Source organism: Electrophorus electricus, chromosome 20 (assembly GCF_041902795.1).
Source record: "Electrophorus electricus isolate QZ-2024a chromosome 20, ASM4190279v1, whole genome shotgun sequence".
NCBI lineage: Eukaryota > Metazoa > Chordata > Actinopteri > Gymnotiformes > Gymnotidae > Electrophorus > Electrophorus electricus.
The window spans coordinates 14,735,001-14,852,500 of record NC_137516.1 but is presented as its reverse complement, the minus strand read 5'-3'; the positions used below and the strand labels follow the sequence as shown (position 1 = coordinate 14,852,500).

The following is a 117,500-nucleotide window of genomic DNA, read 5'->3' as shown; positions in this document are numbered from 1 at the left end:
CTGAGAAATACCAGCGGCTGAAAAAAAAGAGCTAGAAAAGATGTGGAAAGTAAAGGAAACAGTGGTTCTCATGATAATCGGAGCACGAGGGGATGTGACTCACAAACTAGGAGAGTGGCTCCAGAAGATCCCAGGAACAACATCTGAGATCTCCATCCAGAAGATTGCAGTCCTGGGAACAGCTAAGATTCTATGAAGGACCCTCAAGCAACCAGGCCTCTGGTAGAAGACCAAAGCTTGAACGAAAAAGACCAGGGAATTACACACACACACACACACACACACACACACACACACACACACACACACACAGTAGCCTAGTAACCTATTAGATACAGCAAAAGAGTAGGTGTATCTAGGGAGTGGCTAAGAATATGCGATGGCATGTGTAACGCATCATAAGCACTAACCCACCAGAAACACCGAGTAGGTACCACCACATGCCACTGCAAATGCCACCACAGATGCCACCACATCCTGTAGATATCCTCTGAGCACCTCACTGCTGCCCATGGGTTTCCATTCACAGTTTGTGTTATCCATTCACCACTCCCTAACTGGGTCGTGGTCTATGGTGTGTTTCCTGACCACCTCACTGCTGTAGCCTGAATGTTTTGGGGGTATTATCCTGGCAATGATATGAATGTGCTAAAAAATGCCATTGAGTTACTGTACAGACCATGAATGATGTTGCCAAAAGACTTCAAAATAAAACAACAGCTGTTACAACATCTATTGTATTTGGTTGCCATTTCCAACATGACTGAATCTCTTGTCAGTGTGACTGAAACTTCATAAACTCAAACTCCTTGCGTTCACATTGCAAGGAAAGTAAATGAATTTTCTCAGTGGGGGAAGACAGCTGCCATTAGATTGTTTATTCTGTTCTTTATTGTGTTTTGCCCAAGTCTCACCTAACTGCACCTTTTTTTATTTGTTCTAGTGAAGCTCTGTTTCTCAATTTGATCTTTTTTAATAATGTCCGGCACAGATAATTACTGTCAGAATTACAGCAACCTCAACAAATCAAATAAATTCTCACACATCCGGAGGGAAATAGTCTTTTGATTGATGGGCTTCTCGGGAAATTGAGTCTAAATAAATCATGCGGGGTGAAATTATTTCAGGCGGAAAGGTAAACAGCTGCATCTCCCTTGGCTTGCTTGAGAAAAGAAAAAAAAAAAAAAGACTGCATCGGTGTTACCATCAAAGCTTCTCTTTACAAAGCCCAGCCTGTTCGGTGCAGTTCTTTTAGGGTTGACACCGGTCGCAGAAAGTGGCACATTTGATTTTGGTGGCATTCCAAGCTGAATATCGTATAAACAGCCATATAAGCACAATATGTTTGATCTGGGATAAAATATGCAATATGTGGGTTCTGACCAGATGCTTTGTTTAAAACATGTACGTGGAAACATTCAGCGACTCAGACTTTTATTGGCAAATGCAGTTTGGTTGAGTTGATAGTCATGGTACAAGGAGCCATTAGGCACTGGTTGAAGGCAGAAAAGTACTCTGTGGAATTTAAACATTCCCTCTCCCCGACATCAAAGAGCAGAGAGATGCGCACAGAAGCTGGGGAGATGATGTAAGGGGACAGACAGGTGTTTGGGTGAGAAATCTAAAGTGGGGGCACGGGGGGGTGGGAACTGTATTCGTTGGGGCGAAGTATCAAGTGGGCCCATTCTCCCACACCTTTGCAATTATATAAGACCATTTCGACACTGGAGTGTTTCAGAAACACAGAACAGAAACACAGAAAAGTAGCATCTGCCAGTACTAAATAATAAACATATAGAGTTTTAGTGACTAGGCTTGAACATTACATTAGGAAGAGTCCATACATGTGCATATATCGTCACTGTTCTAAGAAAATGGTATTTTATTAGAGAAGACAAACATTGTTAACTTAACATTAGCTAGTGAACCTGTGATATCTTATTCAAAGTAATTTTATAATGTCTTGAAATGTTCCCCTAGGGTTATTGGCAGCTGATGTTTTTAAATGGTGTCAAAAAGTAAAAGCGGATAAAAAAGGGTTTTCTTATGTAATTCTATATATTTATAGTTATATATTTTATTTATTTACAGTTACATTTTTAGGCTTTGTGAAGTTCCCCTATGAACTTTAAGGGCAACTAGGCAAGGCAAGGAAAGTCTATTTGTATAGTACTTTTCATACACAGTAACATTTCTAGGAATAAATTTAACCTAACTAATGAGGTAAATTAAGAAACAACGTCATATTTTATTACTTCCTACTTATCATCTTTACAATACCATCGTCAAGCCAATTTGTAAGTACTTAATGACTTTAAATGATTTGGCGTTTCCCAGTCATGTTGCAACCACTCTACTGAGCCAGGCTGATGCCTGTTTACCAGTAAAATACAGTTTTATAAAGTTGCTTTATTCCTTCCTTACATCCAGTGAATGCAAATGACATTAACAGAATTTAACAGCACATTTTCTCTGAGACAAGGAAAATTACAAATTGACCCCAATAAGAGACTAATTTAGGCTAAATAAATTCAACCATTAGTTTAATGAGAAGTGAATGTGTAATGAGTTGCAGTCACGCCATCAACTGTTAACCACATAAGCGCACACTGGAAAGACCTCAGGTCAATCTACTGTACAGGCCATCTACAAGTCAATAACCGCATTAGCACATGACCCCTATACTAAACACCACTTCAAAACTCTCATCATATTGTCATTAGTGTAACATGTCATTAATATGTAACAAGGGACTAAATGTTACACAGAAATTCCTCAAATGAAAAGTTCCAAGCTAGTTTAATGTTGGGAAGGTTAATCCTGGAGTTTGTCATCTCAGCTTGTCTTATTATCTACACTGGCTTAGTGTATCCTTGATGAATTCTTCATGACACCGGCTTGAGAACGAGGAGTGAATGCAAAAGCTTTAATAATATAAGAAGAGGAACGCTTGCTTAAGCTTCCTCATCCATTTGACGTGCACGTCCCCAGAGCATACATCTTCTACCCTGGCACAATTCTAGCAATACCAAGCTGATGAATGATACGGTCGTAGATGTAACATTATGCTTAAGTTCACATGACATTAGGCCTGACCCGAGGTTTGTGGGAGCAGAGCTGTGATTAATCGGATGGTGCACACATTACAATTCTGGATGAAGCCAAAAGCAGATGCCTCAAAGGAGAACTGCTGTCAAGGAGAGGTCAGGAGAAGCTGAGCTAAATCGGCTGGGAGAGGGGCCAGGGTCAGGCGGCAGCGGATCAAGGTTTCCGCCGCGACGGACGTATTAAATAACTTTCGTCGGAGCAAAGCGTTCCTTGGAGGACAAGCGAGAGCGGCCGGGGCGTGCCGTCGCCTCTCGGAGACGGAGCGCTAAATCAAACGCGCCCGGGCAGTTTGTCTTCTCACCTCGGCCTCCCACGTCTCCCGGAGCGCCGCAAGGTCACCCGTAACAGCGCAGCAGAAGGAGGGAAGGGAGGGGCCGGAGTCCAGGGGCAGGAGCCCGGGTCGTTCCCGCGGCCTTCCATGCCGCGCCGCGCAGCCCTGGGGGTGAGGCTTCCTCCGCCAGCCGTGGCGTGGTGTCCATCCTGCTGTCCATCTTGCAGCTGCCGCTGGGGCAGACACCTCTGCTCCACGCACCCCAGCTCACTCTACTTCCCCTACAGTGCATTACAGCTGTAATCCTCCCAAGCCTGTACTCCAGAAGTGCTTTGGGGGGGGGTGGTTTGAGCCTACCCAGCCGCCCGACTCTGGGGGAGAGAAATAATACCTGGAGAGGAAGTGGAACAAAGTTGCTTCGCTGCAATGGTGCCATTGGGCCAGAGGGAAATTCCCTGTAGCCGGACTAGTGCCTTAAGAAGGAAATAAAAAGACCCTGAGAATACAAAGCTGAAGTCTTATCTGAGTAGCCACGATTGACTCATATTTGGAATTGTGACAAGTAGCCAGTAACCTTGGCTATGACTGAAGAAGCCATGGGCCCTTCAGTAAAAACATAGGAATTCCGATCCAGCGGTTATTAACTGGACAGTGAAGGTTTCCTATGCTTCACTATTATCTCATGACGCTGAACTTTAATTCAGTTCTGAGATTGTATCATAGAAGGCAATATCTAAACCAACCACAAATGCCTGACCTGCCGAAAGCAATAAAAGTGATCTGTTTTGTTTGTTTAAAGCTGTGGAGAACTTGGGTTTGATCTGAGTAGCAGTAAGCATCTATACATAAGACTTCATGACATCGTGATTGGACAGCGTGTAGATATCGTATTTCATCTGTGGACTATTTTGAGTTCTTGTAACTCTCCCATTCACTGACCATCATGCATAATTCATAAACACCAAAACACATAAAGGCATAAAACATCAACATATAATTTGATGAAATAGCTCCTACAGTCTGCTTGTTTGTGTGTGTGTGTGTGTGTGTGTGTGTGTGTGTGTGCGTGCGTGTCTGCCTTAAGAACTCCAAACTGTGAAACAACAGCGCTATGGGAGTTCTCGCATGGCATATACCATCTGCACTACTCTACAGAAGCAAAGGAAGTCCAAATCTCAAGAGATTCCCAGCCTTTTCTGCACATATATGATGTGTCCTGCACGCTATATAACAGTTTGATTTCTTCTGTCGCAGTGCTTCAGCAACAGCCCTCCCGCACACTTAATCATCCTGGAACTAACCCTCCTTCAGCTGGGCTCCCGTCGCCTCCACCGGGTCCGTCCCTGGGCCCCGGGTGGAACGCGGTGCCGCCCGTTCTACCGCACCCCTCCGCGTCTCTCCCCTGCCATGGAACAATGTATCCTTCAATTGTGTAGATCAATTGTGTTCAGCTGCAATCCTGTTCAACAAGACAGTAAGCTAGTGTTAGGGGTCAAGCAAAGTTAGACCTTTTAAAATTACATGATTCATGTGTCAAACTGTTACAGGTCTTCATAGTTTAAGCTCCATAATAGCTTTAACTGGCTATATATATATATATATATATTTATATATACAACTTCTGGTAATCCAGTCGCATTTTAAATGTCAAACAGGTTTACTCGAAGATGACAGCTGTGATGTGTGAATGCTGCTCTGGGCTCTGTGTATGCCATGTGCCAGTGGAAATAAATGTACACACCTGGAGGTTAGTAAGCAAAAATGCTGCAGCTCTTAGTCTTTTCCAGTTGGAGTGGGCTGTTACTCGCTGATCGGTAAAGGAGTCCCGGACATAAATCATTTGAAAACTCCAGGTCTACAACTCCAAATGGCTCCAGTCCAAATAAATTCATCTTTTAGCAAATTTCACTTCTCTCTCTCTCTCTCTCTCTCTCTCTCTCTCTCTCTCCCCCCCCCCCCCCCCTATATCTTCCACCTGTCTGATTTTTTGCCTTATTCGCTTTTTTTTTAAACTTTCACTTTGTTCCGTTTTCTTTGTAAGTTGCAGTGGTATGCAGGGAATGTTTGACAGGAAAAAAAAAAAAACAGTCCTGGAATTTGTGTGTGAAATGCAAAAAAAAAAGAAAAGAGTTTTACTGGAGTGTACTGGGCCCCAGAGTCATTCCAGTGACCATTTATTAGAACGAACCCCCAGCTGAATGTAGCAGAAAATTATATTCTTGCAGGTACAGCACAAATTGCCAAAATCCAAAATGTGCCCCACGTTTAGATCGAATTATTCAGCATTTGCATTTTATGTCCATTCGAGTTCAAGTAACTGTAGGCTCCCATATCAAGACTGATTAGGTCTGACTAAATCATCTCTCCCCAGAACTGTAGCAGTACCGTCTCTGTTGCTTAACCTTTCCGTCACCTCGACCTACATACACTTAACACTTCCACCTCAATCTCCCCACCACCTCCCACTCGTATGCTCTCTCCCCGGGCGCACTCTCTTGCTTCGGGGACAGGTGTGATTGTCACCTAGCCCACGTCTCCGGAGCAGATCGGGGGTAACAGACTGCTTACAGCTCTCTGAGCGCTTGGGCACCGTATGCATGACGCTACCACGCACCGCAGCGCAGGCTGATCGCTAATGCAATACGGGCGCTGTCGGTGGCGTTTCTGATAGAAGATGCATGTAATTCCCTACGGCTGATTTTGTTGTGTTCGGATTTTATGTCAAGCAGGTTCAAGCATTTATCCGCTAGCTGTTAATTAGCCCCTTGTGTAATTCCAGTGGCCTCGTCATACCCTCGCTCTCCTTCGCCTGTGTCTCCCGTGCGCAATATACTGCAGTCGATAATGGGGCTCATCAGACGTCCTGAAGACTGACTGGTCAAGTGAAGATTTCTCTCGTGGCTCTGGTGTGGACATTGCCTTAGATAAGGTACACAGCAGGTTATTACCCGGGGATAAACTAAATTATTCCTCCAGTTTCTTTAAGATGTGCTTGTGTGTGTGTGTGTGTGTGTGTGTGTGTGTGTGTGTGTGTGTGTGTGTGCGTGCGTGCGTGCGTGCGTGTGTGTGTGCGTGTGTGTGTGTGTGTGTGCGCGCGTGTGTGCGTGTGCGCGCGTGTGTGTGTGTGTGTGTGCGTGTGTGTGTGCGTGCGTGCGTGCGTGTGTGTGCGTGTGTGTGTGCGCGTGTGTGTGTGTATGAGTGTGTGTGTGTGTGTGTGTGTATGTGTGTGTGTGTGTGTGTATGAGTGTGTGTGTGTGTGTGTGTGTGTGTGTGTGTGTGTGTGTGTGTGTAGGACAGCCAGCATTGTGCTGCAATGCCTAATGGTCCAGCTATCGGTGGAATCAGCAGTATAGTGTGTAAAAGCCATTACTCTGATGAGGGAGTTTTTAGTATGTGTTTTTTCCTCTCTTTTGCCCTCACTATTGTAATTTTCAGTTCAGGAGCAAAAGCGTTTAGTTTCAATTTGGATTTGTTTGGGACTGGACTGAGAAGGAAGTTAAACCTTCAGGACTTTCACCAGGGAAGAGGCCCAAAGCTTCAACTGCTATGTACTTTTTCAGCAAGTGACTTCATGCCTTCGTGATCTCCACATATTCCTTAGGACAGGACCTATAGTCAAAAGCATAGAAATTACACTGAGAATCTGAAATGTGAAATGACAGAAATATTTTAAGAAGGAAAAAAAAAATCTACTAATCTACTGCAAGTGAAAACACATAAAGGCAAATGCCCCACACAGACTTCTCTTCTCTCACAACAAAGTTATTCAGTAGCCAAACTATGCCAAACTATGAGCTGATTACATTTGAAACACGGGGAGACTTTTTGTTAATGCCACTATATTCTTAGCTGTCCATTTTTGTTCACACATCCTATTTTTTCTGTCAAAATGATTCTGAGGTTAAATGGTCTTAATTGTTTACTGTTGTGATAATAATTTGGATATGCAATTAAGTTAGACCTCTACATGTGATTGAAAGAAACTATTCCTTAAATCACTAAAATAATTTGAGAATGGCCTTAGAGTAAATATTCAACTTCTTCCTCAAGATGCTGCATGACTTTTTTGAATTGATTACATTTCTTTATTTTCTCAGTACCTTAATTGTCAGTGTTAACTCTAAAGTGATGTATTATACTTGTTACTTGTTAAACTACATTAAAAATACACTAGAAATAAATGACACCTACAAACTAAAACACAAATTATAATTCCGCTATCTTCTGTTAATGTGTCAGCATGCTAATTAACTAGCTTGTAAGTATACACAACAAAACCCAGTGTTGAATTTTCAAAAACACTTAGCTGATCTGTTAAATGGACATTTAAGTGCTGTAGGTATTAATTCACTGTAGATGTTAGTTCAGAACTGCAAGTGTTAAATCAGCACTGTAGGTGTTAGTTCACGGGGATTTTGCCGGGTAGACATTGTTCTCGGTCGTGTTGCTTAGTGACCAGGGCTTCAGCCTACATGTCACGTGAAGGACTGTCCTCCTCACTATGTTTAGTGATTTTATGGTGTGCTGCTCAAGACTGTTCTTTCCCAGCATTAACCACAAAGAGTCGGTCTGTTGGATAGCGTCCGCTGCATCCAGTGCAGATGGAGAACAATCACGTGAGAAAAGCCTCTCATGTGAGGTAGCCTGGGTTTGAGGCTTCCATCTTGGTCACCTATTCAAATTGCATTAATAGCATCTCTTCTACCTTTTTTTGGCGGAAAAAGCAGATGGCCTTAGCACTGCCTAATTTCAGATTGAATTTATTAACAGTGCATCGGGATATATGAAGACATTCAGCAGCTGTGTAAAACAAAAGACAACAAATCAGACAAATGCGTTATCATGAGAAAAAATGAAATGCTAAAATTAATTTCAGTGCATCGCTGCGCTGGTCGGAAACACTGGGCACGGATACGCATGGATGACTAAGCCAATTTATAGCAGTGTTCTGCTCACGTATTATCTCAGGTGAGCTGTTGGCTCACTGATCCTGTGGTACACATACCACCACAGGCTCCCCCAACATTTAGCCACGGAGGTAATGCACCAACAAACTCCTTTCCATCAGCCAACGACATAATTGTTTGGATTCTTTACTCATGTTGCCAGCAGCCAGTGCTATTTTTTGCCAGCAATATCCACACCATTGGTGTTTGATCAGCATGTCCCTGATAGCTGATCAGGTAGCTGAAAAATGCAACCATAAAGAATCAAGCCCTCAACTCGCATGAAGTTCTGCTTTAGACATGGCTACTCTAGACACGGTTGTTAAAACGGCTTAAAAAATAGACTAACCTCTTTGGAGCAGCCTTGCACTAGATTCACATTTGTGTACCGATTTTGTCAGTGCCTCCAAAATACCAAGAAAAAACAGATTCCGTCTGAATGGCGACTTCTTAAAAAGGAATGGCAGGAGAAATATGGGTTTTCCTCATTAGCTCAGGTGAAAAGAATAACATTAAGAGACACTGAGCAAACAACAGACTCTGGCTCTCCAGACGAGATCTGAAGTGAGGAGCGGGGGTGTTACTCTTGACATGGGTTTCACCTTTACATCACAGCTTTGCGATATCGCTAACACTGCTGTCTCAGAGGCGTCATCCTGGCCCTCACCTTTGGACGCCTGGTGCATGCTGTCTTCTTCTTCTTCTTCTTCTTCTTCTTCTTCACATTTTCCAGGACTGTTAAAAACTCACATACTGCAGCTTGGTTTTTTTTGTCAGAATGCAGCAGACTGGCCATAAAGAAGGAGGAAAAAGGAGCTGTATCTGTTCGAGCATTTCTACGCCGGCTTCTATTTTCATGCTTTTACTACGTTTTACATTTATATTTACATTTACGGCATTTAGCATTTAGCATTTCAATGTTTTGCTGCATTGAAATTGCATTTATATGAAACCATGTGTTAAATATAGTAAAGAATGCATTAAAAATGTATTTTATAGTGCTTGGAACCATTTTGTTTTTGTTAGAGTTTTCCTTATTATTATTCTTTTTCTCCCTTAAAATGAATCCTGCTGAACATAAAACTGAACATCAACAGCTCCAACTCATTAACACTTCAATGCAATGACATCAAAGTTTACAGACATGTGCCCCAAGTGGGTCAAGCATCTGCCTTACTAGAGGGCGCTATAACAGGTGAAACTTGATACACCACATCAATATGCATGTATGGAAAAGGACCTGCAACACGGATACTATATCATCAAAATGACGGATGCCATCAGCCAATCACCATTCAGTACACATTCCACAGACTTAGCATTGATGTACATGAAACTTAAATCGTATGGTCCTGTTGAATTCTCTAAGACATAGTCAAGTTTCAATGGAATTAGCCACTGCGGGGGCGCTATACTAGAAAGTCCAATATATCTCCTATATAGTTTCACTTGGCAACACAAACCTGGGCTCAAATGAATCTTTGCGAGGTTCCAAACAACTTTGCAACTGCAAGTGCTTTTTAAAACTGTTTAGTTTTGTCACATTTGTTAATAGTATAAAATTTGCACTTTTCAAACTAGTCCTAGGATTTTCCTTCAGTCACATCAAATCAGGTCTATAAATAATCTTTAGAGTCTGAAACTAAATATTTTGCTTTTTTTTTTTTTTTACTTTTTGACTGTATGTGGCTGCAATACATTGATCAAAGGGGGACCAGTATCACTTTTCTGAGTCATATCACTGAAGCTCCAACATAGTTTGTCTGATTTTGACCAGAATGGAAATTTATATTCACACCATTCTTAGGAAAAAAAAGTTTGAGGCAAATCCATTGCCGGGAGGCTCTACAGTGCAGAATTACCCATTTTGCTTATAGTCATAAGCCTTGTGCTTTCATAACTAAATAAGCAGAAGTCAAGAACAGCGTGTCACATCAACACAGAAATTTACAGACACACATGTAATGAAAGTCTGATGTTGCCTGCAAAGTTTGAGCCACTTATGTCATTGGGAGGCTTTACAGTGCACAATTACCTACTTTGCATATAATTGTGCACATTCTATTTAAATCCCTAAATGAACAAATGTCAGGCAATGTAGTTCACATCAACACAGGAATTTACAGACATAACTGTTCTCTTCTTATTCTTTTTCTCCATTAAAATGAATCGTCCAGACCAAACTGTAAGTCCTACAGACATTAAACTTGCTCAATAGGTTGTAGACTCTCCTGCTACTCAGACGCAAAACACCAGTCCATAACTCCTACACAGTACGTCATACAAAATTATATTTTCCAGTCATTACTAGCTTTCCCATCTATAAAAAAGACTCAAGAACCCATGTTCCAACCACTTAAATTTTGAGATGATTTGCATAATATGTAAAATTACATATTTTTGAGTGCAAACTAGTCCAAAGATTTTCACCAAACCTACACAAATCTGGTATCCAGACATTCACAAGAGTCTGAACTTTAATAATTATCAAAACAATCTGGAGATTTCTAAACTGTGTAGTTTCCACATGCCAATCAATTCAAGGGGCAGAGATTCCACTGCAAAACTGAACATAAACAGCACCAACTCACAAACACTTCAATGCAATGAAAAACTTTACAGACGTGTACCCCAAGCGGATATGGGGTAAGTCAACCGGGTATGGGGCTATAACAGGCAAGAAACTGTCACGCATATCCAGATTATCCAATTAATGTGAAACTTTACCACATCGATATGCATGTATGGAACAGGACCCACAACACAGATACTATATTTCCAAAATGTCGGATGCCATCAGCCAATCAGCTTTCAGTAGGCATTACACAGGCTTAGCATTGGTTAATCCACATGAAACTTGAATCATATGGTCCTGTATGAATTCTCTAAGACATAGTCAAGGGAATTTCAAGGGAATTGGCCACTGGGGGGCAATATACTAGAAAATCCAATATATCTCCTACATAGTTTCACTTGGCAACACAAACTTGCACTCAAGTGAATCTTTGCAGGAGTCCTACCAACTTTGCAATTGCAAGTGCTTTTCAAAAAGGCAGAAGTCAAGAACAGCATGTCACATCAACAAAGAAATTTACAGACACACATGTAATGAAAGTCTGATGCGGCCTGCAAAGTTTGAGCCACTTATGTCATTGGGAGGCTCTACAGCGCACAATTACCTACTTTGCAATTATTCACAGGTTTTGTGTTTAAAAACCTATATGGGCTGAAGTCAGGAAAAGTAGTTCACATCAACACAGAAATTTACAGACACACATGTAATGACAGTCTGATGTTGCCTGCAAAAGCTAAGCCACTTATGACTTCAGGAGGCTCTATAGTGCACAATTACCTTCTTTGCACTTCTTCACAGGCCTTCTGTTTAAAAACCTAAATGGACAGAAGTCAGGAAAAGTAGTTCACATCAACACAGACATTTACATACACACACACACACACACACACCTCTAGATTTCACATAAACACTGCCCCCCTCACAGGCACTTCTGTGGCTTTCCTAAACACTCTCTCTCTCTCTCTCTCTCTCTCTCTCTCTCTCTCTCTCAAACAAACAAACACACACACACAATCAAACTAACATTTGGCTTCTTACATATTTATCATCTTTCCAGTGTGTCTTTACATATACATATGCTTTCACTCACTTAATACACTCACAACTGAACTTCACACAATACTTCACAACTTCACTTAGAAGTGTGCTTGATATGTGTCAATATTATTCACAATTCAACAATTTCTAGAATGCAATATTGTAACATTAACTGCAAAGAACAAAGCTGTTTTGTGGCAAATTAACAGGCTGATGGATATTTAAACATCTAGCCAACTGTATGCAAGTTGACCCCTCAGTACAATAGCTAGGTCACATTTATGTCACTCTTGTTAACTCTTCAGAGTGCTGCTAAATGATAAATTGAATTGTGTACAAATGAGATTTTTGACAAAAGGAGTACAAATTTAACTGCATGGCTCAACCTACAACAGACTTCAGATACGTGTTCACAAAAACATCCTGAAGTCCTCTAGTAAGTCTGGTTTGTTGGAATATATATTATACATTGTAACATTTAATGAAGTTTAATAAAATACTATATAGAACAGCACAATAAACAGGGCTACCTGAGTGTACATGCAGTTATATTATCATACAATCAATTCACACTATTACAGCAGCACAATATAGTTCTTTATAAATTCACCAAAAACTAAACTCAGAAATTCACCACCATTTCACATTAGAGCCAACATGCCAGTTTGTGCATTGTAAACACCTTGACTTGTCCTGGTTGCAAAAAGACAGGTGCAAAGAGACTGTGTTTTCACAAAAACATTCACAGATGTGATGTAACCAGACATGTAGCCTTTCAGTCAGTCCCATCACAACTAACCAGCTGTGACAGGTAATTCCATACATCAACACTAGTTCTAAGGCACCCAGTACTTGCAGGGCTGTGCAACATACAATAGAGCAGTTCAAACTGTTACTGTCTAAATTTTAAAGCCTGTAATGACTGGATGGAGGTCATGGGATTTCCAAATCTATGCATGTATATGTCTGTATCTGTACATTTTTATTAACATAGCAAGCGCCTCAATCAAATTTCCAGTTCATTACCCAGTTCTCTTTATTTCATTGTCTCCTAACCTCAACCAACTTTTTTACAGCATTTTCATGAAATGGTGGACAGAGTCAGAATGTCATGTGTTCATGGCGGGTGGCTTCCGCATCCACGTTGCTTCATGTCAGACCGGAAAGACTGTGCTTGGACCTAGAATTGCTGCTTAATAATAATAATAATAATAATAACAATAATAATAATAATAATAATAAATTGTCACCACCTTCTAGCCACATCCTAATACCATATAAATGGACAAGGGCCCTTTGAACAGAAGGCCCTAGAGTTCGCCTTGCTTGACATTAAAATTTCATGCCTGAGACATGATGGACTTCTTAGGGTCCATCCCTCAGGAGTGACATGTAATAATGCCGCTGTGCAACATTTATCACATCATGGCTGTTCATTAAATCTGCCAGGCCATATCTCTCTCTCTCTCTCTCTCTCTCTCTCTCTCTCTCTCTCTCTCTCTCTCTCTCTCTCTCTCTCTCTCTCTCTCTCTCTCTCTCTCTCTCTCTCTCTCTCTCTCTCTCTCTCTCTCTCTCTCCTAAGTGGGGAAGGGATTATTGAAGTAGCTAAAAACAGCCTGGACCCAGCAGTGCACAGGGTGCCCTGGATCTGAGCAGGCTCTTTGAGGGTAGTACTGAGAGCTCCAGTATCAAAACCAGAACGAGGCGTGAATTATGTAGGTCACTCACTGTTGGGGTTTGTGGGGGTTTTTTTTTATGTCATTTGTAACCGTGAATCTGGGCACCACTGAGTCCCTGGACAGGTTCTCAACTGAGACCCATAAGGGCCCATTGCAGCAGAATTTATGAGCATATCAACAGAGACAGTTCCAACATGGGCCCGAAACATGACAGAAAGCAGCCAATCTGGCTCTGACAGAGAGCAGCTGGAAGAGTTGAAGGGCTTTTAGGAAAAAGATTTCTGATGTCCCTGTAATTAGCCTAGTGTGCTACAGCATTCTGGAAGCACTATAAACAACACGTGAGCATTTGATAGCCAGGTTTCCCTAGTCCAAACCAAAGAATCACAGAATCCAGAGCCAACATTCTCAGTCTGCTCCACTTGGGCTGCGGCGGTCTGGGTGTTCAATACACACAGCGGCGTTTACTTATAATGAACTGAGGTAGTTTATTTGGTGTTTCTGCAAAGAATTGTAACAATTGTAAAGAACAGAGCTCATCTCCACATTTCAGCAATTTTTGTGCTAGGTACATGTGACAGTGTTTTAAACAGTGATTGCTCTAATTAGGCCGGCTCATTTTATTTCTGTAGAAAAAAAAATGCTAAGATGCAATAGTCACAACAATAACATAATTATCTACATTCTCTGTTTATAAGTGAAACGTTATAAGTTCTTTTACATACGTTATTTATCAGTGACACAAATTAGCAGATGTAATCGAGGTAATTGACTTTTACAATAACAAAACTTCCAGGGGGCAATGACTTCCCACCAATTATTTATTATCTCATTATCTCGGACTCGTAGCGTTTAGATTCTGATGTCCAAACAGGACCCCAATCACTAATTTATCTCCCATGCTGAGAGACAAACTTCACATCCAGTTCTTCTACTTCAATTAACCCCCACTGCGAAGCCCTCCCTGACCCAACCTGAAACTCTTCGTGTTGCCTGATGTATGGCGCGGCGAGACAGCGCGTGCTGGCTCCGCAGTCCCGACCGGTGAGATGGTTTCGTTTTAACGACGTCCTCCGTGCCGCGCGACCTCCTCCGTCCCGGTTCTGGCCCGCGTGGCAGGCGATAAATGGTAATGCGCGTGCTGCGAGACGGGGCCGGCCAGCCAGCCAGAGGTCCGCCAGACATGAGCGTGCATAGGCCGCCGAAACTGCCGGTGTAACCGCTGGAGGGAACAACAACGTGCTGTCATTCCTCACGTGCTCCTGGCATCTTTCATTTTAATTTGAGACTGCGACTAAACATGACAACGGCACCAAATATAAACACCATTGCTAAAGTTATTAGAAACACCAGCACGTGAATTTCTAATAACGTTACCTGACGTGATGCTGCCTCCCATTTGCGGAGGTTATCAGTTATTTCCGCTGCAATGGCTTCACTGCGGACTGAAAATGAACGCCCCCCTTTTCTGGTGCATGTGCCTGTGAGGGTCTTCACCGACGGCCTACTTCTTTTATCTGCAACGGGAGCCGGTAGGTTGCGCCAGGCTGTTATAATCAAAGGCTCGAGACCGATCGTTGGGTGTGCGGGCGAGCAGCAGGACGCCTCGCGGACCTCAGCAGCTCCGCACAATTGCCCAGTTTAAAGATGGGTTCATCTTAACCCGGCCTGTACAAATATCATTACGAGCCAGTTATGACTTCAGACATAGATGATTCAAAACTTTAAATCGTGTGGAAAGTTGCTTTTGAAAAATTACAAAATGATATTCGAATAATGATACAGCTAAAAAAAAATCACTATGCTAAAGCTGAAATGAGCATTTGCAAATGAACCGTATCAGTTACATCAGTTGGGCATGTGGACATTGGTCACGCTACTGTAACTCATATTTGTGACTGCCGCTTTTTAAATCAAGCCTAACGCATTTATTGACTAATTCCATGACAGGGCAAGAAGCCACTTGTACGTGCAGACACAACGCTTGTCACCTCCATTTTTAATTATTTAAGCATAAGAGGCTCTTTCAAATCTTGCATTTACATTTGACATATACAGAGCATAAAGGCAAACTACATTTATACAAGGGCGCGCAAAAAAAAAAAAAAAAAAAAAAAAGTAACCAGCTCCACGGTTTGCGGGGGCGGCGTGATGTATTGCCGAGCTCACCGGTGAGGAATTAGGGGCGAGTTGCGGAAACGTCGCGGAACAGTAACCTTGAGCGGGGCGCTGAGTTTAGGAACAGCGCCCGAGGGCATCCCTCCTCACCGGGGCGACCGCCACACCAAATGATGGACCGGTAGTCGCTTCATTAGCTCCGTCTCGGTCCCCTCACAAACTGAGACCCACACACAGCTACATATTTTTCAAACTGTTGCAGACACACACACACACACACACAAACACTGGGTGTAAGGAAAGTGCGCATATGAATAAAATAACATCGATGGTCAGAGTTTGTAGCCGTAATTGGCTGTAATCTAACTAGTATCCGCCTGAAATGTAAAATAACCTAATTGGTCGACCACGATCCTGTCTCCAGTTAGCGGGAATAACAATCAATGGGCCTATTAATCTCGGTTTAACTTTCAACTCGATTCTTTCTTTTTGGGAATAATAGCAATGCTTCACTTTTGGAGACGCCATACCAAGCAAAGGGAAGCCACAGAGTGAAATGAGCCCTGTACTATATTTGTTTGCTTGAGGTGGGTCGTTGTTTTGGGTTCTTGTTTTTGTTGTTGTTCCTGTGTCGTTTATTTGCTCCTATGTTTTTAGCTTGTTTATGTTTTGCAAAGGAGCATTTGAGCCACACTGGACAGCACGCCTGGCGCCTAAGGTACAGGCCGCAAGTGTGAGTTAGTGATACAGTGTGATTTCAGGAGAAGGCTACCGGAGCATCACTCCGGCCTGTTATTATGATCGAGGTTTACGCCTGTGGGAGAGACCGCATCAAAGCAAGCGCAGCCCCTAAGCTTGCCCTACGGAGCGCACACTCCCATCGCTTATTAAAGCACAAACACACACCAACAAATGGCTGAGGGGATGTTTACGATTCTCCTAACAAAGTTGTTCGAGAGATTTATATGTTCTCTCTCTCTCTGTCTCTCTCTCTCTCTCTCTCTCTCTCTGTGTGTGTGTGTGTGTGTGTGTGTGTGTGTGTACCTGCCCTCATACTCCCTCTATGATAATGATCAGGCAGGTGGTAATGTGGAGGGAATGACGTATACCCGCGTTTCGCTTTCGCCCCCCTCTTCTCGACGGCGGAACGAGAAAAGTCAGCGATGGCCGGTGGATTGAGCTGCAGGTGATTAAATAGTCCAGTTAGTCCACAAAGTCGTTAAAAACATTAAGTGTTGGGTAATTAATCAGAGGCGCTGGGCAAATGAGTAATTGATTTGCCATTAAAAAAAAAGAGAGGGTAAAAATCGAGTTCTTGCAGTCGGTTTGCGGGGCTAGTCGTGTTTGGCAAACTCAGCCCGCATACTGGTGCACACTAATTCCACATCAGTTAAGGCATCTGTTATCAGTTAAAATATTCTGCTTATTCACTCCGAAGCTGCGAGTTCTTCAAGTTCTTCAATAACACTGGTATGGAAACCAAGAGGTCATAAAAAAATACAGAGCTGGGTGGAAATTGAAATGGAACTGCGTATGAATAGAGCATACGCAAGTGTACGTCTGATGAGCGAGCTGAATGGTAATGACGCTTAACGCACATCCAGGTGGCCTTGCTAATGACTGCGAGAACTTGTAAAAAAGGACTGTGGCAGTTTAGGCCTGGACAGGAAAGAAGGAAGATCAATTAGACCACGGCAAATGCCTTTAATTCAAACCATACCTCATGGGATTTTCAATTTCTCATTTACTTGGCGTCCGCGATTAGTCTGACGCGTGATAATCATGTTGAAATAGGAAGGTTCATCCCCGATTGAGCCTGTCATTTTGGCAAGTGTGTCCTTTATTGATTATGCATATAAACACACGTGCCGCATTTAATCTTGTAGGATTAGTTGTTTGTCTGAACAAATGTATATTCCTGTAATTTATAGCCATATAATGGAAAACCTCTCGCGGAGCGGAAGACCGCCAGCCACCCCGAACATGATTAGATGGATCAAAATAAAACGGTCTGCCCTTCATATCCTGTGTGTGCGTGTGTGTGTGTGTGTGTGTGTGTGAGAGAGAGAGAGAGAGAGAGAGAGAGAGAGAGAGAGTGTGTGTGTGTGGAGGGGGGGGTAACAGCGGGACTATTTTAGATGTGCACGTTCTGTGATGATGGTTCTATATATTTCAGAGAGAGCAAAAGGCTAGCAATACACTTGCATTATGCACGTAGCCGTCATACTGACTAATTCATGAAACACGATGTGCAAGCGGGAAAAACTACACGGGAGCTATATGGAACCAAATGTTCATGCCTGTATGCAGTCTACTAACACACACCCACAAAGTGTATGGCTAATTCAGCTGTCTGGGCGGCAGGAGGTGGTGTTCCCCAACACACAATCTCACCTCTCAGTGCAGGCCCCAGTTCGCCTACGTATGAATATTAATAATCCAAATCTTTGATCTCTCCTGCCCACCAATAAGCATGTGGGGTTTTGTTTTTGTTGTTGTTGTTTGGTTTGGGTTTTTTGTTTGTTTGTTTGATGTTCAGTTGTTGTTGTTGTTGTTGTGCTGCTTCTGTATAATTGCCAATGGGCAGGCAATATCAGAAACACGCACGGTCTCGCTGACATTTATCTTATTTCCCTTGGGGGTGTAGCTGGCGACCGTACCTGACACTGGCGAGCGGCGGGAAGTCAGAGGCACAGCCTGAGATTTGATCAGTCGGATGTGGTCATTCGTCCGCGTCTAAAGACTGGGTTGAGACAGACTGTCAGGTTGCTGTCCAGAGGCAGAGTATGGCAAGCTAGCGCCATCTAGTGCTTGATTTAAAAAAATAAAATAAAAAAAACGCTGCTGTCTCTTGTTTTAGAAAACGTGCGAGTGATATATAGTTAATGGATCGTGCATTTTTGCGGTTTTGATATTGTTTCTCTCTTAGTGGTTTTTGGTCTACAGTATTTTATGTGTTGTATTATTGAGACAAACATTAGCGTGACTATTTAGAGACGTTCACGGACCAGTAATTAAACAGACCTGAATCTACATTCAGACAATGAGGTTCTCTTTACCAGATCGTATTTAAACGCTCTACATCATTTAAAATATTTTTATCCAAATTCTGGATGTTGTTTTTACCTTATAATTGTTCCTCTTATATGTTTTTTTGTATCTCTTAAGAAGTGTGACTATTCCTGTAGAAGGGGTTTGTGCGCATGCGTGCACTTTGGAACGCGCACCAGTGCGATACTTATCCCAGTTATCCCACCTAACTGCATTTATTATTTGGACATAGCAGGAAGGTTTGATGGATGGTGTCGCCGCACTACAATGTCATCTGCCAATTGGTGTCCCTGGGAGTGGCTAATGGGACTGAAAGGAGTTCTGCGCCATGGCTTAGCTTTGAGGGAATTTAAATCAATGATTCAGGATGGCATTCCTTTTTTTTTTTTGCCATCCCATCGGTGTGAAGTTTGCTCCCCTGGTTTCTATCAGAGTGTGTCATCGTTCGCTCCTTCGTCACTCTCGATGGTATGTCACAGCGGACTGAACCGGAGTCAGTTCCGAGAATGTGATGTCACATGCGCCAGTTGCGCAACGGAGCTCATTGCTTCGTTACGTTCATGGCTTTCCCCTCCCACTCTGCATCGCGGCGCCAAACCCACCCCCCACCCCACCACACACACACTTTTTCATTCTTTCCCCTGTTTTGACCAGGCTGTGTGTGGCCCTTAAAGCCGATATGCAGGTGAGGTGTGTGTGCGGTGTGTTCTCAGGGTCAGGTCCGGTCATGTGTACAGGCTCTTTGTGCTGTAACCGAGCCCCCTCACAGCCAACAACGGCTCTTTGATAAGGAACCAGATGAAACAGACTCAGCACCGGTTGACTTCCTGACAGGTATATCCTGCTACTGAGCCCTATACTTCAGCTGCAAGTGTGTGAGAAAGTTGCCCGTCGCCCTTCATCTGAGGGTGAGGTGCTATGGAGACTCCGGCATGCACCCACAGCCAGGCCGAGGTAACCTAAAGCCTCTTAAGAGCTACCAGGCCTGTAGAACTGAGGGTGACACAGGCAGCTCCCAGAGTTCCACTGAGCAAAGTGCTTCAGGGAGCAGGGTGCCAAACACCGATATCAACCCCTCCCCACTCGGCACAGAGATGGCTTTGTGTTAGGATAATCGGACCAGGACTGTGGGACCTCAGATCGACCAGCTTGCGCTAACCAGTATGGATGCCACCATGAGTTCAGTCAAGACGCCAATGTCCCCCAAGACAGGAATTACTTTTAAAATGAGCCTTCTGACAACTTTTAATCATGCCAAGTTTTGCTGGATTCATTTTTAGCCTTTTTTTCTGAGCGTCTCAAAAAACAGTGAAAGCATAACTTGCTCTCTTAAAGCATGTCACTGCGCGGCTATACTAGATATCATTAATGGCCTCGGTATATGTGAAGTACTCTACTAAGACCTAGCAAGGTATAAGAGAGAAGCTGTTGTACAATACCCTTACTGTACAATAAGAACAGAGCCGTAGGCGGTACATGGCACAACTGAGGTTCAGACCTGAATCCTGACTATAGGATATCACTCTTAACTCTGAAAGATGCCTGCACCTTTCTGGGTGGGGAGGGAGGCTCCGTTACATGAGTTCACTATATCCCCCCGGGGGGTAGGTCTCCGTGCTATCAGAGAGCTATTGAAAAAGGAGACCACGGAGCCCAGATGGATCGCTTGCCACTCTGCCGTGCCTACGTCCTTCGTCACTGTCACCGCGCTACTTCACTGGTGCGGTTACGTACGTCTTCATCTGCAGTTGCCCGCGTGGCCCAGTTTCCACAGGGTTCGGTTCTCTGCGGATTATTCCCGGATTTATCAGACAAATGTTGCTTATCCCCCTCTCAGGTTTTTGTGTTTGACTGCGTCTGGGTTTTTGAGATCGAATGGGTTTTGCCATCTGGTGTGCTGATATCAAACGGATGCCAGGATGTTTGACATAGAAAATCATACTATAAAAAAAAAAAAAAAACACTGCCAAAGCAATAGGATCAGCAGGCACATGCAAATCATTCTGGGTTGTAGTTCTGATATACTTCCCCAGGACAGGTGTAAATGCCTGCAAATTAAGGGTGAAAGTCTGAACTTTAACCTTAACCAGTGTTGCACAAAACAGCACAATAAGTGTATGATTGTCCTGAGGCACTGCGCTGTGTATTTACTAGATGTCCGTATTATTCTGTATTTAATCAAGGATTACATATTTTGTACGAACAAATTGCAGATTGTTTTTGCTTTTGTTTTTGTTTGCTTGTTTGTTTGTTTTTTGCCTGGTACGCCAAGGGTTTGATTACAAAAAGGCCGTTTACTGTGAACTATGTGCTAGCATCACAAGGCGAGGTGCAATCACCAAGGAGATGCGTTCCCTGCGCAGCCCAGAGATTATTCATGCAGACGGGAAAAGTGCAGGCTCAGCACCTTTGCCTCAGCCTTGGATAAATAGCCACACGTCTTGTTTCAGCTCTTTTGTTAGGTATTACCGTCCACGTCCTGCATAAGTAGCTTTTACACTGAGGGCAAAACTGTTATCAATAGGGCTATAACATGAGCGTTAGCTTTATGTCCTTGTTTTGTTTTTTCACTTGCACTTAAACCTTTTGGACATAGGTATACGAACAGAACGTCTCGCAGTAAACACACTCAGGTTTTTACATCCGACTTAGAAGCCTCCAGCAGGTTGGATCTCCCATCGACCGGCATCGTTTGTCAACACGACTCAGCACAAAGTCAATAAAGGGTTGCTGAATTTGCGATGGAATGCAGTTGCTTTTGCGAAGTGTCACCCACATGCTTTGGCCAGCTCACAGATGCGCTATAATTGTGAAGCGGTTGATATTCGGTTGAAATCCCATCGATGAAATTTCAGTATGCAGGTTAAGGAACATATAACAGCAAGCAAGCTGGATAATTATAGACATATTCATTAATCAGTGTGACAGTGTCTCCAGGGCGATACACTTCCTAGAAGATGGCCCCACTGTCTCCAAATGTTATTTACCTCAGTGGTAGATTGACCTATAGGTGATTGTGTACTGGAAAAAACCTTTTAGAAACCTTTAAAAAATAATTGAAAATTTTTAACAATTCTCTAAAGTTAATTAAATTCAGTCCTGGCTAAATGATATCACTAATGCTCGTGCAAAGAACATGATGCAAGGTGTGTTTTTCCGATGCCTATAGCTGCGTTTGGATTTCCGTAGCGCTCTAAAACCACGGATCCATCAAGGATTACGAGAGGTTCTGAATTGCAACCCTTGTAATTGTTTGTACTTTCAAAGTCAACGTCACCTGTCAGCTCGCTGCCCCTGAAACGTGAGGGTTCATATTTCTGGTGTGCAATTTACTGCAGGTTTCTCGGCACCCGGCCAGCTTGGACAACACCGGATACCATCATTACGATAAGTCATATCTTGATCTCCCTCTCTCACTTTCCTGTCAAACCACGTGTTCAACGGAAGTCGGAAAAGGTGGCGTCATTTCCACTGACAATCGCGGTCACGCTTGCGAAGGCTCCTGGCAACTCATACTGTTGGATTGTTCATTAGCATCCACTCCTAGTGCTAAAATAATGGAACCTCATACTGAAACAGGCCATAAGATGAATAATAATCTAAATATAGTGTAATATAATATATAATAATATAAATAATGGATCTCATTATGAAATGGGCCACCCATAATGTATGTTGGTTAACGCTCTGTCAGCGATTTCAGATCCAAATCTTGTGCTGCATAGACAGATATGCAGTACCTACACACACACACACATACACACACACACACACACACACACACACACATGCTCGACTGCCCATGCCCTCTCTGTGTACTCTGTGCATTGGGCCAGCCCGGCCACCGTGACCCGCGGCCATAGGAGTAACCCCGTGCCAACCCCGATAAGCCCACGAAACGTGATCGTGCACACCAAGAGGGGACTCGGGCCTGGATCCAGAGCTTCTGTGCGGTCCAAAGGTCTCTATGGAAGCGGGATTAACTTGAGGAATAGCCTGTCCTTCCTGTGCCTCAATCCCTTATCCGAATAGCTGCCAAACTGGACCGTCAGACCGCAGCAGGTCTTTAACAGGGGATGTGTGTGTGTGTGTGTGTGTGTGTGTGTGTGTGTGTGTGTGTGTGATGATTTCTATGGGCTATTTTACCTCTGCCAAGCCTAAAGGTGGGCTTATAATGGCTCCCTGGACTTAGTAACATGCACAAGCAATCAGACGCAACTGTTGACTTGTGTAGGTTGTTAATAACTAGTTGATGCCTTCTTTGTAATTATGATTTCTAACCGCTTGGCCGTGGTGAGCTGCACTATGGAATCAGTAACCGTGGAAACATGGTGCTTTAATGACTCATCAGCAGTGGAATCAACGTGCAACAGCCCTCTGTCATGGCTAGAGTTTGCCTCTTCATATGTTTGTCGCTGGGGAGTGCGTTATATAAAACTCAGATTAATGAAGCCTGGTGCCTCTCCCGCACGCACGCACACGCACGCAGACACACACACGCAAGCAGACACACGCACGCACGCAGACACACACAGATCCTAATGTGAGGCACACACAGTGTGTGACCAGGAAGCCCATCTGCTACGAACACCGCCTGCAAGCTTCCAGTAAACTTATTTTATTATTATTTATCCTCTTTTAAACAACTAGTTTGCTGCCCTCCCAAGCCCCTGTGGTGCAGCTGTAGTCCGTTACCAGGGCCTTTGTTTAAAACACCAGTGCACGAAGATCACGTCACATCTCGGAGAGCAAAAGATAACCGTAGCGTTGCTGCAACGCTGTGCTATCCAGAGCGAAATCATAATTAATGCTGGGCTCTTAAACTGTGAAGAATAGGCACTATATGAAAACACATGGTCAAATGATAATTAGATATGTGGATTTCTGAGAGAGTGTGCGATTGTGTGTGTGTGTGTGTGTGTGTGTGTGTGTGTGTGTGTGTGTGTGTGTGTGTGTGTGTGTATCAGCACTCTCAAGGTCGTCGCAACATGTGCCCATAAATGCTTAATTAACCCATAATCAAAATCACTAATGTTAATTAGCTGTGTCAGCATGCTGTAACCAATCCATTAGGAGCCCATATTAGATGCCATTATCATTTATAATGCATTAGTGTATGTGCAGAACAGCACATATGCTTCAGTAAATCTGTCATTAACCCGTACTCCGAGCTGCACAGCGTTCTCCGCACGTGGCGCTATGCAAGCTCGTGCCAAAGTAAAAAGCACCACCTGGAAACTCTTTTGTCAGCATTTTATTGATAAGTGCAGATTCATGTAAGTAGCCCCGCAGAACAAACGGCGGCGGCGCATGCCTGTTTACATGAAACGCTGTTCAAGTCGTTATGGTGTTATCCTGAAGACAGCCGGAAAACAGCCGCATGGGAGCACCTGTGTTGAAATCTATCTGCACAGAAGCCGAACAGTACGACCGTGCTTGCCATGGAGAACATAATCCACAGAGAAGGTGAGTTGTTATAACAGTTTCAAGAAGAGATCAGGGTAGCGTGCTACGCAAAGTTTAGTTCAGAATTCCCTTAAACACTACGCCTTAAAGTATAAGCCTTAAATCGTAAGCTCAGTCAACTCTTCCTGGCAGCTGTTCACTTCAGAGGCTCAAGCGTGTAATATTGATTTTAAACAGTGAGAATGACATCTTAAAATCTACGGTCAACATGTTAAAGTCATTAGATACCAGTTTAAAGACTCGGATTTTAAACTAGTCCACTGTTACACCGACACTTCCCTCCTAGCATTGCTTTTGGTTAAACCTCACTACTTCTACTGATCTAGCACTGCTCTTCCCAGTCCTAGAGACACACTGCCAGCACAGTTTAGTGTCTTCTACACTAACCCACCTAATTCAAGGCATGAGCTAATTATTAAGTCCTCTTTGAGCTGAATCAGACTCATTAGACTGCCATCCCGTGGACAGCAGTGGTACTGCTGGTCTAGCAGGCCGTCTGTGGCCTGAGACAGCTGCCGGATGGCATGGATTTAGAGGGAATATAACACGGAATTGGCTCAAAAGAATAGATCCCTTCTTGGTTGGTGGGAGCTCCCTCTCCTGCCGTCCGTCCGTCCGTCACCACGTAGCCGCGGCTCCGGCGGCAGAGGTCAGGTCCGGCGTCGGCGTGCGCGCGACGCGGTTTGGCGTTGATGGAGGAGAGAGGAGAAGAGAGGAGGGACTCCGTGAAGCACGGAGGGTGGAGGGGGCAGAGATGACACCTATGGTGTGCGCGCGGCAGAGAGAAGAGAGGGAGAGCGAGAGAGAAATATGGGAGCTGTAGGAAAGTGAGCGAAAGCGCGCGAGAGAGAGAGGGAGAGAGAGGGAGGGAGAGAGAGAGAGAGAGAGAGCGAGAAAGAGAGAGAGGGAGCGCATGGGTTCTCCACTGCCTCAGCACAGACCTGCGAATGAGGAGAAGGTCAGTGCAGTGTGGTGTGTAATGAAGTGTCTCATGGTAAGTTAGTGCCATGTGTGAATAAATAAAGCTCCACTTGAGCAGTAATAATACATTGCACTCCATTTCTCAAAGGTTCAGGAGAGCTGCTGTTTTGCCTGTAATTATCCTAGAATTCTAAAATTACATTCGCATCTCAGATACATTGTCAGTGTAATGAGGAATTTCGAACTTGTAGCGTGGATGGAGTAGGATGAACAGATAATATTTGGTTCCGCTCATCCCAAAATTACATTTACCTTCCAGTAAAACTGTAAATAGAATTAATTTATAATACGTGTGAATAGGATGATCGGATACTATTTGGTTATTCCAGATATTATGTGCATTTCTATCGCTGTCTTGTATAAATCCCCGTTACTCATGACGACGGCCCATTCTTAGCAGCCAGTTCATCATTTTGGTTTGCATCCATCAGGTTCACTTGAAATCAATCATTCATTTTTCATGCTGCGACCTCAGCATGAAGTTCTCGACGACGTTCAGACAGAGCAACTAATTGCAAATTTCACACGACCGTGTTATACATAAGACAAATCAGTTTAGGAACGAGCTAAGAGCAAAGAAAAGAGTTTTCCCCTGGAAATACGCCTGGGCGGTGTTACCACCGCATTCAAATGCCTGATGTTTTACTTTCATACTCAAACACCTGAAGCATGGAACCAGAGGTGAGAATTCACAGCTGTACCCATGCGCAAACAGTCTATGAAAATAACACATGCGCTTTAATACTTAGGCTTTCATAAGCTTACATATGTTGTTTATATATATAAAAAAGTTCTTAGTACTTTTTATTACATGATTATGGCTTCTATCATATACAGTAATATATTTTTGATATTTATGGAGGTTAAGGATACTTTTGGTATAAAATATGTTAAGTATTTTACATGACATTGTTCTTATTTAAAGGTTTTTAAAGACAGTTTGCATAAGTGCACCTCACATTCAAATGCCTGACGCATGGTTTGTGTAACTCTACTTTCACACTCAAATACCCAGTCAGGACCGTAGCATTATCATCGCACTCAAACGCCCGGAGCACGGTAGCCTGGCATTACCATTGCACTCAAACGTCTGAGGCAGTAGAGTGGCATTACCTTCGCACTCAAACGCCTGGAGCACTGTGGTGTAGCTTGGCCCCAGCCAGGACGTGTAGGTCCCCATCACCCTCAGCAGCCTCTGGGTCGAGTCGCTGAACATGACGTCGGGCTGGCTGTACCCCGCTGAGCTGAAGAGGGAGAAACCCTGCGTGGTGTTGGCGAATGCGTTCTGGAAGAAGGGCCGCAAAAAACAAAAGGCCTGTGACCAAACGGCGTGGCGGACTGAAGACATCGCACTGAAGATGGTAACAAAGAAATGGCAGCGAGGAAATTAAATACGTCTTTAAATTATAGGTTGGTATAGGCGCAGAGGATGAATCACAGCACAACGAGACATTGATTTAGGAGAGAGAACAGAAACGCCAAACACGGAGCTCAGGAAGGCTGGTAAAGCTGATCATTGACTGGAATCTCAGGGTTTTATGGATCTCACCCATTTGTGCCTCTCTGCCCGCTACGACTGGTGTCTAGCACACACTCACACACCACGCACATAGCCAGCATTAAACATCTTCCACTTTTATAGTTCTGACTGCACGCAGTGTTGTTATTTCAGCTCTCTTGATGACAAACTGACTCTAATATGCAATTGAGATATGAAGCAGCTCTGCAGTCTGTCGCCACAGCTAGCGCGGTTTCCATGGTGAGCCCAGTGTCAACGGGGATGCTGTCAACCTCATGTTCCAAAACATTTTATTACAATTAGACAATATAAACAGTGTGCATGTGTGGGCTGTTTGGGTGCATGTGGGTGACAAAGAGCTGTGTGTGTGTGTTTGTGTGTGTGTGTGTGTGGCATGACGTGTCCAACATCAAATTGACCCAGCTGACCTGCACACGCTCCAGGAACTTGTAAACGCGGCACTTGTCCTCCAGGCGCACCACTACCGCGTTACCGGGCACCACAGCTAGGTGGCAGTGCTCGTGCTGGGAGGGTGGGGAGGTGCCTCCATCTGGGCACAGCATCATCAGGTCCTCCAGCTCCAAGTCCAGGGCCCATGACTCCTGGTTCTTACCTTCCACACAGTAAGAGACAACACATAACCTTAGGCACTCAGTGGGAGCCTTACACACACTGGTCCACACAATGGTTTTGGCCTGGAACCACTCACAGCTGTTTTATATTATAGTGAATGTTTGGAGTGAATACAGGCATATGGGGCTCTAGTGATAGGCTACATCCGAAATTGCATTTCTTTACTGAATAGTGTGCCAAAATAGTTCTTCCCAGATGGTTCGTGTGTCCATAAACCTTAGTATTCACCTTTGACGATTGAAAAATGCTTGTATTACATTCTATGCCCGGTGAAAATTCAAGGGGCATGAACATTGAACACTATTAAATCCCATGATTCCGCAGTCTTGGAAGGCATGGTTTCTAAAGCAAAACCAAACAGTCCCAATGGCAACAAAGCCATTTTAAGTGTGAGAATAAGCAATTAATGTGCCAATTAGACTTAATTTATGCTGTAAAACGAGGACAACGTGATTTTGCTTATGTGATTGGCATGACCTAACATTAAGATCTCACATGTACCTTAGCTGTTCTCAACAATTTGAATGTTTTCACCATGAAATGCGCATCCTGCACTAATGGTAAAGTATGCAGAAAGGTTTCACACTCTTTTGAAAGCAGCACTAAGTATGAGCCACCATTGCAAATAAGAGCAAGCACGCAGCCGTGCATGTTCATAGCACACCACTGCACAACACTCAGAGCAGATCTTTGCACAAAGGCACATTCCCACACACGCATGCACTAATAAGAAACCCGTATACGAAGCGTATCACTGTACACATGCACAAACATTTAAAAATGTCCGTAAATCTAATATATCCTTATACTGGGGGGCACCTTTTGGATTTGTCGACCTGAGTAGGGGGCATCTCAAACGCACATTATTCACGATGGGTGAAGCAGGCATACCTGGTTTACTGGAACTCATTAGTGAGATCGTTGGACCAGTAAGATAGAGATCTGATGTTGTGAAACACTGCCCCCTGGTGTCTGTCATAGGGTGGAACGCGCAAGAGCTTTGAGATGCTGGTGAGGTTTTTGTTTGTTTGTTTAGGCCTGACAGTCGGTGTTCAGGCTGGCTGAAGCATATGTCCTTGCTGTGGCTCTCAGATATTTGGCTGAGGGCCCCTCCCCTGCTTCTGAGGTGCTGGGCCCCTGAGAACTGCTTCGTGGACACAAGAAGGGCCAGACATGGACGTACCGTTCATATTTTCGAAGATGGTGGTATGCTTCACGAAGGCCACGTCCCCAAGGTTCTCAGCCACACACCTGTGGAGCACAGCGCAGGATAATGGGATTACAGGCCTAAACCACACAGTGTTACACGGCAGACGTATCTTTCCCCATTTTGTTCCACTCCCGTGAGATGTATATTCACACAGGCACACATATTCTTGTATTATTATTTTGAGGTTTTTTCACTGGCTTGTGTTCATTTTTGGAACGTTTTGGTTTTTCAGGTACTAAAACAAAGCAATTAATGAGTAAATAAGCAAATAAATGAGTACAAGAAATGTTTTAATGACTTTCTTCCTATCATCTTGAGGCATTTTGGCCCCTTCAAAATAACAACAAAAAAGGAATACACACACCCACCTCCACTCACCCTGACACCTACACTGTACCTGAGAGCTCCTGCCTCGCCGTAGTGACGCTCGCGAGGGTTGTTGACACAGATGTGCCGGTCATTCTCGTCACCTATGCAGGCCTCGCACAGGTTCCTGGGGTTGTTGCCTTTGGGGTCGTGCTCCGGGTCCTTGGCGCCTGGTACGCAGCTGTAGCCGAAGAAATCCCCTACGGCTGCCGACGAGGAAGAGGGAGGACATCAGTGCAGCCTAAACGTTTGAAATGCACAGTGGCATCGTCTGTCTGCGTTTCAGCTTACACACACACACACACACACACACACACACACACACACACTTTCACCTACGTGCACTTGTATGCGTCTGTGTAGGGAGTGCAAGATGACTGCAGTCATCATCATCATCATCATCATCATCATCATCATCATTTGTCACCAGTTTCGCATGCACGTGGTCCTATATACAAGCTTTCAGCCGCATCAGCCGCATATCCGCTCTGTACGTCGGCCCCCCCCCGGGGGGGGCGGTGTCTCTCACCGTGGGGGAAGTTGCATTGCTGATCCACGCTGATCTGCGACGTGTTGACCAAGAAGCCGATGGGGACGGTCCAGCCCACCGTGGTCCGAATCCCTGGGTGGCAAGAACTCCTCTCGTGCATCTCCAGCAGTGACAGGTCTCCGGACGACTTCCTCGCCAAGGCCACCACGTAGTAATTAATGCCATCTGATGGGCGTCGTGGAATGTTGGGAGTCAGGGGTCATGTGGAGCAAAGCACACAGAAAGACTCATCACATGCACAGCGTTGTCTGAGAGGAGAGGAAGCCCCGACGTTCTCCTCTCTCTACCTCTTCGGGCAGTGGTAGCACAGTGGTTAAGGTGCTCGACTTGCAATTGGAAGGTTGCCGATTCAAGCCCTGCCGCTGTTGGGGCCCCTGAGCGAGGCCCTTAACCCTCAACTGCTGAAGTTGTATTCAGTCATAATTGTAAGTCGCTTTGGATAAAAGCTCAGCTAAATGCTATAAATAAATGTCCCACAGTTCCTCTTACACATAACAATGTGTCAAAATCACTTTTCCTTCATCCTCACTCTCTAAATGTTCACTGCAGGTCTCCATTGTTCAGTTATGCAATAACAACACAAATTTCCCATTGGTTGCATCCAGTTTCTGCTAAGGGTTAATATATTATCAGCTTAGTCTAAACTAGTTATATGCTTTCTGGACATCCTGTGCTAATCATGGTAGGGAGAGACAATATAAAATAACAAGAAAGCCTATTTCTACATAGGCACTTACACAGACACTTGCATCCATCTCAGTCTCACAGTCTCTAAAGGTTACATTCCATCTCAACCAGCAGCAAAAAGAGGCTATTATATGGCAGTGGAGATTTAAAGAGGGTTGGCGTTGCGAGGCTTTTTAAGGAGGCTAGAGGGTAACTTTTAAAGTCGGAAGACAAATTCATTCCTCAAGGCAAAATATTATTCACAGAAACATTTATCTTATCTGCTTATTTTGGGAGGCAGTTATGTACAAAATAATTGTTTGGGTCGTTTTTTGTCTGCTCCACTGAGACTGAATAGAATGAAATGACAAAGAAACTGATCCAGTCTTGAAAGTTACAATACTAGAGGCTATTCTTTGGGGTAACGAGTGGAATACTGTTAATAAGGTCCACTTACATCCACGTGCAAAAGTTGAGTAAAAAGCCTATGAAAATCAAAAGAAAATCACAAATGCCATATATAATAGTTAAAAATAAACATATGTAGACCTAGTGCATACAGCCATTACTAAAACTGTCTGTAACATTTTATAGGATAAAATCTGTATGTTTCTGTAATCCTGCAGGGATTAAAATAATCATTCCATCTTCAGTATGTGATTTTACAGAGCTTTTGCTTATGGTTAGCACAGCCATGTTCTTCTGGTCTGGTAGAAGGTTGTGTGCTGTGTGAAGCCGTCTGCGCTCACCCACTCCGTTGTGCGATTCTCCTACGGCCACGTCTAACCCATAGCAAACGCCCGCAGTGTAAATCTCATCCGGATACATGGAGGCTGCATCTGCCGTGCCGTTCTGGTTAACGGGGGGAAAAAGCCCAGAAGTGACAACCGTGATTGTTTTCCCCAATAAGAGTCCTGTCTTCTCTTACAAATGTCTCGGCCGCCCGATTCAAGCGCACTTAATTCACCTGCCACATGACGGGAAATAACACTAAACCAAGGATTACTGGGCTATCCGACAGTATCTGACACGGAACGGTGTTTGTTATGTGTGTGTGTGCTGTTGCCCCTCCTGACATCGCCCACCTTAATTCTCTGCATGCAGTCCGTGGGACTCTCACCCCGCACACACAGCAGTTTGCCGCGGATGTTCTGTGCCGTCACGTTACCGGCCAGATCCAAACACTTCTGCTCCTCCGAGCCAGACACAGCGCACCAGGTGACTGTGCAGAAAGAACTCGGCCACCTTTACATGCCATTACAGTCTCATAGAAGTAATTGCAAATGCATAAATAAAGCATTAATTATAAGTTTATTTAGATGCATTCCCATTCAGACCAAAATTCTTGTGTATTGTGAAGTTTGTGGTAGACTGGTAACATTGAGTAAAAGTAAACTAAAAGGTAAACACAATAATCATTTGGCACCCTTTTACCATTCAGTACAGCACAATATACAATATCATCCTGTCAGTATGAAAACAGCTCTGCATTAGCAATTCACTAATTAAAAATCAGATATACAAAATACTTACTAATGCTGTTTTGGGTGGACACACCGACCAGGGTGAGCGTCAGAAAAGCCGCGCACAGGTGCCCTGCTCGTTGGTCCATGTTACCTTTCAGCAGTACTCTCCAAAATGCCCTCGGACCCGCATGGTCATTGTGGAAAGTAAAGCTAAAGGGGGGGGGGGGGGGGGGGAGAGAGAGAGAGAGAGAAAAAGCAGAAAAGTAACTCTACGGGCTCATGTTGCCCCACTCCTAGTCCTAGCTGAAGCGAAGGGGTGGGCGTTAGAGAGCAGCTTTCTGTTACCTGGCTGCTAGCCGCACTGCCTGCCCCCTGTGCGTCCCTACCCATTGCTAACGTTCGGGCGGGTATTTTCCACTTATCGGTCTAGTGTTTCCGCTCCTGTCCGCAGGGACTTGATGGCATGCACCATTTTGCGCACTCTACCTCCCCTGGTCACGGTAGGTCAGTTGTAAGGGAGGTTATAATTAAGAAAGGCACAATGGTTTTTTGTGGATGGTCACTAAAGCCCGTGGGGATTAAACTCCAGGTCTGGAACGAGCCGGGTCTGATTGAGGTTAGTGATAGAGAGGAGAGACACAGGACCTTCTTTGGGCACTGCACCTAGAGTACTTGAAGAACCATATAGGCCTCTTGATACCAGATCTAATTTCTGTGTCCCCTACTCTATAATCAGTGAGTTATTAAAAGATACATGAGTCATTGGTGTTCGCTTTTCGAAACTAAACACACATAAAAACTCTCACACTGGCACAGAAGCGTACCCACACAGACTCTCACACACAAACACAGACACACATAAGCACACCGACAGAGACCACGAGTTATAATATCTCTTTTTGCACACACACAAACACGTTTGCCTAGTTTTACTGGAGTAACCTGGTTCTTCTCAACCAAAGCCATCACAGCTATGATCATGTCAAGTCTCCCACAGTCCAGATGCTCCTTGTCAACTGCAACAAATGTAGTGGATTGCAACTCGGATTAAACAACAGATGTGGCAGATTACAAATGGGTTCGAACGATTCAGGATATCAGATCTCCCACTGAGCAGATTTAGGCACTCTTGTACACAAAATGCATCTCCCAGAATAGTCAGAGTGAATGATCGAAGACAGATGAACACTTTAGAAGCTCATTCAAAGCTGGAGAGTTCGTGTTTTATTGTAAAAGAATCTGTGGCATGTTCCTGCGGAAGAAAGGACAGGTTCCCATGCATTCACAGGTGAAACCCAATCGTCCCTCCCTACAGACTATTTATCATTACTGCCAGGCAACGTCAACATTATTCCTCTCCTGTGAATCCCACAAATCCAAGCAGATTACTTAGGAGCAGTAGGTATGCCACAGTGCACCTGCAAACTGTCGGCAGCCTTATCACTTTACCCTTTTTGCACTGCTGACATCATTCTCTTTTCGCCCCACACAGAAACTGACATGGCCATTAATCAGCAAGCTATTTTAAAACAAAAACTGCCAGGCCACTGGCTCCTTGAGTCTTATCACTGCAAGGGCATTTTGCTTTCTTAGATCAACCACATGTGCATGTTTATGTGTGATTGTGTGACTTCATCGAGTTGTGTAAATAGTTGTGTACTATAGAAGTTTCTCTATAGAAATGCAATTAGGTTCCCCCTCAGATCAAGTGAAAAGTTCCCACATATATGGAGACGTACTTGAAGACACGGAAACACATGGAGACAAGGTGTCTCTTGCGCTCTCTCACTCTTATACACACACACACACACACACACACACACACACACACACACACACACACACACATACTATATATATATATATATATATATATATATATATATATATATATATATATATGTGTGTCTGTGTGTCTGTATATATATATATATATATATACACACACACAGACACACACACATATACACACCTTTTTTAAAGAGTGTTACGTACGTTATTAGACATGTATTATCCTTTATTAACGTTATTAGACATGTATTAACCTTTATTATGTATTAACCTGTATTAACCTTCCATGCAGATTCTATAGCCGCAGCTGGGTAATCTCTAGTAGAAACATGGGCTAATTAATGGCTCTTGCTGTATCTATTTAGGCGGGTGGCTTTTCTGTACCTACATCTCTGCGTGGCCTGGCGGACTCGCCCTGCCCCACAATGCCTCCCTTCTCCAAGTTGTTTGGGATGACGACACGTTCGCCGAGCTCGGTCCAAACCACGTAAAAGTGTCCGCGGGTGGTGGTGGTCCATCTGCTCCGTCTCCTCGCCGCCAGATCAGCCGACGGTGTTACATGAACTTCGCGGATAGCGTTTCCCACACCGTCGTTCGGGTAAGGATACGACGTGTGCGCCGGTGCCTGAAAGCGGCGTGCAAAATGTGGACAGCACCCAGTCGGGACTATGATAAGTCTCGGGGTGTCCGTCCTAGGCTAGGCTAGGCTAGGCTAAGCTAACGTTAGCTTCACCTAGCCCGGACAAGCTCCCCGAATTCGGTTGGTGTAAGTCAGTCAGAGCTTGCTAGGTTAGCGAGCTTCACCGTTGGATGCGAGTTTTTATTTTTTTGGCGACTGAATAAGTAGCTGGCCAGCTAATAGTTAACATGCCACAACGTGTTACATAATAGTATTAGTCTCACCCTCAATTTTGTGAGCGTCCTCAGATAATTCGGCTAACAGTAAGTACGGAGATGCTACTTTTGGCTCTAACCTACTTTTCTGTGTACGTAAATTGTCTGGTCTTATCTTATTTTAGCTAGCTAGCCTAGCTATCTGGCTAGCTGGGACCCGCAGCTCAAGTGCCACAGCTCTGTGGCAGACAGCAGCTACAGCGTTGGTTATTTTGGTTATAGTTGGCTATTCAGTTAAGCAGCTGGCCAACTACCCCACCTAAACAATAGTTCTGACAAGGCTGAATGTTGCTGGAATTACTTATCTTGTAACTCATTTCTGAATTGTGAGTTTATATGATGGTTTATTTCCATTTCTCCATACTCACGCTAGCTAGCTAAGTAAGTAAACACTGTAGGGATAAATCACTTTAAGTCTTGTTCCGTATGACAGATTTAGTTTTTGAGACTAACTAGGTAAGTAACCCAGCCAGATATGACCGTCTGCAGCCAAACCCAAACCCAGACGTGATAAGTCTCCCTTCATCTGCCATTTTATCGTCTTAGCGTTAGCCGCGGGGACAATTTCGGACATGGCCATCAAGAATTTCATCTTAAATAAAGTGTCTTTTGTAATTCGTTTGCAGGGGATGACTCCTGGCGACGGTCGGATATGCAAATAGCTAAAAGCAGTCTTGAGAATCGCATCGGGATTTGTAAAAGTAAGGCCGCCCCTACTCAAATCTTTGTGGTTTTATTAGGTTTCTGGATGCGTTATCAGTACACCTCGCTGAAACCTGCTTGGACTGTATGAAAAGCCAGGGCGGATCATCAACATTGTCTATTGAAGTTTGTGGATTCTGCATCGTGCTTCGGATAATAAACGGCAAACCCGATATAATGTCTCTGCCAAAGTCATCAAGAGATTGATCGTTTAAAGCGCGTTGGCGTCATTAGTTCGTCTTCCTCGTCTAGGAACCGTAATTGTGCCATTTTCTTGAATGATTTAGTCTGTCCACCTAAAAGTCTAAAGCCCCCCCCCCCCCCCCCCCCCATCACACATTTCTATCTTTTCGTGACACGTTGCTCTCCTCCAGTCGCTTTGATGCCGTTCTGCGATGGGCTTTTTGCTTGCTGGTTGCCATGGCGACTCAGACTGAGCAGCGTCCCGTGTTGGCACTCAGGTACTGCTTCTGTCCAAGCAGACTGGCACTGCTTCATTCAGCCCTCCGGTCGGCCGAACTGTTTGCCTCTGGGTTATTGCAGAGAACTGGTTTCGGAACAGTTTGCACTCAAACAGGCTTTCTCTTTGACTCGGACATTGCGCTTAAAGACGCATTCGTAATGTTTGTCCTATTGGTTGATGAGTACCGTTAGTTGGATACTAGCATTCGACTATTGGTCCTCTACTGCAAATGTGAGAATGCAATAATCAATTAGTGTGCATTCATGATTGATTAATTAAAGCTGAAACCAGAGGACACCTTTATTTTTAAAGCCGTTGCCCCTTAATTTTGTTGAAATTAATGCTTAATTATTAATAGTTTAAAACAATTATCTTCACCAATCTGTAATTTTAATATAATTTCATTGTAACTGAAATTAGAATCCACCTTCTAAACACAACAGTTCAGTTAAGGGTTAGCATGTCTTGCTTCAACAGTGGATGATTATAACCAATTTTATGCTGTGTGCACAAGAGCGCACGCAGCATAAAATTGCATTAGAACCAATTTTATGCTGTGTGGCACATAAACATGGCTGAGTTTGCCTTTATGACTTGGATTGCTTAGACTGAAACAAGGTGCATGTGTACTTACCATCCTGAGACTTTTGGAAATCTTTGCACATATGTGAAAGCTGATGATAAATCCCTGCATGTATACTTCTGCACTTTTATTCTGCCCCTTTGTATACACACAGACACACACACACATGGTGTTATTTTAAGGGATGGTTCAGCACCAAAAGCAAATATACAGTTATCCACTTACCCAAAATTACACCTATCAGCTGGGAAATGCTGTCTAATGTATGAAGTTTTCCACTGGAGCTACAAAGTTATTGTAGTTGGCAAAAACTTCTTCACATCTTGCTTCAAACGACATTAAATGATGTAATCAAAAGTTTAATTAAACAACTGTACAACAGCAAGAATACGCTGTATTTGAAAATTTAAGTTCAAAGTACAACTTTATCATCCACATACACGCGTTCACATTTAAAAATGATTCAGATTGTTCATGATGTTTGCCCCCATAGCGTTAGCATTCGGCTGTTTTGTTCATTTTAATGGAGTGTTGCTTACAAAATGTACAGTACTATGTGCTAAACGTAGCACGACTCTGAGATGTTACTTAAAGAACTGGACATGGTTCTTCAGGCGAGCATATGAAGATGTGAGTATGTATGTACTACATACATAAGTGGGTAATTGTGTACTTCTTTTATTGGCAAGTAAGTTCTTTAAATTGAGGCCTCTTTGGAGTTGCTTGCTGAGGTCTCGCAGCCCGGGCGGGTGGGGGAGCCGGGCTGGGCGAGGGTCAGTCTGTTGTGTCTCCTCTCCTTTTCAGTGCAGTGAACCAAATGGGTTGCCGCTGCGCCCGAGTCGTTCTCCTCCTGCTGCTCCAGGCGTTGTGCTTGTTGGCTGAAGGTACCCAATTCATGTTTTTATAGCTTTCTCTTCACTTCACCCGAACTACGACCCGGAAAGGTTTTTTTTGGGTTGTTTTTTTTTGAGCATTTTGCATTTAGATGTCTGAGTGTGACGTCTTGTACAACACACATAGAGGCTTTCTAGATGTTGCTGTGTAATGTGTGAACCAGTCAAACTTGTATTGGAGGAAATGGGAACTGAGTGAAAAGGAAGAAAAACGGTCAATTATCTGGGAGGAAGAGACTTCTCTGTAAGTATTTACGTCATTCAAGTCAGGCCCTTCGTCCTAAATCGATTGCTTTGTTGTGTCCGCGTGTGCGTCTGGCTCCAGATGGGTCCATTGACTGCATGTGTGTGGGCAGTGGCTGCCTGTCAGAGCAGTGTAAGGGGGAGCAGTGTTTCATCGCCGTGACGATTAGCAACGGCGAGCCTTCCTTCCGGCGCGGCTGTCTGTTTGGTTCAGAGAGCAGGCGCATGACCTGCTCGGCGGCGCCCTCAGCCAGTCATGTGGTGGAGTGCTGCTCGCAGCCCATGTGCAACGTCAACGCCTCCATGGAGTCTCTGCTTCAGCTGCTACAGACAAGTAAGAATCCCGGCTGGGTCATAAATTCTTTCCCAGCAGAACGTGACTTAACTGATGAGGGGTGCCATGCACCACCCCTGAAGTGTGAAACACGATTCCGTCTGAAAATCCACCCAATAATTAACAGACGCCATCAGCTGCGATTAAGTCATTTCTGAAAGCACTGGCGGTTTTCCCTGAGATTTCTTCACTTGTGTTCAATGCTGGGGGGGGGGGGGATAAAAAAGTTCCGTCTGACTGGGTTTGTTCCGGACGCAGGTCCAGGCAGCGGCCCGGCGCGCTATCGCCCAGAGACGGTGCTGCTTTTCATCTTCCTGGGCCCCGTGGTGGCCCTGGCCCTGCTGGCCACGCCCACCCTTCTGCTCTGCCGCAGGCTCCGCCCAGGCCGTCTGGAGAGGCTGCGCGAGTTCGACACGGAGCAGGGTGCCGTGGATGGCCTCATCACCTCCAATGTGGGAGACAGCACGCTGGCGGTACGGGCCTGACCTCAGGCAGATCTTGGCAGATATGCTGATTGATTTGACCGACTGACCGACTGATTTCTTAGTCAGACTTTATTTACAGCAGAATCACTGTTGAGAAATCAGTCTCTCAGCAGGGGCAGGTGAGGGGGCAGCTGTCACCAGCTCTCCCCTTGCAGATGGTTAACATCTCCTGGACACCTAGAAAGTCCTGCTCCTACTCCAGCTGATTAGCATGTCCTGCAGCTGGCTAAGTGGAGTGTGTTGACCGGCAGGTCTCAAAGAGGAGGGCGAGTGAGTGCTGCCAAAATCCCTCCGTTGCCCGTGGGCTGCAGTAAAACCTTTAGTTTTCCTCATTTCAAGATACACGTTGGAACTAATTTAAGTGCCATTAATTAGTTTGTAACGTTAACGACTGCAGGATCTTCTGGATCAGTCGTGCACGTCAGGCAGTGGCTCCGGACTGCCCTTCCTGGTCCAGAGGACAGTGGCCCGCCAGATCAGCCTGGTAGAGTGTGTTGGTAAGCATGAGGGCACGCTTGCGAAACACACTCTTATTACATCATTCGTCAACCATGGGGCCCACTGGCCAGTGTGTTTTTACTCTAACCCCAACGCCTGTGCCGGGTGTTCAGTATTCTTAATGGCTTTGCTCCAGCGCATCAGGAGGTGGGATGGTGCAAAAACATGATCCATCTCGTAGATGCTGGGGACGGGCTTAGGAAATGCTGCTCTGTTACGCTTAGCCAGAATCTAGAGCCCTGTACCCAGCCACTAACCCCGGGCGCTACACCTCACTCTCAAGCACAAACGTGCCGCGTGCTGGATCTGTCTTCACCCCAAACCCCCCACCCAAACAGGGAAAGGGCGTTACGGGGAGGTGTGGCGGGGCCAGTGGCAGGGAGAGAACGTCGCCGTGAAAATCTTCTCCTCAAGAGACGAGAAGTCCTGGTTTCGGGAGACGGAGATCTACAACACCGTGCTACTGCGGCACGAGAACATATTAGGTGGGTCATCCCTCATCTCCCTTCTCCCATCCGCTGGGTCAAATGAAAAATGCAAAACGCATGAATGAGTGGTGTTTTCAGTGGATTAATGACCCTGGAAACTCGTAGTCCAGACTGTTACTTAAACGTACAAGTGCAAAGACTAGAGTAAAAAAATCAAAACCTGGGGAACTTTAGGAGCTGATTTAGGAGCTCCAAAAAGTTGCACATATGCACCGCTCCCTGAGGGCTGCTGTCGCCGCCAGGTTTCATGGCGTCGGACATGACGTCGCGGAACTCCAGCACACAGCTGTGGCTGATCACACACTACCACGAGAACGGCTCGCTGTACGACTACCTGCAGCGCGCGCCGGTGGACACAGCCGACGGCCTGCTCATGGCCGCCTCGGTGGCCAGCGGCCTGGTGCACCTGCACACGGAGATCTTCGGCACGGAGGGCAAGCCGGCCATCGCCCACCGCGACCTGAAGAGCAAGAACGTCCTGGTGAAGAAGGACCTACGCTGTTGCATCGCCGACCTCGGTCAGTACCGGCCTCTGGGCGCCGCGAGCTTGCGGCAGAAGGCGTTGCGTGTGTGCGAGCGTTGGCCGGGTCTTCATCCCGTGCCTTTCATCTGCTCCTTAAAGCCTTCTCTTCCCACAGGCCTGGCAGTCACTCACTCCCAGGCAGATAACCAGCTGGACGTGGGCAACAATCCTAAAGTGGGCACTAAACGCTACATGGCCCCGGAGGTGCTGGACGAGTCCATCCAGACCGACTGCTTCGACGCCTACAAGAGGGTGGACATCTGGGCGTTCGGCCTGGTGCTGTGGGAGATCGCCCGACGCACGTATAGCAATGGTCAGTTCTTCTGAAACATACGGAAGCAAGTTAAAAGTTGGTGTTTCTTCATAAGGACGTCGGCGCTTATCAAAAGCTCCTTTTCTCTCCTGCTATGTTCAGTGGCGTGGCAAGCCGATTGCTGTGTGTTGCTCATCACCGAGTGTCTGCCTGTTGCTCTGTAGGGATTGTGGAGGACTACAGACCTCCGTTCTATGATCTGGTGCCCAACGACCCGAGCTTCGACGACATGCGCAAAGTGGTGTGTGTTGAGCAGCAGAGGCCGTTCGTGCCCAATCGCTGGTTCTCTGACCCCGTACGTAGTGACGACGCTCCGCCCGCCAAGGGTTAGCCCTTGTCGTTGTGTCACGCTGACTGTGTGTGTGTGTGTGTGTGTGTGTGTGTGTGTGTGTGTGTGTGTGTGTGTGTGTGTGTGTGTGTGTGTGCGCGCGCGCGTCTGTCTGTCTGTCTGTCTGTCTCTCCAGACGCTATCCGCCCTGGTGAAACTGATGAAGGAGTGCTGGTACCAGAACCCTTCAGCACGCCTGACAGCACTGCGCATCAAAAAGACTCTAGACAAGATCCACAGCTCCCTAGAGAAGGCCAAGCCAGACTGCTGAGGCCCCACCCTCTTCCCTGCTCCCACCCCGCCCCTCGGAGACGGAGATTGCGAGCCATACTGAATCACCAGAGCCCACAGGAAGAGGCCCCACACACACGCTGGCATTCTGAGCCTGGATGTTCTCCGTCTTGCTGATCTAGAAGCAGCCCCTCCCCCGTCCTTTAATCATGTCTGTTATAGCACAGCGAGCCAGCGCTGATCTCAGGTCAGCACTCCTGGCCTTCGTCGATACAAAGAAAGCCAGTCGTTCTCTTTATGAATCATTCGTTCAGTGGCTCGCTTTTTTGTATCCTGCACCATTTCCCTTCACCAACTTCAATAAAAAGTACTTCTGTGCAGGACAGCGACTTCCTGTCCTGGATTGCACCCTGGCCTGCACCAATTTTAACCACCGCTTGAACCACTGACCAGAGGATTTCGAAAGGTTTTGATGGGTTCTCTCCCTCGTCTGTAGAAACCTGTCATACCTGGCCAGCAGACCAATTTTGGGCATCAACACACTGTACGGTCCTTGCCACAGAGAGATGACCAAGAGAAGAGAGATGAGATATGATGACAGGCCTCGGGGAACTGACTATAGATCAGCCCGTTTACTGAGATGCTGGATGTTTTTAAACTCGGAAGGTCATTTTCCAGACAATCTCACCATACGCGTGTGAATCTATAACACTGGATAAATTATAAGACTACATGCGATAGGACGTATGGTATCAAGACTACCTACTAGAGTAACGTTTGGGGGGTGGGGGGGTGTTTAAAAAAAAAAAAAAAAAAAAAAACCCTGAGTCTTCACCCTTCTTTACAATGAAACATTAAAGCCACCCCCTCCACACCCACCCCTGGCCAGTGTTAGTTTGGTTGGCTGCAGGGGGCGGGCCTTGCTGTCTCAGGCCCAGTTCTGACTGGACTAGGAGCTATGACATCATCGCGTCGTCATGCCTCATGCCCGCTGGACAGAGGCTATTGTAGCACTGACACTTTTTTGTTTCGTTTTTTTTGCGCAATACCGCTCTCTCCATCCCTAACGCCTCCTCGCCCTGGCCAGCCACGCTGAAAGTCGTGTTGCTGCATTACAAGAGTTCTCATAACTGACTCCAGAATCGTAAGGCTTCCTCTCACACATTTTTGATGCACATTTTCACCATTTTTCTGTCATTCTTTAAAACTTTCTCACATACACAATCCTTCATGTCCCTTGCTGGCTGTCGCCGTCACGTACATTGTGGCGCGTCCAAACGTACCCGGTACCAAAAGGCTTGCGTGCGTTTTGTTACTGAAGTGCACAATGAGCAGAGCCGGTGCGATTTAAACAGCCATTGCTAGGATCACCTTTAGAAGAAAGACAACCTACTTTTGGAGTCAGCTGGGGAGGTGCACTGTATCTTGTATGAGAATGCTTTTGGCCTACTACTGTGAGCTTAAAGCATTCCTTCTGTTCACCCTTCCACTCTCCCTGCTGGAGGGGACAAATGTATTCAAGGTCAATGAGAGCAAAGCAGGAATACCACTACAGACCACTGCATTGTAAACTGTGACTGTAATAAAATGTAATATAGTGTATTTAAGGATAGGCACGCTCAAAGTAACACAATGCTCATGAATACCTAGGTCTGTTAAGGCTTCCTTGCTTTGCCAGTTTAAGGCGCGCTTGGTTTCGTGTTATTGCCTTTTCTTGAACACATGTTTGGTACCCAACACAACTTCCGCTTATCCGCACTGTGAAAAGAGATGCAACTCCCCCCGCCCCGCCCTACCCCCTTGGAAAATTGGCAGAACACGTGCAATCAATCAATCACAAGCTGTCATTTTCTTGCTCGTGACATCAACCTAAACAATGCCTTATAAAATCGCTCCGTGTCCGAATCGACGGCCTCCCTCTGCTGCCTGTCGTCTACAGGAGGTTAGCGTTTGCACCCACTGTTCTTAATCTGTTGCTGTTGTTTTTTTGGGTTCCCAGCCTCACCCAGACAGGCAGCTAACGCACGGCGACCGTCTCCCCTTGTGCCTGGGGCCATAGCCAAGGCTACCACGTCCACGTGCTGCATCACGGATAGAGCGCACGGGCCGTCTCGCGGCTCGGGAGCAGGCCAGAGTCCCGTTTCTTTTAGCAACGTTTGTTATGCATTTAAAGCAAGTTGGGTGCTCATGACTTTTTATTGCATTGTTTTACACAGCAATGCAATTTTATTTCTGTTTTAGTTCATTTTTCATGGATGTTTTACATTTAGGATTTTATTGTGTAAGGATTTTTGAATTTATGCACATTTTACATGCCAGAAGGAAAGTCCCACCCTTAACCAAAATAATTCTCTTTTATTGCCTAAATGAATTTAAATTAATTAATTGGTAGGAAACATGATGGACATAATCCAGTATATTTACATGACAAGTTACAATAAAATCTCATGCTGTTAACACGATTCCTTGTTTTGCTGATTTTAAACAATTACTTGTCGACTGTATTAGCACCGTTGTTGTCCAGCACCGGAGCTGAGCAAGTGACAGGCTGACAGTCTTGTTTAGGACCAAATGCATAGTGTTCAACATGTTATGAATTGCGAAATGCGAACATGGATCTCTCACTTCTCATATTTAAGACTTTACCTTGGTTTTATCCAGAACTCCATTAAAAATAAAAATAATCTCAGGTACAGGGCTTGAACAGAAATTGGGCAAATGCCAAATGACCCAGTAGGCCAAAATTCAAAATCTTACACAACGTGGGGACCTTCTTTTTACACAGTTTTAAAAGCTGCACATCAGAGCCTGTAGGATTTGTCTCCACTAATATCAGATGCTCTGGGCCACAAATGGTGGTAGAAGCATAAGGTGAGGAAGGGTTCAACATCGCCTGCACCAGGTTATCGTGAGTGAGCGTCATCGGGCAGGGTCTTGTAAGGGTTGAGGATGCCTCTGGGATCCAGCATGGCTTTGATGTTAGCCATGAGGGCCACAGCTTCAGGCACCTTGCTGTAGTAGATGAAGTTCCTCTTCTTCAGGCCCAGCCCATGCTCCGCGCTGATGCTGCCCCGACACCGCGCTGCCCACTCGTACACGTAAGGCTCAATGGCTGCTAGCAGCCCCACATCTTTGGTGGGAGAGATGACGTTCAAATGAAGGTTGCCGTCACCTGAGAGCAACGATCAGAGGAGGTGGTTACAACAGCTTTGAGGATCAAACAGAATAAAATATTACAACCAACCACAGTGACTGGCATAATTTAAATCATTAAGACAGAATATGTCCTCCATGGGAATTGAACCCATGACCTTGGTGTTTCCAGCACCTTGCTCTATCAAACAAATTTTAATTATGCCAATTGGAATCATTAGCCACATTAATATTGTGGGGGTTTTTTTGGTAAGCATACCAACATGTCCGTATCCAACCACATTCTTCGCCCTGGATCCCAGATGCTCCTTCATGTCGGTAACAAGATCATAGATCTTCTCCACAGGCAGAGAGATGTCATACTTGTACGTGTATCCGTCATGCCTCAGAGCCTCAGTGACCCTCTCTCTCAGAGACCAAAGTGCCTGGAGCCACACAGTCACACATCATCAAGATCAAGCCGAGAGGCCTTGTAATGTGCCAGAAGGATTTTGCTGCTAAAGGAATGAAACTGGACTGCAATTCTCTAACACAGAGTGTTATAGAATTTTCAGGCACTACCTTTATTTTAGCCTCCTCTGTCGCAACGGTACCATCGGTAACAAGTGATGATGTCATGACCTTATCTAGGAAGTTGTGGAGCTTCTCCTCATCGTGAGCACTGTTTGATCCAGCTGTCTCAATGACAATGTAGAAAGGACTCTCTGGGAAAAAATCAAATCAGTCTGTCAGTCGTGTTATAAGTCAGGTCATTATGTTTTCCTCGAGGTTGAACACCATCCTTCAAGCATATAGAGTGGCATTTCCCCACCAGATCCCTGAGGACCCCCAAATGGTCCATAATCTGTCCCTATGCCATCTGAGCACAACTGTACCAACCACTCAGTGTTCTTGATTGCTTGGTTCAGGTGTATTGGGACCGTCTAGGTGTCCTTCAGAACTGGGGTGGGTAAAAGATGTTTCATGCAAAATCCAAAGAGGGCAGTTGTTTGAACATTTCTGTCTATCCTCAGCAATTCAGCCTGGACATGAAATTAACAGAGTATATATTTTCTTTGGTTGGCTAGATCAACTCACATCAGCTTTGCTGACTCAAAGTGAAGTTTGACCTTATTCCTGTACCTGAGATGGGGTTGGTGAGTTTGAGATGGTTTTCCAGCAGGCTCATGCAAGAAGCATCCAGGAACTCAAAAGCAGACAGGATCTCTCCCAGCATTCCCCGGCACATGTGAAAGGTCTTCAGCAGGTTCTGGAAGCTGGAGCACCCTGCAGGAACCAACGGTTACTCCCATAATGAGACATCCAACAGAGACGAATAAAAATTTTATTTTATTTTATTTTTTTAACTCAAGCACATTCAAATATACTGGAACACATAAAAGAGCAACAGTTCTGCAAGAAAATCCACTGCTACAACCATCCATTCAAATGAGCTAGTGTTCAACGATACCGAAAGGTAACGTACCCAAGAAGGCGACGTTGATGGATCTGGGTTTACGAGGGCACAGAATAGTCACAGCAGTGACGACCCCAAGCGTTCCCTCCGACCCAATGAACAGCTGCTTCAGGTCAAAGCCAGTGTTGTCCTTGCGCAGCGATGCCAGGAGATTCAAAACCCTGCCATCAGCCAGCACCTAGTGACGAACAGCAGAGTGACAGGGACTTACGGAGTTTCTGACCTTCTCGGGTTGAGCTCAAGCCGTCGGCCTCCCGTATCCTTCACGCTGGTCATTTGTTGCCTTTTTTTGCCGGAAGGTTCGCTCACCACTTCAAGGCCGAGGACCGTCCCTCGCAGGGAGCCGTAGCGCAGCAGCCGAAGCCCCCCCGCATTTGTGGACACGTTCCCGCCGATGTGGCAGCTGCCCTTGGCCCCCAGATCCAGTGGCATGACGAAGTCCTGTTTGTCCGCGTACTCGGACAGGCTTTCCAGCACACAGCCCGCCTGGCACGTTAGGATGCCTGTAAAAGTGCATCAATATTTTAATTAAAGGACGACGACTCCCTAGGATCATTGTTATTGACCCTTTTTATCTGTGTGTTTAAATGAATGCAGAGGGGTACCTGAGATGGTATCAAAGGCCAAAACTCGGTTCAGTAAGGCAGTAGAGAGGATGATCTCATCAAACACAGGGACACTGCCTCCCACCAACCCGGTGTTACCACCCTGAGGACACACCGCCAGATTCCTCGCATTGCAGTACCTGGTACAATTATGCAGTTATGCAAGACTTGCCACCAACTTGGCATATAGTTGTACATGATGGACAGTTCCTACGGGCACATTTTACCTGAGTATCTGAGAGACCTCATCAGTTGTCTTGGGTCTTAAGAGAACCTCGCTGTTACCTGCAAATGAGAAATGATCGCAGTACTGTCGATGACGCCAGACACGTGGCCCCTTTTTAACGACACCATTTACACTTATGGAATTTCGCTGACGCCTTTATCCAAAGCGACTTACAATTACGACCGTACAATTGCTCAAGTACAACTTGAGCAATTGTGGGTTGAGGGTCTTGCTCAGGGGACCCCAACAGTGGCAGCTTGACCCTCGGGGCAACCTCCCGGTTACAGGTCCAGTACCTCACCTTTCACGGTCTTGAGCCAGTCAACATTGCAGGACTCCAGCACATCCGGGTCGGTGATGACCCTGCCCGGCAGCACTCCCCTGAAGAACACCAGGTCGTCCGCGGTAACCCGGGAGAAAGGCCGCCGCCGCGGGGCTGCGCTTTCCGCGCCTCCGTGGTGTACACGCCGCTCAGGGACCGACTCCGCGGGGCGCAGTAACGGGCCCGGGTCGAGTCTCCGTCGGTAGACGGAACACGGAGGTATATACCGCCACCTGACTGCGGATTTAAATCTCGTAAAGACAGCCATGGCTGTACAGAAACGAGACAACGTTTAAAATCAAATGATTATTATTAATCATAATGCATAATCGTGTAATTGTAATCTTAAACAAGGGGAAGCCACGTATTACGGGATACCGTGTATTAAATGAAAGAACTTTAAATAAAACTGTACGGTGCTATTTTATTATCGATTACCACGTTCAGCCTGTGTCTATCTAAGCAAGCCAATATTGAAAATTACACTCAAGTTCAAACTAACCCACTAACATTGTCGGCAACGAGAACGACTCACTTAACTGGCTATTTACCCAGTGGGATTATCCATTATGGAGTTCACCTGGAACAAATCTAAGGACAGCAGGTTTATCTTTCTAGCTAAAAGGCTCTTAAACCGTACCGTAATGTTGTGGTATTCTTCTTCCTTGCCTGTTTGTTTCGCCGTTAAACACGAACATCGCCGCCTACCGTATTGGAGCCAGCGACCGTTCAGGAGGTTCATTCCTAATCCACCATTCGCTTTGTTTCATTCTTTACGAGTTTCAGTGCCTCAGATACAGTGTTATCTGCCAAAAAACCTTTTATTCAACAAGGTTAATCACATAAGCATCCATTAGCTCATTAAAAGTTAGCAATTTCTGCGTCCACTGAAAAACGGTTGATCGTACAGCTGAGAAGGCCAACAGCCTAGATCCATCGTGTTTTTCATTTAGAACAAATCATTGGCTATTGAAAACTTAATTCGGGGTTACAACCGCTGTAAATTCAGAATAAAGGCATAACAATGTTCAGAATAACAATGCTCTATTCTCCATCCACCAAAACTCTATTTGTTGCAGTATGTCCACCTCACAGTCATTTAATCCAAAAATATATATACATATGATAATAATGTTGTGTGTTCTGATGTAGAACTTCAGAAGGTCCTTAAAGATAAGCGTACACTGGGACACAAACAAGCCCCACTCCCAATGTTCTTTATGCTACCGAGCTGGCAACGAGGCGACTAGAACATGACTTGGTGCCTGAAATAGGTCTGCTTGGTTACGTTGTTGCTCACACCCATCCTCAGCAACCACTTGGCCTTCATCCTCTGCACATATTGCATGTCTTTCTGCTGCTGGGTGACAAAGCTTTTACCTAAAAAAAAAACAAAAAAACAAACATGAAAATTGTTTAGGAACTCCCACACCAAGCTTAGTATTCTTATATATGAGCATTAAGAGACCAGGGAACATCTTGTAAACTAAGAAAAATATTTATATAAACACTCAACTATAGTGTTTTGTTTCTCAAAAAAAAATAAAAAACAAAAATGACACACACACATTATATATCTAACATAGACATAGGTCTGGGCATGGAGCCAGCATTCAAATGAACACACTTGATTGCTAGCCTGCTGTCACAGACTCGGAGCACTTCTCAAGCAAAGCAGAACACAATTGTGCAAGCAGAGAGAGTCAGGATCATACAGCGCTGAGTCCCAGCGCCAGTTAAACCTCATTCATGGTTGCGGAGATAACGGTAGGTTTTTATGGCTAACTAGCGTAGCCTAGCTCTGACTGCCTTCATGTTTCCATATAGTTAATATCAGTTTGGCCAGCGTTAGGTAAAGTTTACATGTGTTTCACCCACCACTGGCACCATTCATTATACACTGGAAAGGGAGATGTTACATCAATATTAACTGGTTATTTACTAGACTCTGGAACAGTACTCATAAGAGACACACTTTGTATATGCACACTGTATTCCCCGAAGAGCAAAAACACACAGATGTAGCTTGTCTGAGGCTTTCTGTCTGCAAATACCATTTATGCCAGCAATGTCTAATGAGTCTTAAGCAATGCTGAGTGTTTTGACATGGTATAATGAAATAACCATAACCATTTGCCTGCCAATCACCCAGGATCACTCAATAATGCTACTTTCTCTATTGAGGAAGGACAGGTGATGGAGTTAAGGGAGACCATGCCATTAGCTTCAATGACTGTTCCCGGTTTTGCATAAAGTGTTTCTGTAAAGTCGACACTAGTAGGATGACGATGACGATGATGATGATGTGGCCAGGTGGTGAGCGCCTCACCGGGTTCTCCTGCCCATCCTAAGGCACGGTACTGCTTCAGGACGCGTCCCACCGCCCGCTGGCTATGGGCCGGAACCAGTGCCCTCTGCGTCCCAAAACGCTGCTTGTAGTACCGCATCAGTGAGCGATGTCCAATCTTGGCCCCTGTGGGGCAAAAAACAAAAGATGTTACCCTCCATTGGTATTCTGCACCTCCACAAATGACAGTTCCACTGAGCTACACATTCAGAATTGACCGATCAGTGCACAAGGGCTTCGCTCAAGAGCTTAACCTCCCGTCCTTGTGCCATACGAGCGCACATCTGTGCTTCTCGGTTGGACACGCATGTCACACATACCTGAGGGGAGCGTGAGCTCCAGCGTCTCGTCATCAAACTCCACAGTCTTCTCGTCTGGCAATTCTTCGCCCTTCATCTCCACATCATCTCCGTCTTTGGCATCTGGGTAGCTACTCCTAATCGACAAAGAAACACACACACACACACACACACACTTTTCAGGGTAAAGAGCATGTAGCTTTGGAGCACTAAATCTATTTTAAAATGACTGGGAAATAAACCTTGCCAATAGTACTACCAAAGTAAATGGTAGGGAGGCAGGTCTGGCATCAATTTAAGTTACCAGCAAGAAGGTCTGTACAAAATTAAACTGGATTCAGCTCAGGATTCAAATGAATCAGCTCACTAACTAATGAAGCTATTATCGTGGTACACGATTCCGCAAGTTCAACGGAGGAAAAGCAAGAACCAGGGCAACAGGAACAATTACTCAGACAGTCAAGATGAATGCATTCACACAGCACTGGTCACCAACCCTGCTCCTGGATATGCCCCAATTAATATACCCAACTAAGTTAATTCGTCTTCAGACCTCCTGGTTGGAGGAGGTGTGTTAGACTTGGGTTTTAGGTGAGATAAAACCTACAAGGAGGTGGCTTGTCAACCCACTAGGATGGAGAACCACTCTTATATAGCTAAACTCATCCTGATTACGTTCAAGGGTCTTGCTGGACTACAACCCTTGAACACGTGCGTCACGTGCCCGAGCGTCTAGGAGGTGAAGTGCTCGTTGCACCTGAAGTCGTAGAAGTCGGCGAACTCCAGGGCTGCGTCTCCATCCGTGTAGAGTTTGCAGTGGCCTTTGTCGTTCATGTGAGCCTGCACTGCCTCCGTAGTGTAAAACGATCTGCCTCTCTCGTTACACCACAGACACACTTTCCCCACGCCGACCTTCTCTCCTGCCGAGGGCAACAAACGAAGCCACCAGTTCATTGGGCGTAAAGCGTGCACGCCGAACGGTGTGTGTGGGCGATGCAGAGTGACAGCAGAGTGGAACGGTGCGCTTTCGTAAAGGAGCCGACCCAAATGAAATGGCATGTACGTGGTTGAAGCTTGATGTTCTCTAGGTCTTTTCTCAGAGCCCATGAAAATGATGGAAAATACAAAGTCCCTAATTAAAGCGCCTAACAGTGAGCATATGTACACTGAGGTCATCACTACCACAACGGATTCTTTGTGGAATCTACAGACATGTTCTCAAAAACTCGACAGTTTTCTGTCTACAGGGACATGACCCTGCACAATGCACAGTAGACTAAACAATATATTTCTCTTTGGTTAAAATAACTGTAGATTAATTTTTTGCAGCCTGCTGGCTTTCCTTCAGTTCAATAAAACCTGTGCCCTTTCTTTAAGTGTTTCTTACACCAACACGCCCCTATTCACTCAGAATCGTTCTCAGCCACAGCAGCATTTCTGGGTGAACGATCATGATAAAAGCCACAGTTGGTCTTACATCACAAGCTAAGGGCTCTTATGACATCACACACACACACACACACACACACACACACACACACACACACACACACACACACACACACACACACACTCACCGAGATATGTGACGAGCCCTCTCAGGTCTACCAAGTACTCAATGTCTGGCAGGAAAAAGCTGTGCACTTTGGTCATGTGCGTCACATTTCTGCCCAACGAGCGCGAATGGTGGTCGCAGAACAGGCAGTCTGTGGCGGGAATGACCCCGGGGGCGGGGGCCGACGCAGACGCGCCCGCTCCCACCATCTGCTCCTCTTCGTCAGCCTCCATCTCTTCATCATCATCATCATCATCATCGTCCTCGTCGTCATCGACGTCTTCCCACTCTTCTGAAATGAGCCTCGTTATCAATACACACTTACATGGGGATTTCCAAAAACAACAACCTCCGATTATGTACGTCTCACCCTCGTAATGTTGTCATTGTTAAAATCACTGTTATTTATTACTACAATCTTGGATAATCACAATTATCTGTGAATCAAACACTAGTATCAAGAATTAAAAGGGGCTGTAGTGTAAAAAGCCACTAAGGGAAGGGCGCTTCGTTTCCTGACACCTGAAGGACACACCTTCTTCTTCCTCCTCCTCCTCCTCCTCCTCCTCCGCTCCGATCTTCTTGGCCTGCTGTTCGAACCACCGCAGCCGAGGCGCCTTGCTCGGCCGTTGCTGGCCCCGCCTTTCAGTGGGTGTGGCTTTCGTCGGGCCACGCCTCTGCCGCTCCCTCAGCGCCCTCTGCAGAGCCTCGTTCTGCGCGTCCTTGTCCAGTGCTGCCGCGCCCTTCTCCAGGTTCTTCTCGTTCAGCCGCTGGACCTCATCACGGGCGGCGGCCAGCGCCCTGCTCTCGACGTGCTGGTGCCTGCTGGACTGCAGGTGGTTGGCGTAGGCGTTGGCGCTGGAGAACCTTTTGCTGCAGGTGGAACAGACGGAGGCGGGGCCGGGGCTCTGCTGCTCGGAGGCCGTCCTCTGCGCCAGCACGCGTGCCTGGAAGCTCTCGGCTGTGACGGGCGGCATGGCGGCGACCTTGCGCTTCAGGTTGTAGCGGTGCCAGTCCGTCTTGTAGTGCGCCCGCTGCATATCGCCGTCGGCGAACCGCACGCGGCAGCTGATGCACGTGTAGGAGGACATGGAGGCTGGCCCAGGGGAAAGGAAACGTTACGGTTCATACAGTACAAGGTTCATAAGGGTGGCATGTTATTGACACGCTAGCTACCTTTTTCAAAAATGAGCATTCAAAATGCTCAATAGTGAAATGACAGCAAAATGGCCGAGGTACAGTGAAGAAGCCGCTTCCATTTACGATGACTGACGGAGGTGAGACGGCATAAACTGGCTCACTCCTGCGTGGCTTAATCTAGTGACCATTTTCCATTACGCATGTGTGTCGCCAAAAAAAATAAATAAATAAAAATTGAAGGGAGGCGATCGCGACCAGCATACACAAAACATTAACCCTAACCCTAAATATTAAGTAAACTGTTTAAATTACTGGCTATTGATTACAAGAGAAAGCCCTGCGTGCATGTGAACCCTCCGTACCCAAACGGGTGCTGCTTCAGGCGCGGCTGTTTTACCTGAGCAGGTAACCGAGCCAAACGGGAAAACTCACGAACCTTCCCTGTCAGTTTAGCGAAAAGGCGAACACATTCGTGCTAAAATGAGAATAAACACTGATCCGTCTCCCTAACTGCCCATTACGGGAATAAAATGGGAGAATAAACACTGATCCGTCTCCCCAACTGCCCATTAAGCGGAGTGTTATAGTGGTGTCCAGTTAGTTAAGTGCACATAACAGATTAAATCTTATTAACTATCACAGACAAAGCAAGACAGACTTTAGAAGGTGGACATATGAGATATGAAGGAAAGAAATATCAGCTCACCTCGTTTCTAGTTCTTTATTGCGGGTAAAACTGGCTACTTTGCGCAACTATCAACACGAGGATAGCGAAGGCGTCCTTTGAACCCAAACTAAGAGAACCCACCTAGTAGCGCCATCTAGCGGCCAAGAGGACCCCAGACACTCAGATGCCGCAGAAGCACACTTTCACTTGTAGGTCTCTAATGACGTTTTGAAAGGAGGAAAATTAAGAAAGAACAGTTACTTTGTCTACTGGTTTGCATTTGGATTGTTTCAGAACAAAAACTCATTGAACTTAAATATCCAGATAAGAGGGACTAATTTTGGTTCATTAAAAAATAGTTTACATGACCATGAAAACAGGCAGGGATTTAATAATCAAAGCAATAATCAAAGCAAAATATATACACACACGTAAGCAAAGGCTTTGGGCCTTATAGAGTAGTGCTTTGTAAAGGAATTCCTTCATATTTACAGTTCCTAATATTCAAAAACACATCCCCATGAGTCATCTAAACCATGACTGAAAAAGTGCCACTTATATGTGTGTGTGTGTGTGTGTGTGTGTGTGTGTGTGTGTATATATATATATGTTTTAGATGACAAACACACACACACACACACACACAGTGTACCATCCACACAAATGCCAGGAACCAACGTTTCCCAGCAGAATATTGTCCAGAGCATCACACTGCCTCCACTGGCTTGCTGGTGCCATCTCTTCCCCAGGTATGCACCACACACACACCCACTCATTCACATGATGTAAAAAGAAAATGTGATTCGAGCAGTCTACCGTCTTCCATTGCTCCATGGACCAGTGCCCACTGCACGTGCCCTCAGTATCGGAGAACACTGGCTGTCTGACCAGTCTGCAACAATGTAGCCCAATGTGCAGCACGCTGCGATGCACTGTGTGTTCTGATGCTGATCTATTATAGTTAGCATGAACGTTTTCAGCCATTTGTACTACGGTAACTTTTCTGTGGGATTGGAGCAGGTGGGATAGCCTCGGTTTCCCACAAACATCAGTGAGCCATGGCATCCATGCCGGTTGACCTTCTCTGGACCACTTTTGCTAGGTACTAGCCATTGAACATCCCACAAGATGTTCCCTTTTGGAGACGCACTGACACGGTTTTCTAAAGTTGCTCAGATCCTTACAGTCACCCATTTTTCCTGCTTCCAACTCATCTACTCCAAATATGAACTGTTCACATGCTGCCTTATACGTCCCACCCCTTAACAGGTGCCACTGTCACAAGATAATCAATGTTATTCACTTCAAAGTGGCTTAATGTTGCAGTTGTTCTGTACACACACACACACACACACACACACACACACACACACGGTTTGTCTCCCATAAATGTGGATTCAGGAAACATTCAGATGCCTTTACTTGTTCCAAATCATTATTCCCATTTTGACCCATTAATCTACACATAAACACTTATAATAACAGTGATGTTATTAAAAGAAACTGAAAACTCTTCTCAACAAATGCAGTCTTTTCTTTGGCACTAAAGTGTGGTCATGTGCATACTGTTTACTTTAATTATCCATGAGACATGTCTAGAACTCAGTTGGAGTCAACCTGTTGCAATTGTTTGGACGTAGCTTAAGGCACATACCTGGATCTGTAAAGGCAGACAATTTACACTGTATCATAAGGTCAAAGACCAGCTGTAAAGTCCAAGGAACTATCTGTGAATCTCTGTGATCAAGCAGAGGCCAGGTACAGATCAGAATAAGGATATAAAACGATACAGCCAAACACAGGAGCGTTCTTGAAGAAAAATATCATCTTTAAAGTGCAGGTGAGATCAGAGGGTGGCAAGGCTTCACCTTTCAACTTGGTGCCCTGAAGCACACAACCAAAACAACACTGGAAAGGCTTCAGGGTAGCTTTCTGAATGTTCCTGAGTGGCCCAGCCAAAGCTCAGACATGAACTCCATGGAACATCTTGTGGAATACCCTGAAGATGGAAGTTTAAAGATGTGCCTCGCCCTATCTGATGGAGCTTGAGAGGAAGACGCACAGCTGTATTTTCTGCCTGAATACTTTTGTAAATTAGACATTTCAGTTTGATTTCAATTTATTTTTGAAACTCTCTAAAAGCACTTTTTCGTCATTATGGGTGATTGAGCTTATATTGATGGGTAAAAATGGTAATTATGTCCATTGAAATCCACAACAGTGTGCATAAAGAGACACCTCCCCGTAGCTAATATGTTCGCTACTCACAATTACGCTGCTGTCTAATGAATTTTCACTCTTGTATGCATGTACGCTGTTCTGCCATCATGAGATAATTAGACGTTTCTTCTGTACATGAACAGTAAAGTGAGTCCCCTCTACATGTCTCTAAAGGACGAGGTGCCACCTTTGGACCCGTGCCAAAAAAAAAGATATTCCTTCGTTAGGGCACTGCATTTACAACTAATTGTGCTCCAGTTAATTGCACTTCCATATGAATTCAAGAACAAGGACGCAGTGACATTGAACCAATGCACGGCCATGGCTCCCGCGCCTGGTGGGCAACGTGCTGCTTGCACGGCGTGCGAGTCAAATTACGGGGTGACGGATTTGGAGCGGATTCCGCGGGTGCATCCGGCAGATCAGATTAAAAACGTCACCGGCATTTAACTGGTTAAAATATTTGCACGAAGGAAGCTGGGAATATGGAAGATGTTGCATGCCAATAGTCATACGCTCCATTTATTATTAATGCATGGCAGCTTGTATCCAATATGAGTGACGAAAAGGCCAGGGCTCAAATATGAAAGCATACAAATACAAGCAGAGCTCTTAATTAATGTAGGACTTCTTGTTAAAACTGGTTACGTTATTTTTATTAGTCTTAAATTCGTATCTACAGCGACGGGACACGAGCAAAAATAAGTGACGACTCCATGAAAAAAAGCAAACGAACAAAAAAATTACATTTATTACTGATGCATTTTTCCATCTTTTAATAAACGACTTTTTTAATTTCAGTCTAAAGAAACGTTTACAATAGAAAGAAAACATACAAAGGACTTCGATAACTACACGAGACACGAAAGCGTCCCCAAGACGAGGGCCCGAACTAGTCTACCATGACACAGAAAGCAAAGCGGAGAGGCTGCGGCTTCGTACTCAATGCTGCTTTTTAAGAAAGAACGAAGAAACGGCGCAGGAGAAACGACATTTGCCAAGCCCATCCCTTCCCCTCAGTCCCCCTCATGTGTCGTTATTATACAGCATCAAGACAGGAGCACGGAGATGACCGGCGGGACAGGGTTTACACGGGCACAGAGCGGACGCTGCCACTTAAAAAATAAACAAAAACAAAAACAAAAGGCATCTCCGACCACAGAGGAAACGCCTCCTCTCCTTTTATTACTTTTCACAATTCGTATTTAGGCGTTTTTTTTTTCTTCAACTTTTTTACATTTTCGTTTTAAATAGATTTTTTCTAAAAAAAAAAAATCCTTCATAGCAAAGTCTGCGTATGCGTGGTCCCTTGAGGTCTCCGAAGCGGACGAGAGTCCCGCGTGCATGTGAAATGCGCGTTCACGGATGCCCCGGTGGTGGTGGTGGTGGGGGGGGGGGGCAAAGGACGGACGTCCGTGACCTCCGGCGCCCCGCCCCGTTTTTGTTTCGTTACCCCGTGTGCACGCCAAAGCCGCGCAAGAAAACCGGTGATCCTGAGCGCGCCGTGAAGGCGGACGCATGGCCGCGAGTCCGGCGAGACTGTTGGTTCTGCTACAGAGCTGCCGCACCACCGTCACGAGCTCTCGGATCTGATGTCTGCGTGCGTTCGTTTCTCCCCAACGCACGAGCCATAACGATCCCTAGAAAAGGGCTACAAAAGAGGCTCGCGTGCGTGCAGGGATCTTGCGTGGAATGCCCAGGAACGGAGAACGTGCCTTCAGCGATGAGGGTGCTTTGTTTTTTCCTGTTTCCTTTACATCTTTCACAAGCTGTGTGTCCACTGGTAGTGACAAATATCAAAACAATGATATCAAAATGCATTTTACAGTATTTACAATGACCAAACAGAAGCAGAGCGACACCGTATGCTTGAGGTGGGAGATGGCTGGAGAGTGTCCCAACACGTCCACGAAACAAGAGTCTCCCAGCGTGTAGGCCCCCCCAGACGCAGACACTTGCACACTTCTGTGCTCAGTGCCGTATTTGGCTTCAAACATTTCCAAGACACAAGCTAACCATCCAAAAAAAAAAAGATCCTGAAAGACATTTAGCTTGAAAGCGATGAATATAAAACACAGCAGCAAACCAGGGACAACTGCAGAGCGCCGATGGAGAGAGGCAGCGCGGCCTACGAGACGCGGGGCGCAGGCCACAACCCTACGTGCGGGCCAAGGTGCGGAGTGAGGCAGCATTGCTCACATCTTGGGGGGGGGGGGGGGGGTTGGAAGAGAGGGGGTTCGGTACGTGGGACCGGGCGGAGTCTCTTCTGGCGGGGGGGGGGGGGTGGGGGCGACCTGCGTCGTGCCGTGGAAAAGCGGAGGCGGGAAAACTGGCCCGGCCTAGTCTAGAGGAGGCTGGTGATGGCTGTGGACTATTTACAGGCAGCGGTGCGCTGTGCAGTGTGCCGGGCTTCTTTTCCACAGCCTTTCCTTTCTCCGGGTGGAGAGACGGTACCTCGCGTGAACATTACCGAACTATTTAAAAATAAAGAACAAAAGGAGTGAGAGAGAGAGAGAGGGAGAGAGACCCGACTCGCACAAAACTGCGTTTGAGGAGCAGACGCCGTCATGAGGCCAGCCATGAAGGTTCTTTTCTGCTACGGGACGCAGCGGGAGAAGCGGCCCGCTGTCTACTGGAGACGACGGCGCCCGTGTGACCGCAGGGACAGCGGGTGAGGACGTAGGTTTCCAGGGGCAGGGTGCCAGGTGGGTCAAAGTTCAGAGGGTATGGTACAAATCAGTAGGAGACAGCTTAGACTGCCATATTTACATGTTTACAACACGTCCTGAAGCGCTGCATCTAGCAAAACAAGATGCACAACCATTTGACTGAATTCAAGAGGATAAAAGAATAAATAAAATGTAACGATTTAAGCGACGTCAGTTCTAATCATAATTGCAACTGATATTTAGTACAATAAAGCAGTTGGGTTTTTTTAAGCTATGGGAGAACAGCATTCTTTGTCTCTATATAAAAAAAACCAAAAGCAAATCAGAAAGAAACAGGAAATTTTTGTAACTGTGTTGCCCCATGTTGGCTGATAGCTCCTAGTCCTGGACAGCGAGCTTGACATAGCGAGACAAAAACCTTGCAGTGAAGGTTTACTGTAACTGACAGTCCTGTGACACTTTGGAACCTCATCAAAAAAGGGACATGGTGAATTCCTGGGCGGGGGCAGAGGTCACATAAAACAGAAACCCCAAAGCCAAGAGATGTCCCCACTCCTTAAAAAAAAAAAAAAAGCCACAGAACCCACAATGAAACACATCCAAGTAATTCACAAAAATGATAAGACAGTTCCTACGGTGTATTGTGAATGTGTGCTTACTGTTTTGCTGTCATGGTTACTTAGATACGATGTGCCCTTCCAAGGAAAAATACCCTAAACTCAATAGTTATTACAATATTAATGAATAAAAAAGAAAAACAATAATTATTAATAATACAATACATACACAGAAACAACGAAAACGCTCATAGCCCAGTACATCTTCAGGGGTTCACTCTTGCATCTAAAGGGGGGGGGGGGGGTGGAGAAGATTCAAAGCAAGAAGAAAACCTAAACCATGGTGAGATTAGACATCCCAGTATGAAACCTACTGCATTGATCCAAAAAGTCAAAGCATAAATGATCGTTGACTTCAAGAGAGTTTGGGCATCCAAGCCAAGCGCACCAAGTCGGCTACAGAGGATCGTGCCAGGCACACTCCCGCCTGGTCAGTCCGCCCCTCTGCTCAGGAGCGTGCATGGCCTCGCGGGCCTCTTCAGTGTCCGGAGGCGGAGAGGAAGCCTGACAGGCAGGCGGAGTCATTCAGCACGCGCTTCCTTTCAGTTGGGGGCCGCTTCCTGTCGTCGCCGGCCGGTTTGCCTGCGCCGGGCCGGACGACTCTAGCGCGGGTCCCGCAGTCGGTGGGGGGGGGGGGGGGGGGGGTGTCCAGGCGAAGCAAGGAGTGGGAGGGATCAGCAGGGTCAAAAGGAACGAGGTTTGGAGAGTTAAAAAAAAAAAATGTAGAAAAAAAACAAAAAACAAAAACCCAAACATCAAATAATAAAAAAAAGAAATGAAAAATGTAAAAAAAAAAAAGAAAAAATAAATAAAAAAAACAACAACCTCACACACTCATCGTCATGTTGGGTGAATACTGGAAAGACAAGAGGGGAGGGGTAGATAAGGGAGGTAAGATTAAGATACGCGTATGATAAATAGGCCAAAAAAATGCCCGATTTTGTGTCGACATCGGAGGAAACATGAAACCATGTGACTTTGCCCGGCAAAGTTCAAAAGGTCTCCGTCCCGGAGACAGGTGGTACATGAGACGGGCCATTTCCCCGTCTAAGATCATAACACCGTAAAAAAAACACTGACAAAAAAAATACAGCCATGAGTGCTCATCCCAGTGGGTGTGGCCTCCAGAGTACCCGCTGGGAGGAGCTGCAGGAGTGGGGCGGAGCTTTACTCACACTTTCGCTTTGGAACGGGTTGAGGAAGTTGCCGCCCATCTCGGCGTCGTCCCGGGGCGTGCCCGGCGGGTTGTTCATGCCCGCCATGTTATTCGGCGAGTTCTGCGGGACGAAGTCGTTAGAAGTAGATAAAGTAGATAATGCTAAGACAGCAAGGGTCTCGTCTGTTCCAACTAAGTGCCCGACACGTTAATATAAAAGCACATGAAAGTTTTTAAAGCTCAAGACTTGGATATGTGTGGCTAAGTGCTGTTTACCTTTGGCAGCCCATCCATATCTCCCGAGCCTGAAAACGAGAGAGAGAGAGAGAGAGAGAGGGTTAGGCACTGGCGACACACCACCACCAGGGGGAGCTTGAACACAAGTGCTGAACAGTGTGCGCGCACTCCTCGTGACGTCGTGCTCACCTAACGACCCGTTCATGTGATGGGGTTCCATGGAGCCCATGCCTCCCATGGGACCGTCTGGACCTGGACCCATCGGGAACTGCAACGACAAGAGGCCGGGTTAGCGTGTGGCCCTGAAAGCGCGCGGGCCAGCGCGCGGGCCAGCGCGCGGGCTTCGTCCTTAATGGGAGGGGACTTTTGGCGAGCCGGGCGAGAGAACGGTAACGGCGGACCAGCTTGGGGCCGTGCGCGGCCGCGCCACGTGAGAGAATTAGCCGGCCGGCGCAGAACAGGCCGAGACTTGGGCCGCATTCCAGGCCGACGGCTTTCTCTGCGGCGAGCGGCCATCGCGTTTCTCGTTACCAGCTCGCCGACGGCTCGATCGGAGGGGACACTCACGCTGGGCCTGTTGCCGCCTGGGCCAATGGGGTTCATCATCGTGTACAGGTTCTCACTGGAGTTGGTGGAGTCTGCCGGGGGGAGACAGGAAGCGCAGGATCAGGCTGGGAATGAGTTTAGCAGCGCGTGCTCCGGAGCAGCGTTCCGGGCAGGCCGGAATAGGATGATGTGACTGGGTAGTGGGGGGGGGGGGGGGGAGAAGCCTTTTTTTTTTTTTCTTTTTTTTTTTTGGTGCTTTCGCTCTCCACTGGAGGGCTGCTCGTCAGTAACGTTGGCCGCTGAGGTAATGCGGCAACCTTGAGCTGACATTGAGGGGGAAGGAGGGGCTAGGGAGGAAAGGGGAGGGGCTATGGAGAGCGAGCGGGAGATGAATGGCTCCTGCCGATGAGACGATTACAGGGAGAAAAGCAGTGAAACTGAGCGAGAGAGACGGTTCATTTTACACACCTCCTGGACTGGGCATGATTGGGGTACCTGGAGGACCACCGCCTCCTGGAGGGCCCTGAGAGACGGATACACACACACACACACACACACACACACACACACACACACACACACACACACACACACAGACGCACACACAGACGCACACACACACAGGAATTTGTGTCTTCATTCCTTAGAACCACCATAAAAAGTCTATTCATCCCCTGCGAGGCAAAGCCAAGCTTGGCTAGGCCCCAGGGAACCGTTATGGCAGTATGACTGATGTCCACTTACTGCACATGTGCAGACAGCTGCACATTCAGCCAAGCGCAGCAGTGTGGTAATCGACCCGGCGAAAATCGATATGTTTCAAAACTTGAAGGGCTGCTTTGGCCAAACTTCCCAAAAGAGAGCACGCACCCAAATCCCCCCCGGGGTCAGCCAGGCTGTGGCTGGTAGGCAGAGCTACCGCTAAAGGCCGAGGCGGAGGCGTGCCCATGACTTACCACATAGTTGCCTGGAGACGAGGAGGAGTACGCTATCTGTGAGGAAAGGGAGATGAACACAGGAGCTTCATTATTATGTTTTAAACATATTAATGTAGTGCATATAAATAGATTCAGAGGAATTGGTTTCCATTTTTGTTTTTTGGTTTTTTGGCTTTCCCCAGTCTTAAACGGAGAGGGGCCGTGTCCAGACTTACTGAGTTAGTGTTGGGATTTGGCCAGGGACCCCTGCCTCCTGGACCCCTGAGAGAACAAATCTCCAGTGAACCAGCCATTTAAAAGCACAGTGAGGGCGGGGCGGGTGGGTGGGGGGTGAACCTGCTACTCACATGTTCATTCCCGGCATTCCGGGTCCGCCCAGAGAGTTGGGAGGTGGTCTCATCCCGCCATAGCTCTGCCAACAGATGTGTCATTAGCAAAACGATGCGGATTAAATGAACGTGGAGCCATTTGGCGGGCCGTCATTGACGGAGGTTGATCAGAGCTCATTTATCTTCCCCTTTTTTTTTAAATTTGATTTTGATTAGTCCCGAATTAAGACCCATCCCCCACTGACCACCCTTTTCGGATCCCGCACAAATGCACAAGTCTTTTTTTGCCGCAAGTCTTCTGAGAAGTGTTGCAGAAATCGAGGCAGGCAAATCTGGAGTCGGGCCGTCATGTATAAGAGGTCGCAAGCTTGAATTTGTGACTGTACAGTCAAAAATGAATTGGTGCACAATATACATACTGATGTGTCGTAATATTTGTTTACACATTTATGATGTTCTCTCTGACCAAGTTCGAAAATACAGTTGTGGGAATATTTTGAAAACTAACTTTATGTTGTTTTTTTTTGTTTTGTTTTTTTAAATTCTATGAGTTCTCACATCCAAAATACAAGTACAGATTTTGTTTTACAGCGTTCTCAGACCAGGTGCTTCTCAGATCAGATCTTTCAGGCTCTCAGGTTTTGCTACATAATTCTCTCCATAGTCAGCCCCCCCCACCCCCAAACAAACTACTTCCTGTTCGGAGATGTGGCTTTTTCATAGGTGCCATAAGCCATCAGGGGTTAGTGATAGGAGGCAGAGTGCAGAATACATAGGACGTTGCCTTCTGGGTCTTGGGAGGTTAAAGAAATAAACTCTGTATTCAGTTAGTCATTCTGAGCGACCGGTGCTGGGAACTTGTGCCTGAAGTCTCCTGGAAGCACAACATAACTGCTTTTTAGCAAAGTGTTCTTTACAGCTGGTGTTCAAGTGTGTTGAGGGCATATTACGAGGGCTTTGCCGGCTTGGTTGGGGGGGAGGGGGGGTTATACCAGATAGGCACGACACCCGAGTGCCCACTGGGTGGGTGAGGCTTGCACTTGGTCTTGGGATCCCACACCGCCCCTCTCTTCCACACACACACACACACACACACACACACACACACACACACACACACACACACAGGCTCGTCTTGGCCAAAACTACTCTGCTCACCCTGGCTGACAACAGAACGTACTGTAAGCACGCGCGTACCTGGGGTCCCATGCCGCCCATTCCCCTCGGCGGGTTCATTCTCATCGGGCCGCCCATGTTGGGGTGTCCTGCGGGATGACAGACAACAGAAACCTGAGCTTGGGGGGGTCAGGCCCAGTTGCGTAGGTCCGGCCTATGCGTGGGTCAGAGGTCAGTACCTTGCGGCCGGGTGGGGTCCAAGCTGTTTGGCAAGAGTGGTTGTGACCCGGGAACCCCGACAGGTGGCTGATGGATATATGAGGGCGAGAGAGAAAGAGAGAGAGACATTTAGTGAGGAAGAAGAGCAACAGAAAGCCTCAAGCATGACGGAAAATCATACGAGAATCATAATTGGAGGAAGTAAGCACCTGGTGCTTGGGTTAATCACCAACCGGCAAACTGAACAAAGTACCAACGAGTAGCGTGTGGACAGAGCCGACGTGGCGGCTCCGTTACGGCTCGGATCTGACAGGACAGATCCGTTACAGTTTGGACTAAGGGTGCTCCACGACACGGGCGGAAGTCCCCACACCAGCACAGTCTCCTGGAGGGGGTGTGCAGAGGGGGGGGGGGGGGGGGCCGGGCCGGGGTCCGTACCTGGTTTGGCATGCGGAGGGACGGCCGTGGTCCGCCGGGGTACCGCGGAGACATGAAAGGCTACAGAGAGAGAGAGAGAGAGAGAGAGAGAGAGAGAGAGAGAGAGAGAGAGAGAGAGAGAGAGAGGGGTGGGGGGGGTCCCGAGCATTAGCACCCGTGTTGCTTGTTCTCAGGCGTAAGAGCCCAGTGCAGCGTGGCGTTTTTGGACCACGTAGCGAGCGCCGGATGGATGGTGGAGGCAGCAGAAAGGTCAGCTGGAGCAGGTGGGCATGCATGCGGGCAGATGCACGGGGCACAATGGGACGGCACCAGCATACCGACATTTACAGTTCCAGAAACAAACAAACAGGACAAACAAAAACAGACACTCTCAGTACCGCTGCTTACACACACACACACACACACACACACACACACACACACACACACACACACGCGCACGCACTCACACGACAATCGCTGACCACAGAGGAGGCCTGTGCAGACCAGGCTGGACAAGTAGGAGCGCCTGCAGTCCAGGGGCTCTGGCCGTTCCAGAGATCTCGCCACACACTCACTGGCACAACTCGGAGGGAGAAGAAGCTACCGGGGTGTGGGTGTGTGTGTGTGTGTGTGTGTGTGTGGGTGTGTGTGTGGGGGGGGCTTTAAGAGCACAGTGGAGTGCTGTGACCACCGGAAAGTTCTGGATTGGGTTCTTTACGATAATGGGTGGGTGGGTGGATGTGTGTATGTGTGTGTGTGTGTCAGACAGAGAGTGTTTATTTGTATGTGCTCTTGTAAAAAATTCCGGAAATGTTCTGCCTGTTCGCACATGCGTATTGGACAGTGCTTGTGTAAACTCTTGTACCCGAAGGAAAAGAACCAAAAAAACAAAAAAACAAAACGATTTTCTATTTTCCAGCCTGTGTGTAGCCTAATAGCCAAAAGAGGTTTGGACAAGGTAGTGAAAGGAAGTGACCACAGCCAACGATATCCGACGGTCAGTACAGCGAGACGACTGCGTTAACGGCGACTAAAGTCTCGGTGCTGGCAACCACTCTGGTGGCTCCCTGAAGCTTGGTCCCACGTGCAGGGCAGATTCTGGTAGATGACTGATATCTCACTACCGGGCAGACAGTTCAGCAACTGTTGGCTACGCTTGCTTTCTTATTCCGGCACAAAAGTTAAAAAATAAATAAATTAAAAAAAAATCTGAACTCCAAAGCTTTCAAAGCAATTCAGAGTATTAAATCACGTCGATTCCACTTCTTGGTTAACCAGGCCCTGAGAGAGAGAGAATGCGTGTGTGCATGCGTGTTGTGTGTGCGCCGGCGTGGGAGGGCATTCTAAGCCATCAGGCCGTGCAATATTAATGCTCTATCGATGGTGGGTAGGAGTGGAGAGGCGTCTTCAGGGGATGAGGGGGTCTGAATAATTCATCCCCCCTCCAGAGACGTGAGCTCGGGGCGAGGCGAGTCAGGATGGGGGTGAGGGTGTGGTGAGCAATCAAAGGCGTTGGGTCTGTACAGCCACCTTCCTCGGCCTACGTGACGGCCTGGAGAGCAGATCAAACCGCGTGGCAACGTTTAGATTATTAACGCGGCCGGTCCAATCTCGGACTCGCGCGTGCACGTGTCTGCCGTAGGGGCGCGACAGCCAAAGGTTTCTCTGGCTCCTGGCGAGCGTGTACCTGATGAGCGTGTTCCTTAGGGTTTTTCGTGTGCGTGCGTGCGTGCGTGCGTCTTACCTGGCCGTGGGGTCCCATCATGGGGTTGCCGGGGTTGTGTGGGGGAGGCTGTGCGTGAGGAGACGACTGCGAGCCAGGAGGGCCCTTTAAGAGAGAAGAGGGAGGTGAGAGGTCACAGCGGCCTGCTGACCTGGGCCTGCCGCCGCCGCGCCGACACACACACACACACACACACACACACACACACACACACGCACACGCACCCAGACGCGACCCGCTGGGAAAACAGTGATCCGGCTTTCTGGAACGCTACAGTCTGTGGACCGATACCCTGCGTGCAAAGCCGACAAACGTTTCTGACAACCTGAGCCACACCGAGGAAATCTAATCTGCTCGTCTCCTCCACCCGCTAATAAAAGCGTTTTATGCTCGTGTTAGGTGCATTTAATGTAGCGGCCCCCTGAATCTGCTGCGGTTAGCCTGACCTCTTGCAGTCTTTTTTTTTTTTTTGGCTCCAAAAATTAAGACCCGTTTCTCTCTCCTCCCATATTCAGAAGAAAAGAAAAGAAAAGCACGCCAGCCAATGGCCTGTGACGCAAACGTGCATGCGCACACACACACAGCTGACGTGCCCAGCTGAAGTGATGATAACCAGTTCTTACTGGCTTCCACTCGCCTAGTCTACAGTCCTGAAGGGAGCGTTAAAGTTATTGAGCCCCTGCGTGCGCTCGCTCTCTCTCTCTCGCGCACGCTCTCTCCCTCACACACACTGCACAAAAGGTCATCTGCATGTGCAAGTTTAATTCACGCACACACGCACAAGGTCCTGCCAGCTTACAAGGTGCAACAACATGACTCGACCACTTGGGGGCACTGTTCACAAATCGAACCAATCCTAAACCAGAGCTTTGGTGTAGCAACTCTTCAGCTAGCAGGTGAAATGGTACAGAGAGCTGGTTATGGCTAATTAAGACACACACAGACACACACACACACACACACAGAATACAAATTCATCAAACCTCACCTCGACTCAAATTCACACTTAACAAGGTCCTCGGCTAGCTACGCCACTTCTCATTAAACACTTCATTCACGGCACGCCGAGCCAGGTGCTACGTATTGACCTTTGACCTTCGGTCAGCAGCCTGACCTCAAACGAGCTTTCCACCTGTCCAGGGTCACACAGGGTTATTCCGAGTACCAGACGTGAGCATCTACAGGAGACACCAGGACCCCCATGGCCCCCCCCCCCCCCCCGTGGTGTCAACAAATCTGTCTGACTTGAGGTCAAGTGCCCCCCACCCCTATAAGTGACACCCGGTGGGAGGATTGTGCTCGTTAAACGGCAGGTGCGCGCGGATCAGGTTCTGAAGCCACGGCAGATGCTGATAGGTTAATAATGGCAGTGTCGGGGTGCTACTGTGTGAGGTGTTGCAAGACTGGTGAAGAGGTGTGTGTGCGTGCGCGCATGTGTGTGTTTTGGGATTGAGAGCAAAGCAGCGACAGATTTAGCCTCGACCTGTCTGTGACCTCACTGAGAAAGCAGGCACTCCTACAGGGCCCTGACACAAGAGCTGTTCCATGGACTGTCCCAGAAAGAGTGTGTGTGTGTGTGTGTGCGTGTATTGGAGGGCGAGCTCTCTTTACACAGCAGATCTCGACTGTTCACTATGCTTCATTGCACACACACACACACACACACACACACACACACACACACAACCCCTTAGCATCACATCTTTCCCTGTGAGCCCATTACCTCTCAGTCTCTCCTCCACTCCACAGCTCTCTCTCTCTCTCTCTCTGTCCCTCTTTGGCCCTGCCTTCTGTCTGCTCATTTCCACACTACACAGCCCATTCACCTTCTCCAGCTCCAAATGCTAAAGCCCAGAGCTCTAAAGAGTCACCTGGTGGCCATATGGGTTCATAGCATATGCGAGCCGGGGGGGGGGTCTGCTATTTCCCCACTCTCATACACTCAAATGTACTTCATCCCCAGTACACCTAAATGCCAACTCCGCCTGTCTCTGGGCAGAGATACCAGTCAGGGTGGCTTCCTCTTTCTCCCACACACACACACACACACACACACACACAGGCACACACACACACGCACACAGGCACACACACACAGGCACACAGGCACACACGCACACACGCACACGCACACACGCACACACGCACACACGCACACACGCACACACGCACACACGCACACAGGCACACACGCACACACGCACACACACAGGCACAGTGTGCTGAATCACAGCATCAGTATGTGTGCAGGAATGCTCGGGGTAGGTGGGTCGCTGTGTTTGTGTGCACAAGTGTGAGACAGCTTGCCAGAACAGACGAGACCACGCTCGCATGCGTCCGTGTGCGCTTGCGCAGTTGGACAGGGAGGACATACAGCTGGGAGAGACCGGACACGGCTGGTAATCCAAAACCCCGGCGTTCTCTTCTTCACCAGTGGGCTGCTCGACGGAAAGCACTGCTGTGGTGGCGTTCACCACAGTTCACGACCACCTCCCTGATGTGCAAGGACTGCTCCTGCTTCACCGCCCACTACGGGCCAATCACAAAATAAGCTTGTCACCGTAGCACAACGACAGAAACTTAGAAATTACTGTATTGTGCGGCAGTCCCCATTTGATAGCAAGGTCGCTAGCCTGTTAGCCAGGACAGAGGCATGTGAAAAAAGAGACATCCCGTGCACTGTCCCGACGTGCCGTCCAAAGGAGGAGTCCATAAGTAAACATACTGAAGAAAGAACGCTCCTCCAAACCATCTTCCAAGGACGATACGACTTGGGAGATTTCAGCAGATGACACTCGGGAAGCTGATTATAGCCAATAAACAAGCGATCTAATATGACTTCAGTGATAGCTATAGCCTTTCAGATTGCTGACGAAGGTATTTTTGTTGGGTTATTACAATGCATCTTAGCTAATCCACAGAGAAATGACCCTTTTTGTCCTGTTGCAAATGGTTGCCATGGAGCAGTTGCGGTCGCCAAACATAACGGGTGCCATTCAGTGCTTGGCCCCCCGACGTTGCTTGTGGGTGTAATGCGTTTGTTGCACCAGAAGCAAGAGTTTATGACATATTGTGGACCTCTCGCGCACTCTAAAAAGTGCCATCAGCGATTGTACACAACACAGAGTGTGTAAAGCATCATGCACTGGAGGAGGGGTAAACAGCACGAGAGAGAGAGAGAGAGAGAGAGAGAGAGAGAGAGAGAGAGCACAATGAAGTAGGGAGAGGAAAACACAAGCTGCTCATCTAGAATTGTGCCAGAGATTCCAGTCTGCTGGAGAACACTCCCTGCTTCCATTAACACACACACACACACACACACACACACACTCCCCATCCTCAGCAGCACTCCAATCTACTACTGTTGTGCAAAGGTGCCGGAGCAACACACTCACACGACCCCCTCTGCGCTACCTAGTCTGAGGTATAGGAACTACTTCACACGTCAGGCTTCTCATCCCAGGATCTCGGACCCCAATCCAGTCCAACACACCCCACCACTGCCCAGCCCCGCCAACAGGGGGCAGGGCAGGGCACCTTCAGGTCAGACACACCCCCACACCCTTCCACCCAGAGCATCGCTATTAGCAACACAGAGTAGGCGTGGCCAGCAGTGGGGGGGGGAGTGAGGGAGTGAAGCGTGAGCGTGTGAAGGAGACATGAATGAACGGAGCGAGGCAGCGAGACCTGCGGCCGGAGGCGATGAGCGAGAGAGCGCGAGACACAGCGAGATCTGCGCCCGTCCTACCTGAAAGAAGGCGGGGGGCATGGGTCCGCCCGGCATGCCATCGTTGGGGGGCATACTCCCCATGACAGGGCTAGGGGCTGCTGCTGCACTCTGGAACAAGAGAGAAACCCACGTCAGTACACACACACACACACACACACACACACACACACACACACACACACACACACACACGACCTCCCCAGCGACGAGACGCAGGGCGGGGGAATGACCGGCGACCCAGTGGGGTCTATGTGGACTCCATATGGAAGCTTGAGGCAAACATAAGGAAAGGGCAAAAATCTTTTAAAAATAAACAAATAAATAGATAAAAACCCTGCTGCACCGGGACGACGGCGGAGGAGATCTCCTATAGTGGAGCTTACGGCTGTGCCAAGACGCACCTCTGAACACGGGAACGATAAACCGGCATCGGAATACGCCACGGAAAGGGGACGCGTGTCGGTTCGAATCTCGAGCCACGTTTACGTAGGACACGCCCCGCCTCACCAAGTGGACGAGAGGTACAAAAAAAGGTTGCTTCTCTGGGCGGAGTGGCGGGGTGAGACATCTCTGGGACATCGCTGAGACACGCTGGAGACTCGAGCCCCGCTTCCCGCCGAGATAAAAGGCGGCGCTGGCCTCTCCTTCGGCCCCGTGGGTAAACCCCAAACATGTTAACATGCGTCTACTCGCCGGCCATCGAAGGCCTTTAAAAGGACGTTGGCCCGGCGCACGTGGGCACGTTACCCACGTCACCCACGCTGTGCCAGGGCCAGCGCCGAGCTTGTGCTAGCGAACAGCACAGAGGCTCCCTCTGTCCTGCGGCTGACAACCTGCAGTGTGTGTGTGTGTGTGTGTGTGTGTGTGTAGGCAGTCAGCTAGCTCCTCCTCTCTCTGCTGTAACTCAAGCCTCCCCACAGCATTCATACTAATAGTGCAGCCACCCCTGACCGCCGCCCCCCCCACCACACACACACACACACACACACACACACACACACACACACACACTCGAGCAGACACTGCCAAAGAGTTTACTGCTCTGTCATCCTCTACCTCAGCTAGCTGAGTACTGTGATGCATAACCTGGAGAACTGGGAAGGTACATCGAAAAATCCACAGACAACAGAAGAGGACAAGAGAGGAGGAGAGGAGAGAGGGGAGCAGAGGAGTGGAGACAGGCGAGATCTTCAACAAAAATGTGTGTGTGTGTGTGTGTGTGTGTGTGTCCTCAAAAGCAGAAAGCAAGCAGGGCGGGGGCCAGAGGGAGAGAATGAGCCCAAGAGAGAGAAAGCGAGTGCGAGAGGCATTCTTCGCCTTGTTGCTATGACAACCCCGACATCAGCGCTCCCCTCTCTGGTGCCATTAAAACCCTCAGGCCGTCAATCATCTGCCAACAGAGAGAGGGGGAGAGAGAGAGAGAGAGAGAGAGAGAGAGAGAGAGAAAGAGAGAGAGAGAGAGGGATGTGACTTTTCAGTGCACACCGTATAGCACCCTGATTACTCTGCCATCATGTCATCAAGCCATTAAACAGCACCTCAATCACACTTAATACACGTACAAGCATAAACACACACACACAGACACGCTCGCGCATGCACTGGCTCACATTCATCTCTCATTTACTGCTCACTCGTGTTAATATAAACAAATATTAACACGTACTCGCTCACACACCCACGTGAGGCTGGGCGATCGCAAATATTTTATATTGCTTACAGAAGGGGCGGGGGAGAATCACAATAAGGGTCTATACGTTCTACGGCAAGAATATTTAAGCAAATCTGATGCAAGAAAATGTAAACAAACAAACAAACAAACAAACGACAATTGTCCCTGTTAACCACAAGAGGGCAACGTTGGGCCGTACAAGATTCGCTTGTAAATGAATCACCAGGCCAATCAAAACACTTAGGAACAATTACAGCGACAAAAAAGCAACTAGCGTGCACAAGAGCTGGGATTAACATTAAAAAAAAGGGTTTAGACAAAACAAATCAATCAATCATCGCCCCCTCTTCTCCCACGCCGCTGAAAATGTCACAGTTCAGAGACGCCAAACGGGCAGGACCGCTCGCAGACCGAGCTCGGCGTCCTACGTGGGGTGACGACGGACGACGCGTACCGCACACGGCGTCTGGCAACCTCGAACTGGGACACCGGAGGATTTCCAGCGGCAACCAGTGCGCCGGCGTCCCTGGACGAATCCGAGGCTGGGAAGAGGCGCGGATTCCCTAAACACCGAGCAAGCCGTTAGTCGGGCTACGTGGAGGAATTCATTCAAACACGATCGCAGACCGTGTTGCACGCCAAACGGTTGAGAACGTAGCCCAGAGCCTAGTTCACACCTTAACGTGAGCCGAGGTCAAAGGGCAGCACGTGCAGTCTCTCTTTGTCTGGCACGCGTGCGCTACACAGCCTCGGTCCGACACACAAAATGGTCCTATTTATGGATGCATTGACAGGACTGCATCACACACACACACACACACGTCTGACTCATAAAGACAAACAACAGCACTACTGTAGAACAGCACTGAGACTTCACTGAAGGGCGGTGGGGGATTGATTCCATTACTGAGAGGCTTGGAGTGACCGTTCGTTTTGCCGAGCGTCATCGCTTAAGCGGACCGCTGGAGGGTCTGTGACGCGACGCCCATTTTAGGACGCGAGAATAAGACGCGGCGTGTCTGCCGCGGAGTAAACGTGCGTCGCCTAGCTGGGTCACGTCGCCAGCGAGGTTCGGGGAGAACGGGATAACGCGTCACGTCACTGCCGCGCTGGTTTTTTTTTTTTTTTTTTTTTTGCTGTTACGGTAACCTCGGCGATGTGTCTGTTTTGCGTTCCGTGTGCACAGCCACATCGAGTCCAAGTGCAACTGCAGTCGTAAGAAGATTTGTATACAAAAAGATTGTAAACAAAGCACATAAGGGGGGTGGATAAAAAGTCTAAACGTTCTGATCTCAGATCAGATCACGGCTCAGACTCTTGTGACTTTAAAACAAAACTTCCAGGCCGGACTTCCTTCGTCCCGCCTGGCGTCCTCCGCTCAGCCGGCTCGGTCACCTCCTCGCCGGGTTCTCTCCAGCTTGGCCAAATTTTGCGCGCACGTCCTATGGATTCAGGGGGTAAACATCCACAGGACCTTCTCTCACACGCACAAACAGCGGCTACGCGTACGTACGAGCCGATCGAGCCGCAACGTCGCCAAAACCCCCACGGTGTGAGAATCATTTGACCGCAGGCTGTCCGAGAGCATAAGCAGGAATACACGGGAGCGCTGGTCTCGCGAACCTGGCCGGCTGCGTCTTTTCTCTGAGCGTCTTCTCACCGATTTCGCCATCTGAAATTCCAAGCGGGCGGCCTTGGCCGTATTATCGACTTTCCTTCCTCTACTGCTCCTCCTTGCCTTATGCCGTGCTTTCGCTTGGGCTGCGTTCTTCGCCTCCTTTTCGCCCCAGGGGGGGCTTCACGGCCCCGGGAACTCAAGCGATGCTCCCACGCAGGACCCGCGCAGCGCGCGGATCTGATAAGCGTGCCCTAGGGCTGACGCGGGGCGGTGTGCGTTACCCGGGTGGTCGCAACTGCGGCGACAGGCCCGGTGCTGTTAAAAAAAAAGGGGGACCGGGCAAGGTGCCAAGAATGACGAGGAAACACCAGGGCCACGCGCCCGCGGGCCTCATGCGAGCACGGGGGATGGGGGGGGGAAGTCCTGGCCTCGCTGCCTTCCGTTAGACCTGCGACAAACCCGCGCGGAGCGCTGGCGGCTGCTGCCAGGATCCGCGCTGCTAATTGGGGGTAATTAATGCCCTTAATTAGGAGCTGTGATGACAACAGGAGGGGGTGCGCTAACGAGAACAGGGGGAGGACGTCGCGCGGAGGTCGGGTGCGCGGCCACCGGGTCCGACTCCCGTTCGTCGGGAGAAGGGAAGCGGTTCTCTGCGAACGGCGGCCGACGAGAGACCGGCTAGCGCATCGCCGAGAACGAGGCTCACTCAGCTTTGGCCAAATTCCCCTAATAACAGCCCAGAAAGGAAAAACTCGCGCCGACGGAGGCCTGAGCAGCTCAGGGACAAAATGAGCTTTTCGACGATACGCGGCAAAAAAGAAAGCAGAAAAAGGTCAGGCTTTTCTAGTAGCACAAGACGATCGGTTGTGTAAAAGTGCACGCTCGCAAGCAGGAATCCCGGATCACTTTTTTGGATGCAAACTCTCACCAAAACGCAGGTTCGATGTCCCCATCGCCACCGGGTTCTCCTAGCAGGTCAAGACCTCCCGCTGGTCTAACTGACAGCAGAAAGACTTTCTGTTGAGCTTGACGCAAATATTTATTTTGAACGTTTAAGGGAAAAACTAATTATTTGCCGCCCACTTCCTCTCACTTTGTCTCGGGGTTCTCGTCAGCTGCAGGCCGGCAGAAGGAACTGCTGAGTAACCTGCTTCAGATGGACTTCGCCGTCACGCGCCTCCTGTGGCAGGAAGCCTCCCGGCGTCGGACGCCAAACAAGGACAGGATGTGGCGTGACACGAGGCGGCTGGCCCCGGCGACCCCGGGTAACGAGAACAACGTGTGGACGGAGGGGCAGAAAGCGCGAAGCCCTTTTCCCCCCGAGAGACTTAGGGAGACGGGCAGCCAAAACGGACCCACCTCAACAAGATTTCACACTGCGATAGAAAAAAAAAATAAAGGAAAGAAATCTAATAGCGAGGGTTTTTCTCTTCCTTGTCTAGTAACCCCAACCGCGCCATCTCCCCACCACCGGTGGGCCTCTTTGGAGGCCATGCAGCTGGCTGGCGTTTGTGCCTCGGTGCCAGATGGGACGCGGGGGGGAGGGGAGGCTCCCGGCGGCACGGTGCGATCACGGTGCGGCGCGCGCCAAAGCTCTCCAAAGTCGCTCCGCTCGCGGAATCCCGACGCAGGTCCTGCTTGTCAATCAATTACCGGGAGAATTCGGATGGGAGCCACGTTCCTCTCGGCGAGGCTCGTTCTAACGAGACGGGGGGGCGGGGGGGGGGGGGGGGGGGTTTCTGGCGCGTTCCACGGGCGCTAAAGACCCCGGGCCGGGCGTACTGGGGTCATTGAAAACATACAACCGCCAAGCTGCAATTCCAGACGGGGGCGTCGCCGAGCCCGGATCGGAGGACGCACCCGGAAATTGTCCCGGATGCGCACCAGGCTGTCCACTGCCACACACTGGCTGCTTTGACACTCACTCGGTGTCATGGAACCTCATCCCCCCCCAACTTCTTTCTCGCTCTCTCTCATATGAAGGGGGGGGGGGGTTTGGGTGTTATTGGGGTGCACTGATCCCTCCCCCATTCAGCGGTGCTTTCCTTTCTTAGCCCCCCCGCACTCCTTCCAGGAGTTTCTAGCTCCCCGAATGTTGCTGGCTCCTCCTCCTGCATCGCTCGGCTTCTGGATTTGATTTGGGGTGTGGGGCCGGTCTAGGGTTGCAGACGTGTGTGCGCACGAGCTCCTGGTGTTTACACAAACACGCACACGCACACACACACACCCTCTCTCCCAGAACATGTGTACTCGCTGCAGTGTTATGTAACATGGTTACAACACACCTCTACAAACAAAAGAATCGCCAAAAAATAAAAACACCTTTTTCAGCCACCCTTATGCCTGGAAGCACCCAAAAAATGAAGCCCTTATTGAATGTTCTAACCACCTCCCCAAAACAAGCCCCACCCCTCGCGACCAGATGTACAAAACAAAACGCAAGAGTAAAGATCAGCAAAAGATGCAAACCCTCGGGCAACGACAGTTCAGTCCTTCAAGCACGCCTGACCTAGAAGACAGAGACTGTTTAGGACCCAGGGGAAGGCACACCCCCCCCTCCCCCCGAGCCTTCCTGCCTCCTTTCCTGCATGCGCGCACACACACACACACACACACACACACACACACACACACACACACACACAGCCCTCCCCTTCTCACTGTATGCTAAATCTGTAAGTGAACACACAGGCCAGCAAGTTCCAGGAGGACGAATAGTGAAACCCCTCCCTCCCTCCCTGCCTCTTCCACATCTCTCCCTCAGCTCCCTGCCGTCGTTCCCAATCTTCCCTTCCTCTCTCCCCCTCTCCTCCACCCCGCCCCAGGAGGGAATGGGTGGCAGCAGCTCGCAGAAGCTGTTGCCATGGAGACGGGTCCTGTCTGCACTCTGTCCCTCAGGCATCCCAGATCAAGATATATTTTGGGGGGGGGGGGGATGAGGCAGCAGATGATGGACAGGACATGAGACAGCAAAACATCAAGCACACGCCAGCGGCCCTGTGACTCTGGGAAGGCTCGCGGCGTGAGAAGATTGCTCCTCTGCCCTCGGAGATCCCACCGTTGGCTGCGTGTCAAACGCCGCGGCCAACGGCTCTTCCCGACGAGAGCTGGTTCTCTGGTGCACGCCACACTGCACTCTGACATGGCTCACAGGGTGAGAGCGTGTTTGTGTACATATCTGTACATACAGCCTGTCTCTGTGTGTGTGTGTGTGTGTGTGTGTGTGGAGGGGGGGGGGGGGGGTCTGGCTAGTAGCGTCCATGACTGAACGAGGACTTTTCCTACCATGGCTTAAAGGAACAAAATGTGTTGCTGCAGGAAACGGGAGATGTCACCGTGAACCCGCGCGCACACGGCCGGGCCAGACCATCGCCCAGATGTTCCTTACCAAGCCAGACCGTCGTCCGGACGTTCCTTACCAAGCCAGCGAGTCGGAAAAGGCATGGAACTGGGCAAGCAGATATGAGGCTCGCGTCCGGAGGGGGAGGGGCTGTCCAGCACAAACTCCAAACTCCAATATTGCAATCGCCCGAAAGAGAGAGAGAGAGAGCGCGAGCGAGCGAGCGAGAGCGAGTTCCCCTTTCTGGCTGGGTCAGATTAAGCTGGCTTTGTAATCCACTTGGTTTTCATTCACCCTCATGTCCTTGGCTGTGTGTGTGTGTGTGTGTGTGTGCGCGCGCGTGTGTGAGCATTTAAAAAATAAAGAGAGATAAAACCAAAAGAAGAAGAAGTTGTCAATTAGGGACACGGCACAGGGAGACACACAACTGTTGTAAGCAACCCAAAACACAAACAGCCAGCAACTCCAAAGCAAGTACAAAGTAAGACTCCTGGCAGGGGCTGGGTGTGTGTGTGTGTGTGTGTGTGTGTGTCTCAAATTGCTCCACTTTGATCGCACAGTGTGCTGGAGAACAGAGGCACCGACCCCCACACCTGGAGTTCAGTTTTAGCTCCTCCCATCCAATACACCTGGTCTGGGAACTCACCCATGAGCCTAATGCTGAAGCACACTGTACAGAGCCACGCCACACGGGCAGGCGGGCACAGGCCCGGGTGCTTGTGTGCTAGCGGGTGGTGCGTCTCGCTCGCCAGCGGCGGTGCTGTGGAGCCCGCTCTGCCTCACCGTTGACAGGCGGCTCCAACTCCGACCCATCGATCCGCGCGACGCGCTCAATGGCTATCCGAGAAAACCAAGTGGCCCCGATCGATGCCGCTTAAAAGATTAGAAAAGCAAAGAAAGAAAGAAAGAAACCGGCGAGTCCCGATGTTTTTGTTGTTGTCTGCGAGACGGATACGCCTCTGCCCGTAAAAATGCTAACGCGGCCCCTGACGACGCGGAGGAGGTCCGTTGGTGCGCGCGGCGTGCACGTTTACGGCCGTGTTGGCACTGGGTGCTCCTCGATCCAGCAGATTGCGGCAGCTCGCCTTTGGCTCTCAGCTCGTCGAACCTGGGCTTCGGATTTTCTGGTGGCGTTCTGGTTTTCGCACGGCTGAAATCGCGAGTCGGTCGCGGCTGGAAACGTCCGACGGCCTTCGCTTACAGAACCAGCCTGGCTGCTAGTCGTCAGCGACTGGCCAGGTCGGGTTTACCTCGAGGCTAGCGGGCCAACGATGAAACAAAACAAACCCATAAACCAGAGCAAATGGGGACCTGTAGAGACAGCCGTGCAGGCAGGCAGCGGGTGTGCGCAGGCGTGTAAAAAAATAAATAAATACATTTCAAAAATATTAGAAAATCAAATGTATTCCATCTTTGGCTATGCAAAAATGGTGACTAACACACACCACCTGAGAGTCTGACCACCCACACAAGCAGGCCCCAGCATGTCCCGCCCCTCCCCCGACACACACACACACACACACACACACACAGCCCAGTCTGACCTTGCTATGGTTCTTTAACCCACACAGCATATCTAAGACCTTGCAAGAGTCTGTCTGAGACATGCCCTAATACTGTGTGTGTGTGTGTGTGTGTGTGTGTGCGCGCGTGTCTCCATAGCAGAGGACAGGAATTCCGAGCAACAGCGTTTACAGAGGACACGGACCTGGGTGGGCCAAGGACATGATGGAGAGCAGGAAACAGCAGCGCTGCTGTACACACCAAGGTTACCATGGACACCATTCCAAAAGTGCACAGGCTGTGTACGCGAGTGCTGCGCGCCTTGTGCACTTGTGCGCGTGTCAGAGACAGAGGCCCTGTGTACAACCACAAAATCATTGTTGACCCTGACGAGGAGTGCAGAGGTCACGTGGCAGGGTCACTGCCCAAGACTCCAGGCTGGAGGGATGGCAGATCCCAGTTCGAGGCCCCTCCCAGTTCAAGGGCCGGACACTACAAGTGGCTTAGCGGGGCCGGCCCATGTTTCCCCACAAGGATAAAAGTAATCCTACACCCTATTCCGTATTCCGTGCCAGCTGAGCACTCGGGGGCTCCTGGCAGGGGGGGTGCTCTGCGCAGCACAGGGTTGCGGGCACCAGCTGACCCCGGGGCGGGCGGTACGCGGTGCGGAGCTGCCCCTGGTGCGCGGCCTCCTGGTGAATACTGGTCTACGGGGCGCTGAACTCTTGTGCCCCTTTCGCAACCACAGAATCACAAAGCAGTTTGTGGCTTCAACCGAAACTGGTCCAGGTGCCTTCACTCTCATCCCACACACACACACACACACACACACACACACACACACACACACACACACACACACACACACACAGCAGGGAGCAGTTGAGATAGTGGGAATGGAGCCATGAGAAGATGCAGGTATAAAAACAGTAATCGGAGGGCATTAGAGTCACTGTCTGTAAGTACAGTCCCAGACTACAGGAAAAGCGACTGGAAGCAACCCAAGCACTGCCGCTGTGGGGTGTGTGTGTGTGTAACAAATTCCTATGAATAAAGTACAGATTCAAAACAATGCTAATATAAAACCAATATTTATAATGTAGAGGTGATGCTTTAATAAGCTGAGAGGGATAAGAGGGAGGCATGTACTTCACACACACACACACACACACACACACACACACACACACACACACACACACACACAAAAAAAATCAGCTGACACACAAGCACCATTTGCCAAAGCTCGCAGACTAAGTGATATTCTATGAGCTCACCTTCACTCAACCCCCCCCCTTACACACACACACACACACACACACACACACACACACACACACACACACACACTCCCCCACCAGCCAGCACTCTCCACAGGCAGGCAGATACCCGGGCCACGGCTCATCTGCACGGGGAAAGGCGGGCCGGTGGAAGGCGGTAGGAACAGCAGGCAAGGGAAGCACCTCGAGTGTGTGTGAATGCGGCGGGCGTTGAGTGGGCCGCGCGCAGATGTGGAGTGTTTGCCTCTCGACGCCGGCAGGCAGCCCGTCACCGGGTTGGTGTGGCCAAACACACAGCGCCCTGGGGCATGCACAGACAGACAGACAGGCCAGATCCCACGTGCGCGCGCGCGCACGCACAGACGGGCAGAAGTACACGCGCGCGCGCGCACGCACACACACACACACACACACACACACACACACACACACACACACACACACACACACAGAGAGCCAAGAGTGAAGTGTGGGCACAGCCTGCCAACCCAGAGAGTCGGTCAGAACGGAACAACTGGAGTGAGAGACAAGCACAGAGGGACACACACACACACACACACAGGACAGGCTGCAGAGTTTTACCCAGAGAAACAGCCAGCACAGGCAGGCAGGCAGGCAGGCAGGCAACTGCATGGGGGGGGTGCTCGTGAGACGGCGCATGATGCGTCGTGTGTGTGTGGACTGGGCGAGTCTCTCTGGACCAGCGCTGCAGCCCAGCGAGCAAACGCGGAGGTAAATAGGGAACAGACGTCGATGTGGTTGCCGTGCACACGTGCTCCCCGCGCAAACAAAGCTACCAGCCCTCGTCTACGGCTCCTGTGGGTACGGGGCACGAAAACCCCACCGACACACACACACACACACACACACACAGACACACACACACACACACACACACACACACACACACACACAGACAGACAGACAGACAGACACACACGATTCGTACAGTTATTGCATTCCGAGGACAATGTGTGCAGCATGTTGTACACACAGCGATAATTTTATGTGGCTGACTCCCTACCCCGCTAACACACACACACACACACACACACACACACAATCAAATATTAACTACAGTCCTGCAGCGAGCATGCTCGGAGAGCCTCGCAGAATGCACACAGCAACCAGCTCGGGGTGTTAACCCCGCAAGTGCCGGAAGGCAGCATGGCCAAGCGGGGAGCAGCTGTCCTCGCGATGCCCCGCCCGCCTTCCCGGAACATTCTTGGGCGACGCGCGTCTGGAAAAAAAAAAAAAAAAAAAAAAAAAAAAAAAAAAAAGTTCCTCGGCACTACTGAACGAAACGGCAGGAACCGCGCCGGACATGTCGTAACCCTTCTTTTTCTGCTCAGTGCTGCCGCGGTGCCGGACTCCCCGTCCTTACCCGGAGCCGGCAAACGAGGGAGCCGGCATCACGGCCAAGCAGCCAGATTACCCAATCAATCTTCCACCCAGAGAGAGGGGAGGAACCAGACAGGGGCAGAGAGAGAGAGAGAGAGAGAGAGACAGAGAGAGACTAAGAGAGACTGAGAGCGCATGGGAGCACAAGCATGTGAAGAGAGAAACACACACACACAGTGTATGTGTGTGTGTAGGACATAGAGAGATATCAAATCTAGTCAACCTGCTGGTCCATACACAGAGCTCTTATCATAGCCATCAGCTCGAGTGAACCAGGCGCTGACGTCACGTGGCAGGACGGAGGCGGATTACCGAAACAACCGAATAAACACCACTGCGTGGTAAAAAAACAAAAAAATAAAACACCACAAAACGAACCCCGCCCCTCGTTCTGCGCTACTAAGGAAATATTTACACTGGTACAAGATAAAGCGGATAAAGTGGTGGGGATGGGGGGATTAAAACCGCGCCTTGGGGACGCCGGCCACGCTTCTGCCGGTCAGGCGACTCCAGTCTGAGAGGTAGCGGGACAATTCTGCTCCGTCCTTTAAAAGGCCAGGGTAACAGCGCCTGGCAGAGGGGCAAAGTTATGGCGAGAGGCTTAAAGAGGCGGCAAGCGAGAGGGTTATTCTGCTCGCTGGCCACCGACAGACACCGAGGAGCATGTTTTGAAAGAAACTGCGGGAGAAGAGGGCGCGGGAGAGAGGAAGAGAAGGATAGAGGGAGGGAGAGACAGAGAGAGAAAAGGGGGTGGGGAAAGAGACACCATTACACGCACGCACGCACGCACGCGCTCAGCAGCCTGCTCCACTGTAGAGAAAACCGAAACGGCGCCATCCAGACGCGCGCTCACCCCGCCGCCTGCTCCGCCGGCACCACCCGGGAGCTGCACCCTGAACGCCGCCCTCACGCAGGAGAGCCAATCGCAACCTGCGCCACGTCCGCCACGCTTTTATGGCCCAGAGCTCTGTGCAAACAGCCAGCGCTGAAAGTCAGGGAGAAGAATAAATGAAATACAAACTATAGCCTCCTCTGCTGTCCATGCGATGGTGGTGGTGTCGGGGGTGGGGGGTGGTCGGGGACTTAAATGAAGAGCCGAGGCCATCCGGACCCGCCGAACGGGCTTTGGAACGATGCCAAAGCGCAGGGGGATCCGATCGACACCTCCAGGATGGGCACGGGGTAAGCGGGTGCCTCCGGCGCTCCCGAGGTGTCGTGGTGCTACGCTGCGGGCCTGTAGCCAAGCCTGCAATCCTGCCAAATCCCCACCGGCTTAGCCCCTCAACCGTCGCCGGGATTGGGAGATTAGAACGCTGTATTCCATTATCTCCCCCACGGCGGAGGGCATTCAAGCTCAGTCTCTGGTCCAGAGGAGGCGGCGTAGGAGACACAGCAACTCGCACACGCACGCACGCGCACACACACACACACACACACACACACACACACACACACACACACACACAGCCGCGCCACCCAACGAGAGAGCAAGGGAACAGCCCGAGATCATCATTAATCACCCAACTCAAGGACGCGATAGTTGCCGTGAAGACCTTGCCAAGCAGACCCACACAGACAGACCCCCACACAACACCCCGCACGTCGAACAACAGAATCATTTAGAAAGCCTTTGGAGACTCATTTTAAATAAACAAAAACAAACAAATCCATTTTTTAAAAGTGTTAATTCTCAGTGCCGAGTAGCACATTTAACTTAATCCTTTTCAGAAAAATCAGAACGTTTACGCGTGATGAAAAAGCAGTCTTTACTAATTATATTTAGCCAAACCCGAATTGCTTGCCTCATTAACACTGAAAAAAACAGAAAAACACATGCACTGGCCGAGATAACGAGCGAGTTCAACAGGTGTTTGGGGTGTATACACAAGAGTTCCATCTTTGCACTTCCATTCATGTTTTCAGGGGACGTCCGAGTTAACAAGGTCTTCAGTTGTGAGGCTGTTGATACCGGAGCCCCTCCTCCCTGCAAATTGTACGACCCAAGTTCGGGCCACGAGACGCATGGCGTCGCACCAACCAGCACCGCCGTTACTGGCGGGCATCCCGTCTGGCCCCGCCTTAGTAAAATAACACAGAACTCTACAAGTCAAAAAGTACAGCGCTCGACGCAACAGCCGGATCAGGACGAAATTACCCAGCTACCCTGCATTAGATGTTGTGGTTCGGCGGCATAACGGCGATAGCAAACGACAGTAAAGCGTTTATCTTCTGTGATGTCTGAGAAAAAGAGAAGCCGCTCGACTACAACGGTGCTGCCGTTGTCGTCCTTTTCCCGTAGAAACGTGGGCACAAATTGCCCGCCGCGCTAATCAGATTACGTGTCCGTCACTGCAAATTAGCAAAGCGCCGGGTGTGGAGACGATGCGTAGGCCAGATCTTTAGCCAAAAAAAAATGATGAGCGAGAGGATGTGGGAAACCGAGCCAAAAATACAAGAAAAAAAAGAAAAAAGGATGGAAAAGTGAAGAGAAGTGAAGTGAAGTCCATTCTGGCTCTCCGTAGACGCTCCTCTGCGTCTCACTCACGTTAAGCTTCTTTCGCTAATATTGACCTTCGACGGTGTCGCCGGAACGATGAACCCAACATCCTAAACTTGTGCGGTGCGTCGACTACGAACCGTCATCCGCCACCCTTCTCCCGCCACCTCACACACGACCGACGCCGTTGGTGGACAAAACGGGCTACCGGGGCATGGCCTGCTCCTATTGGACGAGAGAAAGGGTCCGGCCCTGCCTGCCCAGTCCAGGGGGTGGGGGTGGGAGGGGAAATCGGCCTGTCACTTACGTAGTCGTGGAAGGCCTTGGCCTCGCTGGAGTGCTCGCAGGTCTCGCGCCGGTCTGGAGCCGCGCAGTACAGGTCCCAGAACACACTGCAACAGGAGGGGCAGAGCTTCACAGCCAACACGGTTTAAAAGCACATAGTGTAAAGACACATACAGGGTAGAGACTCACATGCACACACATATATATGAAGTTTTTAATACACACAAGCTAATTTGAAATATAATTGAACCTTCTACTCAAAAAGCAAACTGTGTGTGTGTGTGTGTGTGTGTGTGTGTGTGAGCCCAACACTGCAGTCCAGTAAGGAACAAAGGAAACGTGTTCAAACAGAAGCAGAGCTCATCAACCAAAGGTCCGGAGCCCCTCAAACTCTCAGCCCACATGCAGGGTTACGGATCAATTAAGCCAGGGATTTCCTCAATTAAGTCCACTCAGGTCCTTCAGGGTGGCTGGAGGGTGGGGTCCATGAGGTTTCCTTCCGAATGGCATTTTAATGACTGCACTGAAACTAAGTACCTGTTTAACACATTCAAATTAGATCTCTCCTGGTCATCAGACATCGATTTAATGGGAACTCCATAAAGGTGCTGGAACAGGGGGTGGGGGGATTCAGCAGGTGCGGCCAAGGCCGAGACCGCCCGTGACGGCGTTTCAGCGCGCCTCTCCGCAGCGCAGAGAACAGGGACGTCACACAGTTGGCCGTGTGCACAGCAGGTGTGTTTTTGTTCTGCCCCTCGCCCTCCTCTGCGCGCTTTGTATGTTTACCGGGATAAGGAACATTCCAGAACCCTTGCACAGCACACGAAGGAGTTAAGGTCAGGAAAATAAGAGAATCGGTGTCTGTGTGTGTGGGGTGGGGCTGATAGCCGGAAAAGAAATCCAGGAACAGATTCAGAAGGCAGAAAGCTACACCTGAACTAAGAAAAAATCCGACCATCTGTGGGGGTCAGAATATTTAGCCTCAGTCTTTGGTTTTTGGGGGAAACACAGAAGCCACCAAAGTTCACTCGCACTTAAGCCCCGAGATGCCGGCCTCCCCAGGGCAGGGGGAGCCTCAATTGCTCTTTCCCTTTTGCGGTGAGCTACGCGTAAAGCTACTAAACGCGGCCCCTCCCCCTGCTGAGACGGCACCTTTGCTTTCTTACGCAGGGTGTCGTTTGCGCGCCTACAGAGGGTTTGGTCTGGGGGACGCGCCTGCGACCTCGTAACCTGCCGACACAAACTCCAGCAGGAGGGTACATAGCGTCGGTGATGACTATTGCTGGTGTCGCGCACACAGCAGTAATCACTCCGCTACAGGCTGTACAGCCAGTGACTGCAGTTACAGTGTGTTCAAACTTCTTTAAAAAAACCTGGAAAAATAAATAAATGAATAAAATAATTCCAAATCTAAGAAAATCAGAGAGATCAGAGTTGAAATAGACTTGATATCTTCTGGCATCGAGCCAGCGAAAGCTCGCCCAGTTTAAACAAAGCAGTTTTAAACACAGCCTTACTAAAACAGAACATTTACAAAAAGTCTATGTAGGCTGCGTCTCGGGGGTGATCCCACACACGCTGGCAACCCAGCATGAACAAGACTACTCTGAGTATTTTTCTTTCATGGACCTCCAGCTTAAAATGTGCTAGTTGGCCAATCAGAGGGGCCGATCAATAGGCTCAATCCCTTAATTGAGCCGAGCGAAATAAAGGTTAAGTGAAGTGGGGGGGGCTTCAGTTGATCAGTAAACAAATGGCTTATGGGAGGGGCCAGCACATGTGTTTAAGGGGGAAACCTGCATGCATACTATTCCCTGCTTGGCCCCCAGTGACCTCTGCAGACCGAGAGGTTGTTGACCCCGTGCCCCGCCCCCCACCGGTGAGAGCCAGGCCACGGGGAGAGGAAGGAAAAGCCCATGCTCGGGGCTGGGGGGCGCACAAAGGGGAGCGGAACGCAAAGGGTTAATCTGCCCGGGGTCCTCCGTCTTGAACAAAGGGCCCCGGCCGGAGACAAAGGTTGGCAGCAGGGGCGAGAGTCAGGCGAGCTCCGCCTCTACCACACCATCTGGGGCTTTTGTTTTTGGGGAGGCAGGACAGGAAGCCCGGGGAGGGGGGGTGGGGGGGAGGGGCGACGGGAAACCGAGGGCGGCCGTCTCGCGGCGGACGCTCGGGCCGGGCCGCGATCCGCTTAGTCCGTGGGAAAAGTGCCCCGGCAGGGCAGCGCTCGGGGACAAAGAGGAAGAAACGGCATCGGACGCCTCCTCGTCTGCTCTCAGCGCAGCGGCGCTCGTTCAGATCGTCGGCCGTGTTTTTGGGGCCGAGGAATGCGACTCCCCGTGGATTAGCGAGTCAGCGGCTTTAATCGGTGATGGAGAAAAGGGAGGAACCACCAGCACAGAGAACAGGAACGGGACGTACCACCACCATGAATGCAGGAATCCTGGAGGCTCTCCTAGAGTAATGTTCTTCTCCCACCGGATCTAAGGTGTGAGAGAGAGCGAGAGAGAGAGCGCGAGCGAGCGAGACAGAGAGACACACACACACACACACACACACACATTTTAAGGTGGTGCATATTACATATTAAACTCAGCCATACTTCTGCCTGACAGGCAAAACATACCAGCTCACCTTTTCTCTGTTACTGTACAACCCCCCCCCCCCCCAGGTCCTACGTGTTAGCGGACTTCCTGCTTCACGCCACCGACCCGCACGTGCCTCTCAGTCCAAGCATCCCCTCCCTTTGACCAGTGGAGGGGGCTTTTTTCCCTTCTAAATTTCTCCCCTGCGCAAGCGGAAATGGGTAGAGCCGCTGGTGTTAAAGTCGCCGTCTTGGCGGCTCGTGACGGCCGAGGCGAAGGATCGCGGGGAATTAAACCGGTCTAACCATTACGCACGGACAATTAAACAGGAAAATGTAACAAGAATTGGAACTCCGAGATATAGAACCACAGGTTCGTTCTCTGCTGCTTAAAAGAGGATTACTGTGAGAGGTCTTAAGGTTAAGAACACATTATCGGGCAATTTCTCCTCGTCACTCTTCCAACCGCCCTGATAAACATCGGACCGGCTCGCTGGGTAGCTTCTTACACACACACACACACACACACACACACACACACACACACACACACACACACACACACACACACACACACACACACACACACACACAGACAGACACAGACACAGACACGCGACCACAAGAGTTTAGCAACCACCGCTGATCTGAAACCAGCTCGTCCTGGAGCGAGCAAAAACAGGCCGTTGTTATCATAACACGCCGTCATGACTGTTGCAACACGCATTTTTAGAGTCTCGTTACACACGCATCAAGTTAAAGCGGCACGAGACGTGCCGCGTAGCAGGAGGATGTCTACGAGCGCCGTTCCCATTCCGTGCGGCCTCGCTAAAACATCACGGCCTTCCGGACAATAAAAAAAAAAGGGGACCGCAGATGGATCAGAGAGCTGGAGAAGGTTGTCGTCGCCTCGTGCACACCTGGCACTCGCCGACCCACAAAACCAAGTTATGACGCGACCGTTCCGTGCGGGTACCAGAAGCTCTCTCGTGCCGTACTGGCTGTATATATCTGGGTTGTGCTTCAAATCTCAAAAACTTCGCTTGAAACACTCGATGTACACCACCCCGACTGCGTGAACGGGAAACAAAAGGCCTCCTGTGCGCGGCCAAAGTCGAGCTTGCGCGTTTCACCTCCAGTTAGTGCCCATTTCACGCGCAACCTCGTCCTGTGGGCCGGACAACGCTAAAGTCGGATAATGCACATATGGAAGGGGGGGGGGTGTACTCACCTCAGACAGGAAGGTTTGTGCTGATTTCTGAGCGCCGACATGTAGCAGGTATTCGTAGACATATAAAGCTAACCTGGAAAACGAGAGACAGAAAAAATAATCACTACATTATACCATAGGCACACAATATACAGGAAGTGCTCCTGTTCACTCACTGCTGTTCACTCTGACCCGTCCAACACACCCCCTGGACCTGCCCCCAGCCTCCGGGTACACAACTGGGGGGTGGATGTCAATCTGGCCGTGACATATCCATAGAACACTACTCCTTTTGCGAGGTCTGCAGCAGTATGTGTGTGTGTGTGTGTGTGTGTGTGTGTGTGTGTGTGTGTGTCTGCGTACGCACGCACCAGGCCGCAGAAGTCATGCCAGACAGCGGAAAGGAGACGGCCGTTTACGGCTCAGATCGGAGCTTGAAACAAACGCGGCCTTTAGGACGCCAGATTGGACAAAGAATTCCCATCCTGGACGTTAGCGAAGTCTTTTGGCCGGACTGCCAACGTATTTCACACTGCGGTCGCACGGGCGAGCGCGCCTGCGTCTCCCCCGGCAGAAGTGACCCCCCCCCACCCAGCTGCGAGTCATAAAACAACCAGGGAGAGTTCTCTGAACTTCCAATCAATGGCTACGTGATAAAGAAGCAAACAAAACAACGGATACGCACACGAATCCGCAAGCGCACACACCCAACATGCACAGACCACCCACCCTCCCCCCCACCACACACACACACACACAGAGAGAGAATGAGCTGGTAAACGGGGGTGGGGGGAGCCTCAACGACCGTCATAAAACCGAGGAAGACGGCTTCAAAGAGGACGCCAAAGCCCTCCTAAAACTTCCTGTTAGAGAGAGAGGGACTGAGGGGGTGTCACGGTTAAAAAACAAAAAAAAACAACAACAAAAAAAACACAGTATGGGGACGCAGGCAGGCAGCGGGTCTGCCCGACGGCTTCTGAGTACGAGCGTTCACCCAAGACACCGAGGGAAAGGCCATACTCACCGGTATGGCGAGGTGGGTAAACGCACCTAGTCACGGTTACTTCTGGAATTATTGGGGGGGGGGGCGTTCGCGGACGTGCAGGGCAGAGTGCACACACGTCACGTCACACGTGGCGCACTCCCAAAGACTGTAAACATCCAGCCTTGACTCCACAAGTCGACCGCCTGCGTCCTGCCTCAGCGCCGCTGGGGCGTGAGCTTAGCCGCAGCTTGCGGGGTACGCAAAACACTTCCTGGCAAGGGAGGCGCAGAAGGGGCGGGGTCAGGCCGGGGTCATCTGGACGACGCGAGGGTAGGGGAGCACGGACGGCGGCGCAGAGGACGCTGACTGATCTACCCGTCGGTTGTTCTCCCACCAGAGAGCCGCACAGCTGAGATGGCAACAGAGCCACAAAAGCCATTTCCTGTTTTCTGTGTGTTTTTTTGTTTTGTTTTGTTTTTTTAAATCTAAAAAGAAATGCAAAGTTTAGCTCAGGGTTCACTGCAATCACAAAGTTCCAAGAGAAACTAAACGCAAACTAAATGTGACACTGTCCCCCATCATACATCCTCACAGCCTGGATGTTGAAGAGCCAAAGACTCACGACTTCAACAGGTCACCCATCAACCTTTGTTTGAACGTCCAAATCCTTCAACAACCTTACAAAGGATTCGTTTCTTTTTCTTCGTAATGCCAAGTGTGCACACAGGCTGCTGGATAAAACAAGCACACTCAAATGTGAACCCGTACAGAAAAACTCAGAGACCCTACTCTGTTGCGGTATCTATATTCAAACAACCGCTAACGCGATTCAAATGTTAGAAAACAAACACCACCACACACACACATACACGCACGCTTGTTGGATCCAGACAGGCGAACGCCAGTGGCAAGTTGCGTAAAGAGATGTAGGACGGTAATCTGCACGCGGTCCCCCTCACCCCCTGGCGTCTCCTCTCGGAGAGGCCCGCTGCTCTGGGGGCAGAGCGAGGTCTGAAGAGAGGTGGCATAAGGTGGTCAACCCAAGGGAGACAGGACATTAGCCCCTCAACCAGATCCTGTGTCCTTCTGCAGGGAGTCTCGTACACGGGGAGGAGATTAAACACAGGTCAGGGTGCTCGGCCGTCCACGTAACGCCAGGTGCAGCGTCCGCTAAACGGCGTTCTCCTCAGGGTCATGGGTACCCACCCCTCTCCCCGCTAGCGCCACGCGTTACAAAACCGCAAAGGCGGGAAATCGCATCGGTCGACGAGCGGGGAGGGTCGGGCCGGGCCGAACGGCGGCGGCCCGCATCAAAGGGGCCCCTCCCCTGCGCGCTCGGCGGCAGAGACACACTCTGACCGCATTGCCCGGGGCCCTCTGACAAAAGGCCGTCTTTAAACGCGCGTGCCACTTGGAAGCGCTCTTCAAAGGGACGGTTAAGAAAATCGCATTTTCAAGCGTGCCGTCAATTATTCAACGCGGGAGCAGTTTTGTGGGGGGGGCTCAGGAGCGAACTTGCGGCTGAATACAAAAGGCTACGTCCTCGTGTCAACCGTGGCTAAGGAAACAGACACATGGGATTGATTTGTCTCAAGCGGGGTGCACGTCGGTTCAAAGGAGCGTCTCCCGCACGTATGCCGTTTGCAGAGACGTTCGGAGACGGTTTAAGCCCTTAAACCTGTCTCTCGGGCCCAGTCCTCCGCAATGTAGTTTCATGCCTTGCTTACACTGACAGACCTAGTTCAGGAGGGCCGTGAAAATCAGGCAAGAGCTACCAGAGGTGAACGGGAACAGGAACCGCCAAGCTGTGCGGTGCCGAGGGCTTCACCGCAACCCTGATCCGAGCAACTCGGCCTTTAACTTTGCACCCATGAAAACTACGACACACTGAGTTCTTCACAGTGATGTGACCCCGGTTTAAGGAGCTGGGGACACTGGTAACGGGCGACTAAAACAACGAGAAGTTTAATAATCCAGCTCACGTGGGGGACAGCGAGCGGGGTGGGGGGAATTGTATAGCGGCCTTTCAGACAGGGAAAAAGGGTCCCATCGTGGAAAGACTTCTTGGGAGCAAGCAATTTCTTGAAACTCTGAAGGACAGAGCCTGCAACACTTTGCAAAACTTATTAACTAGAAAGAACAGAAGACGATGGCTGCGTTTCCCCCAGTTGTATGCCACCTTAATATCATTTTGGCATTTGGAAAGTCAAATATAGCCTGTTAACTTTTGGGGGGGGGGGGGGGGTGCACACTTCTGCATCAGAGATGGAACTCTCACGCGCTGGGACACGCCGCGAGCGCTGCCCCTGCGCGGACCTTCGTCAAACGCACCAGCGATAATCCTCCGGATGGAACAGACGCGCGTAAAATGTCACCAAATCACCGCTTTTAAAATACGAGCGCTGAACTGCGTCCTCGGGAAACCCGCCGGGTCACGCGTTGAGGACCCGGGCTTGTCGCCGCGAGCGTACACACAACGGACGTCTGCGCAGGAAAACCAGCGCGCGTGCCGAGGTCCAGAAACGTTACCGGTGCAATCGTCAAAGTTAAACGTCGCAGGTTACTGCTCAAGTGCTAGAGAGGTTGCATAAGTGCTAGGCTGGTTTGAGAGTTGAGGAATTAGAGAACTTTAACGGTAAGGCTAAAACAACGTGAGTGACGGAGGAGGAGGAGGAGAAGGGAGGTTTTAAACGCCACAAAAACGCAATCGCCAGAACGTTGGGGAACATATTGTAGCCGTTTCTGCGCAAGTGTATAGATAAAACTATCGCTAAAATCCTCTCGTCTCCCCTCGCCTGAAGAGCAGGCAGATTTTGAAATTACCCCAGACTGCCCGGGCGCCCGTGCAGAACAGATGCACGCAACTTTCCACTTTCCAGCCATTTAGCACGTAGTTTTTTTTTTTTTTAGTGCGTTAACGTGACGAGATCGGTCCCGTTCACAAAAGGCGAGTTGTGAGCTAGCATCCACGAATCCCCCCCAGCGCGTGAGCTGCACGCATTGTTCCCGAGCGCGAGCAAAACTCTTGCGGCATCACGGCGCATGCAGAACTGCGCCTAGTGCTGTGGACATCGTGGACGTCGTGGAGACTAAATATTTGCACGAACCGAACATGCATCACGAAACCCGATGCAGCCGTTAAAAAAAACATGCACGAAATCTGTCGCGACAAGCTCGTGGACCAACTTGCACATCCATCTCCAAAACTGCAAGGGTTAGCACGTTAGCATAAACACACCAGGCTAAGGGGAAACGAGAGATAAACAACACAAAAAAACACAGAGCAACAACACACAAAAACAGCAGACAATTCTACGAAATAACGCCGAAGTGTACCAAGTTGTTTTTTGTTTTTGTTTTGTTTTGTTTTTTAAACCAGTTGACTTTCACGCGTAAGTTGCACGAGCCAGGCACGAGAGAAAGTGCTCGCCGTGGCCGTCCAGGTAAACGTTAGAGGGTCTGGTGTCTGTGACAATGCACAAATTTTCACTTACTTCTCTCTTGCTTGGCTATCAGACGGCACGACAGCTCCTTTGCCTTTGGCGTACATGTTGGACTCTTGTTTTTAAGACTTTTAACCTGCTCAACACCTGTCAAAGAAAGCAGCCAGGAAAACCGTCCATCTCCATAGCTACCCGGATAGTGGCTTTTTTCCTCCTTTTTTTTTTTTTACATCTCCAACATTGGCCACAAATCAGGCACAGTTTCTACTGGGGGTACTTGAAACAGGCCATTGGCAGATCTTTTTTTTTTTTTTTTTTTTTCAATCGCTGTTCTCGGATTTTACTCACCCTCCCCCTGCTGTGTAGAGAGCTGGGGGGGGGGGGGGGGCTTCTTAAAGGGGAACGCACAACACAAATACCTGACTTACAGATCATACTTTTCACAAGTGATGACGTTTTGTGCTATGCTACTAATTTAGCGATAAGTTATCATTGTTATCAGATGTTTTAATCCACATCACTTCATTGTAAATGTTGAGTTTCATACTGATGATGTCCTTCTAGCACTAAGGCATGTATTGCAGCTAACAGCTGAATGCAATCCGTGAAGTCTGACGAAATTCTGTATCTTGGCGGGATGGATTTTTGAACTACTGTATAGTAAAACTCAAGTGATTTTGGAATTCTGTAATTTAGTCTTAGAACATAAGTAACCCTCATGGGTTTCACCTGAACTGGAACAGTTAGGCCTACTAAATGATGAGAGGCTCAAATTTAGAAATCTTGAAAATGGTGGATATTACAGACGTTTTTCCAAAATTCCTCCCAGTGTTTGTCCAACTTGCTGTCTGTGGATCTGCTCATAGTACAAAATCTCCTGACATAGAACAGTGAAGACTAGAAAGTGCTTCCTTCTCTAACCCAAGTAGCTGCACTGAACAGTATGGATGGTAGCAACCAGCAACAATCACTGTTCATCCTAAGCAGTGCCAAGCTCCCCTGTGCAGCTCCGAGCCTTTCAGCAATACAGGTCAAACAAAGCATCCGTCTCCCATAAGCCCACACGGCTAATCAAGAGATGAACTTGCACTCATTGTCTAGCATTCATTTGAGAATGTGACGTGACTGAGTGGTACCAAGGTGTTCAGTGGAGCAAGCATCAGCTACCAGTAATGGAAGTCGTCCTGTACAGGTCTATGACCCAGGTCACTTGTTCATTGTTTTGACCGCTCGTGCCTGGCTGACTCATGTTTATCTAGACATTCCCCCAAACTATGGCTGAGTCATTATTTCAGGAACCGGCTTCGGTGAGAGCAGGAGGTCGTCTAGATGTTCCTCTATGCCATTCTGAGAACATTTCCGAAGACCTTTGAACAGCCACCCAAATCAGGAGAAAAATTCTGTTGCCTCCCTTCTCCATTGGCCCACGTGCCACTAGAGAGCTAACTGCTCCACGTTCCTGTACACACACACACACACACACACACACACACACACGTACATATGTCCACACAAACGTGCACATCCACTCTGTTGTACCGTTATTTGTCTTTGGGTCACTGGAGCTGATGGTATGTTCAGCTGGACCAACCACGGTGACAATTCAGTGTTTCAGTGTCTCTTTAAGAGGCTGAGGGACCAGGCCAGGACGTCGAGGCTACGTTTTTCTTGCTGGTTTTTTTTTTTTTTTTTTTTTGTTCTGCAGGAAGGGCACCACCATGGAAGAGCTGACTGCGTGTTTGTCAGAGCTCTGCTCCTTCCACCAAGCAGCAAGAAAATTCACATTGATGACTGTATTCTACAGCCATCTCCTGACGAGCGAGGGAGGGAGAGCGAGGGAGAGAGGTAGAAGAAGAGAAGACGCGAGCGATGGTGAGAGATGGAGAGAGACTTGACAAGACGCTCCGAGAATAGTAAATACCTGCTCTCTCTCCGGCCAGTGCGGCACAGGCAGCAAACCTGCCGTATCGCTCGCCCGGCGATCACCCGAGCGGAAGACGCAACACGCGTCTTTCGCGCATTCTGCACTTGTTGAGCCGGTCGCATTCAAAGAAATCTGAATGAGCCCCGAAGGTGTTGTCGGAAGGGCCGCGTTGTGACATCGCGCGATATTCCAGCTGCGGAGCACACGGTGCAGAGGCCGCGTTAATGGTAGTATGGTCGCATTCTGACTGGCTGTTCCTAACCATGGAGACTTGTCTGCCCGAGAGCAGCGCAGACGCGACAGCAAAGCCTTGTGGCTGCGTGTGGGGTGGGGGTGGGTGGAGGTGGGTGGAGGGGGGGGGTTAAGGAAAAAACAAAAAACAGTGCACTGCAAACACGTGTGGTGGATTGCATCATTGCACAAACATGCGCCAAACCTCAAAAATTCAGTCCTTTCAACCATGGCAAATTAACAAGCAGTATACTGCACTCTCTCTCTCTCTCTCTCTCTCTCTCTCTCTCCTCTCTCCCTCCCTCTTTCTCTCTTCCCATCTCTCGTGTTCCAGTGGCAGTCCCACCACGTAAACGCCGCTGCTACGTGTGCCCGTTCCCTGCTCATAGGCACTGGAGCACATCTGCTTTATACCGCAAACTTTATCTCTGTCTCATCACGCCATCCACATCAGTCCCCTCGCAGTTCAGCTACAGACAAGTCCAAACAGAGCCTACGAAAATGAGCATAAATGTTATGGAACATATAAAAGTTACTCTCCTTAATGCAGGGATGTGTGTGTGTATGTGTGTGTGTGTGTGTGTGTGTATACTGTATGTGCATTTCTGGTTCCCCTGTTGAACCGGATTGGTAGGGGCAGGCTTCAAGGAAAATATCTCATTATTAGTGTCAGAAAGAAATTCTCTTTGCTACAGGCTGGGTGTTGTGAGTGTCAGAGCAGTAGGGGGTGGGGCCTGAATGGAGCATAGCTCTGTGTGTGTGTGTGTGTGTGTGTGTGTGTAGCTGAAGGAGAGAATGAAAATACAGAGAGGAGGGTGCGAGAGATACTGGAATCAGTACACATTTAATGGAAGGCTTGCAGCACTTCTGCACGTATAGGTGGCCAAGACGTGCCGTTATTAAGATAAGAGCGGGGGGAGGCAGTCACAGTGGTGTGTGAGATTAAGGTCCAGCTTGGTTCCTGGATTCTATAAGAACTGGTAAGAAAATGCCACCAAAGCAGGAGGAAACGAAATGGAATATCATTGGCCCCGGTAAACACACCCGGCAGAAGCACCGACGTGATTTGCTGGGACACATCAATCCCCCGCCCTTCCACCCCGAATATTTCAAATACGCTCATCCCGACTCTGAAAGTCGGTGCTGGGACCGCGGATAAAAATCCGATGGATCATCCATGTGAGTGTATCTCTGTTTCCGGGCTCCTGCGTCCTCAGAGTGGGGCAGGATGAGGGCAAGAACTGTGGTTGTAAGTGGGGCCCAAGAGCCCAAGCACGGGGCAACGGCAGGGGAATAACGGCCCAGCACGATCCCTGCGTCCGCGTGCCCAAACGTCCCCATGTCCTCGTACTCCCATCCGGCCCACGCATCATGGCCTCGTGCGTCATGATCCTTTGTTTGTTTTAATTAGACCCCTCCCCCCATTCTCCATTCATTGCCCGTGTTTTCATTCGGCTATCAGCAGATGCCCTTTTGCTTGATTTATATGGTCACCAGTGACCCGCTTGCTCAGAACGGCAGATATATTTAATTAAACTGGAGCAGGGTGGGCTACTCTGGATGCCAGGGGTGAGAGTCCAGCTTGCACACGTGTTATGTGTTAGTCTGCACATAACCACAGCACATATACATGAGACAGCTTGAGAGCTTGATGAAGGCGGGTCAGCCAAGACGAAGGTGTCGACACCGTGAGACTGTGAGATCAGAGGTGTCCCCGCCAAACAAACAAACAAACAGTCGAGTATATACAGCGTGGAAGGGAAATACACAGTAGCCATGGAATGCAGCAAATGAAATAGGGAAACAGACAGTTGGGCCCGGTTTCACTCCGGAATGTGCCCGTAACTACAGAAGGTGACACAATCATTTCGCCTAAACGCTGGGAGTAAAATGATGCTCAGGTAATTGCGCCCAGACCGCGGGCCGCGGGGAAGGCTGTTCCCCGGCAGGACGTCACAGGGAAGTCGGCGTCGCTCTTCCTTCAACATTCTCCTCGCCGAGGCTCCTCGCTCACGCCAGCGGAACTCAGGACGACCATTAATCACAGGCCAAAATGATAGATGTTCTTCACTGAATAAGCAGATGTGCCATGCATACGGAAATAACCTGCCGTGCTGGCTCAAGGAGCGTGCGCAACGACACCGAGCGCACGCGCGCACACACAATCTGTACATAAAAACAAAAATGACTGCTCTTGTGTGATTACGTATTGCATTCTCATTGATTAGGTCTTAGTGAAAAGTGGCCAGGCTAACAATCCGGGTTCACAAAATTACCTCCCACATACAAAAGCACCTGGGAATTACCATAGAGAACGAACCACACAATCCCAGATGGATCAGCATCTGAGAGCCGAGTAATCAGAAACCACTTCCAGATATGATTTCACCTAAAGACAGCATGGATATGGCTACTTAACCCAAAGATTTATTAACGAGCGAAATCGACAGACACATTTGAGGCAGCTGGCCTTTTTCCTCCACTGTAAATGATGTCTAATCAGACGTCCGTGGCGTGCCTCTCCAGACCATCGCTCCACGTTTCCCTGGCCTCCAGTCTTCAGGACGGGACTGGCAGTTCTTACGACGTCCGACGCAGCAGGTCTCATGCCCCATGAACACCCCACATCTCCAAGCTCATTTTTAATTGACCGTGGACCCTGCACCCAGAGAGGGATGGGTTCTTTTCTGACAACAAGCGCGTTTGCATCCAATTACGGAGAGAGAGAGAGAGAGAGAGAGAGAGAGAGAGAGAGAGCTAAAACACCAAGAAGAGTTTTTACGATCCTTACACACGTCTGGGAAGAAAGACCCAAACGTGCCGAAGGAACGTTGCTGTAGCTCGAGAAGGAAGCGAAAGGAACGTCTTTTTCATTCTTGCCGGCTGTCGTGACGCCGGCAAGGCACGTTAATGACATGCAAATTAAATGCAGGCACACTGACTTGGCGTATCTTTTCTCCACAGTCTAATGAGAAATTCCAGAATTTTTCCAGCATGCACACACACACACACACACACACACACACACACACACACACACATACATACATACATACATACGGGGGGAGAGAGAGAGAGAGAGCGAGAGAGAGAGAGAGAGAGAGAGAGAGAGAGAGAGAGAGAGAGAGAGAGAGGAAACCCCCATAACGACTGAATGTCTATAGGTACAACTGCCTATAATGCTACACCACTGCACGCCATGCGCTAATGACTTCCCCCTCTCTTTCAGATATGAAATGTGCAGAATGCATTAGAAGTTAAAACCTACTGCAGCTCACTCACTTTTGGGAGCTCTTCTGGAAGAGTTTATTGTGCAGTGCTTTCCTGGACATTTGCAGGGCAATCTCACCTTGGAATAACCGCAAAGTTAATTTCGTACACTCTAGAGTGACGCATAATCTATTGACTTTATGCAAAATCAAAAAGTGCTGCAAACACTGCACCCTGCTAGAATACTAAAGCACCGGCTAAAACAATAAAATGACCATTTTAATTAAAATAAAGTAAATGTGATTTGAAAGTGGCAGGTATGTAATCCACAGGCTGCTTCTGTCAAGCATTCTTTCTATATTATTTATCGATTTATGCTTTTTGAACAGCAAAACAACGAAAAACATAGAGCGCTATTATGCTACTGGTGTATAATAAACGTGACTGGTTGTTCTATAGGCGGTCTGCTTGGAAAACACCTCATTAGTGATGGTTTAATTAGCATGGTTCAGGATTCCATGGGCAGGGCCTCTGTAATTAGAGATTAAACACACAAGATGAACTGTTACTGATGGGTTTATTTATAAGGTAAATCTTACATTGTTCCTGCCACACACCTCTAGCTCCATCGAAGAGGGCTGGCCTTTCCTTCGCTGCTTACACGGGCTGCAGTCAATTACACAGAACTGTGCCTCTCAGGCGCCCCGATACCGCCATCTTCCAAAGAGCTTCTATTCAAATGGCATGCTAATTGCATCGACATGTTTGCACGTCAACTAGCATATCTGTGTTTTCTCTGCCTCACCTTACTAAGGTTCCTGCACATGCAACTGGGGAAAACAGAGAGTGAGAACATGTACTCTCATCTTGAAAGCAGGGAGAAAAGATCATATTATCCAGTGGAGAATACTAAGACAAAAAAACTGTGAAGAATTCAATAAATAACACAAAATAAAACTCCTATTTGCTTAGAATAATTTGCCAATGAACTGCTAAGTGCTCTAGCAATTCTGCTGTTAATTTACTAATTACTTTTCAGTTAGTTCATATTAATATTTTCTTTCTTTATTCTTTCCACAGTCTGAATATAATCCTGTCTTTCCCTTTGTGTTACATGACTAATACTTAAAAAAAAAAATCCTATTTGCCTCCAACATGCTGATTTGGAATGCTGCCACCAATAAAGAGTCCTGCAAGACCCGACCCATAAAAAACGAAATTTAAATTCTCCTGAGGTTACGTATTGGGCGTGAATGGGCAACTCCAGTCCAGAGTAATCACTTCCACAGCCTCAGCTGGATTCAGCGCGTCAGTGAGGTCACTGGAAACGGAACGTGACTGGCTGTTTGGTTGGCAAGTACCCAACGCCTTCGCCGACGTGACCGCGATGAATCAGGGTTAAGCAGCGGTGGACGGGTCCGCCAAAACGCTCTGCCGGAGTATGGCAAGAGGGCCCCCACTGCGAAAGGAGAGGAAAAGTCTGGGAAAAAATGATGTCAGAAAAAAATGTAAAAAAATAAAAAGGTTGGCGGGGGGGACGACAAAGCAGAAGAGTGTGTGTGTGTGTGTGTGTGTGTGTGTGTGTGTGTGTGTGTGTGTGTGTGTGTGTGTGTGTGCGTGCGTGTGTGTGTAAAGAGGCCATGTGAGATTATCAACCAAAGCTTGACCTAACCTGGCCTATTTCTAATCGATTCCCAGCCAGATGGGTTTTGGAGAGGCAGTGCTGGTGGGAGGTGCCAGACATCACTCCGCCCATTCCACAGGACGCATGGGCTGAAGTACTGTGAGACAAACAAAACTTGTCCAAGTGAGCCTGGTGTTAGTGCCGTTTTAACATCTTTCATTTCTAATGTTATTTATTCATTTTTAAAAATGGTGTTAAATTTATGCAATACCTTTCATTTTTGCACTAGAATTTTGAATTTTGATCTGTTCCATCCACATACAAAAAAAAAGCAAAAAATAACTTATGATAATAAGTTATTTTTCGCTATTTTTGCTTTTCTGCGTCTGTGGATGGAGAAGATATTATTTCATGATGGATTATTGTTTACATCCTTTCTTTTGCCAAATCATCCAAGTGCTACCATAAATGGGCATGTTTGACCTCCAAATATAGAAGACTGGGCCTCCAGACTCTTATCCACCAATGAGACACTCAGATCTGGGACGCAAGAGCGGGATGAGAAAATACACGTTTCTCCAGTTAAATCCACCTTTGGCTCCGGTTTCCTCTTCTCCCACCCTTCTGTGTAAATTCCCAGCAACCAGCAGCACTGCTCCCTGTAACCACGCAAAGCACGTAAGGAACGTCCTGTGGCGTTCCTGTTCTTGAGAACCTTCTTGCCGTCCTGCGGTGTTTCTGTGGCCCGAGAGCTTGTTGTGGGAGTCGCAGAGCCGCTTTGACGGTCGTGGCCTGAGCCAACCCCACGGAGCCTCTTAGCCTCTCCTTGCGGGGGCCTCTGTGCTTTCCCCTCCCCCATTCCTTTATAGACACACACACACACACACACACACACGCACCCGCACGCACACACACACACACACACACACACACACACACAGCATGTGTACAAACTACAGACACAGAGAGGTACAAAGGGCCAAGGCCTCTCTGTTTCCACTACTTTGGCCACAACCAGAAAACCTGTGTGTGTGTGTGTGTGTGTGTGTGTGTGTGTGTGTGTGTGTGTGTGCACGTGTAAGAGTGTGTACATTTTCTTTCATTAATAAATATTGGTTTTCCTACCTACACACAAACAGGAAACATGAAGCTTTAAGATCTTTGCTTTAGGCTTTAAATATGGCTTTAAAATATGAGACGACAGATGCTTCTTTTCATCGGTCCGAACTCTCTGCATCCCAACAGGGCAGAACATCCGTGGCTCCTGCGGCAGCAACCCCCAGAGCTGCAGTGCCACTCAGACTTCCCTTCTGCCCATGTCAGATTCTCTCCCGCATTCTGGGGGAGTAACTCCAGGTTGTTTGGTGGTTTTTTGTTTTTTTTATCTTCCATCTTTCTCCCTGCAGCTGTGTATGTACACGGTGGCTGGCCGGTACGATGTCTGTGCTTCTCACCGCGACCTCGGCTTCCTGAGTAGAGGTGGGTACTCCGTTCGGGGGGTCCTTTCTCTGGATGAAAACGGAATGCGTTAAGCGACGCCAGCAGAATGAGGAAGGACGAGAAGCCATTGAGAAGAAAACCAAGCACAGAGAGAGAGAGAGAGACAATAGATAAAACGAACTTTTTATAGATGACAATAACCTAAGTTGCAAGTTGGATCGCAAGTTGCAAGTTGGACCGAGACCGGCTGATGTGTTAAAAATGTATGGGTGTTCTGTATACTGACAGTCTCGCAGCCCAAGTAGGAATTATAACATTTAGTTTGGTTAGGGGACATAATGAGATGGACAGCAATGGGAAGGGAAATGAAGAGCACAGAGGCTTTCGGCCCACGCCCCATCAAGCCACAGAGCTGGGGATGTGCTCCAGAGAGCGGTCTGAAGAACCCCAGGTCCCCCGCAGCACTGCGTGGGAGCGCAGGGCCAGTGGCACCCATGAAGCTGGACTGGCTGGCCTCCGTGGTGGGGGGACGCACGGGAGGTCCAGAGGGCCGGCCAAGCTCACCCGGGAAGCCTAGCAGCATCCCCCTTGTTGCCTAATGCCTTAGTAGTTTCTGAAACACCCGTTAAGAAACTCCTCGCTACATTGGCAAGGCCTGGGGCGCAGGATGAGGGACATTTCAGCATGTTTTAGATGGTGTGCGTGTGTGAGTTTGTACATGTGTGTGTGCGCCGTAGCAGCATCGAGAGAACGCTCACCAGGTCCATCCGAATCCAGACTTCTGCAACTCCAAGCAAAAGCAGCTGGACCAAGGAGAAGAGATCCGTTCGGGCAATGCAGAACGAGCCAGAGCCTTAAATCGAGCCTCTTAACCTGGAGGCTCCCCTCTGCTGGCTGGGCTTCTGCCAAGACCCACCCCTTGGCCAGGGTCTCCACGATGCTTCTGACTTATGGCGCTCGTTAGACCATCGACAAGATCCCACCTCTGTGCCCACAGGCACGGCATGAGAGCGGGGTGGGGCAACAGGTTGGGGTCGGGGGTGGAAGGGGGTGGGGGGTCAGTGTGGAGGATAACGGCGACCTGCATCGCTGCTTTCAGAAATGGACACAAAGTGACCGTGGCGGGCACGATGAAACCCTGGACGGTAGGGCTTCGTCCGAGCTGGAATCAGACTCCATGCTGTAGTGTTCTGGCAGATGGGAAAGAGGCGGCACAATCGTGTGAATTCCACACCTCTTTCAACACGAGTTCACCGCCAGTGCACAGTGAAGCTATAGGCAAAAGAAGCCCACTAGGCAAAAGAAGCCCACTAGGCAAAAGAAGCCCATTTTATTTTATTATCTCTACCTCATCTGTTCTGTGGGAGATATGCCTTATAGTTGTGGGTCTTGGCTTTGCTCGTGGGGATCTGGGCACGACGTCCTATAAAGCTGCGTTTTGACCTTGTAAATAGCCTGAAACAAATCAAATGTTTTCAGTCAAACTGAACTAAACTTTGCTTCATAATGCGACCCCTCTGGACGTGCTCCTGCCCTTTGCTGTCTGGAACCTTGCTGTACCACCACATTCAAATTGCCATTTGACCTTGTTCACTTCCTCTTCTGCTACTTTTGTTAATGCGCAGTATATCGGAGGCTCCTAGTCCGGTGCCAGGCCAGGTCTTTGTTTTGTTCCAGCTCCCTCGTATACCTAAAGCAGGTAACCAAGGGCTGCAGAGCTCAACCTGGCCAAGGATGGTTGGGAGCCGGGCTGGAGCAAATACGTGGACCGGAGTGAGAACACTAGCGGCCTACGGCACACGTTCCTAATCCAGTCCTGGGAATTCCAGCTGGTCCATACTTTTGTCCTGTCCTAACTAACACACCAGAGCCAGGTAGGCAGTGGCCCGTAGGATTCAGCTCAGGTGCACTAGGTCCTGAGACCAAGCAAAACCATGGACTGTCATCATCGGGAACCCCAGGTTTAGCAGACCCAACTGCTACTATGGAACACAGTTACACCCAGCTATGTTGACAATGACATCAAAGGAAAGTCAGGATCGATGACCTGATTTGGTGTGCCAAAAGTGATGGAAGTTTCTATTTTAGGCAAAGCTTGATAAAGAGGGGAGTATGGTTTAAGAACATTTCAAGTTATTGTGTGCAGGCATTCAGAATCCAATGTCACCTTCTCTGCAGTTACTTTTGGCCTTTAATCCTGAATACATTTACTGATGCCGAACAGTGATGGCGAGGGGCTCACGCAAGGTTCATACCAGAAACCAGCAAAGCAGATGATCGCAATTATCTGGTCCAAATCTGCATCTGAACCCCACTGTCTGACCGGTGTCCCCAGGCCTATGAGGTCTGCGTTAGAATAATTTATGCACAGTGGGTATCTGCAGCTGTTGCAATGGAAGTCAGTCAAGTCAGACAGACAGACAGACAGACAGACAGACAGACAGACAGGCACAGTATAATATTTCAGGATGTCCGGACTTCACCTCTCGTTCTCTTGCAATGCCAAACGTTGGGCTTGCTCGTGGAGCTGAGTTCACCGCCAGTTGTTTTAAAGCAGACACTGGCCAGCATTGCTCATTATTTCTCGTTGCCAAGTTCGGTTCCACTACAATATCAACCTGGAACAGCAGTGACACACCGTACAGCTGTCCTGCCTGGTCTGTGCTTAGGTCAGTGAACGCATCAGAGATGCAAAGCAGTGCAGACATGCTGTCAATATCTGAGTATGAGCACATTGAGGGTAACTTTAACTGAAATAAGTGAATAAATATCTTGTGGTTAAATTTTCTTTTTTTTAACCAATGACTCACACTCCCAGAGGCAAGAAAGAACCATAATCTAGCAAGTGGAAGTCATTATGACTTGAATAATTTATTATAACTGTTAACATACAGGATGGACATTGTAATCACTATGAACCTGACCTAGTCCCATGGTCCTATCGATGTTGGTGACAAAATCAGACTTTGTGTTTTGTGCAGAACAGAAGAAATTGTGCTTACTGGATGCACAAAACACTATGAGAAACAGCTCTAGAATAACTATACTTACTCTAATATTAATACTGATACAACAAGATATAATGGTAAAACTTTCTGGGTTGGTTACTTTAGTGCAAAATTTGTGAAAGTGTTTACAGGATAAAGCAAAAAAAAGCAAACCTTTTATGCATCGTGCATATAATATTTCATTAAGTAATACACTGTTTACTAAAATAAAAACTCAGCTTGCTCTCTGTACGGTAAAAAAAATCTTACTTATCTAATTTAAAATGTACTAATTTTTTATTCTAGCGGAGGGAGGACGAGACACTGACTTGAACAGCTGCTTCATGACCCAAAAAACTGTCAGTCTTTCCCTGGAATAAATTGTGGAATGTTCCATTTTTTTAGCAGGGAAACCCAAACCTTCGTCTGCTGCTAAGCAAAACGTGAACGAATATGTTTGCACATGTGCACGTCGTTTAAAGTACAACACAAAATGTACACTATTGTGAAGCGTGGTAAATACGCGCATCGCACATTTTAAAGAATAAATACGAGCGGCGTACAATGTGCCACCCCCCCGCCTTCCACAGCCAACTTTTAGGCGGACCTATAGTAGAATCAATTCACAGGGTGGGGAGCTTGAAACCGTCGACTCATGCATCTGAGCTGAGTTTGGAGAAAGCACAGTTTAGCTTTCAGTCCTTCGCGACGTGGTCCGTCTATCATACCTATGCCGTACGTTGTAAACTTCATGAATGATCCGATGGCATCATGGTTACATGCTGATACAGGCACAATATATGAGCTTAGGGGGTAAAAAAAAAAAGCCAGTTGTAGGAATATGTCCTTGTTCGTCTTTCATAGGTCTCACCGCAAACAGCGTGTTTCAGTTTTAATATCGGAGAAAGAAATATTTCATGCTTTTTTGTCGTTGTTTTTGCATCGGTTAAATATTAAACAAAAACCTAAGCCACGTTGTAGATGATTTATATGAGACAAATGGAGTAAAGGCCTAGATTTAATGTGCTACGGCGAGGTTTGGGTAGGTATTGCGTCCAAACGCATGAAAGAAATAAAGATGTGTGTTTGGAATGACTGAAATAAGGACCATAATAAACCTCTTACAAAACAGCTTCCTGGTGGATTGCGAACTTGGTTGCTGTTTTATGCAGATAACTATACTTGTAAGTTCTGGAATTTCGTGTTTTAAAAAAAAAAAGTTGTTGCACGTTGAGTTTAACTTTTTAAAACACGAAATCGAGTCAGTCGAGCTTGAAGACAGGTAAATTGTTCATAAAGTTTTTATACATCTAATAAAAAATGGCACACGAGCATCACCATGATAGACTTACAAAGTATATTGTTTTGAGCTTTAATGTATTTTGGCTCCTGTCAACGTCAATCAGAATTGTGGTCCAGAAAGAGTCTAATTTGCACAGATTTACAGGAGGCTGAACTGATTTGTGCCTAGCAAGGTATTGGTCTGACAAAGTTGGGGATGAATTTGTGTTTGAACTGCTAAACACGCCAGACTTTTGCTGGAGCTGCTGTGTACGTTGCGTGCCCAAGTAACCTGACGACTGGCAACTGATCGCGTTTTGTAGGTCGCGATGCCGCACTAGCACCAGTTCTCCAGCCCTCTGGCCTTGGCCTTTGAGTTGTTAGTTAGCGCTGAAGTTCTCGTTGCTGCTCGACCGAAGCTCCCTAGCGCCCCCCTGTGGGAAGACGGTGGTAGTGCGCATCAAAAACACTGGGATTGCAGCTGTACGTTGACGTGACATTACCTTGTAATGTCAGCATTTCATTGGAGAGTGTCTGTGAGATACTTTTGCCCGGAGACAAGATTGTCACTTCTCGACTTGGATCTGAAAGGCTTATACGATTTTGGTTCAGCTGAAACAAAACCTACCATGGAGCAACCAACCATTTGGAACTGCCCATTTCATACACTGAAATGGTGGCTCAGATTGTAGGACGTTAGCTGCAGTTGTTTTGTATTAAATACAAATAATCAATAATAATCCAGCAATAACGCGGTCATTGCTATTTTCGTTAACACGAAAGGAGTCCTATTCTGCTACGAGACATCTAGAAAGGGTCGCCGACATAGGTCGGGCTGTTGGCGTAAACTCACTCGGTCACCGGGGGCTAGTGATGACGCGTCATGAACGGCGTGTGGCTATGCACGCGTCCGAGACCGAGAACGCACGCGCCAGTGCGTCACGCCTTTACACTGTGAGTCATCAACTAAAACTCACTCACACTCACACACACAAAATCTCTCCGCCACCAATCAGGTATCAGCGCTCGGCACGAGCCACGAGGAGGCCCCGGGCCTTTATTGCATGCACGTTTCCCTCGTGTCGATGTGCGCGCGGGGGCGCGCGAGAGAGAGCGTCTGCTCATTAAGCACGAATGCTTGGACTCGTTCCCTCGCCGACTGCACGGGGCTTCGTGCACGGTCTCGGAGCTCGGTTCGCTTAACAAGCTGCTTGGCCCTGCGTACCACCTTTGCGTTAAGGCATGGTGCACTCTGGACAAATGGCCCGGCGTTTAACAAAATAAAAAGCAAACAAGTTAACCTCACCTTGGACACGTCACGCGTCTAACATTTGATTTAATAAAAATGGTGTTAATGTTTTGTGCGGCCTAAATAGTAAATGCTGACTTTCTAGTGCACCCATCAAAGGCATTGACAGCGTAGAGTTTGGATTGAACATTGCATAGATACTTAACCAGGCACTTTTATTAGAAACACCTGGGTTGTGTAAAGTTTCGGTCTAGGGCCCGTCTGCTGCAATAAACATTTGTGTTGTCCTCTAACCTTTTATCAACTGTCAGATTTGGGCGCATATCTCCTGGCAGCAAACTTTCAGCCAAATTGTGAATCAATGGTGGCCAGTGAACGTCCATCCACAACCAGGCAAATAGCAGACCTCCCAAACAATATATGGTCAGCTGTACTCTTGTGATAGAAACTGATGAATGATGATGATGAAGGGTTAGAGGGCGGCTGATGAGATGTGTATACCAAAATATGGACCTTAATGTGTAATTATACTCTTATAAAGTGCACTTATATAGCTATTCCTAACAAAGTGGCCAGTGAATTCTGCAGGTAGATGTTTATAAAAGGCAGATGTTTTCTGTAAAGTGGTCACAGAATATATCTGAATTTAACCATGAAGTTTAGGTTAAAGGATACGATGGGGTTTAAAAAATTTATTGAAGATATATTAGAGCCAGTGAACATCATTAATGGATTATTAATGAATTAATTATTGATTAAAATGTATTGTATTGATACAAAAAGCAAAACAAAAGAAAACAAACACACACAAAACAAAAAACAAAAAACCCCCAACAACCCCACATTGAACCTTTGGACATTCACTTTCCATAATCCTGTGTTAAAAGTGCTTCTATTCCGGAAGTCATAGCCCTCCACCTAGTGGTCAAGAATAAAACTACACCTCATAAAATATGAGATTTTCAATTGGGCTCAATGTCTCTTCAGAAAAAAAAAAAAGATCACAGATATCTCCTGTTTGCACAGGATGGTCCAAGTAAAAACATGCAAAAATTCGAGTCCATATGAACTTTAAATTTTTTTAAAACAGGTATACAGAACAAATTGATAAGGACTTCTGCAGTCAGGCATTGAGTTAACATACGTCTGAGAGGCGGTGTATTCTCATTAGAGAATCATTTCAGGAGTACACTGATTACTTTCTAAATTAAAACACACAAACACACTGTGACCAGTGAACTCTCTTAAAATACTGCAGCGCTGAAACTGTCTGAAATCTTCATGAGGGAATTGTTTTCTAGGGCAAAGCAGTTCCTATGCCACCTGGCCTGATTGGGCACTGGGTGGACTTTGAGGGCGTGTCAAACTACATTCAAAAGACCCGTCATAATTCTTCCTCTTCCAGTAAGCAGCCCGGGCAGGGCTCCATGGTTACAGCCACGCCCATTCCGCTACGCCCCACAGGCATGTCCGTCACATATGTCCACTGGTTGCTGACCGGACAGTAGCACTCCACGCTGGACACGAACCCACCCTGGTTGAAGCCACCTTGAGGGTAAATGGAATGTTCATTAGCATAATTTAGTAGTATTAGCATAATTAGTAATATTTAGACCAAGGTTTAAAGGTTGACTGAATTGACCATTAGTACTGTGACTACATTCTGAATGCATACTGAAAGCATAAAGATAAGCATCTAACATGACAAATGAAAACCAGAAAGTGACTACAAAATGCAGTGCATCCTGTTATCCAAGGACAGTGTGGGCACAGAAACTAAAATCAGATGAAAGCCAGCCAAATCACTTCATCTAAAAGTGTTCAGTGTCTGGCGATGCCAACACTGAGGTTCCTTGAAAAGGCATTTGGAAGGAATGTGATAACCCAAGAAAAGGGAAGTGGGTCACACTGTGGATGAAGCCTGTATGTACCACTGTTGACAAGGGAGGAGGTGTGATGAGGGGGCGTGACCAGGGGTCACGGTGAGAGTGCAGCTGCTTTGTCTGCCCTGTTGTCTTGGTATGTAACCAGTCATCAGACAGAATGTCATTTCGGAAAAACCACAGGCAGATAGAAGGGAATCCCGGATCTTTTCTCGATGCCCGATCGTGCACAGAGTTCCGGGCATCCGGGGCAGTAGTGGCTCACCGAACACGAAGAGTCGGCGCTGGTAGACGGTGACTCCGTGTGCACTGCGGCAGTGGGACATGGACGCCACAGGCTCCCAGACATCTCGGGTGGGGTTGTACCTCTCCACGGTGTGTAGCTGTGTGTGGCCATCGTAACCACCCACTGCGTAGAGGCAGGACTCCATACACACCACTCCTGCGTGGCCGCAACGTAAAGGACAAGGTGATCAGTGCAGAAACATCACTCGCTCCCAACCTACATGACATCATACGTGCAAAACAGCAGAAGGAAAACTCCACACAATACCCTGGGTGACCCCCCAGGGTGAGCTAAGTGGTGTTTACCGACGCCGCTCCGCACGGTATTCATAGGTGCCACGTGTTGCCAGGTGTTGGTGTCCGGCTGGTAACGCTCCACCGTCTTCCAGCGGTTTTCGCCGTCGAAGCCGCCCACCACGTAGAGCGCCCCGCAACACGCTGCCACACCCGCCCCCAGGCGAGCCACCGACATGGGGGACACAAATGTCCACCTGTTCGCCTCTGGATCGTATCTGTAAAACGGATGTGAAATTTGGTGTTTAGTATGTGTGCATGTATTTCCATATTCTTTCACCACTTGTTTTCCATTTCCATTTTTAATTTATATTGATTTGTATAAAGTATCAGTATTATAGATACATGAAAGGCCTAAATATTACTCTTAATAATAATCAAAGTAATATTATATTAGTAATAATAATAATTATTGTTGTTATTATTATTAGACTGAATATTTTTATTAGAGCCATAATACCGATGCCTTATCCATAATATGCCTACATTCTTGAAGAACCCATTCCATAAAGAGTATGAACAGTTTCATGACATCTTACAGCAGTTTCCTGGGCTGAAGTACACCGTAGCAGCAAACACGGTACACAGCAAACCGGGCCCAGCCTGACCGCAGCACGCAACTGTGTTGCGCTAGCCGCGGAAAAAACGTCCGAGTAACCACAGAGCCTTTCGACGGGAGTACGGCGAGGCTGCGAACACCTTGATGCCTCCATTGAGAAACAGTTTCAGGGCCTTGAACCATTTGCAGACTGATTACGGTGGCTGTAGAGGGACAAGCCTAAAGAGGACTCCCTCTCTTGAAGTTCTTTCCATTCAGATTTTTTTGGGCTGTTTTACTGATTTCTGCTGTTAGTATCTCTGCTTCGTTCTTGCTTTGGATTAGACCAGATACTCGCTTGCACTGACCGCATTCTCAGGGTTGCTCTGTTCACAGGAGTAAATAAAACACTATCAGTAGGACACATTCCTGAGTTCTGAAGCATTTGCTGCACTTGAGTCCTGTGTAGCATTTTATTGCTGAGTTATGCATTTCATTAATTCAGTTATTCTGGTTCTATTTATAGCGTGCTGGAAGGCGACATGGGAGTCTCTTCTTCCGCTGTTTAATGTTTACAATAGTGACTCAGCGTATATAATAAAAGCATCTTACGTAAAACCCACCACCCTCAGTTTATTAACCTTTGGCAAGGGGGACGTTGAATAAGGTGCGGTCAAATTGCATTTGAGATTAAAATGTGCATAGTCATTGTTATGCAAAGGATGCACTGCTGTTTCATCCGTCATCAGCAGACAGCGCAGCGACCGCAACCTGGTCCGACTGCTTTTATGGAGTTTAGCAGGACTACAGGCTTTGGTATGTGGGTTATGAAACAGAGCAACCTGAAGCCTGTTTGTCTGGAGTGACTGCTCTGACTAAAAACAAGACTCCTAAGCAGCCTGTTCCTAGAGGGTGTACGTCCTGAGTCTAAAACGTTCAGAAGCTGTCAAAAGACTGGAAGCCCAGCACAGTATGAAAAAGGATCTATAACTCTGAGAAAACACTCTTTTAACTGGAACGGCGCTCGTCTGTAACACATAACAGAGAGCTGAATGCCTGGGGTATTGTGTGACCTAGTCTTTAACCAAGGCTAAAGGCATTTCCAGTTAAACCACCCAATCCTGGTGTTGACAGGTATGCAGGTTTCAGACAGGTGAATGGATTAGTTTCTAATCCTGCAGTAATGCAAGAGTATGTCAGCTTGTATAAACTCATAAACTCACCGAACAAATTAGTAAATGTTCTGATACTGCATGGAGAGAAGTCCATTTTAAAGGGAAGTCTCACTTAAAAATAACTATCCAAAAAGACCTGCATGTTAAAACAAATGAGTGAGCAAAGCAGTGACTGAGTAATCAGTAAACACACACACACACACACACATATTCAATCTAGTCAATTAAAATGTTGCGCCCACCTCTCTACAGTGTTGTGATGTGTGGAACCATGCGAGCCCCCGACTGCATAGATGCTCCCATCGAGCTCGCCGACACCCACCCTGTTCCGGGCCGTGTTGAGCGAGGCCAGCTGCGTCCACTGATTGGTCATCGGGTTGTAGCAGAACAACTCGGCCGAGTCCACGTTGCTCTCCAGCGAGAGGTTGCGTCCGCCCACGGCGTAGAAGAGGCCAAAGAGCACGCAGGCACCTAGGCCGCTGCAGGGCGAGGCCATCCCTTCCAGCTTCAGCCAGGCCCCCCGCCGTGGGTCAAACGCCTCCATGGAGGCCAGCGAGTGCTGCCGGTAGCCGCCGGCCACGTAGATCAGCTGTGTGCCGCGGTGCGGCGGCGGCGGCAGCGGCTTGCGGAGGGTCATGTCCTGGAAGATCTTGGAGAGGAAGTCCTTGCAGGAGTTGGCCTTGCTCAGGATGGGGCATGACTGCAGCTGCCGCTTGAGGAACTTGGCCGGCAGGGCGTAGATGTGCACGGCATTGAGCAGGGCGTGGAAGTACTGGGCCCGGCCCTCCACGTCCCAGCGCACCCAGTCGATACAGGCTTTGTACACTTCGGTCTCGCACAGAACCTTCAGGCTGTCTTGGCTGATCAGCTCCAGCAGTTGGCAGTGAGACAAGCTGAAGAACTCCTCCTCTTTGGTCACCTGGGACAAAAGAACAAAGATGTCGCACAGCTTGGCTCAGGTGTCCTGAAGGGGCTCAGAAGGCCTGATTCCCCCCCCCTCCCCCATCGCCAAATTGACAACTATTTCATTCCACTCTTGATGGCCTTCAGCTAAAGCAAAAAGCTGTGGCTGCCTACCAAGGAAGCTCAGAAACTAATGGAACAGAAACGAGCTGGCTCCTGATTTGCTCAAGTCAAAAAGCTACCGAACTACTAAGTAGCTGATGCTCAGCGATGCCTGGCAATGCACCCACCCGCCACCCATCCCCAGCCCGCCATCTACCTCGCTGAAGTGCGTGTTGACGTACTCGCGGCTACGTTGGTGCAGCTCCACGCAGCCGATTTCCTCGGCGAAGCGGGCAATGCCGATGACGTTGGACGGCTCCAGGTTCTTGATGAGGAAGTCACAGCAGGCCTTGGCCACGTCCTCCATCTGGTAGCGCATGGCGGTCAGCAGGACGTGCATCACACACGTCTCGCCCACCGTGATGCGTGACGTGTAGGCGAAGTCCACCAGCCGGCCGATCACCTGTGGGCACACGTCCCGTAGGGTCACCTCTGACTCCTGGCACTCCCGGAAGTTGCTGGTGAACATGGCCTTGAAGTAGGGGCTGCAGGCAGCCAACACAAGTTTGTGTACCTGGGAAATGTAGACGCAAGTCCGTGACGGGAATAGCGACATTAAAGCGTGGGACGTGACATGCCATAAAACCAGCTGGCTCGCAAGCATACCATTCTGATCCAGCACTAAACCAACTGTCAAAAGCAAACCAACACTGCACTGCAGTGCAGTTTCACAGTTTAATCAACAATTGCTAGGACTAACCAGTTGGTGTTAGGAATATGAGATGCTAAGTAGTCCCAAGCAGCTTTCATCGTTAGTATTTTTAACTCGAGTTCCTTGACATTTTCCGTATATGGTGCTATATCACACGTCACCCCCTCCCCCCAAAGAACCACTAGCACGATTCAAATCGCACTGACGCTCGTCTTTCTCGCCAACTGAACCCTGGAAACTCTCACCTTGAAATCCACTACCGTGTCTTTGTAGGTCACGTGGAGCACCAGGTCGCAGAGCAGCCCGTGGTGGCGGAGTTCGTCCATGAGCGCGAAGGCTCGCGAAGGGTGACTCTCGATGGTGTAGTCAAGGTAACCGTGGCCCTTCATGGAGGGCACTGCGATGGCTGAGAAATCCTCATCCTTAATAGGCCTTTTCTTCCTTGGACATAGCATTCTCTGAGGCCTCAGGGATGTGGTTACGCGGGGTGGGTTGCAGAACGGGGACGAGCAAAGAGTTTACACCCAACCTCGTGTCATTAGGAAATACAGACACAGCTGGAGGTCACTGGGAGACAGAGAGCTATATTTTTTCAGTTTGGTTGGAAGGCCATCATGGCAGGGGACCCTCTCAGGCTGAACGGGCATCATTGAATAATCCAGAGAAAGCTGTCAGGACAGAATCACTTAGACGCCAACACTGCTCCACTTTGCCCATACAGATGAGCTTGTTCTTTCATCTCTCGGTGGTTGAGTATATCAGATCAACGAATGGACAGGCATCCCAAAACTGCTGTCAGTTCTCCACCTGTGAGTTTCCTGGTTCATTTCGAGGTTTCCTGCTTTGACTGGGTGAGGTGTGTTTATGACTCCTGGTCCATGTGCTACAAAAATTTAAAGAATAAATGAGTTTATAAGTAGGTTATTAAACAATATGCCCCAAAGGGCCTTTAAGCTTAGAAAGTAATCCCCTCAATGGCTTTGGACTTTAATGCATTAGGTTTGCGCCAATATGTTATACAATCAAGTTATATAGTCAAACTAAAGTATAGGTAATACAGCAGCACAGTGAAATCTTACAGCACTAAAGCACGACGCTAAACAATGGTGGAAAGTTTATTTCACGCTAGAGCGAAGCTTCCGTGGGAGTTAAACCCAGTACGCAACACTGCTGAATCGTGTTTCAGTTCCGTTTTTCTTTCCCCAAGTCTGAAATGGCGAAAACTGTCAACAAAGCCACGCCCACAACCATACACATAGGCAAAAGGATAATTAGTGATTTCCTGAACACCACAAACCAGCGCAGCACAGCGTCCCCCTGTAATGCCTTGCACCTCAGGCCTTGCTGATATCAGACATCTGTGGAGGCGAATCCCCAGCTCCTCACCCTCAGTGCTTGATAACTTCCACTGGATTTTACCACTGGAACTTTCGGTGCATCTGAAGAGACTTTGCACCCATCCGGTTGCATCCGAGTGTTCCGCATACGAGTGCTTGCCGCCGATGCACGCTCATCACGGGCACCGCCGATGCAGGCTTGGCTTTCCAGTGCACCTGTGGAGGTCCGCGCCTCAACCTCCTATAAAGGCTCACTGTGTCAACCTCTCTACGGCACTGTTCTGATAAGTTCCGGCAACACACTTACACGAAGAACCGTACCACGTATTTCAGCACCCTCCCGCCAGGGAGTCGTTACTTATTAACGGAAACCGAGCGGGCAAGCCTACGTTCAACCCAGTTTAGTTTTGCGGGATCTGTACGTGTTCATCATCTGACAGAAGAGCGTGGGGCATGGCTATGGTTATAAAACAACCCCAAGGCCCTGTTTTTAGTTGTGACAATCACCTAAAATGAGTGGTACAAGTCTATGTATAAGAAGTACTGTAATTATATTACATAATTTGTAGTACTGTTGTAATAATCTATATTAAGTATGAACTAGTTTTAGGACATCTTTAGGTCCATCGTTAGCCAACCATTAAATAAAATACAAATTGTGTTGCCTATAAATACATCAGTTTCCAGAGATACGTGACCCCGAGAGTGCAGAAGGCAACTGATTCCGAAAAGCGCTGTGAATCAAAGGGCTGTGAATTCAGTTATTAAAAGTCTTGTCATGTGGAGAAAAAAAAAACTTGTAAAACCTTTGTTATTTTAATATATGATTGTTCAGTATTTCAGCGTATAAACAGCTTAGACATGCAAAGACTCGCAACGCTCACATGACTCTGGTGAATCTATAACTTTACCAAAATGATTTCTCTTAGGAAGTTAGCTCTGCAACGACAGATAAATCAGACCTCCATGGAATCGGATCATGTGGTTGCGGAAGTGCTGACAAGCCAAATTGTCAAATGAGCAACAATAAAGCACCACATTTTACTGGGAGATAAAATCACTGATTCCACTTGCTCTTAATAAATAAACGTATGATGTTAAGGCAAATAGTACCGTTTTTCCCAAATAATGGAAGTGTTTTGTTTGACTTTATAAGAGGCCGGCGGTGGTCTATCAGTTATCAAGAAAAGACAGACATAGAATCCACCACCTAAAATCCAAACACACACACACACACACACACACACACACACACACACACACACACACACACACACACACACACACACACCCCGAGGGCTTCCTACGCTCGACTGCACGTACAGTGACTACAACGGGAGGCAATCATACGGATGGATCACAGCCTAATGCACTAATATTAACGTGTCAGGTCGGATTAGTTTTTATAACCGAAGAACCTTGCTGAACTGGGCCAATTCAACGGACAGATGCACTGCAATTGTATAAAATACAGTCATTTACAACAGTACTTAAATCTATATTTCGGGCAATTACTAACAAAGAAAAGGAAACGTTAGATACCTTTGAGCAGAATATAAAAGACCATTTTATTTTTCAGACTAGGTCTATGGCTAACTGCACCTTTAATCTCAAAATATTCCAACCGAAGGAACTGAAACGTCCTGTGCACTTCCCACATTAAGTACGTGCGAAGTACTGCATCTGCCAAATTACACCCCGAAAGTGGCAGGAAAGCAAATCCTTATTAGAAATAATGCATCATCGCGAAAACATGCAGCAACTGTGGCCAAGGCAGCACAGCTACCTCACTAGCGCCTAAAAACTCACCGGAAATTGTGCGCAGAAACAGCGGCTCACGACACCGCCGGACGGAATCGGTCTTGGAACTTTTTCGCTCCTTCGTGCGCCAGCGGGTTGAAGCAAAATGCGCTATGAGAAAACAACAACAACAATTCGAGACTTTTGTTTGCACCGCGCCAAGCCGACCTTTCCAGGTGTCCACTGGTGACGCAGGGCGCGTATTGCCACCGTTCCACGTCGGCGGCCGGTTTCGACATCAGCATGACAGTGCAACTCTGCTCCCGGTGCAGCGTCTCTCTCTCTCTCTCTCTCTCTCTCTCTCTCTCTCTCTCTCTCTCTCTCTCTCTCTCTCTCTCTCTCTCTCTCTCTCTCTCTCTCTCTCTCTCTCTCTCTCAGGACACGCCGTACCGCCGGATCAGGACTAAGCTCGGCACCGTCTAAAGCGGTTACCACACCTACCGTTCCCCAGTTCACACAGTTTCGCTCTTTCAAAAAACCCTGTGAAAACAGAGCACCCGTAGGCCACATTTCATATTTCAATTCCGGCCCTCTTCCAGCGCCATACGCAGTCCTTTCCTGTGCATATTCAAATGTGAATTGCAATTTTACGCAGGATAACTAATTACATTTAATGCGGATTCTGTAATTATACACCAAAACACACCAGCTGCGCACAGGTCGATTTCTTTTAATGAACTGTATGGGCCAAATATCACAACATTTCTGATAGTTCACAGATTAGGTCAAACAAACCCCGCTTCAGGCTAGTAGTATAATAAACCCCAATTTATATTACCACCGGGAAAGACGGTAGCGCTTTTAAAAGGGTGCAGCCTAATTGCTAAGGTTTACAATTCCCTGAAACTGCTGTGAGTCACGTGTGGCCTCCGGGTGACATTCTGCGACCAGGAGTCAGCACATTTGGGCACGTACAGTGAAAACGTGGCCTTTGAAGTGTGCTGTATGCTAAAATGCTGAGGGCCAGAGGGTAACCGATGGGTTGAGCCTTCAGGACCTTCACTGAAGCGTAGACCCTGATTTTTAACGTTGTCATGAAAAGTTCTAGATCACATGTTTTTTGGTTTTTTTTTGGTTTTTTTTCCCCCAACTCATCATCCAGGGTGTACTGTCAAGTATCACAGTGTGCAAAGATAAACAACAGAGGTCGGGCCATCTTTGGGTTTCTAGTGAGCTAGTCATTATAAACACAGGGAAAGTTATATATATATATATATATATATATATATATATATATATATATATATATATATATATATATATATATATATATATATATATATATATAAAGTAAATACTGTTTAAGTCTCTTAGAAGGTCCTTTTCCTGTGTTACACTCAGGCCTTTGACCCCTGTGTGGTTTTCACAAAGGCCACTTTGAAGACTCCTGTCTTGTCACGGTTTTGAATAACTTGAAGAGAATCATTGTTTTGTATCTAAATTTCATGGCAGCTGGGAAGGGCAAGTCCAAGAAATGTGTCGAGTGACGGGGAGAGAGAGAGAGAGAGAGAGAGAGAGAGAGAGAGAGAGAGAGAGAGAGAGAGAGAGAGAGAGAGAGAGAGAGAGAATAAACACTGGATAATTTGAATTGCAGACACACCCAAAACAGCCATTAGCTGGAATTGTTCTCCATTTGTCACACAAGAGAGTCTGAGTTAAACATTTACTTTGAATATTTAACTTAATGCATGTAATCCTTTATGCTGTTGTGAAATACGTATCTTAACCCCCCCTTCTTCTTTTTTTAAGCCTTGTTATCATTTCCTTTTCGTACATCACAGTATTGTGAAGCTGCACCGGAGAACACATGCACTTCAACCATGCAGCGCCATGCTCTTGTACAGCAGGTATATGGACGTATACTGCATGTGAATCAGAGTCGATCGCGTGTCACCACAGTACACTGGCTTACAATTCCGTGCTTACAGTAACGTAAAAGGAAGCAGAGGATTTCCCTTTCAGCGCTGTGACACAGCAGTTTGGCAGTACTAACATGGCTGAGGCCGCGGACCAAGCTTTGAATGACAAAGTCCTCACACTGCAACGTTTGCGGTTTTGTTTTTTTTGTTTTTTTGCATTTTATTGCAATATTGCATTATGGTTTACTGGTTTTCAAGCGCACTGAAACACAGCATCGCTAGGTTGGAAGTTGATGGCGTAGCGTGGTTGTTTCCTCATGCCTCTGCTGCCCTCAAGTGGTGTAGCCGGCGCACAAACGCAATGCACTGGCCAGCGATGCACTGACCGCTCTCACGTTAGTGTATGGACGGCCGTGGTCATAAATAATGGCGGGTGTGCCGTGATTTTTGCTTAGAAAAGAACAGGAGAGCCTGGACACCATAAATGCAGCTTTTACTCGCAGCTGGAGACGAAGCCATTCTTGAATGATGGTTCTGAGAGGCATTTGGAAACGGTCGTCTTTGCCAAAGGCTCGCTCGCTTATTTCGCCCACCACTAATTTTATCCAGGCTTGATTTCCTACACGCAAATGCTAAACTTGAGTTTGTTTCTCAGCTAAGTAAATCAAAGCAATAAACTGGGGAGCCTTGCCTCATTACAGCTGATTGTCTAAGAAATAATAGTACATTTTCAGATTTATTGGTTTGTTGCTGATTGGCACCACGCAACACACTGGACGCATATTTAATGTGGTAGAAAATAGTTGTCATCTAGATTACCCGTGAGGAATATTGGCTGTTTGATAGGCCATAGCAGCAGGGAAGGCATAGTTGATGTGCATATGTCATGCATTATTGCCGCGGACACCAAAGGTGCTTCGCTGGGTTCGGTAACTATGCGAAAGGGGCTCCTTCACAAATAACAATCGGATTTCACTTTCTTTGGCTTCCTTCACTGCTAAGCCACACCCTGTCCCTCACAGACAACCCTGGGAGGAACAAACGTTAAAGACCAAGTTTGGCCAAGCCCTAGAAGCGTCATATTTAATTTCAAACACAAATAGCCCCCCCCAATCAACAAGGACTGCACCACCGGGGTCGTTGGCTGTCTCTGCACATTATGAAGAAACGGCGTGATTTACAGCGAGTCTGAGTGCCGAGCCCCTCAGACGCCCTCCGGATGGCCTTAAGAGCCCCGTCCGTGTCGGCTCGCTGATTGGGAATGTGATGCCGAGGTGGGTTTCAGACTGAGGGTCCGCCTCCCTTGGGTAATCATCATTACCTCACCGGCATGGCGGCCTCAAGGAGAAGCCAAAAACGTTTACTTTTTGCGACTCAGCCTGAGCCCCTGTGTCCTGGAGAAACCCCCCCCCCCCCCACCCCGCAAACTTTACGGTGGGATAATGTGTTCCACATGCCCGTGTTCCCCCACTAAATCACTGTGTCCTGATAACCGATGTTCCCCCCCCCCCCCCCGTCTCATTAGGTTCATGTTGTGCTGTCTTAAAGGAGGCTTCTGGAGAAGGGATGGCCTCATAATGACATAATGGGTTTTTTTTTTTAATACACTTATGATGAAGCTTTAACATGAGGATTGTTAAAAGTTTACTAATGCAGTACATTGTCAGCTTCCCACCACATTCCGTCGTTTTGCTCTTGGATAAATCTGTACATTGCAACAGCAACAGAATGTGAGAGAATGCATGCCGGCTCTGGTTTACACTTGAGGGGACCCCTTGAGTGCCAGGTGTAATCATTCTGTTCAGAGATGATCCACCTGGTACTAAGAGTCTCCGCAGGCATGAGGCGTTTGGGCACAATGACAAGTTCCCTTCCTTAAAATTTGAAAATATTACAAATTCCTTCTGGAAGACTCAAGGTACAGGGTGGGCATTAGTGTAGGTAAATTAGTTATTAATTCTATGTAATTTCTAACAGTTTAAGAAAATAAGAACCGAGAGATGACCTGTGATAGTTCGGCATGCAGGAGAGAGAGATGAAGGTGGTGTACTGCCCGACAGGTTTACTGCATCACAGCTTGTCAAGTGCCCACTGACCCACGCTCCCTTTAAACTGAGGTCAAATCTCAAACGAAAAGTTTTAAGAATCGAAGACATGAGTGCGAGAGATCTGAAAAGACCGCACAAGATCTCGCTCCTGGAATGTCAGTCGCATGAGCTTGGAATGGCAGGGAATCTTGCTTCTGGCCTTAGCAAGACCAAGACACGGAAGAAACAAGATTTAAAGCAAAGTCTCATGCCACGAAATGATACTTTACACTGAAGCGATAAGAATAAATTGAAGGCTTTAAAGAAAGCAGTCACAACCAGCCTGCATGCTTTCCTGGCCAGAAAATTGTATGTTTTTTTGTTGTTGTTAATGTTTTAAACACAGTACTGATCCTCTCCAACAATTCCGTTCATTAAAAAAAAAACCCAGCAGTTTCGCTATACTGCTCATATCCACCATGCCAAAACAAAGGAATCTTAAAGAGCTTGCATTTTGGAATCCTCGAAGTAGTCCACTGACCTAAAAATAAATGTCTGTAATGTCGTTCTGTTATGGCACAATTATGATTAAAATGTAGTTCAATTATAGGTAAACTGTTCTGTCTAAGCTTTGGTGAAATAAACAATCATTTTTTCCATTGGCAGAACCTGGAAATGGCTGAATTTCTTCACTGACTTTATTTTTTGTGTGTGGGAAAGGC

At 48.0% G+C, this 117,500-nt stretch overlaps 6 protein-coding genes and 1 long non-coding RNA gene across 27 annotated transcripts; 1 reads left to right on the top strand and 6 right to left on the bottom strand.

Moving 5' to 3' along the window:
* Positions 1-24,024: 24,024 nt before the first annotated feature.
* On the bottom strand, positions 24,025-33,955 carry otomp (otolith matrix protein). Of its 3 annotated transcripts, none has more exons than XM_081702965.1 (10): positions 33,823-33,955; positions 31,711-31,853; positions 31,263-31,399; positions 30,927-31,029; positions 29,491-29,676; positions 28,993-29,167; positions 28,569-28,636; positions 27,181-27,365; positions 26,347-26,518; positions 24,025-25,013 (listed from the first exon to the last, which is right to left on the bottom strand). In XM_081702965.1, the coding sequence occupies exons 2-10, from the start codon at positions 31,787-31,789 to the stop codon at positions 24,871-24,873; spliced, it is 1,248 nt and encodes a 415-aa protein (XP_081559091.1). In that variant the 5' UTR covers positions 31,790-31,853; positions 33,823-33,955; the 3' UTR covers positions 24,025-24,870. The 3 variants fall into 3 exon arrangements, with proteins under 3 accessions (XP_081559091.1, XP_081559090.1, XP_035392119.1); XM_081702964.1 differs by having other exon boundaries at positions 33,819-33,952; XM_035536226.2 differs by having other exon boundaries at positions 24,871-25,193; positions 33,819-33,952.
* acvr1l (activin A receptor, type 1 like) lies at positions 33,894-42,869 on the top strand. 7 transcript variants are annotated; one of them, XM_027021048.3, is made up of 12 exons: positions 33,967-34,032; positions 34,955-35,029; positions 35,405-35,491; positions 36,881-36,960; positions 37,295-37,546; positions 37,805-38,019; positions 38,429-38,528; positions 38,868-39,014; positions 39,260-39,535; positions 39,656-39,853; positions 40,018-40,148; positions 40,318-42,869. In XM_027021048.3, the coding sequence occupies exons 3-12, from the start codon at positions 35,451-35,453 to the stop codon at positions 40,450-40,452; spliced, it is 1,575 nt and encodes a 524-aa protein (XP_026876849.2). In that variant the 5' UTR covers positions 33,967-34,032; positions 34,955-35,029; positions 35,405-35,450; the 3' UTR covers positions 40,453-42,869. The 7 variants fall into 7 exon arrangements, 6 of the variants coding, with proteins under 6 accessions (XP_081559088.1, XP_081559089.1, XP_035392116.1 ...); XR_014118773.1 differs by lacking the exon at positions 33,967-34,032 and having other exon boundaries at positions 40,318-41,556; positions 42,412-42,869; XM_027021050.3 differs by lacking the exon at positions 35,405-35,491 and having other exon boundaries at positions 33,968-34,032.
* Positions 42,748-46,872, bottom strand: d2hgdh (D-2-hydroxyglutarate dehydrogenase). Of its 2 annotated transcripts, XM_027021044.3 has the most exons (10): positions 46,815-46,872; positions 46,154-46,444; positions 45,854-45,911; positions 45,627-45,766; positions 45,331-45,524; positions 45,031-45,199; positions 44,688-44,831; positions 44,127-44,269; positions 43,825-43,990; positions 42,748-43,584 (listed from the first exon to the last, which is right to left on the bottom strand). In XM_027021044.3, the coding sequence occupies exons 1-10, from the start codon at positions 46,870-46,872 to the stop codon at positions 43,316-43,318; spliced, it is 1,632 nt and encodes a 543-aa protein (XP_026876845.2). In that variant the 3' UTR covers positions 42,748-43,315. The 2 variants fall into 2 exon arrangements, with proteins under 2 accessions (XP_026876845.2, XP_026876847.2); XM_027021046.3 differs by lacking the exon at positions 46,815-46,872 and having other exon boundaries at positions 45,627-45,729; positions 46,154-46,234.
* A 104-nt stretch (positions 46,873-46,976) lies between these two features.
* On the bottom strand, positions 46,977-52,325 carry znf622 (zinc finger protein 622). Of its 2 annotated transcripts, none has more exons than XM_027021052.3 (7): positions 52,222-52,325; positions 50,911-51,471; positions 50,398-50,667; positions 49,578-49,740; positions 48,842-48,957; positions 48,504-48,647; positions 46,977-47,554 (listed from the first exon to the last, which is right to left on the bottom strand). In XM_027021052.3, exons 2-7 carry the CDS (start codon positions 51,464-51,466, stop codon positions 47,421-47,423), a joined length of 1,383 nt encoding a protein of 460 aa, XP_026876853.3. In that variant the 5' UTR covers positions 51,467-51,471; positions 52,222-52,325; the 3' UTR covers positions 46,977-47,420. The 2 variants fall into 2 exon arrangements, with proteins under 2 accessions (XP_026876853.3, XP_035392117.2); XM_035536224.2 differs by having other exon boundaries at positions 50,398-50,664.
* A 2,820-nt stretch (positions 52,326-55,145) lies between these two features.
* Positions 55,146-90,184, bottom strand: zgc:110158 (single-stranded DNA-binding protein 3). 8 transcript variants are annotated; one of them, XM_035536396.2, is made up of 18 exons: positions 89,969-90,184; positions 85,511-85,583; positions 84,117-84,178; positions 81,721-81,805; positions 68,121-68,210; positions 64,394-64,477; positions 62,668-62,727; positions 62,250-62,316; positions 62,092-62,159; positions 60,913-60,977; positions 60,781-60,826; positions 60,584-60,619; positions 60,096-60,150; positions 59,649-59,719; positions 59,271-59,349; positions 59,121-59,149; positions 58,864-58,965; positions 55,146-58,544 (listed from the first exon to the last, which is right to left on the bottom strand). In XM_035536396.2, the coding sequence occupies exons 1-18, from the start codon at positions 90,022-90,024 to the stop codon at positions 58,515-58,517; spliced, it is 1,158 nt and encodes a 385-aa protein (XP_035392289.1). In that variant the 5' UTR covers positions 90,025-90,184; the 3' UTR covers positions 55,146-58,514. The 8 variants fall into 8 exon arrangements, with proteins under 8 accessions (XP_035392289.1, XP_081559268.1, XP_035392290.1 ...); XM_081703142.1 differs by lacking the exon at positions 62,668-62,727; XM_035536397.2 differs by lacking the exon at positions 64,394-64,477.
* Positions 90,185-96,290: 6,106 nt separating this feature from the next.
* Positions 96,291-97,316, bottom strand: LOC145652723 (uncharacterized). Its single transcript, XR_014118966.1, has 3 exons — positions 97,178-97,316; positions 96,955-97,063; positions 96,291-96,741 (listed from the first exon to the last, which is right to left on the bottom strand). It is a non-coding gene; the product is annotated as an uncharacterized LOC145652723 (long non-coding RNA).
* Positions 97,317-104,540: 7,224 nt separating this feature from the next.
* On the bottom strand, positions 104,541-113,186 carry keap1a (kelch-like ECH-associated protein 1a). Of its 4 annotated transcripts, none has more exons than XM_035536294.2 (7): positions 112,902-113,186; positions 110,001-110,638; positions 109,261-109,617; positions 108,361-108,957; positions 106,338-106,543; positions 106,012-106,188; positions 104,541-105,411 (listed from the first exon to the last, which is right to left on the bottom strand). In XM_035536294.2, exons 2-7 carry the CDS (start codon positions 110,208-110,210, stop codon positions 105,315-105,317), a joined length of 1,644 nt encoding a protein of 547 aa, XP_035392187.2. In that variant the 5' UTR covers positions 110,211-110,638; positions 112,902-113,186; the 3' UTR covers positions 104,541-105,314. The 4 variants fall into 4 exon arrangements, with proteins under 4 accessions (XP_035392187.2, XP_026876855.2, XP_081559706.1 ...); XM_027021054.3 differs by having other exon boundaries at positions 108,281-108,957; positions 112,902-113,184; XM_081703580.1 differs by having other exon boundaries at positions 108,281-108,957; positions 109,261-109,506; positions 112,902-113,184.
* Between the last annotated feature and the right edge of the window lie 4,314 nt (positions 113,187-117,500).

Bases quoted from the DNA above. Each gene is read 5' to 3' on its own strand.
- zgc:110158 (XM_035536396.2), bottom strand. From the start codon at position 90,024: ATGTACGCCAAAGGCAAAGGAGCTGTCGTGCCGTCTGATAGCCAAGCA. The intron at 62,728-64,393 runs GTAAGACGCACG...CTCTCTCTGTAG, and splicing joins TGATGGGACCCCACGGCCAG to CCTTTCATGTCTCCGCGGTA. The intron at 58,545-58,863 runs GTGAGTAAAGCT...TTGTCTTTCCAG, and splicing joins ACCCGTTCCAAAGCGAAAGT to TATTCACCCAACATGACGAT.
- acvr1l (XM_027021048.3), top strand. From the start codon at position 35,451: ATGGCGACTCAGACTGAGCAGCGTCCCGTGTTGGCACTCAG. The intron at 36,961-37,294 runs GTACCCAATTCA...GTCTGGCTCCAG, and splicing joins GTTGTGCTTGTTGGCTGAAG to ATGGGTCCATTGACTGCATG. The intron at 40,149-40,317 runs GTACGTAGTGAC...CTGTCTCTCCAG, and splicing joins ATCGCTGGTTCTCTGACCCC to ACGCTATCCGCCCTGGTGAA.
- d2hgdh (XM_027021044.3), bottom strand. From the start codon at position 46,872: ATGTTCGTGTTTAACGGCGAAACAAACAGGCAAGGAAGAAGAATACCA. The intron at 46,445-46,814 runs GTACGGTTTAAG...GTTTCTGTACAG, and splicing joins AAGAATACCACAACATTACG to CCATGGCTGTCTTTACGAGA. The intron at 44,270-44,687 runs GTACAGGAATAA...ATTTTTTCCCAG, and splicing joins ACTCACCAACCCCATCTCAG to AGAGTCCTTTCTACATTGTC.
- otomp (XM_081702964.1), bottom strand. From the start codon at position 33,952: ATGGACCACCACCACCCGCGGACACTTTTACGTGGTTTGGACCGAGCT. The intron at 31,854-33,818 runs GTACAGAAAAGC...CCCCCCCTTTAG, and splicing joins CAGGCCACGCAGAGATGTAG to CTTTACTTTCCACAATGACC. The intron at 25,014-26,346 runs GTAATGCCACTC...CGCACACCATAG, and splicing joins CCAGGCGTTTGAGTGCGAAG to GTGTCATCTCTGCCCCCTCC.
- keap1a (XM_027021054.3), bottom strand. From the start codon at position 110,210: ATGCTATGTCCAAGGAAGAAAAGGCCTATTAAGGATGAGGATTTCTCA. The intron at 108,958-109,260 runs GTAGATGGCGGG...CTTTTGTCCCAG, and splicing joins TCAACACGCACTTCAGCGAG to GTGACCAAAGAGGAGGAGTT. The intron at 105,412-106,011 runs GTGAGCCACTAC...TTTACCCTCAAG, and splicing joins GCGCCGACTCTTCGTGTTCG to GTGGCTTCAACCAGGGTGGG.
- znf622 (XM_027021052.3), bottom strand. From the start codon at position 51,466: ATGTCCTCCTACACGTGCATCAGCTGCCGCGTGCGGTTCGCCGACGGC. The intron at 49,741-50,397 runs GTGAGTGTGTGT...TGCCCTCGGCAG, and splicing joins AGGGCTCGTCACATATCTCG to GAGAGAAGGTCGGCGTGGGG. The intron at 47,555-48,503 runs GTGAGGCGCTCA...TTTTTTTTTTAG, and splicing joins AGGATGGGCAGGAGAACCCG to GTAAAAGCTTTGTCACCCAG.